Source organism: Cyclopterus lumpus, chromosome 13, assembly GCF_009769545.1.
Source record: "Cyclopterus lumpus isolate fCycLum1 chromosome 13, fCycLum1.pri, whole genome shotgun sequence".
Taxonomy (NCBI): Eukaryota; Metazoa; Chordata; class Actinopteri; order Perciformes; family Cyclopteridae; genus Cyclopterus; species Cyclopterus lumpus.
In genome coordinates, this window is record NC_046978.1 from 21,531,583 (window position 1) to 21,675,761 (window position 144,179).

Here is a 144,179-nt window from a genome sequence, read left to right on the forward strand (position 1 = left end):
GGTAATGTCCCCTCAAGGTAACTGTCCCTTTAAGGTCATGTCCTCACCAGGTAACTGTCCCTTTAAGGTCATGTCCCCTCAAGGTAACTGTCCCTTTAAGGTCATGTCCTCACCAGGTAACTGTCCCTTTAAGGTCATGTCCCCTCAAGGTAACTGTCCCTTTAAGGTCATGTCCTCACCAGGTAACTGTCCCTTTAAGGTAATGTCCCCTCAAGGTAACTGTCCCTTTAAGGTCATGTCCTCACCAGGTAACTGTCCCTTTAAGGTAATGTCCCCTCAAGGTAACTGTCCCTTTAAGGTAATGTCCCCTCAAGGTAAATGTCCCTTTAAGGTAATGTCCCCTCAAGGTAACTGTCCCTTTAAGGTCATGTCCCCTCAAGGTAACTGTCCCTTTTTAAGGTCATGTCCCCTCAAGGTAACTGTCCCTTTAAGGTAATGTCCCCTCAAGGTAACTGTCCCTTTTTAAGGTAATGTCCCCTCAAGGTAACTGTCCCTTTAAGGTAATGTCCCCTCAAGGTAACTGTCCCTTTTTAAGGTAATGTCCCCTCAAGGTAACTGTCCCTTTACGGTAATGTCCCCTCAAGGTAACTGTCCCTTTAAGGTCATGTCCCCTCAAGGTAACTGTCCCTTTAAGGTAATGTCCCCTCAAGGTAACTGTCCCTTTAAGGTAATGTCCCCTCAAGGTAACTGTCTCTTTAAGGTAATGTCCCCTCAAGGTAACTGTCCCTTTAAGGTCATGTCCCCTTAAGGTAACTGTCCCTTTTAAGGTCATGTCCCCTCAAGGTAACTGTCCCTTTAAGGTCATGTCCCCTCAAGGTAACTGTCCCTTTTTAAGGTCATGTCCCCTCAAGGTCAGGTGTGAGGGGGACCAGGAGATTTATAAATGCTAGCAGCAGTTAGCAGCTAACCTTCATCCATCCAATCATGATGCAGCATGACATCCTCAGTGACTGTGTGTGCAGGTCAGGTGCTCAGCGCTCACGTATCGGGTCGCGTGGTGATGAAGAGTTACCTGAGCGGGATGCCGGAGTGTAAGTTCGGCATGAACGACAAGATCGTCATCGACAAGCAGGGAAAAGGAGGCATTTCAGAGGAAGGAGCCAAGAGGTCAGAGGTCACACAGGTCACCTGCATCATCATCACTTCCTGTCTGTCTTCAACTGACTGTGTATAAGGCTGCGGTCGAATAGTCTAATAATGACCTCCTCACCTCTATTCCTAACCACTTGTCCTTGACCTCTGTTGCAAACATCACGGGGTCAAGGACAAATGGGAAGGAGGGTTCATGAGGAGTTAGGAAACGACAACCGCTGTGTTTAGGGAACCCAACTCCACTTTTATTTAATATTAATTAAATACGTTCTCCCACTAACAATGTCTCATATCCCTTTATGTTGTTATGGTTTATATGCAGATTATAATCTCATCAGAAGAATATGCAGACAATAGTTCATGAAACACCTGTGTGACTAGAAGTGTTGACTTGGTGGTGTTTCATTCTAATGTGACAAAATAGTTGATTAAAAAGATGGTAATCGGAAACATGACTTGGACTGAAGAGCTCGTCCAGTTCAACACTTTTATCAAAGGGTAACTAATAATAAAAGAATGAGGGCTGCAGTACGACACCAGAGAGAGCAGATCAATATGTCAGTTTGATCCCTTTACTGCAGTTTGATGACTTTACTGCAGTTTGATCCATTTACGTTAGTTTGATCCATTTACGTTAGTTTGATCCCTTTACGTCAGTTTGATCCCTTTACTGCAGTTTGATGACTTTACTGCAGTTTGATCCATTTACTGCAGTTTGATGACTTTACTGCAGTTTGATCCCTTTACGTCAGTTTGATCCATTTACGTTAGTTTGATCCCTTTACGTCAGTTTGATCCCTTTACGTCAGTTTGATCCCTTTACTGCAGTTTGATGACTTTACTGCAGTTTGATCCATTTACGTTAGTTTGATCCCTTTACGTCAGTTTGATCCCTTTACTGCAGTTTGATCCCTTTACTGCAGTTTGATCCCTTTACGTCAGTTTGATCCCTTTACTGCAGTTTGATCCCTTTACAGCAGTTTGATCCCTTTACGTCAGTTTGATCCCTTTACTGCAGTTTGATCCCTTTACAGCAGTTTGATGACTTTACTGCAGTTTGATCCCTTTACTGCAGTTTGATCCCTTTACTGCAGTGTGATCACTTTACTGCAGTGTGATCCCTTTACAGCAGTTTGATCCCTTTACAGCAGTTTGATCCCTTTACAGCAGTTTGATCCCTTTACTGCAGTTTGATCCCTTTACTGCAGTTTGATCCCTTTACAGCAGTTTGATCCCTTTACTGCAGTTTGATCCCTTTACAGCAGTTTGATCCCTTTACGTCAGTTTGATCCCTTTACTGCAGTTTGATCCCTTTACAGCAGTTTGATCCCTTTACTGCAGTTTGATCCCTTTACAGCAGTTTGATCCCTTTACGTCAGTTTGATCCCTTTACTGCAGTTTGATCCCTTTACTGCAGTTTGATCCCTTTACTGCAGTTTGATCCCTTTACAGCAGTTTGATCCCTTTACGTCAGTTTGATCCCTTTACAGCAGTTTGATGACTTTACTGCAGTTTGATCCCTTTACAGCAGTTTGATCCCTTTACGTCAGTTTGATCCCTTTACAGCAGTATGATCCCTTTACAGCAGTTTGATGACTTTACTGCAGTTTGATCCCTTTACAGCAGTTTGATGACTTTACTGCAGTTTGATCCCTTTACAGCAGTTTGATCCCTTTACTGCAGTTTGATCCCTTTACTGCAGTTTGATCCCTTTACAGCAGTTTGATCCCTTTACTGCAGTTTGATCCCTTTACAGCAGTTTGATCCCTTTACAGCAGTTTGATCCCTTTACTGCAGTTTGATCCCTTTACTGCAGTTTGATCCCTTTACAGCAGTTTGATCCCTTTACTGCAGTTTGATCCCTTTACGTCAGTTTGATCCCTTTACTGCAGTTTGATCCCTTTACAGTAGTTTGATCCCTTTACGTCAGTTTGATCCCTTTACAGCAGTTTGATGACTTTACTGCAGTTTGATCCCTTTACGTCAGTTTGATCCCTTTACAGCAGTTTGATCCTTTTACGTCAGTTTGATCCCTTTACGTCAGTTTGATGACTTTACTGCAGTTTGATCCCTTTACTGCAGTTTGATGACTTTACTGCAGTTTGATCCCTTTACTGCAGTTTGATCCCTTTACGTCAGTTTGATCCCTTTACAGCAGTTTGATGACTTTACTGCAGTTTGATCCCTTTACAGCAGTTTGATCCCTTTACGTCAGTTTGATCCCTTTACAGCAGTATGATCCCTTTACAGCAGTTTGATGACTTTACTGCAGTTTGATCCCTTTACAGCAGTTTGATGACTTTACTGCAGTTTGATCCCTTTACAGCAGTTTGATCCCTTTACTGCAGTTTGATCCCTTTACTGCAGTTTGATCCCTTTACAGCAGTTTGATCCCTTTACTGCAGTTTGATCCCTTTACAGCAGTTTGATCCCTTTACAGCAGTTTGATCCCTTTACTGCAGTTTGATCCCTTTACTGCAGTTTGATCCCTTTACAGCAGTTTGATCCCTTTACTGCAGTTTGATCCCTTTACGTCAGTTTGATCCCTTTACTGCAGTTTGATCCCTTTACAGTAGTTTGATCCCTTTACGTCAGTTTGATCCCTTTACAGCAGTTTGATGACTTTACTGCAGTTTGATCCCTTTACGTCAGTTTGATCCCTTTACAGCAGTTTGATCCTTTTACGTCAGTTTGATCCCTTTACGTCAGTTTGATGACTTTACTGCAGTTTGATCCCTTTACTGCAGTTTGATGACTTTACTGCAGTTTGATCCCTTTACTGCAGTTTGATCCCTTTACGTCAGTTTGATCCCTTTACGTCAGTGTGATCCCTTTACTGCAGTTTGATCCCTTTACGTCAGTTTGATCCCTTTACGTCAGTTTGATCACTACCAGCAGTTTGATCCCTTTACTGCAGTTTGATGACTTTACTGCAGTTGGATCACTTTACTGCAGTTTGATCCCTTTACTGCAGTTTGATCCCTTTACAGCAGTTTGATCCCTTTACGTCAGTTTGATCCCTTTACAGCAGTTTGATCCCTTTACGTCAGTTTGATCCCTTTACAGCAGTTTGATCCCTTTACTGCAGTTTGATCCCTTTACGTCAGTTTGATCCCTTTACAGCAGTTTGATCCCTTTACAGCAGTTTGATCCCTTTACTGCAGTTTGATCCCTTTACAGCAGTTTGATCCCTTTACGTCAGTTTGATCCCTTTACAGCAGTTTGATCCCTTTACGTCAGTTTGATCCCTTTACGTCAGTTTGATCCCTTTACTGCAGTTTGATCCCTTTACAGCAGTTTGATCCCTTTACTGCAGTTTGATCCCTTTACAGCAGTTTGATCCCTTTACGTCAGTTTGATCCCTTTACTGCAGTTTGATCCCTTTACTGCAGTTTGATCCCTTTACAGCAGTTTGATCCCTTTACGTCAGTTTGATCCCTTTACAGCAGTTTGATGACTTTACTGCAGTTTGATCCCTTTACAGCAGTTTGATCCCTTTACGTCAGTTTGATCCCTTTACAGCAGTATGATCCCTTTACAGCAGTTTGATGACTTTACTGCAGTTTGATCCCTTTACAGCAGTTTGATGACTTTACTGCAGTTTGATCCCTTTACAGCAGTTTGATCCCTTTACTGCAGTTTGATCCCTTTACAGCAGTTTGATCCCTTTACTGCAGTTTGATCCCTTTACGTCAGTTTGATCCCTTTACTGCAGTTTGATCCCTTTACAGTAGTTTGATCCCTTTACTGCAGTTGGATCACTTTATTGCAGTTTGATTACTTCCATCAGGGGTTCTGAATGTAGCTTCATGCATCATGTCCTCTTCTTAAAGGGGAGGTTTTCCAGCAGGGGTTCTGAACTATCCTCTCTCCTCAGTGGGAAACAGTCGATAGCCATCGATGACTGCACCTTCCATCAATGTGTTCGTCTCAGCAAGTTTGACTCTGAACGCAGCATCAGCTTCATCCCTCCGGACGGAGACTATGAGCTCATGAGGTCAGATGTCACACACACACACACACACACACACCATCAGACAGGACACATCAGGCCTGAGCCGTCCGTCCTTCGGTCTGCAGGTATCGAACCACCAAAGACATCATCCTGCCGTTCAGGGTCATCCCTTTGGTTCGAGAGGTCGGTCGCACCAAACTGGAGGTCAAAGTTGTAATCAAGTCCAATTTCAAGTCCTCGCTTCTTGCTCAGAAGATCGAGGTATTACTACTGCTATTACTACTGCTATTATACTACTATTATACTGCTATTACTATTAGTACTGCTATTGTTACTGCTAATATACTACTATTATACTGCTATTACTATTAGTACTGCTATTGTTACTGCTAATATACTACTATTATACTGCTATTACTATTAGTACTACTATTACGACTGCTATTACGACTGCTATTACTATTACTACTGCTATTACTACTGCTATTATACTACTATTATACTGCTATTACTATTAGTACTGCTATTGTTACTGCTATTATACTACTATTATACTGCTATTACTATTAGTACTACTATTACTACTGCTATTACTACTGCTATTATACTACTATTATACTGCTATTACTATTAGTACTGCTATTGTTACTGCTAATATACTACTATTATACTGCTATTACTATTAGTACTACTATTACTACTGCTATTACGACTGCTATTACTATTACTACTGCTATTACTACTGCTATTATACTACTATTATACTGCTATTACTATTAGTACTGCTATTGTTACTGCTATTATACTACTATTATACTGCTATTACTATTAGTACTACTATTACTACTGCTATTACTACTGCTATTATACTACTATTATACTGCTATTACTATTAGTACTACTATTACTACTGCTATTACGACTGCTATTACTACTGCTATTACTACTGCTATTATACTACTATTATACTGCTATTACTATTAGTACTGCTATTGTTACTGCTATTATACTACTATTATACTGCTATTACTATTAGTACTACTATTACTACTACTATTACGACTGCTATTACTATTACTACTGCTATTACTACGGCTATTAATAATACTATTTCTATTGCTACTGCTAATACACTGCTATTACTATTACAACTGCTATTATTGCTACTGCTATTACACTACTATTATACTGCTGTTACTACTGCTATTACAATTACTACGACTATTACTATCAATATTTATATAAATGAACTATTGATTATCACTCATTATAAGGTTCACTGAAGTTATGTATACAAAGTTATCAATATAACTTCCTTCATTGATGATGTATGTAATCATCTTTGACCAGGTGAGGATCCCCACCCCCCTCAACACCAGCGGGGTTCAAGTCATCTGCATGAAGGGCAAAGCCAAATACAAAGCCAGTGAGAACGCCATCGTCTGGAAGTAAGAGACAGAGAACAGGCAGGTAACAGGTGTGTAACAGGTGTGTAACAGGTGTGTGTGTGTCTCAGGGTGAAGAGGATGGCTGGGATGAAGGAGTCTCAGATCAGTGCAGAGATCGAGCTCCTGCCGACCAATGACAAGAAGAAGTGGGCTCGGCCTCCGATCTCCATGAACTTTGAGGTGATTCATCATCAGGTTCACCTGTTCAGGTAACTGAGTGCAGACGGGTTCACTGCTAACTGCTAATGCTGCTCTTCCTCCCCTTCCTCCCCTCCCTCCCCTCCTCTTCTTCCTCCCCCTCCCTCCTCTTCTTTCTCCCCCTACTCTCCTTACTCCCCCTCCTTCCCCTTCCTCCCCTCCTCCTCCTCATCTTCCTCTTCCTCCTCCTTCTTCCCTCCCCTCCTCTTTCTTCCTTCCCCTCTTCCTCCCCTTCCTCCTGTTCCCTTCCTCTTCCTTACCTTCCTTTCCTCCACTCCCTCCCTCCTCCCCCTCCTCCTCTTCCTCCCCTCTTCTTCTTCCTCCCCCTCCTCCCCTTCCTCCCCTCCTCTTCTTCCTCCCCTCCCTTCTCTTCCTCCTCTTTCTTCCCCCTCCTCTTTCCTCCACTCCCCTCCTCCTCCTCCTCCTCCTCCTCCTCCTCTTTCTTCCCCCTACTCCTTTTTCTTCCCTCCCCTCTTCCCCTTCCTTCCCATCCTTCCTCCTTCACCTCCTCCTCTTCCTTCCTTCTCCTCCTTTCCCTCCTCCTCCTCCTCCTCCCCCTCCTTCCTCCTCCTCCTCCTCCTCCTCCTTCCCCTCCTTCCCCTCCTCCCCCTCCCCCTCCTCCCCCTCCTCCTCCCCCCCTCCCCCTCCTCCTCCCCCTCCCCCTCCCCCTCCTCCCCCTCCCCCTCCTCCTCCTCCTCCTCCTCCCCCCCCCCCCCAGGTGCCCTTTGCCCCCTCTGGTCTGAAGGTGAGGTACCTGAAGGTGTTTGAGCCCAAACTGAACTACAGCGACCAGGACGTCATCAAATGGGTTCGATACATTGGACGCAGTGGAATCTATGAGACCCGCTGCTGAGGATCTTCATCCTCATCATCATGACCTCCTCTTCATCATCATCATCATTATCGCCGTGTCCTCAGTACTTGTTGTGATTACAAACAGATATCCTGACTTTAAGTTAAAAAAACACTGAGTCCTACACTTCCCATAATGCACCTGGATAGAGTCTTTGATTAGAGCCTGAACTACATGTGGTATGTCCCTTTAAGAGATGGATACGTCCAAACCACTGGTTTACCGAGCATGCTTTCAGCCCGAATTCATCTCTTTTTTACCGTGTATCCAGATGTATCCAAATTAATAAAAAATATGAATCGGAACTCATTCAACTGTTTTATTGTCTGTGTGTGTGTATAAATGTGTGTGTATATATATGTATTAGCCCAGGAGAGCGGTTCAAAACCCCTGATGTACTGTGTCTCACGGTCTGTAGCCACCTCGCCCCGACCAGGGAAACCGTGGAATCTATTCATCTGTCCATCCGGGGAGAGGGATCCTCCTCTGTTGCTCTCCTGAAGGGTTCTTCACTTTTTTCCCTGTCAAAGGTTATTTTTGGGGAGTTTTTCCTGATCCGATGTGAGGTCAAAGGTCAGGGATGTCGTATGTGTACAGATGGTAAAGGCTATTGGGCTATACAAAATAAACTGAATTGAATTGAATTAGAACCCTCCCGGAGCCAGACCCAGGTGGAGAGCTCGCTGACTCCTGCCCAAAGAAACAACATGGAGCAGCCACCCTGTGGACAAGCATCGGGGTCGGGTGCTATGTAGACCGGGTGGCGGCACAGCATAGACTAGCTCTAGGGACGTGGAGCGTCACCTCACTAGCGGAGAAAGAGCCAGAGCTGGTGCAAGAGGTGAAGCAGGAGGTGGAGCAGGAGGTGGAGCAGGAGGTGGAGCGGTACCAGCTAGATAAAGTTGGGCTCACATCCACGCACAGCACTGGCTCTAGAACCAACCTCCTGGAGAAGGGTTGGACTTTGTCCTTTTCTGGAGTCCAGAGTGAGAGGCTTGTTGGAGTTCTCCCTGGAGAACCAGAGGGTCGCCTCCCTGAGGGTTGTGGGGAGGAAGGCTCTGACTGTTGTTTGTGCTTTTGCACCAAACCGCAGACTTTAACGCTCACGTGGGCAATGACAGAGAAACCTGGCGGGGGGTTTGTGAGGAACTTGCCCGATCTGACCCCGAGCGGTGTATCGCTGCTGGACTTCTCTGCTAGCCATGGTTTATCCAAAACGGACACCATGTTGGAACATGAGGTGGCTCATAAGTACCTGGTACCAGAACACCCCGGCTGTGCCTAGATATGGAGAATGTCTCAAATATGGAGAATGTCTGGTTCAGGGGTCTCGGGATCACCTCTCTGCTGTTTGCAGATGATGAGGCCTCCTCGGAACGTAAATGGACCTGTACTTGTACAGCGCTTTTCTCGTCTTCCGACCACTCAAAGCGCTTTAACACTACATGACATCCTTCCCCCATTCATACGCTGATGGGAGGAGCGAAGGTTTCACCTGCCCATCAGGACTAACTAACATTCAATTACGGGAGCAATTTTGTGGTAAAGTATCTTGCCTAGCCGGGGATCGAACCGCCGATCCTCTGATTGAAGTACGCCCCTGCTAACCACTGAGCCATATTTGCACATCGTGACCTCCAGCAGTCACTGGGGCGGTTTACAGCCGAGTGTGAATCGGCGGGGATGAGAGCCAATCCTCCAGGTGGGGAAGGAGTGCCTACCCCAAGTATTCCGGGGCCTCGTTGACGAGTGAGGGTAAGATGGGGTGGGAGATCGACAGGTGCGGCTGCACCAGTAAACTGTCTTGGTTAATTTAAGGAGATGGGTTTCCTCTAGGCGCGCGGGGCTCAACCTAAAAGTGCATTCACACCAATTTTTTATTCACTTTACTTTTTACTTCAGGACCTTGTCCATCAAACCTCTCTCAGTTGACACCATGCCTTGACACCGCGCCCCTCTCAGTTAACACCACGCCCCTCTGAGTTAACACCACGCCCTGACACCACGCCCCTCTGAGTTGACACCACGCCCTGACACCACGCCCCTCTCAGTTAACACCGCGCCCCTCTGAGTTAACACCACGCCCCTCTGAGTTGACACCACGCCCTGACACCGCGCCCCTCTCAGTTAACACCACGCCCCTCTGAGTTGACACCACGCCCTGACACCACGCCCCTCTGAGTTAACACCACGCCCTGACACCACGCCCCTCTCAGTTAACACCACGCCCCTCTGAGTTAACACCACGCCCCTCTGAGTTGACACCACGCCCTGACACCGCGCCCCTCTCAGTTAACACCACGCCCCTCTGAGTTGACACCACGCCCTGACACCACGCCCCTCTGAGTTAACACCACGCCCTGACACCACGCCCCTCTCAGTTAACACCACGCCCCTCTGAGTTAACACCACGCCCCTCTGAGTTGACACCACGCCCCTCTGAGTTAACACCACGCCCCTCTCAGTTGACACCACGCCCCTCTGAGTTAACACCACGCCCCTCTCAGTTGACACCACGCCCCTCTGAGTTAACACCACGCCCCTCTCATTTGACACCACGCCCCTCTGAGTTAACACCACGCCCCTCTCAGTTGACACCACGCCCCTCTGAGTTAACACCACGCCCCTCTGAGTTGATACCACGCCCCTCTGAGTTGACACCACGCCCCTCTGAGTTGACACCACGCCCCTCTGAGTTGATACCACGCCCCTCTGAGTTGACACCACGCCCCTCTGAGTTGACACCACGCCCCTCTGAGTTAACACCACGCCCCTCTGAGTTGATACCACGCCCCTCTCAGTTGACACCACGCCCCTCTGAGTTAACACCACGCCCCTCTGAGTTGATACCACGCCCCTCTCAGTTGATACCACGCCCCTCTGAGTTGATACCACGCCCCTCTCAGTTAACACCACACCCCTCTGAGTTGATACCACGCCCCTCTGAGTTGATACCACGCCCCTCTGAGTTGACACCACGCCCCTCTGAGTTGACACCACGCCCCTCTGAGTTAACACCACGCCCCTCTGAGTTGATACCACGCCCCTCTGAGTTGACACCACGCCCCTCTGAGTTGATACCACGCCCCTCTGAGTTAACACCACGCCCCTCTGAGTTGACACCACGCCCCTCTGAGTTGACACCACGCCCCTCTGAGTTAACACCACGCCCCTCTGAGTTGATACCACGCCCCCCGCGCCAGATCCAGGCGAGATTTTAATCAACTAAAAAATTAAAATTAAACAGAATTGAATACAAATTATATTTAACCCGGAAAAAATATATTTTAGAGACTTCGGGGAAGACCCAGGAACGCTGGAGGGATGACATCTCTCCGCTGGCCTGGGAACGCCTTGGGACCCCCCAGAGTGAGTCTGAGTCAGCCTGCTGGGTCTGCCACCGAGACCCGACCCGGGTAAGAGGAACACAATAGATGGATGTGTAAATGTGTGTGTGTGTGTTACTGTGTGTGTCTGTGTATATGCGTGTGTGTGTGTGTCTGTGTGTGTGTGTGTATGTGTGTGTGTGTGCATGTATAGGTGTGTGTGTGTGCGTGTGTGTGTGTGTGTGTATGTGCGTGTGTATTGTGTGTGTGTGTGTCTGTGTGTGTGTGTATGTGTGTGTGTATGCATGTATAGGTGTGTGTGTGTACGTGTGTGTGTGTGTATGTGCGTGTGTATTGTGTGTGTGTGTATGCGTGTATGTGTGTGTGTGTGTGTGTGCGTGTGTATATGTGTGTGTATGATGGACAGGTGAATGGACAGAGGTGTAATTAAATCCTCGTCCTTCAGCTGAGGCTGAAAGTCTGTCTCCTCCTCCGTCTCTCTGCTGGTCGGCTGCCAGGAGGCCCCAACCAGGAACTTTAAAGCATTATGGGATGCTGCTGCTGAGCTCCAGAGCAGCAGCAGGGACCCGAGGGACAACAGGTTCTACGTGAACACATGAAGCATAGACTTCTATACAACCAGAGGAGTCGCCCCCTGGTGGTCAGGAGAGAGAATGCAGCTTTAACACATGAAGCATAGACTTCTATACAACCAGAGGAGTCGCCCCCTGGTGGTCAGGAGAGAGAATGCAGCTTTAACACATGAAGCATAGACTTCTATACAACCAGAGGAGTCGCCCCCTGGTGGTCAGGAGAGAGAATGCAGCTTCAACACATGAAGCATAGACTTCTATACAACCAGAGGAGTCGCCACCTTGTGGTCAGGAGAGAGAATGCAGCTTTAACACATGAAGCATATACTTCTATACAACCAGAGGAGTCACCCCCTGGTGGTCAGGAGAGAGAATGCAGCTTTAACACATGAAGCATAGACTTCTATACAACCAGAGGAGTCGCCCCCTGGTGGTCAGTAGAGAGAATGCAGCTTTAACACATGAAGCATAGACTTCTATACAACCAGAGGAGTCGCCCCCTGGTGGTCAGGAGAGAGAATGCAGCTTTAACACATGAAGCATAGACTTCTATACAACCAGAGGAGTCGCCACCTTGTGGTCAGGAGAGAGAATGCAGCTTTAAGACATGAAGCATAGACTTCTATACAACCAGAGGAGTCGCCCCCTGGTGGTCAGGAGAGAGAATGCAGCTTTAACACATGAAGCATAGACTTCTATACAACCAGAGGAGTCGCCCCCTGGTGGTCAGGAGAGAGAATGCAGCTTTAACACATGAAGCATAGACTTCTATACAACCAGAGGAGTCGCCCCCTGGTGGTCAGGAGAGAGAATGCAGCTTTAACACATGAAGCGTAGACTTCTATACAACCAGAGGAGTCGCCCCCTGGTGGTCAGTAGAGAGAATGCAGTTTTAACACATGAAGCGTAGACTTCTATACAACCAGATGAGTCGCCCCCTGGTGGTCAGGAGAGAGAATGCAGCTTTAACACATAAAGCATATACTTCTATACAACCAGAGGAGTCGCCCCCTGGTGGTCAGGAGAGAAAATGCAGCTTTAACACATGAAGCATAGACTTCTATACAACCAGAGGAGTTGCCCCCTGGTGGTCAGTAGAGAGAATGCAGCTTTAACACATGAAGCATAGACTTCTATACAACCAGAGGAGTCGCCCCCTGGTGGTCAGGAGAGAGAATGCAGCTTTAACACATGAAGCGTAGACTTCTATACAACCAGAGGAGTCGCCCCCTGCTGGTCAGTAGAGAGAATGCAGCTTTAACACATGAAGCGTAGACTTCTATACAACCAGAGGAGTCGCCCCTGGTGGTCAGGAGAGAGATTGCAGCTTTAACACATGAAGCATAGACTTCTATACAACCAGAGGAGTCGCCCCCTGGTGGTCAGGAGAGAGAATGCAGCTTTAACACATGAAGCATAGACTTCTATACAACCAGAGGAGTCGCCCCCTGGTGGTCAGTAGAGAGAATGCAGCTTTAACACATGAAGCGTAGACTTCTATACAACCAGAGGAGTCGCCCCTGGTGGTCAGGAGAGAGATTGCAGCTTTAACACATGAAGCATAGACTTCTATACAACCAGAGGAGTCGCCCCCTGGTGGTCAGGAGAGAGAATGCAGCTTTAACACATGAAGCATAGACTTCTATACAACCAGAGGAGTCGCCCCCTGGTGGTCAGTAGAGAGAATGCAGCTTTAACACATGAAGCATAGACTTCTATACAACCAGAGGAGTCGCCCCTGGTGGTCAGGAGAGAGAATGCAGCTTTAACACATGAAGCTTTGGCTTCAATTAAAGAACCAGAGGTTGATTCCTGATCTGAGGGTCAGGGTGATGGCAGAGAGCATTGTTGCAATGCATGATGGGGGTCTGCCATGCGGCTCAGCTGCCAACATTCAGAGCTAGTTCAGGACACCAAGCGGCTTTAATTAGCTGCTTAACATGCAGCATCTGATGAAAGATGCTTCTGCAGGCAGTTTGTCAGATTGAAGGTGACCGAGAGCTGATGCACAACACAACTACACACCAACAACACAACAACAACACAAACAATAAGTGTCACTGGTGAGGCTGCAGCTAACCATTCTCCTCTTATTGTCAGATTACTTCATGATAAATGTTGGTCAGCAGTTCTCACAGCTTAGTCTTCATTCTGCTGCAGTTATTATTCAATACACTTATGAGAAGAACGACTCACATTCTGTACATACATACACATACAGTATATATATATATACGTATATATATACATGTATATTTATATATACATATATATACACACGCATATATACATATATATATATGTGTATATATATACGTATATATATACATATATATACGTATATATATATGTATATTTATATATATACGTGTATATATACACGTATATATACATATATATATATATGTATATATATACGTATATATATACATATATATACGTATATATATATGTATATTTATATATATACGTGTATATATACACGTATATATACATATATATATATACATGTATATATACATATATATATATATACATATATATATGTATATATATATATATACATATATATATATATATATATATATATATATATATATATATATATACACGTATATATACATGTAAATATTGAGCACCTCTGGGTGTCCCCACCTCGAGGACCAGGTCTGGATTTGTTTACCAACAGCTCCTTCATGCAGACAATAATAATGATGAAATACTTTATTCGGAGCTGGAGGACAGAACCTGGACCGGAAGGGTTAAACTCCACATAGTCTGGGTGTAAATGGACACCACTCACACACACACCTGACCCCGCCCCCCCGGACCAGCCTGACTGCAGCAGCGAGCGCTCCGTGCGGAGGAACAAGTTCCCTCAGTTTGTTCCTCAGCCGAGCAGCACGGACCGGGTCCGGAACCAGAAGACTCCCTTGGGAAGGTGTGGGTCTTCGTGGGGCCCGGATAGGGTCGGATCTCCGGGTCGGATGTTCTTGACCCACGAGGTTCTGAAGAAACCTGAAGGAACTGCGTGATTCTGTCATTGAACACGCACGCGCCTCTTCCACGGACACGCACACAGACAGACGGAGTGATTGATTGATTGGTCACGTGCAGGACTGGGTAGAGTCCTGTTCCCATCATGGACCTTCCTCTGCTGCTGATGATGATGGTGGTGGTGATGAAGGTGGGCGGATCTGCTCTCAGGCCGCAGGTCAGTGAACTGAGTTTATCAATGAAGCTCCTGATCAATCATATCACCAGTCAGATCATAAACCAATAATCAATACATAGTACTGATGTTTCTAAACCTCAATCAGATCAACCAATAATAACCACACACCAATAGTGAGACGGTTTATAATAATACATAAAACACATTATTTTACTACTTTAATTGAATGATATCATTTATTTTCAGCAGTATGTTTTTATATTTATACATATACACACATGTATACAGTATATATGTGTGTGTGTGTGTTGGTTTTCCCAACCGGTGTTCTTCTTCTGTGCTTGTTTTGAAACGAGGTAGAATAACAGACAGGAAGTCCAGAGACAGGAAGTCCTCCAGCTGAGGTTGTGGTCCAGGTTTAGTTGGAGGTCTGGAGGTTCACATCTGGGCGACAGATCTGTGAGGAGGAGTCTCCATCTGCTGCCACGTGTCAAACCACTAGCCACAAGGACTACATTACCCATGAAGCCCGGCAGTCAGAGTCATCCACGAAGGGGGTTCAGTTTAGTTCTGGGGTCTATGAACTCCTCACCTCTATTCCTAACCACTTGTCCTTGACCTCTGTAGAAAAGGTCACGGGGTCAAGGAAAGATGGCAAGGAGAGTTAATGAGGAGTTAGGAAACGACAACCGCTGTGTTTAGGGAACTTTCACTAAACTACGTAGTTATGATGTTAGTGGTTCATCGTATTACTTTATTAATATAAACAACCTGGTTCATATATTACTTTATTAAAATAAACAACCTGGTTCATATATTACTTTATTAATATAAACAACCTGGTTCATATATTACTTTATTAATATAAACAACCTGGTTCATATATTACTTTATTAAAATAAACAACCTGGTTTATAGTATTACTTTATTAATATAAATAACCTGGTTTATATATTACTTTATTAATATAAACAACCTGGTTCATATATTACTTTATTAATATAAATAACCTGATTCATATATTACTTTATTAATATAAACAACCTGGTTCATATATTACTTTATTAACATAAACAACCTGGTTCATATATTACTTTATTAATATAAACAACCTGGTTCATATATTACTTTATTAACATAAACAACCTGGTTCATATATTACTTTATTAATATAAATAACCTGGTTCATATATTACTTTATTAAAATAAACAACCTGGTTTATAGTATTACTTTATTAATATAAACAACCTGGTTCATAGTATTACTTTATTAATATAAATAACCTGGTTTATATATTACTTTATTAATATAAACAACCTGGTTCATATATTACTTTATTAAAATAAACAACCTGGTTTATAGTATTACTTTATTAATATAAATAACCTGGTTCATATATTACTTTATTAATATAAATAACCTGATTCATATATTACTTTATTAATATAAATAACCTGATTATAATATTACTTTATTAATATAAACAACCTGGTTCATATGTTACTTTATTAATATAAACAACCTGGTTCATACATTACTTTATTAATATAAATAACCTGGTTCATATATTACTTTATTAATATAAATAACCTGATTATAATATTACTTTATTAATATAAACAACCTGATTTATAGTATTACTTTATTAATATAAATAACCTGGTTCATATATTACTTTATTAATATAAACAACCTGGTTCATATATTACTTTATTAATATAAACAACCTGGTTCATATATTACTTTATTAACATAAACAACCTGGTTCATATATTACTTTATTAACATAAACAACCTGGTTCATATATTACTTTATTAACATAAACAACCTGGTTCATATATTACTTTATTAACATAAACAACCTGGTTCATATATTACTTTATTAACATAAACAACCTGGTTCATATATTACTTTATTAATATAAACAACCTGGTTCATATATTACTTTATTAACATAAACAACCTGGTTCATATATTACTTTATTAATATAAACAACCTGGTTTATAGTATCTATGCTAAAGGAGCTAAGTAAGGAAGCATTGAAGCTCCTTTCCTTTGAAAGGTCCAATGTTCCCTATGCTAAAGGAGCTAAGTAAGGAAGCATTGAAGCTCCTTTCCTTTGAAAGATCCAATGTTCCCTATGCTAAAGGAGCTAAGTAAGGAAGCATTGAAGCTCCTTTCCTTTGAAAGGTCCAGTGGTTCCTCTGCTAAAGGAGCTAAGTAAGGAAGCATTGAAGCTCCTTTCCTTTGAAAGGTCCAATGTTCCCTATGCTAAAGGAGCTAAGTAAGGAAGCATTGAAGCTCCTTTCCTTTGAAAGGTCCAGTGGTTCCTATGCTAAAGGAGCTAAGTAAGGAAGCATTGAAGCTCCTTTCCTTTGAAAGGTCCAGTGGTTCCTCTGCTAAAGGAGCTAAGTAAGGAAGCATTGAAGCTCCTTTCCTTTGAAAGGTCCAATGTTCCCTATGCTAAAGGGGCTAAGTAAGGAAGCATTGAAGCTCCTTTCCTTTGAAAGGTCCAATGTTCCCTATGCTAAAGGAGCTAAGTAAGGAAGCATTGAAGCTCCTTTCCTTTGAAAGGTCCAGTGGTTCCTCTGCTAAAGGAGCTAAGTAAGGAAGCATTGAAGCTCCTTTCCTTTGAAAGGTCCAATGTTCCCTATGCTAAAGGGGCTAAGTAAGGAAGCATTGAAGCTCCTTTCCTTTGAAAGGTCCAATGTTCCCTATGCTAAAGGAGCTAAGTAAGGAAGCATTGAAGCTCCTTTCCTTTGAAAGGTCCAGTGGTTCCTCTGCTAAAGGAGCTAAGTAAGGAAGCATTGAAGCTCCTTTCCTTTGAAAGGTCCAATGTTCCCTATGCTAAAGGGGCTAAGTAAGGAAGCATTGAAGCTCCTTTCCTTTGAAAGGTCCAGTGGTTCCTCTGCTAAAGGAGCTAAGTAAGGAAGCATTGAAGCTCCTTTCCTTTGAAAGGTCCAGTGGTTCCTCTGCTAAAGGAGCTAAGTAAGGAAGCATTGAAGCTCCTTTCCTTTGAAAGGTCCAGTGGTTCCTCTGTTAAAGGAGCTAAGTAAGGAAGTATTGAAGCTCCTTTCCTTTGGTAAAGGAAGGTCCAGTGTTCCCTATGCTAAAGGAGCTAAGTAAGGAAGCATTGAAGCTCCTTTCCTTTGAAAGGTCCAATGTTCCCTATTCTAAAGGAGCTAAGTAAGGAAGCATTGAAGCTCCTTTCCTTTGAAAGGTCCAATGTTCCCTATTCTAAAGGGGCTAAGTAAGGAAGCATTGAAGCTCCTTTCCTTTGAAAGGTCCAGTGGTTCCTCTGCTAAAGGAGCTAAGTAAGGAAGTATTGAAGCTCCTTTCCTTTGGTAAAGGAAGGTCCAGTGTTCCCTATGCTAAAGGAGCTAAGTAAGGAAGCATTGAAGCTCCTTTCCTTTGAAAGGTCCAGTGGTTCCTCTGCTAAAGGAGCTAAGTAAGGAAGCATTGAAGCTAAAGGAGCTAAGTAAGGAAGCATTGAAGCTCCTTTCCTTTGAAAGGTCCAGTGTTTCCTATGCTAAAGGAGCTAAGTAAGGAAGCATTGAAGCTCCTTTCCTTTGAAAGGTCCAGTGTTTCCTCTGCTAAAGGAGCTAAGTAAGGAAGCATTGAAACTCCTTTCCTTTTGTAAAGGAAGGTCCAGTGTTTCCTCTGCTAAAGGAGCTAAGTAAGGAAGCATTGAAGCTCCTTTCCTTTGGTAAAGGAAGGTCCAGTGTTTCCTCTGCTAAAGGAGCTAAGTAAGGAAGCATTGATGCTCCTTTCCTTTGCATTTAAAGAACTGGACCAACTCTCATCATGGGGCCACTTATATTTGGGTCATGCTAGCCTTAACCCTTAGCTGAAGATGCTAGCCTTAACCCTTAGCTGAAGATGCTAGCCTTAACCCTTAGCTGAAGATGTTAGCCTTAACCTTTAGCTGAAGATGCTAGCCTTAACCCTTAGCTGAAGATGCTAGCCTTAATCTTTAGCTGAAGATGCTAGCCTTAACCTTTAGCTGAAGATGCTAGCCTTAACCCTTAGCTGAAGATGCTAGCCTTAACCCTTAGCTGAAGATGCTAGCCTTAACCCTTAGCTGAAGATGCTAGCCTTAACCCTCTGGGCTCTAAGGTCTTTTTCCCGATTTTACATAATTTCTTAAATTCACCTTGATTCTTGAATTTGATACATACCCATGTGTTATACATCACAACACGTAGAACAATCTGAGCTTTCTATATAATGAAGCACCGTTTGGCCTTAAAGCTGAAAAGTTGAAGATTTATTAAAACATTCCTTTACTCCTGTGGACGAACTGTTTTGGTGATAGACATTGTTTTACCAAAGCTTACAAAGGTGGTGGAATATATGAATACAATAGTAGATGCATGTAATAAATGTCTAAAGCCAAATGTTGTAATATCGTTTTTTGGAGTAAAAGTGTTGTCTGTCACTCCACTTTCACCAAATGTGAGAGAGACTGAGATAAAATGGGACTGAGAAATTACTTCATACTACAGATCAAGCATTATGGGATGTATGCAAACAAAAAATGAACATTACAACCGTTTTTGTTTTCAAACAAAAAATGTACAATATATTTTAGTCTGTTTTTCAAGAACAGTTTTCCAAACAAGAACAGAGTATGTCCTTTATATAAAAACTAACTGTTTTCTAACTGTTTACTAAACTGCAGTATTTTTCCGAAGCGTAAGGTGGGAGGTCCTTAGTGATTTCCTAACTGTTCATTGGTTAGTTTCACACAAAATATTGACGGACACACAATTCCACAAATTACGTTGCAGGGTGGAGCTCGACACAAATGTCACACAACACGTCCAAGCTCTCAGCTCGCTGAGTGAATCACGTACGATCTCGTGAGAAGAACACGGAACGTCTACAGATTACGGCAACATCAGAACCAGATTTATTTGCCGTTTTACCGCGGAGATATGAACATAATTGTGTGTTTCCTGGTAAAATACATCGTGAGAGTTCTTTTAGCTTCAGAGCTCATATTGATCCAACGAATAATATCAGTAACTGATAACAGTTTCATCACCGCAGCATCTATTGGACATTAGAGGAAGTGCAGTTGGTGTCACTCAGCTCGGAGGCTGCTGATTGATTAACGATCTGATTGATTAAAGATCTGATTGTGTAACGACCTGCTTGGTTATCGAACCTGATTAATTTAACAGCCCGTTGTTGTTTTTTTTCAGATGTCAGCCAGCAGTAGAGTGACGGAGACGTTCAGAGGAACCAGAACCAGACGATACGCCATCAACCCTCTGGGACACAAGTGGACCCACCACAACATCAGCTACAGGTGCATATCAAGACTTCTGATCAATACTTCTGATGCATACATGCAAATACTTTCAATCCGTGAGCAAATACTAGCCCAGAACATTCAGTTTAAGATTTTACTTTGTAGACACCACAAGTCGTCTAGGAGGTATGGCTGAGGTCTAGGAGATCTGTCTGAGGTTTGGCTAAGTTTGACTGAGGTCTGGCTGAGGTCTAGCTGAGGTTTAGGAGGTCTGTGAGTTTTGGCTGAGGTTTGGCAAAGGTCTAGAAGGACTGGCGGAGGTCTAGGAGGTCCGGGTGAGGTCTGGCTGAGGTCTAGGTAGTCTGTCTGTGGTATGGTTAAAGTCTAAGTAGTTTGGCTGAGGTCTAGAAGGTCTGGCTGAGGTCCAGGAGGTCTGGCTGAGGTTTGGCTGAGGTCTAAAAGGACTGACAGAGGTCTGGCTGTGGTGAGGTCTAGGTAGTCTGGCTGGCTGGGTGGCGAGGTTCCTGCTGAAAGCAATGTCCTTCAGGGTCTCAGCCAGGAGGAGGTCTAGTATCTGCCAGTCTCCCCTGTGGGTATCTTGTTGTTGGTACCTGTGTAGAAGTTTACAAAGAGATGATCAAGAGTTCAAGGGCTCCATTCCTCGTACGTGGTTCAACTAAGTCGAACTGGAGGATAACAGGTTCCTGGTAGCTTCACTGGAATAGGACAGTACTGGAGGATAACAGGTTCCTGGTAGCTTCACTGGAATAGGACAGTACTGGAGGATAACAGGTTCCTGGTAGCTTCACTGGAATAGGACAGTACTGGAGGATAACGGGTTCCTGGTAGCTTCACTGGAATAGGACAGTACTGGAGGATAACAGGTTCCTGGTAGCTTCACTGGAATAGGACAGTACTGGAGGATAACAGGTTCCTGGTAGCTTCACTGGAATAGGACAGTACTGGAGGATAACAGGTTCCTGGTAGCTTCACTGGAATAGGACAGTACTGGAGGATAACAGGTTCCTCGTAGCTTCACTGGAATAGGACAGTACTGGAGGATAACAGGTTCCTGGTAGCTTCACTGGAATAGGACAGTACTGGAGGATAACAGGTTCCTCGTAGCTTCACTGGAATAGGACAGTACTGGAGGATAACGGGTTCCTGGTAGCTTCACTGGAATAGGACAGTACTGGAGGATAACGGGTTCCTGGTAGCTTCACTGGAATAGGACAGTACTGGAGGATAACGGGTTCCTGGTAGCTTCACTGGAATAGGACAGTACTGGAGGATAACAGGTTCCTCGTAGCTTCACTGGAATAGGACAGTACTGGAGGATAACAGGTTCCTGGTAGCTTCACTGGAATAGGACAGTACTGGAGGATAACAGGTTCCTGGTAGCTTCACTGGAATAGGACAGTACTGGAGGATAACGGGTTCCTGGTAGCTTCACTGGAATAGGACAGTACTGGAGGATAACGGGTTCCTGGTAGCTTCACGTTTAATTCTTCTCAAATCTTTGGCAGTTAATTTGCGTCTTTTTCTCTCAACGCTTTTTTTGCAACTCTGTTGACTATTTGCAACAAAATGTTTGATGGTTCTTTGATCACACCCCGATATCTTAGCAATCTTAGCAAATAGTGCTGCATCCCTATAGTTTTTACAATTTTTGACTTGTAAAAACACCTTGATATAGGGTGTTGATCTCCTTAGGCCACAATGAGGGGCACTACACAAATACACATCACCTGATATGCTTAAATCCAATAGGCATTCAAGTTTATACAAATGATATGTTCAAATACTTATTTGCATATATTTGTGCACACAGCGTAGACTTTAAAAAAATCTAAATGGAAGTCGACCATTTAGATTATTTTGTGATTTTTTCGTTAATTTTATCCTATTTCTAGGAGCTATATTCTAACGAACTAGTCTCAGGGATTTTATCAGATCCATTTCAAATTTAGTCAGTACAATCTAAAGATCTTAGTGATTAAAACTAATCAAAAGCTTTACGTTTGAAGGAACGGCATTGCTGTGGCGTGGCGGCCATTTTAAATGAATTTCCGTTAAACGAGCTCATGTAACACCACTGCATAATAGGAAAAAGACATCCAACTCGTGGACGTGTTGTCCGAAAGTTGCAGACATTCTCGGCCGCGTGAGCCGGCATCCAGCCAGTACCCCCGATCAATGCTGCTTGCAGCTTTATTTATAGGTAGTTATATTCTGGAATCAAATCTCTCTGACTTTAGACTTTAATGTCTCTCTTGTTTTCTCTCTCTCTCTCTCTCTTGGTCTCTCTTCCTCTCTGCCTGTCTATCTCTCAGGATCATAGCGTTTCCTAACACCCTGAATGTTGAGGACACCAGAAAGGCCATCAGCATCGCCTTCACCAAGTGGAGCGACGTGTCCCCGCTCACCTTCACCGAGCTCACCGACGCCAACTCCACCACTAACATCACCGCCGCTGACATCACCATCGGTAGGCAGACAGGAAGTGGAGAAGTTTAACCTCTTAGCGTTCCTGTAAAATTCACGAAAAACACCTATCCAGACGTACCCAAAGTAAATTGAAAGCTGTAAGAGAACCATTTGGAGTAAGTGCAGGTTTTGGTTCTTTTGAAATGTCACACTCTGAAGTTTTCCCCTCCAATAGTCAGAATCACTTTAAGTGCTGCTGACATTGAGTAATATAAGTTGGCACACACATAAGTAGAAGATTTTCTATTTTCGCCTAAATATTTTTGTGAAATAGATGCCTGCAGATGATTATAGCTGTGACTTATGGTCTGGAAACACAATGGGAGCATAGCATGAAGCCTTACCTAGTCCAAGTAAAAAGTAGAAAATGAAGATTTTACACATGTTTTACTAAGGGTATGTTTAGGCGTTTTTCCAATAAAGGCCATTTGGAGACTCCATTTTAGGCCCTAATGAAAGGTGAAACAGAGGTATCATATACACATTCACTATTAATGACACAAAGGAACTGAAGCATAAACACTTTATTGTGTTTTTTCCCCGAATTGAAACCAAATTGTGTGCAAAATGAACCAAAACCGACAGGTTGTCATTACGCAGTGAAATTGCGGGTTTATTCACTTATCTGGCATCCCAACATGGCACTTCCTTGTTTTCGTCTTTTCATTGGCTGTTCGAATCCAGCATCATTTGACAAATCCGACTCTGTGTGCGCGCACAGTAGCCAAAAGAAGTTGGTCAGCCCTCTTCTTCTTCGCTGACTCTGGTTGGCTAATGTGGGTTTAATTGTTGGTGTCAATCGAAAGGATAGAGTTGAACGAACAGTTTGATATCCTGGTTGTAAAGGCGCACGCCAGAGAACGGCTTTTACAGCTACTTTTCTTAAATATTTTGTCATATCTGCCGGCTGATTTGAAATGATGCAACGGCAGTTTGTGGATATTTATGGATGTAATCACGTGTTTTGGACAAAAACTTTTACTGAATTGGATTGTATTGACCTTTTTACGACCTAACAAGACCGTTTTTATTGGAATGTGATGACATGTGGGTCAAAACGAAGCTTCATCGGTGAGTCGGCTTGATTTTAAAAACGTTTGTTTGTTTGTTGTTGTCTGACAAAAACGTTGCCTGTAGCTGCTGTGGTGGTCCGATCTTGAAATGGAGTGGATAGTTAGAATCACAACAATCGTAGGTTTCCAGAAACATACGACACTAGTACCTAACCATACATAGATGGACGATGAACGGTACGATCTCCAGCGCACAGTTGGCGGGCCCGCCCACGGGCCACCGGAAACTGGTTTCAGGTGGTGTTGAAATGAATGTGGTTCTCTATATGTTGTCTGTATGTGTGTGGGTGCATTAGGTTTCTACACCTTCAACCACACTGACTGCTGGTGGTCTCCTCTCCACCCGTGTTTCGACGGTCTGAACGGCGAGCTGGCTCACGCCTTCCTACCGCCGAGAGGAGAAATTCACTTCGACAACCACGAGTTCTGGATCCTCGGCAAGTCCAGGTTTAGCTGGAAAGAAGGTACATGTACTGCAGTGTATGTGACCAACTAGTACTAGTACTAGTTGTCCAGATAAGTTTTATTGTTTCTTAGGACCTTCGAGACGAGCCAGCTGAGTGCATTGCATGATGGGTAGTATGTTTGTCTGACTGTAGGTTTGTTCAAGACGAACTGCTTCTCGCCTGGAAAGCAGACGAGAGCAGGCGGCGGAGCCAAATTGTGACTACCGTGTTGATCATGTGACTCTACAGGTGTTGATCATGTGACTCTACAGGTGTTGATCATGTGACTCTACAGGGCCCTATTTCTCGTACGTGGCTCTACTAAATCAATTGCATGAGGACTGCAGTCCGCTGCTCTCCTCTCGGACGAGCCATGTGTTCATTGTTTATGTGTTCATTGTTCATGTGTTCATTGTTTCTGCGTTGGTTTATAACAGTTCTCCCGCACGCCGCAGTAGTCTGACGAAGTTTCGCTCCACTGGTTGTTTCAATGCTGCGTAACGCCTTTAAGACGTACTTCATGCTCGTAGTATTTCATGCTCGTAGTACTTCATGCTCGTAGTACTTCATGCTCGTAGTACTTCATGCTCGTAGTACTTCATGCTCGTAGTCCTCTGATGATAAGATAACTCCAGTTTGAGTGGTTACAAATAGCTTTGCTTTTATTAACTACGCCGTCTGGTAGAGATTTAAAATAAAAATGTCCATTTAAAAGTGCATTTCTCCATGTTCTGTCAATGTGTGCAGCAACATTAAGCCCCGCCCAATTCAACAAAAAAAATGCGTTAACGCATGATGAAATTATTATTTACACGGAACATAATGAACACATCCATGAGTTTCACCAAAACCACGGCATACAGCGGCTTTCCCGATGTTCTGCTTCGCCGACACTGTAGAACAATGTACCACACTGTAGAACAATGTACCACACTGTACAACAATGTACAACACTGTAGAACAATGTACCAGACTGTAGAACAATGTACCACACTGTACAACAATGTACAACACTGTAGAACAATGTACCACACTGTACAACAATGTACCACAATGTACCACAATGTACCACAAGGCTCTGCATACAGTCTGTGAGACAGTCAATGTGTGGTGTTCAATGTAGGCTCCAGAAGGTCTGTAATAATTGATTCCTTGTGGGCAGAATGGAAGGCGCTCGTACAGGAAGTCGTCATCACGTCATCAGAACTCTCTCCCTATGAAACATTAATATCACTAATATCACTTCATCAATGAGGAAGTGAGCTGACACTTTCTTCAGGGGGCGTGGCCAGATTATCCAGCTAGACTGAATGAGCCTGCGCTGGAGCAGGTTCAAATTTTTGGAAGTGTTGCTATGGTGATTTTGCCAAACTTGCTTCGAGGAATCGAAAATTATGAAAATTATCCCGCTAACCACGTTAGCCAGGTACGAGAAATAGGGCCCAGGTGTTGATCATGTGACTGTTTAGTGTTGATCATGTGACCCTACAGTGTTGATCATGTGACTCTACAGTGTTGATCATGTGACTCTACAGTGTTGATCATGTGACCCTACAGTGTTGATCATGTGACCCTACAGTGTTGATCATGTGACTCTACAGTGTTGATCATGTGACTCTACAGTGTTGATCATGTGACCCTACAGTGTTGATCATGTGACCCTACAGTGTTGATCATGTGACTCTACAGTGTTGATCATGTGACTCTACAGTGTTGATCATGTGACTCTACAGTGTTGATCATGTGACCCTACAGTGTTGATCATGTGACCCTACAGTGTTGATCATGTGACCCTACAGTGTTGATCATGTGACTCTACAGTGTTGATCATGTGACCCTACAGTGTTGATCATGTGACCCTACAGTGTTGATCATGTGACTCTACAGTGTTGATCATGTGACTCTACAGTGTTGATCATGTGACCCTACAGTGTTGATCATGTGACCCTACAGTGTTGATCATGTGACTCTACAGTGTTGATCATGTGACCCTACAGTGTTGATCATGTGACCCTACAGAGTTGATCATGTGACCCTACAGGTGTGTGGCTGAACGACCTGGTCCAGGTGGCAGCCCATGAGGTAGGCCACGCTCTTGGCTTGTGGCACTCCAGAGACCCTCAGGCTCTGATGCATCCCAACGCCACCTACACAGGCCAGAGGAACGTGGCCCAGGATGACGTGTGGGGCATCCAGAGGCTCTATGGTAACTTCACATACCACTTCCTGTCGGAGTTTCACAATAAAAGTCACACAGTAGAGTTGTTTATAGTATATGAATAATATAGAATATAGAATAATAGCTATGTTGTGGAAACTGTAAATATATATGAACACTTTCTGTAGTACTTTAAAAAGATTTGATACTCCCGCAGCACTTTTACTTGATTGAGGGATGTAATACTTTTAATAAAGGATGTGATACTTCCTGCAGTACTGTTACTACATTAAATGTTTTGGTATTTCCTGTTCCAGTACTGATACTACAGTAAAGTGTGTGATACTTCCTGCTGTACGGTTACTACAGTAAAGGTTGTGATACTTCCTGATTTACTGTTACTACAGTAAAGGTTGTGATACTTCCTGATTTACTGTTACTACAGTAAAGGTTGTGATACTTCCTGATTTACTGTTACTACAGTAAAGGTTGTGATACTTCCTGCAGTACTGTTACTACAGTAAATGTTGTGGTACCTACTACCACAGTAAAGTTACTTCCTGTTGTACTGTTACCACAGTAAAGGTACTCCCTGTTGTACTGTTTTTCCAGTAAAGGTACTCCCTGTTGTACTGTTTTTCCAGTAAAGGTACTTCCTGCTGTACTGCTACCCCAGTAAAGGTACTTCCTGCTGTACTGTTATTACAGTAAATGTTGTGATACTTCCCGCAGTACTGTTACTACAGTAAATGTTGTGATACTTCCTGCAGTATTGTTACTACAGTAAATGTTGTGATACTTCCCGCAGTACTGTTACTACAGTAAATGTTGTGATACTTCCTGCAGTACTGTTACAACAGTAAATGTTGTGATACTTCCCGCAGTACTGTTACTACAGTAAATGTTGTGATACTTCCTGCAGTATTGTTACTACAGTAAATGTTGTGATACTTCCCGCAGTACTGTTACTACAGTAAATGTTGTGATACTTTCTGCAGTATTGTTACTACAGTAAATGTTGTGATACTTCCCGCAGTACTGTTACTACAGTAAAGGTTGTGATACTTTCTGCTGTACTGTTACTACAGTAAATTATGTGATACTTCCTGTTGTACTGTTACTACAGTAAAGGTTGTGATACTTCCCGCAGTACTGTTACTACAGTAAAGGTTGTGATACTTCCTGATGTACTGTTACTACAGTAAAGGTTGTGATACTTCCTGCTGTACTGTTACTACCGTAAAGGTTGTGGTACATACTACCACAGTAAAGTTACTTCCTGTTGTACTGTTTTTCCAGTAAAGGTACTTCATGTAGCCTATTACTACAGCAAAGGTACTTCAAGTTGTACTGCTACCACAGTAAAGGTACCTCATGTTGTACTGTTACTACAGTAAACTGACTTCCTGTTGTGCTGCTACCTCAGTAAAGGTACTTCCAGATGTACTGTTACTACAGTAACGGTACTTCCTGTTGTACTGTTACCTCAGTAATGATACTTCCTGTTGTACTGTTACCATAGTAAAGGTTCTTCCCGTTGTGCTGTTACTCCGGAAAAGGTACTTCCTGTTGTACTGCTACTACAGTAAAGATACTTCCTGTCCGTCTGCAGGGTGTCTGGATAAGAAGCGGGTCTGTGATCCGTGGGCTCGTCTGGGTTTCTGTGAACGGAGGAAGACCTTCATGAAGAAGAACTGTCCTCAGCGCTGTGACCTCTGCTACGGTGAGACAGAAACCAGACTGTCTCTCTGAGGTCTGTCCTTCCGTCTCTGGTTTGAAACTAACTTTCTGTCTTCCAGAGCCTCTGGAGGCGGTAACCACGCCAATGCTACCTCTGGCCAATGTCAAGATCAAGATGGTTCCTCGGGGTAAGGTGGTGGGGTTCCGCTGTGGAACCAAAAACCTCCGCTCACCACCCAAAGTCAGGTCAGCTGAGCAATAATGTGTTGAATTGATCTGTGCTAGAACTAATGATTATGTATTCCATTATTGATCAAATATGTTCAGACGTTTGTTTTTTTCCAAAATAGTTTCAGTTTAATAAAATACAAACAGAAAATATTCACAGCTGAATCCAAAGATTGTATATTATACAGTGGTGCAGTGTGAACATTGGTCAACTGTTGATCAGCATTGATCGCTTCTATTTAACCGGCGCAGCTTTTCTAGCCTTTACGGCTCTCGTTCAGCGGTCCAGGAAACACAGCGACCAATTACACGCGTTGTAAATCCTACTCGGCCAATCAAATATGTGTATTCTGTTAAGCCCTCGACTCGAGTGCCATATTCACACACATGGGAGCGACAGGAGAGACCCGATTGATGGGAAAAGTACGTGAGTCAGAAGTTATTTCACTTGTTGCTCCTAAAAGAGAAATGTGGACATATTAACCAGAGCCTTTAATAATGTACAGACTCTTATATGTTTGATCCCACAACCAGTTCAAAAGCCTTTAATAATGTACAGACTCTTATATGTTTATTGTTCCCACAACAAATGCAGTATGTCTCATGTTCAGCGATATTAAAGCAGCGATGTGAAGCTACGAGACAAAGCAAAGATCTTATGGGCACAGAATCTTGACACATTAATTAAAAATAAAGCTATGAGCCCAATATTATCAAAATCCATGAATTAACTGATGAACAATGATGTTAACAGAGAGAGAAATAAGCTGAAACAAGTGGTTTAATAACCCCAGATATTACCACAATCATAATGATAAAAGCAGTTGGTGTTGGGCAGGACCAGGGTCCAGATAAAACCAAGATCCATAGAACAACTAACAAAGATTCTAAAACCAAAAACATCTCTTTCTCTGTTTCCTGCAGCTGGTATAAAGATGGCGAGCAGATCTTGACTTCCGTCCCCGGCTACATTGTCATGAAAGACCGAGACCTCCGCATCGTCGCCAATGAGTTTAATGAGGGCGTTTACACCTGTCGCATCCATCGGCGGGGAGACATCGTGTCCGCCAACTCCTGGGCCATCCTACTGAAACCAGAGCAGCCGTCCAACAACTGAGGACGAGGGATGGAGGACAACACAATAAATAACGTGGTTTTAACATTTGTAAAATGTCGATACTTCTGGATCTGTGGAGCTGCAGAACATCAGATGTTGAATGTTTTCTGATCTCAAAGCAGGCAGTTCAGAACTTGTAATACTCAACAGCATGACGTCATGTCTTTTATGTGTCGAAGTCTCAGCATGACGTTGTGTCCTCATAATCCTGCAAGACCTCTTTTAAGTGGAGAAGTCTCAGCGTGACGTTGTGTCCTCATAATCCTGCAAGACCTCTTTTAAGTGGAGAAGTCTCAGCGTGACGTTGTGTCCTCATAATCCTGCAAGACCTCTTTTAAGTGGAGAAGTCTCAGTGTGACATCATGTCCTCACAATCCTGCAGGACCTCTTTTAAGTGGAGAAGTCTCAGTGTGACGTTGTGTCCTCACAATCCTGCAGGACCTCTTTTAAGTGGAGAAGTCTCAGCATGACGTTGTGTCCTCATAATCCTGCAAGACCTCTTTTAAGTGGAGAAGTCTCAGTGTGACATCATGTCCTCACAATCCTGCAGGACCTCTTTTAAGTGGAGAAGTCTCAGTGTGACATCATGTCCTCACAATCCTGCAAGACCTCTTTTAGGTGTCGAAGTCTCAGTGTGACGTCATGTCCTCATAATCCTGCAAGACCTCTTTTCAGTGGAGAAGTCTCAGTGTGACATCATGTCCTCATAATCATCTGGGTTGTCCCTGCAGGACATAATGTCCCTATTATCTTCATGGTAGGACGTCATGTCCTCATTACCTTCCTTTTAGGTTTGTCACCTTACGACAAATATAACCTACAACCTGCAGCAACGTTTGGGTTTTGCTGCAGGTTATGATTTAATATTTAATGCTCAGTCACACATTAATACCACATGATGCAGTACAGATTCTCTCACATGATGTGTAGAAGTGCTTCACAGACCAGAGATCTGTTGTAAGAGCCTGCTAGCTAACTTTAGTGATCCCCCTCCTTCCCTCAGTCACATACATTGTCTGATCTGAGATCTGCAGACTTGTTTCTTGTGTAACAACGACATGGTGTGACATCAGAGCTCTCATCTGTTTTGTAATGTTGCATCATCTGAACCGAATCTGTGGTTGCTTTTGTGGTTGTTAGACTTCCTCGTGCCGCAGTCGGACTTCCTGCTGCAGCAGTCGGACTTCCTGCTAGTCAGACTTTTTGCTGCAGTCAGACTTCTTGTTGCCGCAGTCGGACTTCCTGCTTCAGTCAGACTTCCTTCTGCAGTCAGACTTCTTGCTGCAGTAAATAAAACCTGTTGACTGTGTTCAATTAAGCTTAAAGATTGTTACCATGCTGTTTAAACACTGTAACATCAGTAATAAATGAAGTGTTTATTAATGTTCAGTATTTGTTCATCACTATGGTGGCCCTGAGGGTCCAAACACAGCCACATGAAGCGGTGTACAGATCCAGTGTGGTTAGAACTGTATCATAGATACAAGTAAAGAAGCAGGAAACTTTAATGACGTCGTTCTAACTGGACAGGATGTACTTTACAGGTGAGTTAACTGCTCGACTGATGAGAGGAAGTAATGAATTGTGGGAAACAGTCACTATCAGTCAAGGTAAGTGGCTTCAGTATGGACTCATTTGGAACTGTGTGCTGACACTGACCTTCATCCACTCACATTCACTACTGTTCTTTACTGGGTTCATATCCAAACAGCACCACCTAGTGGAGCAGCACAAATACTGTAGCAGTGGTTACTGGGCACAATTAATAAATAGGAAGTGTGTCTGAGTAACCAATTATCAGTCTGCAACCTCCCAAACATCCAGGACCACCTGGTGGAGCATTTTAGCTCCTGCACTCAATACACATACTACACTGTCATTATACTGGGTACATGTAGTATACTGGGCACTAAACTGGCATTACACTGGGTACATGTAGTATACTGGGCACTAAACTGGCATTACACTGGGTACATGTAGTATACTGGGCACTAAACTGGCATTACACTGGGTACATGTAGTATACTGGGCACTAAACTGGCATTACACTGGGTACATGTAGTATACTGGGCACTAAACTGGCATTACACTGGGTACATGTAGTATACTGGGCACTAAACTGGCATTACACTTTACAACTCTTGGTTTAGACTTTGGACTCCTCTGGTTGGAGCACAGGGTGGTCCCACTCTCTCGGCTCACGGTCCCATCTCCAGCGTTTGTCTAATCAGTGTGCGTATGTTGTTCGATGACCAGGATGCAGTTCTTTTCTAATCCGTCTCAACTTTAGCCGAGTTTCTGAGTCAGCTTCAGTGACTTCACATAACAGTTCTTATCTGAGTCTTAGTTTGTTCAGTTACTTGTTGTTTTCCTCTTGGTAAGGAATGGATGCCTGGGTACAATGTTCGTAATTTATTTTATTAACACACTATACTGGGCACCACACTGGGTACACGTACTGCACTGGGTACACATACTACACTGGGCACTACACTGGGCACACGTACTACACTGGGCACTACACTGGGCACACGTACTACACTGGGCACTACACTGGGCACACGTACTACACTGGGCACACGTACTACACTGGGCACACGTACTACACTGGGCACTACACTGGGTACACGTACTACACTGGGCACTACACTGGGTACACGTACTACACTGGGCACTACACTGGGTACACGTACTGCACTGGGCACTACACTGGGTACACGTACTACACTGGGCACTACACTGGGTACACGTACTACACTGGGCACTACACTGGGTACACGTACTGCACTGGGCACACGTACTACACTAGGCACCACACTGGGTACACGTACTACACTGGGTACACGTACTACACTGGGCACACGTACTACACTGGGCACTACACTGGGTACACGTACTACACTGGGCACACGTACTACACTGGGGACTACACTGGGTACACGTACTACACTGGGCACTACACTGGGTACACGTACTGCACTGGGCACACGTACTACACTGGGCACTACACTGGGTACACGTACTGCACTGGGCACACGTACTACACTAGGCACCACACTGGGTACCCGTACTGCACTGGGCACACGTACTACACTGGGCACTACACTGGGTACACGTACTACACTGAGCACACGTACTATACTGGGCACCACACTGGGCACACGTACTACACTGGGCACTACACTGGGTACACGTACTACACTGAGCACACGTACTATATTGGGCACCACACTGGGTACACGTACTGCACTGGGTACACGTACTACACTGTGCCAACGGGTCCGGCACCCCATACTCCCGCAGCACCCCCCACAAAAACCCCAGAGGGACCTGGTCGAAAGCCTTCTCCAGGTCTACAAAGCACATGTAAACTGGTTGGGCAAACTCCCAGGACCCCTCCAGTAATCTTGCGAGGGTAAAGAGCTGGTCCACTGTTCCACAACCGGGACGGAATCCGCACTGTTCGTCTTGAATCCGAGGTTCGACAAGCGGTCGGAGCCTCCTCTCCAGCACCCTGGCATAAGCTTTTCCCGGGAGGCTGAGCAGTGTGATACCACGATAGTTCGAGCACACTCTCCGGTCCCCCTTCTTGAAGATGGGAACCACCACCCCGGTCTGCCAGTCCATGGGCACTGTTCCCGACCCCCATGCGACACTGAAAAGGCGTGTCAACCAAGACAGCCCAACAATGTCCAGCGCTTTCAGCATCTCAGGGCGGATCTCATCCACCCCTGGCGCCTTGCCACCAAGGAGCTTTTTGACTACCTTAGCGACCTCTGCCAGGGATATGGGTGAATCCACCCCAAAGTCTTCCGGCGCTGCCCCCTCTCCGGGGGACATGTTGGCCGGGTTTAGGAGTTCCTCAAAGTGCTCTTTCCACCGCCCGACGATGTCCCCAGTCCGGGTCAGCAGTTCCCCCCCCCTGCTGAGAACAGCCTGGGGTAGACCCTGCTTTCCCTTCCTGAGCCGTCGGATGGTTTGCCAGAACTTCCTTGAGGCCAACCGAAAGTCCTTCTCCATGGCCTCCCCGAACTCCTCCCATGCCCGAGTTTTAGCCTCTGCGACCATCGCCGCTGCAGCCCTTCTGGCCCCCGGTACCCGTCAGCTGCTTCAGGAAACCCCTGGGCCAACCAGGCCCGAAAGGCTTCCTTCTTCAGTTTGACGGCTTCCCTCACCCCCGGTGTCCACCACCGGGTTCTCGGGTTGCCGCCACGACAGGCACCGATGACCTTCCGGCCACAGCCCCGAGCAGCCGCGTCCACAATAGAGGCTTTGAACAAGGTCCACTCGGATTCCATGTCCCCAGCCTCCCTCGGGATTTGTGTTCTGGTACCAGGTACACTTATGAGCCACCTTATGTTCGAATATGGCGTTCGTTATGGACAAACTGTGGCTAGCACAGAAGTCCAACAACAAAACACCATTCGGGTTCAGATCGGGCAAGCCGTTCCTCCCAATCACGCCCCGCCAGGTTTCTCTGTCATTGCCCACGTGAGCGTTGAAGTCTCCCAGGAGAACTATGGAGTCGGCAGGCGGCGCCCTTTCCAGGACCCCTCCCACCGACTCCAAGATGGCCGGATACTCCGATATGCTGTTCGGTGCATAAGCACAAACAACAGTCAGAGCCTTACTCCCCGCAACCCGTAGGCGCAGGGAGGCGACCCTCTCGTTCCCCGGGGAAAACTCCAACACAGCGGCGCTCAGCCGGGGGCTCGTGAGTATCCCCACTCCCGCCCGGCGCCTCTCATCCTGGGCAACTCCAGAAAAGGACAAAGTCCAACCCTTCTCCAGGAGCTTGGTTCCAGAGCCCATGCTGTGCGTGGAGGTGAGCCCAACTATATCTAGCTGGTACCGCTCCACCTCCTGCACCAGCTCCGGCTCTTTCCCCGCTAGTGAGGTGACGTTCCACGTTCCTAGAGCTAGTCTATGCCGCCAGCGATCGACCCGCCCAGGTCTCCTGCCTGGCCCGCCGCCCGGTCTACATAGCACCCGACCCCGATAATTCTCCCTGCGGGTGGTGGGTCCACAGGGTGACTGCTGCTCCATGATGTTTTTTCGGGCTGAGCCCGACCGGGCCCCTATTTTATATATTGTTGTTATATTTGTGTTTATTGCTTTATGGACTCATGAGTCTGGAATAAAAGAAAATATATATACTGGGCACACAACACTGGGTACACATATTGCACTGGGCACATGTTTTATTAACGGAAAAGACAAAGATGACGTCCATCTTCAAAAGGAAACTTTATTTAGTGAACATGATCGCTCAGGTGTGTCTGAACACAGTGCAGACACACCCGTCAACACCTCCAACCTTCTGATTCAAAAGACCTTCATCGCATTTCTTTTCAAGGGGAGGAGGAGGGGCACAAGGTGAAAGTGGAGGAGGACGAGGACAGATCTCAGATCAGAATGGCAGCTGGAATGTGAAAAAAAAGAGTCCAAACAGACTGGAACAAGTACATAATGTGGATATTGTGGTCTGGATTAAACAGTCCTGGAGCAGGTTGGACTATGACCCCCTCCCCGCACTGATAAGGTGGAATCACAGGGGGCGGGGCTAAAGCACAGGTAAACACAGAAAGGCACATGTATGGCTTGTTTACAGGCAGAACGACTGAGAAGGTCAGTGGGCAGCGACACTTTAAATCAACACTGATACCAGGGGGGTCAGGGCGGCAGTAGGTGGGTGGAGGTGGAGGTGGAGGTGGGGGGGGGGGGGGGGGGGGTTGTTTGGTTGTTTTGTGTGCTGCAGACAGCTGTCAGAGTTCAGGAATGTTCCGGTTGGTTCACGCCGGGGCGGGAAGATGGTGCTCCGGTGATGTTTGTCATCCTCCTTCAGCCCTGGCTCCGCCTCCTGCCTGTGACATCATTACATGCCCATCCTGATGCTCTGGATGATCTGGAAGATGGCTGCAGAGAAACAGACATGTTATTAGAACATACAAGATGAGAAAAGATCAATAAGGTCTCCCTTTGATCACATAGGAGGAGTTAAAGCCAGGTGATCAGTGGTTATTGATCGCTAACTGACATCTCCATAGATCTCAGAGGATGGTTGGACTCTGGTGTTTGATCAGAGTGAGCCCTCTGTATACTAACTGATCTGTGTCTGAGCATGTAAAGCTCCGCCCACACACACCTGAGACACAAGACTCGTCAATAACAAATGACATAGATCAAAGTGACACAGAGAGCACAGTGACATTTACACTGATGATAAGCCCCGCCCCTCCCCTGACGTCAGCGGGGCTTCACTCAAGTGTTGTTTTATATGTAAATAATACATAATAAAATAGAATAAAAACGTTAACATTTATACACATGGAAGAGTCACCTGATCCACAGACGACGAAGATGAAGAGAGCAAGCAGCCACGGACCCACACCTTTATCCTCAGTGACGCTCCTCTGAGGACACACACACACACACACACACACTTAAATCACACTACTGCTTCCCAGTATAGACTGGTTTGATCCCACTACTGGTTCCCCAGTATAGACTGGTTTGATCCCACTACTGGTTCCCCAGTATAGACTGGTTTGATCACACTACTGCTTCCCAGTATAGACTGGTTGGATCCCACTACTGGTTCCCCAGTATAGACTGGTTTGATCCCACTACTGATGTTCCCCAGTATAGACTGGTTGGATCCCACTACTGGTTCCCCAGTATAGACTGGTTTGATCCCACTACTGGTTCCCAGTATAGACTGGTTGGATCCCACTACTGGTTCCCCAGTATAGACTGGTTTGATCCCACTACTGGTTCCCCAGTATAGACTGGTTGGATCCCACTACTGGTTCCCCAGTATAGACTGGTTTGATCCCACTACTGGTTCCCCAGTATAGACTGGTTTGATCCCACTACTGGTTCCCCAGTATAGACTGGTTGGATCCCACTACTGGTTCCCCAGTATAGACTGGTTGGATCCCACTACTGGTTCCCCAGTATAGACTGGTTGGATCCCACTACTGGTTCCCCAGTATAGACTGGTTTGATCCCACTACTGGTTCCCCAGTATAGACTGGTTGGATCCCACTACTGGTTCCCCAGTATAGACTGGTTTGATCCCACTACTGGTTCCCCAGTATAGACTGGTTGGATCCCACTACTGGTTCCCCAGTATAGACTGGTTGGATCCCACTACTGGTTCCCCAGTATAGACTGGTTTGATCCCACTACTGGTTCCCCAGTATAGACTGGTTGGATCCCACTACTGGTTCCCCAGTATAGACTGGTTTGATCCCACTACTGGTTCCCCAGTATAGACTGGTTGGATCCCACTACTGGTTCCCCAGTATAGACTGGTTGGATCTCCATCATAAAACGGATCGAACTGGTCCTGGACCAGCTGGTGTTGCTCACCGTTGACTTGGCCACGTTCCCCCGCAGCGTGATGTTCTTGCTGTGCTTCTCGTTGGCCATGCGGATCCTCTGCTTGGCGACCATCTTGTCTTCTTCTTCTGGATGTTTTATTGGTTTAATACGAGCAGTTCTTCTTCTTCTTCTTCTCTTCCTGCTCGTCTCGGTCGCGGTGCTGACGGACTGGGAGCTCCTCTTTCTTGTCGACGTCCTCAAAAATATGAAGCCACGCCCCCAACACGGCCACTTCCTGCGTGAAGTTACTTTGTGTCAGAATACAACTACCGGCGCGCCCTTTCAAAGTAAAACACTCAGTATCTGTTCATTTCCTGATATCAGTTCTTTGATTACCAATCTATTAAATGTTCTTAATCTTAATCATTCCCTGTGAACTCTGAGATGTATTATAAGTACAATATGTAGCCTAAGATGTATTATAAGTACAATATGTAGCCTAAGATGTATTATAAGTACAATATGTACTCTGAGATGTAGTAGAAGTACAATATGTACCCTGAGATGTAGTAGAAGTACAATATGTACTCTGGGATGTAGCAGAAGTACAATATGTACCCTGAGATGTAGTAGAAGTACAATATGTACTCTGAGATGTAGTAGAAGTACAATATGTACTCTGAGATGTAGCAGAAGTATAATATGTACTCTGAGATGTAGTAGAAGTACAATATGTACTCTGAGATGTAGTAGAAGTACAATATGTACTCTGAGATGTAGCAGAAGTACAATATGTACTCTGAGATGTAGCAGAAGTATAATATGTACTCTGGGATGTATTATAAGTATAATATGTACTCTGGGATGTAGTATAAGTATAATATGTACTCTGGGATGTAGTATAAGTATAATATGTACTCTGAGATGTAGTAGAAGTATAATATGTACTCTGGGATGTAGTAGAAGTATAATATGTACTCTGAGATGTATTATAAGTATAATATGTACTCTGGGATGTAGTAGAAGTATAATATGTACTCTGAGATGTATTATAAGTATAATATGTACTCTGGGATGTAGTAGAAGTATAATATGTACTCTGAGATGTATTATAAGTATAATATGTACTCTGGGATGTAGTAGAAGTATAATATGTACTCTGGGATGTAGTAGAAGTATAATATGTACTCTGAGATGTATTATAAGTATAATATGTACTCTGGGATGTAGTAGAAGTATAATATGTACTCTGGGATGTAGTAGAAGTATAATATGTACTCTGAGATGTATTATAAGTATAATATGTACTCTGGGATGTAGTAGAAGTATAATATGTACTCTGGGATGTAGTAGAAGTATAATATGTACTCTGAGATGTATTATAAGTATAATATGTACTCTGAGATGTAGTAGAAGTATAATATGTACTCTGGGATGTAGTAGAAGTATAATATGTACTCTGAGATGTATTATAAGTATAATATGTACTCTGGGATGTAGTAGAAGTATAATATGTACTCTGAGATGTAGCAGAAGTACAATATGTACTCTGGGATGTAGTAGAAGTAGAAACTGGAAATACTCTAGTAAAGTACCTCATGATTGTACGTATGAAAGTAGCAGTACTTGAGTACATGATTATTAATGTTATTTTCCTGAACACACGTGGTGCTTTACTTTGGAAACGGAAGTACTTCCCCCCTCAGTGTCTGTCCGACAGCTTGATGCCGTTTTAAAAGTGAGACATTATAGAAACAACATTTTCATTAATTGGTTGAACACGTCGCGTCTCTGTGTCGGTAAGAAGACGCCGCTTGAGTCCGAATATTAAATAAAATTAATCTGAGACGACACTTAAATGACGTGTAGAAGAAGAGAGCGGACTGTATGCTGATGTGGCACTGGAAGACCCGCCCTCTTCTGCTCTGACGTGTTTCCGGCGGACGGCTTTCCTTCTTCCGGCACACGTAAACATGGCGCCCCCCATCCCGCTGCTAGCAGGTGGGTCCTTTTAGTTCTCATGAAACTGTTCAATGTGTTTTTAAGACGTTGACACCGACGTGTTACCGAACTACCGGCTACCGGAACAGACCGGAGAGCCAGCGCGCAGGCGCAGACATGTCAGCGACCTCGTTATCGGTAGTTCTGTTAGGAAGCATGGCGCCTCAGTGTAGAGTCTGGTAGATCCACCACACGTCTTAAAGAACAGTGGACGTATCGGGAGTCTTCTGGTTTATTAATAACATGCACAAGTAACAATCCAGGTTGTTAAAATCCCCTTTTAAAGCGGAGTCACGTGCTCAGAAAGGGTGCGTGAGGAGAGAGATGCACCAGGAGCCCCAACCCCCTAAATACACCAGGAGCCCCAACCCCCTAAATGCACCAGGAGCCCCAACCCCCTAAATACACCAGGAGCCCCAACCCCCTAAATACACCAGGAGCCCCAACCCCCTAAATACACCAGGAGCCCCAACCCCCTAAATACACCAGGAGCCCCAACCCCCTAAATACACCAGGAGCCCCAACTCCCTAAATACACCAGGAGCCCTAACCCCCTAACCCTAAATACACCAGGAGCCCCAACCCCCTAAATACACCAGGAGCCCCAACCCCCTAAATACACCAGGAGCCCTAACCCTAAATGCACCAGGAGCCCTAACCCCCTAACCCTAAATGCACCAGGAGCCCTAACCCCCTAACCCTAAATACACCAGGAGCCCTAACCCCCTAACCCTAAATGCACCAGGAGCCCCAACCCCCTAAATACACCAGGAGCCCCAACCCCCTAACCCTAAATGCACCAGGAGCCCCAACCCCCTAACCCTAAATACACCAGGAGCCCCAACCCCCTAACCCTAAATGCACCAGGAGCCCCAACCCCCTAAATACACCAGGAGCCCCAACCCCCTAACCCTAAATGCACCAGGAGCCCCAACCCCCTAACCCTAAATGCACCAGGAGCCCCAACCCCCTAACCCTAAATGCACCAGGAGCCCTAACCCTAAATGCACCAGGAGCCCTAACCCCCTAACCCTAAATGCACCAGGAGCCCTAACCCCCTAACCCTAAATGCACCAGGAGCCCTAACCCCCTAACCCTAAATGCACCAGGAGCCCTAACCCCCTAACCCTAAATACACCAGGAGCCCCAACCCCCTAACCCTAAATGCACCAGGAGCCCCAACCCCCTAAATACACCAGGAGCCCCAACCCCCTAACCCTAAATGCACCAGGAGCCCCAACCCCCTAACCCTAAATACACCAGGAGCCCCAACCCCCTAACCCTAAATGCACCAGGAGCCCCAACCCCCTAAATACACCAGGAGCCCCAACCCCCTAACCCTAAATGCACCAGGAGCCCCAACCCCCTAACCCTAAATGCACCACGAGCCCCAACCCCCTAACCCTAAATGCACCAGGAGCCCTAACCCTAAATGCACCAGGAGCCCTAACCCCCTAACCCTAAATGCACCAGGAGCCCTAACCCCCTAACCCTAAATGCACCAGGAGCTGGATGTAAAACGTTCTAAAAGCACTGAAGGGACGTCTGTTTTAAAGATGAATGGAAGAGTGACACTTGTTGCTACTGGAAATGTCTTCCATGTAATGTATTGGGACAGACTGCTCAGCTGGTGAACTCTGATATGTGTAATTAATAATCTCCTTATGAAGTCTAGCCTACATGATCTAAACTAGAGAGCTCACATTACCGAAAGCTCGCCTTGTTTTACCGCCTTTAAATCGACAGTTGTGTTCATTTAGTTTTAAATGAGTGAAAGACACGTAAAGACCTGTGAAGACACCACGTAAAGACCTGTGAAGACGCGTGTCCTTCATCTGAGGCATGAGCGGTAGAGAACGTGTTCATCTGAGGTGTTGGAGGTGCAGAACGTGTTCATCTGAGGTGTAGGAGGTGCAGAACGTGTTCATCTGAGGTGTAGGAGGTGCAGAACGTGTTCATCTGAGGTGTTGGAGGTGCAGAACGTGTTCATCTGAGGTGTAGGAGGTGCAGAACGTGTTCATCTGAGGTGTAGGAGGTGCAGAACGTGTTCATCTGAGGTGTTGGAGGTGCAGAACGTGTTCATCTGAGGTGTAGGAGGTGCAGAACGTGTTCATCTGAGGTGTTGGAGGTGCAGAACGTGTTCATCTGAGGTGTAGGAGGTGCAGAACGTGTTCATCTGAGGTGTAGGAGGTGCAGAACGTGTTCATCTGAGGTGTAGGAGGTGCAGAACGTGTTCATCTGAGGTGTAGGAGGTGCAGAACGTGCCTTATTGAACACAATGATTCAGTGGAACGTTTCAAATTGCTGAATGTTCCTCTGGTAGACACATGATCTATTCCGTGTGTTTCAGTGAGAGGGTCAGACGGGACGGCTCTGCTCTCTGGTCCTCCTTCCTGTGAGCAGCACTCGTCCTTCCAGAGGTAACTCATCCCTTCAGCATTAGCGTTAGCATTAGCATGTGGAAACGGGTGTGTCAGGTGTGTCTTTGTGTCTCAGGGACTCTCGGTCGAGCAGGTGTGTCTCCTTCAGCAGAGACGGGACGCTGTTCGGCTGGTGCAACGGACTCAAGTAATTATTCCATAATATTATTCATATTATAATTTGTAATGCTATTAATAGGATTAATAATCTGTCTGTCTCTCAGTGTCTCTGTGGTGAAGTCTTCAGATGGATCTGTTGTCTCCACCTTGGACCTCCCGAAGACATCTCTGTTGGACTTTTCTCCTCTCAACAACGTTCTGGCCACCTGGCAACCGTACAGCAGTAAGTGAGACAGTGTGTATATTTATGTGTGTGATATTAATGTTATGAACCCAGCCACGAGGGCGGTTGATGTTCCGACATTTATGGGATGTCCACAAAAAGTATAAAGCAGAAATAAAGGCCATTCCTTCTATGGTGGAAGGCGGAAATTCTAACTATTTCCACGGAGATAAGCCACGCCTCTCCGGCCCCTCTAGTGCAAATTATGCAAATCTCTCTCTTTCTTATTCCCTCTTTCTCTCTCTCTTGTTCTCTTTCTCTCTCAGAGCCTAAAGACAGTGTTCAGGGTGAAGCTAACCTCCAGCTGTGGGACTTGTGGAGCGGTCAGCTGATCAAAGCTTTGTATCAGAAGAAGGTGGACTCATGGTGTGTGTCTGTGTGTGTGTCTCTGTGTGTGTCTGTGTGTGTGTGTGTGTGTGTGTGTCTGTGTCTGTGGGTCTGTGATACTGTGCTGTGATTGGCTGCAGGTGTCCCAGCTGGTCTGAAGACGAGAAGCTCTCGGTGAGGAGTGTCAACAACGAGCTGCACTTCTACGAGAACAACGACTTCAGTAAGAATACCCGCGTTGACCCGACGCAGACCCCTTCTCTGTGGGTGTAGACCGTCCCAGTGGGACAGGACCTGGTCCCAGACGGTCCAGCTGATGCTGTTTGTCTTTTCAGACGTGATCGCCAACAAGCTTCACATGCAGAAAGTGTCCGACTTTGCGTTGTCTCCTGGAGGTCAGCCCAACAAGGTGAGCACCCAGCACAGGGAGAGTAGGAGGTTTAAACCTGATCCTGGTCCCATCCTTGTCCTGTCTGTCTCCTCCAGGTCGCGGTCTACGTCCCTGGCAGTAAAGGAGCCCCCTCGTTTGTGCGTTTGTACCAATACCCAGTGCTGGGAGGACCCACTGCTGCACTCGCCAACAAGAGCTTCTTCAAGGCCGACAGAGTCAGCATGCAGTGGAACAAGAAAGGTGGGAGAGCGGTCCTGTTCCTGGTCCTGGTTCTGGACTGTTTAATATGCTTAGTCTTTGATTCCTACTAATTGAGGACTTCCTGTCTCTCAGCTTCTGCGGTTCTGGTGACGGCGAGTACCGAGGTTGATAAAAGTGGAGCTTCGTACTACGGAGAGCAAACGCTTCACTTCCTGTCAGCGAGCGGAGAGACGGCTCTGGTTCAACTACGTGAGTCCTCGTCCTCTACCTGAGATTAGTCCTGTGTACTTTATACTCCTTTGTACTAGTCCTGTGTACTTATTATTATGTTGCTTATTATGTGTTTTATCCAATAGTATTAATAACGTATTGTAGGAGCGTAGAAATAACGAAGAGGCAAGTATCCCCTTTGGCCGCAACTTAAAGGGGCCCCATGAATTCGGTCCTTTTAGTCCCCTACATGCCACCCCCCCAGAATTCACCACCTCTAGAGATTAGTCCCCAAAAACCCTTAATGCCAACCTTACCTGCTGGTCCAGGTCCAGATGCGCCGGTTCAACCGACGCGTATTGCAGCCGGCCGCCCATGGCGACCTTGCGGGTTTTGTCTCCGGTCTCCAGAATGCGAAACGGCCTGACATAGGGGTGTTCAAAGGGACCCACGACTGTGGAAATCCATTGTTGCGTCTGCCAGAGCCATTTTAGCGTCCACAAACGCCCGTTCCCTCTCTTCGGTCCAGTCCACAACCTGTTTGATGGCCTTGCCCTTCAGGGCTTCGTACAGGGGCCTCATCAATTGTGCTGCTCAGGGAATAAAGTGATGGTAAAAATGTACCATCCCTAAAAACTCCTGCAGGGCCCTCACTGTGAGTGGGTGTGTAAAGTTAATCACTGCCTCCAACTTTGACGGGAGAGGAACTGCCCCGTCCTTTGTGATGCGGTGTCCTAGAAAGTCAATGGTGGTTAATCCAAACTGGCACTTAGCTGGGTTGATGATCAACCCGTGCTGGCTGAGCCGCCCAAACAGAGTCCGGAGGTGCGCCATATGGTGCTCTCGACAAACTGGCTACCAGGATGTCATCCAGGTAAACGAACAGAAACGGCAGGTCCCTCAGCACCGTGTCCATTAGATGCTGGAATGTCTGTACTGCATTCTTGAGGCTGAATGGCATCCTCAAGAACTCAAACAGGCCGAGCGGAGTGATCAGCACCGTCTTGGCTGCAGTACCAGGTCCACTTTCGAAAACATCATGCTATCCCACAAGTGGACAGAAAAGTCTTGAATATGTGGAACTGGATCCGGGATTGTTGCTTCATTGAGCCGGCAGTAATCTCCACGCGGGCGCCACCCCGCACCCAGGCTTCGGTGCAATATTCAACGGTGAAGCCCACGGACTGTTGGAGTGGCGAATAATTCCCAGGCGCTCCATGTTTTCAAACTCGGCCTTGGCGATGGTAAGCTTTGCCGGATCAAGGTGCTGGGCCCGGGCATGTACCGGTGGGCCAGTGGTAGAGATGTGATGCTCCACCTCATGCTTGACCGTGGGAACTCGGCCAGCAGATGCAGAAACTCATCAGGAACCGCCAGCATGCTAGTCAACCTGGTAGAGCCAGCTCCACTTAGTGTACATTGGTACGAACAAAACGTCACCGCATTTATCAGGCGGTGGCCCTTGACGTCCATCAATAATCCAGAAGTGCATGGGAAATCCGTGCCCAGCAGGGGAATGGCAATTTTGGCAGTGACAAAGTCCCAGCTAAAACGCTGCCCCATAAACCACAGCTCCATGCACCATGTCACAAAAGTGTGTTAGAAGTACCGTTCGCGGCTAGGGGAGGGTGGAACTGCCCGTTTGTCAGCATGTCCACCCGTGATGCAGGCACCTTTGCGCCCCTGTGTCGCAGAGAAAGTGCCTGCCGGAAACGTCGTCTCCAATGAACAGTAGCCTGCCTACCCGACTGACGCTCATGGCCGTTACTGAGCGCCAGCCCTGGCATTTCCGTGTCGCCGAAACTGTATGGAGAATGGCACTTTTTAGCCTTTGGCCCAAACCTTGCGTGGGAATAACACAGGCTGGTAGAACTCTGCCGTTGGCTTGTTGCTGCGACGACCGCCGTCTCCCCCAGCAGCCATTCCATGGCTTGTGCCGGCCTCAGCGCGACCGTGTAGCTTTGTTGACCAGCCAGGAAGAACTTATCGGCCTCCTCGGACAACTCCCAACAGTCGATGATCGTGGTGTTGGCCGCACCTGCAACTATAAACAACATTCCCTTCCTGGTGCCCTTTAATACTCTCTTAAAGGGACCCCGTGAATTCGGTCCTTTTAGTGCCCTACAGTATGGAAGTATTTATTGAATAGTAATACAATAATTAAAGGAGCCTCAATCTGATGAGGTCTAGAGATGGTGTCCTCTGGTCTGATGAGGTCTAGAGATGGTGTCTGAGTTCTAGAGATGGTGTCTGAGTTCTAGAGATGGTGTCTGAGTTCTAGAGATGGTGTGCTTGTTTATTTTACAGGGACAATGCATACTAATCTACAGTAAAACTAAGTGAGCCAGAGAGGTTAACTTTCATCTGCTGTCCCAGGCCAGATGTTTTTGAAGGCAGACAGAAATTACAACATTTCCAATAACATAATGCAATTAAGAGAGTAACGTATGGACAAAAACAATTCACATAGGCCATGTTTGAATGATTTGTATGTGTCTGTTGTGTGATGGCAAAGCATTCCACGAGTTAGCTGAATTCACATACAATACTGTATTGTTAAAAGAGCTTGACCTACTGTATGTGAGATGACACAATCACCTCTTGAAGCAGATAGGTGTGTCTGCCACTTAGAGTGCGTTGTTTAAAAACAATGCACTTTTAGATTTTGTTTGGCATGGGCCACCAATGTATTGCTTTTGATCAGTGACCAGCAGTCCCATAGGGATCATATCTGTTGGTTCACCCACTCGTTGGTATTGATCTGGACGCCAGACCCGGTTGAAGTTGGCATGCTGCTACTGGGGCCTTGATGTAGCCTGGTGGTCGCTCGCTTGCTACTGCTAGGTCCTGGGCCTAGCCTGGTGGTAGCTGGCTTGTTACTGCTGGGGTCTTGGTGTAGCTTAGTGGTAGCTGGCATGCTACTGCTGGGGTCTTGGTGTAGCCTGGTGGTCGCTCGCTTGCTACTGCTAGGTCCTGGGCCTAGCCTGGTGGTAGCTGGCTTGTTACTGCTGGGGTCTTGGTGTAGCTTAGTGGTAGCTGGCATGCTACTGCTGGGGTCTTGATGTAGCCTGGTGGTCGCTCGCTTGCTACTGCTAGGTCCTGGGCCTAGCCTGGTGGTAGCTGGCTTGTTACTGCTGGGGTCTTGGTGTAGCTTAGTGGTAGCTGGCATGCTACTGCTGGGGTCTTGGTGTAGCCTGGTGGTAGCTGGCTTGTTATTGCTGGGGTCTTGGTGTAGCCTGGTGGTAGCTGGCATGCTACTGCTGGGGTCTTGGTGTAGCCTGGTGGTAGCTGGCATGCTACTGCTGGGGTCTTGGTGTAGCTTAGTGGTAGCTGGCATGCTACTGCTGGGGTCTTGGTGTAGCCTGGTGGTAGGTGGCATGCTACTGCTGGGGTCTTGGTGTAGCCTGGTGGTAGGTGGCATGCTACTGCTGGGGTCTTGGTGTAGCTTAGTGGTAGCTGGCATGCTACTGCTGGGGTCTTGGTGTAGCCTGGTGGTAGCTGGCATGCTACTGCTGGGGTCTTGGTGTAGCTTAGTGGTAGCTGGCTTGTTACTGCTGGGGTCTTGGTGTAGCCTGGTGGTAACTGGCATCTTGGTGTAGCTTAGTGGTAGCTGGCATGCTACTGCTGGGGTCTTGGTCTAGCCTGGTGGTAGCTGGCATGCTACTGCTGGGGTCTTGGTGTAGCTTAGTGGTAGCTGGCTTGTTACTGCTGGGGTCTTGGTGTAGCCTGGTGGTAGCTGGCATGCTACTGCTGGGGTCTTGGTGTAGCTTAGTGGTAGCTGGCATGCTACTGCTGGGGTCTTGGTGTAGCCTGGTGGTAGGTGGCATGCTACTGCTGGGGTCTTGGTGTAGCCTGGTGGTAGGTGGCATGCTACTGCTGGGGTCTTGGTGTAGCTTAGTGGTAGCTGGCATGCTACTGCTGGGGTCTTGGTGTAGCCTGGTGGTAGCTGGCATGCTACTGCTGGGGTCTTGGTGTAGCTTAGTGGTAGCTGGCTTGTTACTGCTGGGGTCTTGGTGTAGCCTGGTGGTAACTGGCATCTTGGTGTAGCTTAGTGGTAGCTGGCATGCTACTGCTGGGGTCTTGGTCTAGCCTGGTGGTAGCTGGCATGCTACTGCTGGGGTCTTGGTGTAGCTTAGTGGTAGCTGGCTTGTTACTGCTGGGGTCTTGGTGTAGCCTGGTGGTAGGTGGCATGCTACTGCTGGGGTCTTGGTGTAGCTTAGTGGTAGCTGGCATGCTACTGCTGGGGTCTTGGTGTAGCCTGGTGGTAGGTGGCATGCTACTGCTGGGGTCTTGGTGTAGCTTAGTGGTAGCTGGCATGCTACTGCTGGGGTCTTGGTGTAGCCTGGTGGTAGCTGGCATGCTACTGCTGGGGTCTTGGTGTAGCCTGGTGGTAGCTGGCATGCTACTGCTGGGGTCTTGGTGTAGCTTAGTGGTAGCTGGCTTGTTACTGCTGGGGTCTTGGTGTAGCCTGGTGGTAGCTGGCATGCTACTGCTGGGGTCTTGGTGTAGCCTGGTGGTAGGTGGCATGCTACTGCTGGGGTCTTGGTGTAGCTTAGTGGTAGCTGGCTTGTTACTGCTGGGGTCTTGGTGTAGCTTAGTGGTAGCTGGCATGCTACTGCTGGGGTCTTGGTGTAGCCTGGTGGTAGCTGGCATGCTACTGCTGGGGTCTTGGTGTAGCCTGGTGGTAGCTGGCATGCTACTGCTGGGGTCTTGGTGTAGCTTAGTGGTAGCTGGCTTGTTACTGCTGGGGTCTTGGTGTAGCCTGGTGGTAGCTGGCATGCTACTGCTGGGGTCTTGGTGTAGCCTGGTGGTAGGTGGCATGCTACTGCTGGGGTCTTGGTGTAGCTTAGTGGTAGCTGGCTTGTTACTGCTGGGGTCTTGGTGTAGCTTAGTGGTAGCTGGCATGCTACTGCTGGGGTCTTGGTGTAGCCTGGTGGTAGCTGGCATGCTACTGCTGGGGTCTTGGTGTAGCCTGGTGGTAGCTGGCATGCTACTGCTGGGGTCTTGGTGTAGCTTAGTGGTAGCTGGCATGCTACTGCTGGGGTCTTGGTGTAGCTTAGTGGTAGCTGGCATGCTACTGCTGGGGTCTTGGTGTAGCTTAGTGGTAGCTGGCATGCTACTGCTGGGGTCTTGGTGTAGCCTGGTGGTAGGTGGCATGCTACTGCTGGGGTCTTGGTGTAGCTTAGTGGTAGCTGGCATGCTACTGCTGGGGTCTTGGTGTAGCTTAGTGGTAGCTGGCATGCTACTGCTGGGGTCTTGGTGTAGCCTGGTGGTAGGTGGCATGCTACTGCTGGGGTCTTGGTGTAGCCTGGTGGTAGGTGGCATGCTACTGCTGGGGTCTTGGTCTAGCCTGGTGGTAGGTGGCATGCTACTGCTGGGGTCTTGGTCTAGCCTGGTGGTAGGTGGCATGTTACTGTTGGGGTCTTTTGCTTCTGTTGGTTTCTTCCTTCCAGTATAGTTTAGTTGAAAAGCATCAGCTAAAACTGATAGAATCTGGAGTAAAATGTTAAGAAGATTGGTGTGGAGCCAAACACACCACACCTGTCCTCGGCAGCCATGACAGTTTGTTAGTTTTGATGAGGTCTTGGTCTGTTTTAGTTCAGTGACCTGAGAGAAGTTGTGTGTGTGTGTGTCTCTCTGTTGGACACAGAGAAAACCGGTCCCATCTACGATGTGGTCTGGAGTCCCAACTCGTCAGAGTTCTGCGTGGTCTACGGCTTCATGCCCGCCAAAGCTACCGTGTACAGCCTCAAGTGTGACCCGCTGTTCGACTTTGGAACCGGACCACGGAACGCCGCCTACTACAGGTGAGGAACCACCTGTCCTCTAGGGGCACCACCATCTTCATGGAGCCAATCAGCAGCCTCCACGCTGCAGTTCCTTTACTTTCCACTAGAGGTCAAATCAGCTTTCAGCAGATCCTTGAACTTTTTCTGGAGTTTATGATGAATCCCATGTTTGATCCTCCTGGTTTCAGTCCTCAGGGTCACATCCTGGTCCTGGCCGGCTTTGGGAACCTGCGGGGTCAGATGGAGGTCTGGGATGCCAAGAAGTACAAACAGGTGAAGAGGAAGGAACCAAAGCCAGAGTTCCTCTTTATTCCAAAAACATCATCCTGTTATTATAGAGAATGTAAACACAATATGTATTTATCTTTAATAAAGGTAACTTCCTCTAAACACTATATAATATGTATTTATTATTATTAAAGGTAATGCCCTCTAAATACTATAATATATATTTATTATTAAGAATGGTAATACCCTCTAAACACTAATATATATCAATAATAAAGGTAATGTCCTCTAAACACTATATAATATGTATTTATTATTATTAAAGGTAACACCCTCCAACCACTATATAATATATATTTATGTTTAATGACGAAACAGACAGTAAACACTAACTTTTCATATCTATCATCATTTAGTTCGCTAATTTTACACATTGTTAAAGGAGAAGTTTGACTGATTGAAAGTGATGATCCAGAATAAGAAAAGATGGAGGATCACTGACTGAGCCCTGGGGAACTCTGCTGGTCTGAGATAAGGGACTTGACCTGAACCCCCTCCAGGTCCCAGCTGCTCCCCTTTTAATCCGACCTGTCTGTCCTCTCAGGTGTCCAAACCTCAGGCGCCGGACGCCACACACTTCTCCTGGTGTCCGGACGGCGAGCACGTGGTGACTGCCACGTGCTCCCCCCGGTTACGGGTCAGCAACGGGTATAAGATCTGGCACTACACCGGCTCGGTGCTGCTCAAGCAGGACGCGGCCGCCGGCTCGGAGCTGTGGGAGGTCCGCTGGCAGCCCTTCCCTGAAGGCAGCTTCCCCGAGCGGGCTATCAAGTACCAGGCGGCGCCCAGTGATCTGGGCACCACAGAGGCCACGCCCACACAGGCGTACCGCCCACCTGCAATGAGACACCTGCCGGCCACGCCCAGCTCCAAACTGGTGAGGAACCAGGCCTGAACTGGTTTACAGTCCTCAAATACGTGTTTATGTACTGGCCTTTACAGGAAGACATGGTGATGAAGATCATCATCATCATTTAACCTTGTTTGTTTCTGTCAGCATGAGGAGGAGCTTCCTCAGAACCTGCGTCCAGGAGAGAAACGGATCTCTAAAGCAGCTCTGAAGAACCAGCAGAAACGAGAGAACAAGAAGGCTGCGAAACAGGTGACCTGATGTCAGCCAATCACACGGCTCTAAAGATAGACCCAGGTGACCTGATGTCAGCCAATCACACGGCTCTAAAGAGACCCAGGTGACCTGATGTCAGCCAATCACACGGCTCTAAAGATAGACCCAGGTGACCTGATGTCAGCCAATCACACGGCTCTAAAGATAGACCCAGGTGACCTGATGTCAGCCAATCACACGGCTCTAAAGAGACCCAGGTGACCTGATGTCAGCCAATCACACGGCTCTAAAGATAGACCCAGGTGACCTGATGTCAGCCAATCACACGGCTCTAAAGATAGACCCAGGTGACCTGATGTCAGCCAATCACACGGCTCTAAAGGTAGACCCAGGTGACCTGATGTCAGCCAATCACACGGCTCTAAAGATAGACCCAGGTGACCTGATGTCAGCCAATCACACGGCTCTAAAGATAGACCCAGGTGACCTGATGTCAGCCAATCACACGGCTCTAAAGGTAGACCCAGGTGACCTGATGTCAGCCAATCACACGGCTCTAAAGATAGACCCAGGTGACCTGATGTCAGCCAATCACACGGCTCTAAAGATAGACCCAGGTGACCTGATGTCAGCCAATCACACGGCTCTAAAGATAGACCCAGGTGACCTGATGTCAGCCAATCACACGGCTCTAAAGATAGACCCAGGTGACCTGATGTCAGCCAATCACACGGCTCTAAAGATAGACCCAGGTGACCTGATGTCAGCCAATCACACGGCTCTAAAGATAGACCCAGGTGACCTGATGATGGAATGTAGAAGAGCGGTGTCATCATCGGGGGCGTTGACAAAAAACTGTTCAAGTCTGAACGTTTTTAGCTGCCTTCAAATAATACACAGGAAGTTCCAAAAACGGACTTCCTGCTATTTCCGATCTGTAGGCTGCTTGTAGTTTACAGACCTCGTGCGAATTTATTCATGTGTTTGTAAATATATATTTATGTAGAAATGTGTATGTACCTGCATTTTATGCTTTCTTTTGTTTTTTCATGTCTGTGAAAAACTTTGCTGCTTATTCAGATACGTGTTGTATGAATAAGCCTTATTATTATCAACCATACATGTTTTTAGATTAAACCGACTACTCAATAACAACTTCACTGTCTAATCTAAGAGCCAATCAGCTCTGATGTTGCGACGGACAGGCATTTCCCATCATGCACTGGGCCATGGTGGAAAGCTACTGCAGCACCTGGATCTAAAATCTGTGTCCGCTTCGCTCTTGTGAGATTATCGTTGACCACGTGTGCATGACGTCAGAGCAAGTCGAGATCAAGTCGGACACAAATATTCTATATTAACATGACAATTATTGCGCAGGAGGCAAAGCCTGAACCTGAACCTCCATCTGACTCCGCCCTAAGTATCAGCCAATCAAAGCTGAGCAGTGGAGACCCCGAGACTGACAGGAAGATAAAGAATGTGAAGAAGGTGAATAAAGTCTTTCTTACAGCTGCTGTGATTGGTTCGGTGTGTCCTCTGCTGTGATTGGTTCGGTGTGTCCTCTGCTGTGATTGGTCGGTGTGACAGTGATGTGTTTGTGTCTTCCAGAAACTTAAAGCCATCGAGGAGCTGAAGGATCAGCAGGCGTCTGGAAAAGTTCTGCAGAAGAACCAGGTGATGTTTCCCTCATTTAAATACATACAAATAAAAACACCTATACACATTATAGATTATTGATCAGTGATCAGTCTGATGGGTGTGTTTGACTTGTTCAGCTGGAGAAGCTGCAGAAAGAGGATCAGCTGCTGAAGGAGCTGGAGGAGCTGCAGATCTGTTAATAGGGGGTGCCATGAGCTACAGGCCACGCCCCCTCTGTTCTCTCACACACACACACACACACATGTTCATCCGTGCTGAGGGGGTGTAGCCACGATTGACTCCTCCTACAGTCATGATCTGATGGGTTTGAGCTTCGATTCAGTTCTTTCTCTGGAGAAAAGGAATTCTGATAAATGTAATTTAGTGTGGGTATATGTAAAGCCCTGTTGCTATGCAACATCTGTACAGAACTGAAGCCTTTGACAGTGTTCCTTTCAAAATAAAAGCCGGAATTAAACTAATAAACTGTTTTTCAGTCGTTTTGTATCATGAGGTGTTCAATTCCGGTGAGAGCTGTTAGTTTGAACATATTGGGCGCTGTTAATTTATTTTGTATAGCCCAATATCACAAACTCCCCTCAGAGGGCTTTACAATCTGTACACATACGACATCCCTGACCTTTGACCTCACATCGGATCAGGAAAAACTCCCCAAAAATAACCTTTGACAGGGAAAAAAGGGAAGAAACCTTCAGGAGAGCAACAGAGGAGGATCCCTCTCCCCAGATGGACAGAAGAATAGATGTCATGTGACCAGATGAACAGAGTTACAGAGTTACATAAACACATTACATGAATATGACAATGTATGAATGGAACTCCAATCCATGAAACAGAAGGAGGTAGAGAGGAGGGGGCGGGGCATCAGCAGGGCCAATGGGAGGCCGGTTCACCAGCATCAGACACCTCCAGGTCCAATGGACCCTATGAGACGTGAAGTCACAAAGACTCCGGGGAGGAAGCAGAGTTAATAAGGTGCAATGGAGAGATGTAAATTCATCCATAAGGAGAGAGAGAAGAGGAGAGAGGTGCTCAGTGTATCCTAAAACATCCCCCAGCAGCCTATAAGCCTATAGCAGCATATCAAGGGGCTGGACCAGGGCAAACCTGATTCAGCCCTAACTATAAGGGCTATTAAAGAGGAAAGTCTTAAGTCTATTCTTGAATGAGGTGACTGTGTCTGCCTCCAGGACTGAAAGTGGAAGCTGGTTCCATAAAAGAGGAGCTTGATAACTGAAGGCTCTGGCTCCCATCCTACTTTTTAGGACTCTAGGAACCACAAGTAGCCCCACATTTAGTGAGCAGCTCTCTAGTGGGGCAATATGGTACTACAAGCTCCTTAAGATATGATGGTGCATCACCAATCAAGGCTTTGTAGGTGAGGAGAAGAATTTTAAATGTGATTCTTGATTTTACAGGGAGCCAGTGCAGAGCAGCTAATACAGGAGTCATGTGATCTCTTTTCTTAGTTTTTGTGAGTACACGAGCTGCAGCATTCTGGATCAACTGGAGGGATTTAAGATACTTATTAGAGCAGCCTGATAATAAGGAGTTGCAGTAATCTAGTCTGGAAGTAACAAACGCGTGAACCAGCTTTTCTGCATCTTTTTGAGACAAGATGTGCCTGATTTTTGAAATGTTACGTAGATGAAAAAATGCAATCCTTGAGATTAGTTTAACGTGGGAGTTAAAGGACAAGTCCCGGTCAAAGATAACTAGAGATTCTTTACAGTGGTGTTGGATGCCAGGGCAATGCCATCTACAGAAACCACATCACCAGATAATTGATCTCTGAGGTGTTCAGGGCCAGTAAAATAACTTCAGTTTTGTCTGAGTTTAACATCAGGAAGTTGCAGGTCATCCATGTTTTTATGTCTTTAAGACATTCTTGAATTTTAGCGAGCTGGTTGGTCTCCTCTGGTTTGATCCATAGATATAATTGAGTATCGTCTGCATAGCAATGAAAGTTTATGGAGTGTTTCCTGATAATGTTGCCCAAAGGAAGCATATATAAGGTAAATAAAATTGGTCCAAGCACAGAACCTTGTGGAACTCCGTGATTAACGTTGGTGGTCATTGAGGCTTCATCGTTTACAAATACAAATTGAGATCGATCTGATAAATAGGATTTAAACCAACTTAGTACCTGAAATGCCAATCGACTGATCCAGTCTCTGTAATAGGATGTCATGATCAATGGTGTCGAACGCAGCACTAAGGTCTAACAAGACCAGTACGGAGATGAGTCCTTTATCAGCACTAAGGTCTAACAAGACCAGTACAGAGATGAGTCCTTTATCAGCACTAAGGTCTAACAAGACCAGTACAGAGATGAGTCCTTTATCAGCACTAAGGTCTAACAAGACCAGTACAGAGATGAGTCCTTTATCAGCACTAAGGTCTAACAAGACCAGTACGGAGATGAGTCCTTTATCAGCACTAAGGTCTAACAAGACCAGTACGGAGATGAGTCCTTTATCAGCACTAAGATCTAACAAGACCAGTAAAGAGATGAGTCCTTTATCAGCACTAAGGTCTAACAAGACCAGTACGGAGATGAGTCCTTTATCAGCACTAAGGTCTAACAAGACCAGTACAGAGATGAGTCCTTTATCAGCACTAAGATCTAACAAGACCAGTACGGAGATGAGTCCTTTATCAGCACTAAGGTCTAACAAGACCAGTACGGAGATGAGTCCTTTATCAGCACTAAGATCTAACAAGACCAGTAAAGAGATGAGTCCTTTATCAGCACTAAGGTCTAACAAGACCAGTACGGAGATGAGTCCTTTATCAGCACTAAGGTCTAACAAGACCAGTACAGAGATGAGTCCTTTATCAGCACTAAGATCTAACAAGACCAGTACGGAGATGAGTCCTTTATCAGCACTAAGGTCTAACAAGACCAGTACGGAGATGAGTCCTTTATCAGCACTAAGATCTAACAAGACCAGTAAAGAGATGAGTCCTTTATCAGCACTAAGGTCTAACAAAACATCTTACAAAATAAAACACCAACACCATTACCCTGACTCAAAAACTATACACTTTTCTGTGTGACACCCATATCAAACTGGTTTAAGTAGACAACCACAGCACCACTCACTGGCCACCATTGTAATGGCTTCAGCAATAGACACGCACACACACTCACATTCACACACACTCACTCACACACTCACATTCACACACACTCACATTCACACACACTCACTCACACACACTCACACATTCACACTCACACACACATTACTTTGATTAAACTATGAAGAACTGTTGAATTAAGTGGCTTCTTGCTGTACACATGAATATTAAACTGTTGACACATGCAGAAGTATTTATTATTATTGATTAATTAATGTTCTTCTGTCACTCTGCTATGTCTTCATCATAGAAGACTGTAAATCACAACGGCTGTCACTGGCTTTTATTTTGACATTCGTTTTAAGCACTTCCGTTTTGTCGTTTTTCAAACAGAAAACAAAAAAAACAGAAAACAAACGAACAACACGCACACGGACCCGACACGCACACGCACACGGACACGTACACGTACCCGACGTGTACACGGACCGGACACGAACCGGACACGCCCCGGACACGCCCCGCTGTGACGCGAGGTAGCGGACATGTAGCCTCCCTCTGTTAGCACGCGGACGGTTTGCTGGTGTCTCTGAACCTCCACGTGCTTGTAGTTTAAATCGATCACGTAAAACTACAACAGGGGACGCGGCGCTGCGCGCGAGAGGAAGCGCGTGCACACCGATCAGCTTCTGACTGGTTCACTAACTTTACTGGTAAGTTGTCTAACCGGAGCTCTTCCTCACGCGCTCCTTCAGAGTTCACTGGTGACGTACCGGTGACGTATTGTGTCTCCACGTATTGATTATGGGTATTGGTTTGTGTCCCCACGTATTGATTATGGGTATTGGTTTGTGTCCCCACGTATTGATTATGGGTATTGGTTTGTGTCCCCACGTATTGATTATGGGTATTGGTTTGTGTCTCCACGTATTGATCATGGGTATTGGTTTGTGTCCCCACGTATTGATCATGGGTATTGGTTTGTGTCTCCACGTATTGATCATGGGTATTGGTTTGTGTCCCCACGTATTGATTATGGGTATTGGTTTGTGTCCCCACATATTGATCATGGGTATTGGTTTGTGTCTCCACGTATTGATCATGGGTATTGGTTTGTGTCCCCACATATTGATCATGGGTATTGGTTTGTGTCTCCACGTATTGATCATGGGTATTGGTTTGTGTCCCCACGTATTGATTATGGGTATTGGTTTGTGTCTCCACGTATTGATCATGGGTATTGGTTTGTGTCTCCACGTATTGATTATGGGTATTGGTTTGTGTCTCTACGTATTGATCATGGGTATTGGTTTGTTTCCCCACGTATTGATTATGGGTATTGGTTTGTGTCTCCACGTATTGATTATGGGTATTGGTTTGTGTCTCCACGTATTGATCATGGGTATTGGTTTGTGTCTCCACGTATTGATCATGGGTATTGGTTTGTGTCTCCACGTATTGATCATGGGTATTGGTTTGTTTCCCCACGTATTGATTATGGGTATTGGTTTGTGTCTCCACGTATTGATTATGGGTATTGGTTTGTGTCCCCACGTATTGATTATGGGTATTGGTTTGTGTCTCCACGTATTGATCATGGGTATTGGTTTGTTTCCCCACGTATTGATTATGGGTATTGGTTTGTGTCTCCACGTATTGATCATGGGTATTGGTTTGTTTCCCCACGTATTGATTATGGGTATTGGTTTGTGTCCCCACGTATTGATCATGGGTATTGGTTTGTGTCCCCACGTATTGATCATGGGTATTGGTTTGTGTCCCCACATATTGATCATGGGTATTGGTTTGTGTCCCCACGTATTGATTATGGGTATTGGTTTGTGTCCCCACGTATTGATCATGGGTATTGGTTTGTGTCCCCACGTATTGATCATGGGTATTGGTTTGTGTCCCCACGTATTGATCATGGGTATTGGTTTGTGTCCCCACATATTGATCATGGGTATTGGTTTGTGTCCCCACGTATTGATTATGGGTATTGGTTTGTGTCCCCACATATTGATCATGGGTATTGGTTTGTTTCCCCACGTATTGATTATGGGTATTGGTTTGTGTCCCCACGTATTGATTATGGGTATTGGTTTGTGTCCCCACGTATTGATTATGGGTATTGGTTTGTGTCCCCACGTATTGATCATGGGTATTGGTTTGTGTCCCCACATATTGATTATGGGTATTGGTTTGTGTCCCCACGTATTGATTATGGGTATTGGTTTGTTTCCCCACGTATTGATTATGGGTATTGGTTTGTGTCCCCACGTATTGATCATGGGTATTGGTTTGTGTCCCCACATATTGATTATGGGTATTGGTTTGTGTCCCCACGTATTGGTTTGTGTCCCCACGTATTGATCATGGGTATTGGTTTGTGTCCCCACGTATTGATCATGGGTATTGGTTTGTGTCTCCACGTATTGATCATGGGTATTGGTTTGTGTCCCCATGTATTGATCATGGGTATTGGTTTGTGTCTCCACGTATTGGTTTGTGTCCCCACGTATTGGTTTGTGTCTCCACGTATTGATTATGGGTATTGGTTTGTGTCTCCACGTATTGATCATGGGTATTGGTTTGTGTCCCCACGTATTGGTTTGTGTCCCCACGTATTGATCATGGGTATTGGTTTGTGTCCCCACGTATTGATCATGGGTATTGGTTTGTGTCCCCACATATTGATCATGGGTATTGGTTTGTGTCCCCACGTATTGATTATGGGTATTGGTTTGTGTCCCCACATATTGATCATGGGTATTGGTTTGTTTCCCCACGTATTGATTATGGGTATTGGTTTGTGTCCCCACGTATTGATTATGGGTATTGGTTTGTGTCCCCACGTATTGATTATGGGTATTGGTTTGTGTCCCCACGTATTGATCATGGGTATTGGTTTGTGTCCCCACGTATTGATCATGGGTATTGGTTTGTGTCCCCACATATTGATTATGGGTATTGGTTTGTGTCCCCACGTATTGATTATGGGTATTGGTTTGTTTCCCCACGTATTGATTATGGGTATTGGTTTGTGTCCCCACGTATTGATCATGGGTATTGGTTTGTGTCCCCACATATTGATTATGGGTATTGGTTTGTGTCCCCACGTATTGATCATGGGTATTGGTTTGTGTCCCCACGTATTGATTATGGGTATTGGTTTGTGTCCCCACGTATTGGTTTGTGTCCCCACGTATTGATCATGGGTATTGGTTTGTGTCCCCACGTATTGATCATGGGTATTGGTTTGTGTCTCCACGTATTGATCATGGGTATTGGTTTGTGTCCCCATGTATTGATCATGGGTATTGGTTTGTGTCTCCACGTATTGGTTTGTGTCCCCACGTATTGGTTTGTGTCTCCACGTATTGATTATGGGTATTGGTTTGTGTCTCCACGTATTGATCATGGGTATTGGTTTGTGTCCCCACGTATTGGTTTGTGTCCCCACGTATTGATCATGGGTATTGGTTTGTGTCCCCACATATTGATTATGGGTATTGGTTTGTGTCCCCACGTATTGATCATGGGTATTGGTTTGTGTCCCCACATATTGATTATGGGTATTGGTTTGTTTCCCCACGTATTGATTATGGGTATTGATTTGTGTCTCCACGTATTGATCATGGGTATTGGTTTGTGTCCCCACGTATTGATCATGGGTATTGGTTTGTGTCCCCACGTATTGATCATGGGTATTGGTTTGTGTCCCCACGTATTGATCATGGGTATTGGTTTGTGTCCCCACTTATTGATCATGGGTATTGGTTTGTGTCCCCACGTATTGGTTTGTTTCCCCACGTATTGATTATGGGTATTGATTTGTGTCCCCACGTATTGATCATGGGTATTGGTTTGTGTCTCCACGTATTGGTTTGTGTCCCCACGTATTGATCATGGGTATTGGTTTGTTTCCCCACGTATTGATCATGGGTATTGGTTTGTGTCCCCACGTATTGATCATGGGTATTGGTTTGTTTCCCCACGTATTGATCATGGGTATTGATTTGTGTCCACACGTATTGATTATGGGTATTGATTTGTGTCTCCACTTATTGATCATGGGTATTGGTTTGTGTCCCCACGTATTGATTATGGGTATTGATTTGTGTCTCCACTTATTGATCATGGATATTGGTTTGTGTCCCCACTTATTGATCATGGGTATTGGTTTGTGTCCCCACGTATTGATTATGGGTATTGGTTTGTGTCTCCACGTATTGGTTTGTGTTCCCACGTATTGATCATGGGTATTGGTTTGTGTCCCCACGTATTGGTTTGTGTCCCCACGTATTGATCATGGGTATTGGTTTGTGTTCCCATGTATTGATCATGGGTATTGGTTTGTGTCTCCACGTATTGGTTTGTGTCTCCACGTATTGATTATGGGTATTGGTTTGTGTCTCCACGTATTGATCATGGGTATTGGTTTGTGTCCCCACGTATTGGTTTGTGTCCCCATGTATTGATCATGGGTATTGGTTTGTGTCCCCACATATTGATTATTGGTATTGGTTTGTGTCCCCACGTATTGATCATGGGTATTGGTTTGTGTCCCCACGTATTGATCATGGGTATTGGTTTGTGTCCCCACATATTGATTATGGGTATTGGTTTGTGTCCCCACGTATTGATTATGGGTATTGGTTTGTGTCCCCACATATTGATTATGGGTATTGGTTTGTGTCCCCACGTATTGATCATGGGTATTGGTTTGTTTCCCCACGTATTGATTATGGGTATTGATTTGTGTCTCCACGTATTGATCATGGGTATTGGTTTGTGTCCCCACGTATTGATCATGGGTATTGGTTTGTGTCCCCACTTATTGATCATGGGTATTGGTTTGTGTCTCCACGTATTGATTTGTGTCCCCACGTATTGATCATGGGTATTGGTTTGTGTCTCCACGTATTGGTTTGTGTCCCCACGTATTGATCATGGGTATTGATTTGTTTCCCCACGTATTGATCATGGGTATTGATTTGTGTCCCCACGTATTGATTATGGGTATTGATTTGTGTCTCCACTTATTGATCATGGTTATTGGTTTGTGTCCCCACGTATTGATTATGGGTATTGATTTGTGTCTCCACTTATTGATCATGGGTATTGGTTTGTGTCCCCACGTATTGATTATGGGTATTGGTTTGTGTCCCCACTTATTGATCATGGGTATTGGTTTGTGTCCCCACGTATTGATCATGGGTATTGGTTTGTGTCCCCACGTATTGATCATGGGTATTGGTTTGTGTCCCCACGTATTGATTATGGGTATTGGTTTGTGTCCCCACGTATTGATCATGGGTATTGGTTTGTGTCTCCACGTATTGGTTTGTGTCCCCACGTATTGATCATGGGTATTTGTTTGTATCCCCACGTATTGATAATGGGAGTATGGGTCAGCTCATCATTGTTATTGATCTGTTTTCCTCCACAGATTGTGGTGATGGATGGCCGTCCCTCGTCTGCCGTTGTGGGGGTCAGTCTGTGTGACTCTGCCCCCCTGCTGTGGAGGGTGGAGGACCTGCGGACCGTAAGGTCTCAAGGTTTGGTGGGAGCCCTGCTGGGTTCACTGCCCCGGACCCCCCGGCAGAACGTCCGACTTGGTCGACCGATGCTGCTGCTGCCGGAAGAGGAGAGGCTGCTGACTGAACGCCATGCTGCTGCTGCTGCACCTGGTGACCAGGTGAGTTCACCTGCTGCTAACCAAGTTAGTTAATATGTTGCTAACTAGGTTAGTTAACATTGTCCACAGGTGTGTTTGATTTGTTGATGTTGTTATCAGGATGGAGGAGGTGTGGAGCTCCGTCTGCAGGTGCAGCAGCACCGGGAGGACCAGCAGAGGAGCTATGAGGAGCAGAGTGTCCTCGCTCTGGAGGACAGGAAGTCAGCGCTGCTGCGGGCCATGACGTCATCGCACACAGGTGAGACGCCATGACGTCATCGCACATAGGTTACGTCACGGCTCTGCCTGCAACTTGCCTTAAGAGTTCTGGTCCTCTCAGAGTCTGGAGCCCGGGCCGAAGACGAGGCCCTGCAGGGCCGGCTGGAGGCCCTGGACCGGAGCTTTACCTTACCCAGTTCAGCGCTGGCCGTCCAGCTGAGCACGGCAAGGGCGGGGCTGTCCTACTGTCCTGAGGCCCGGGACTTCCTGCGGGCTGACCGGCCAATCAGAGGGCAAGACGAGCTGAGCTGCCACGCCTCCAGGTACCAGGTGTTCAGAGACCTGAGGGGGCGGGGTTTCTACCTGACCTCTGCGGGTAAATTTGGAGGAGACTTCCTGGTTTATCCAGGTGAGTGTGAAGTTTTAGTTTCTCTGTTCTGAAGGTTCAGCAGGTCGTCCAGGAACCACAGCGGTCGAGGGTTCAATCTCCACTTGTGGTTTTACAGCTTTAAATCTAGTCATACAAACAAAATAAAACATTTTGATTTTAAAAGCACATTTGCAGATGAGACTTATGAACGAATAAATAGAAAAGAAAGAAATTTATGATTTCAGCTGCTGCTCCTGATTGGTCCGCCTCTGTCCTGGAGCAGCCAATAGAATCTCAGCAGCGGTTTAGTCTGTTAATAAGGATCTCTTAACTTCAACAACTCAGTGTTGGCTCCGACTCCGACTGCCAGGAACCTCGGAGTGACGCTCGACAGTCAACTCTCCCTGACTGCCAACATTACCACAACAACACGCTCCTGTAGGTCCATGCTGTACAACATCAGGAGAATACGACCTCTTCTCACTCAGAAGGCGGCACAGGTTCTGGTCCAGGCTCTGGTTCTGGTCCAGGCTCTGGTCCAGGCTCTGGTCATCTCACGGCTAGACTATTGCAACTCCCTCCTTCAGGTCTACCTGCTAATGCCATTCGACCTCTACAGCTCATCCAGAATGCAGCTGCTCGACTGGTCTTCAACCGACCGAAATTTACCCACAATCCTCCGCTCCTCCGCGACCTTCACTGGTTACCGGTGGCCGCAGCATCCGCTTCAAAACATTGGTACTTGCGTACCGTGCTGCGAACAGATCGGGTCCAGTCTACATCCAGGACATGGTCTAACCTTACACCCAGGACATGGTCTAACCTCACACCCAGGACATGGTCTAACCTCACATCCAGGACATGGTCTAACCTCACACCAGGACATGGTCTAACCTCACATCCAGGACATGGTCTAACCTCACATCCAGGACATGGTCTAACCTCACATCCAGGACATGGTCTAACCTCACATCCAGGACATGGTCTAACCTCACATCCAGGACATGGTCTAACCTCACATCCAGGACATGGTCTAACCTCACACCAGGACATGGTCTAACCTCACATCCAGGACATGGTCTAACCTCACATCCAGGACATGGTCTAACCTCACATCCAGGACATGGTCTAACCTCACATCCAGGACATGGTCTAACCTCACATCCAGGACATGGTCTAACCTCACACCCAGGACATGGTCTAACCTCACATCCAGGACATGGTCTAACCTCACACCCAGGACATGGTCTAACCTCACATCCAGGACATGGTCTAACCTCACACCCAGGACATGGTCTAACCTCACACCCAGGACATGGTCTAACCTCACACCAGGACATGGTCTAACCTCACATCCAGGACATGGTCTAACCTCACACCCAGGACATGGTCTAACCTCACACCCAGGACATGGTCTAACCTCACATCCAGGACATGGTCTAACCTCACACCCAGGACATGGTCTAACCTCACATCCAGGACATGGTCTAACCTCACATCCAGGACATGGTCTAACCTCACATCCAGGACATGGTCTAACCTCACACCCCAGCCCGTTCACTTCGCTCGGCTTCTGCCAATCTGCTTGTAGCTCCTTCACTTCGAGCTAAATCACGACTGTTTGCTGTGCTGGCTCCTCATTGGTGGAACGAGCTCCCCATTGACATCAGGACAGCAGAAAGTCTCTACATCTTCCGTCACAAACTAAAAACACATCTCTTTCGACTATACCTTGAATAGGTAGCACTTAAATGCCGTAGTAGCACTTAAATGTCCCTTACCGATAGCACTTTAGTAGCACTTAAATGTCTCTTACTGATAGTACTTTGTAGTTTGACTTTATTGAAGAAATTGTACTTGCTTGATTCTTGTTGTTCTGAGTTTGGACTCATGGTTTAATGCACTTATTGTAAGTCGCTTTGGATAAAAGCGTCAGCTAAATGACATGAAATGTAATGTAATGTAAAAAATCTCTGTGGACCAGGTTCCTGTCTGATCCTCTATGCTCTCGCCATCCTTATCCTCAGGTGACCCTCTTCGTTTCCACGCTCACTTCATCAGTGTCTGTCTGTCTCTGGACGAGTCCGTCTGTCTGCTGGACGTCCTCGCCGTGTCCCGTCTGGGGTCCAACGTGAAGAAGACCGTCCTGCTCTGCTCACCAGGGACGGACGGACGAGTCCTGTACACCTCGTTACAGTGGAGCGGGATGGTTTAGAGAACTGATCGATACTGAGACCTGGACCTCTGTTAGAGAGGGGCAGAACCCTTGCTGGGCCTCGGGCCCCGGATTTGTTGCCACAGACTGAGACACGGCTGGTTGTTGTTCTTCACCAGCAGGTGAGTCGTTATGGATCAAAAGCAGGAACCTTAAGGGGACCGCCTTAAATAAAGACCTGGGCCTGCTTACAATGTAGTCTCTGATTTATTTATCAAAGTTACATCTCACGTAAGAACAAAGGAATCGAGATCAGGTGAGGACTCTTTAACAAAGAGACCCTCTGGTGGTTCTGAGGGACCCAGACTGGATCGGGTCCAGCTGGAGTCCTGCAGGTCTGTCAGTAGAAGGTTCAGTCGCTCCAGTCGATAGCTGCTCCGTCGCACCTGGTCCTGATGGTCATCTCCAGCGAGGGGAACCAGGTCTCCGGGGCTCCATCCGAGCGTCTGCAGGATGCCTCCCAGGGGTGAGAGTGAGTATCTGCACACACAGAGGACATCTGACATCTGATCGGGCACCCTGACCCAGTAGGACTGTGGTCCTCACCTACAGTCAGCCTGACAGTGGTCCTCTGGGAGCTCTTCCCCTTGAAGTAGAAGGGTGGTGGTGACGGGTCAGGGTGGAGACGGGTCAGGGTGGAGACGGGTCAGGGTGGAGACGGGTCAGGGTGGTGTTGGGTCAGGGTGGTGGTGGGTCAGGGTGGAGACGGGTCAGGGTGGAGACGGGTCAGGGTGGTGGTGGGTCAGGGTGGTGGTGGGTCAGGGTGGTGGTGGGTCAAGGTGGAGACGGGTCAGGGTGGAGACGGGTCAGGGTGGAGACGGGTCAGGGTGGAGACGGGTCAGGGTGGAGACGGGTCAGGGTGGAGACGGGTCAGGGTGGAGACGGGTCAGGGTGGAGACGGGTCAGGGTGGAGACGGGTCAAGGTGGAGACGGGTCAGGGTGGAGACGGGTCAGGGTGGAGACGGGTCAGGGTGGTGTTGGGTCAGGGTGGAGACGGGTCAGGGTGGAGACGGGTCAGGGTGGAGACGGGTCAGGGTGGTGTTGGGTCAGGGTGGTGGTGGGTCAGGGTGGAGACGGGTCAGGGTGGAGACGGGTCAGGGTGGAGACGGGTCAGGGTGGAGACGGGTCAGGGTGGTGGTGGGTCAGGGTGGTGGCGGGTCAGGGTGGAGACGGGTCAGGGTGGAGACGGGTCAGGGTGGTGGTGGGTCAGGGTGGAGACGGGTCAGGGTGGAGACGGGTCAGGGTGGAGACGGGTCAGGGTGGTGGTGGGTCAGGGTGGTGATGGGTCAGGGTGGAGACGGGTCAGGGTGGAGGTGGGTCAGGGTGGAGACGGGTCAGGGTGGTGGTGGGTCAGGGTGGAGACGGGTCAGGGTGGAGACGGGTCAGGGTGGAGACGGGTCAGGGTGGTGGTGGGTCAGGGTGGAGACGGGTCAGGGTGGTGGCGGGTCAGGGTGGAGACGGGTCAGGGTGGTGTTGGGTCAGGGTGGTGGTGGGTCAGGGTGGAGACGGGTCAGGGTGGAGACGGGTCAGGGTGGAGACGGGTCAGGGTGGTGGTGGGTCAGGGTGGTGGTGGGTCAGGGTGGAGACGGGTCAGGTTGGAGGTGGGTCAGGGTGGAGACGGGTCAGGGTGGTGGTGGGTCAGGGTGGAGACGGGTCAGGGTGGAGACGGGTCAGGGTGGAGACGGGTCAGGGTGGTGGTGGGTCAGGGTGGAGACGGGTCAGGGTGGTGGCGGGTCAGGGTGGTGGCGGGTCAGGGTGGTGGCGGGTCAGGGTGGTGGCGGGTCAGGGTGGAGACGGGTCAGGGTGGAGACGGGTCAGGGTGGAGACGGGTCAGGGTGGAGACGGGTCAGGGTGGTGGCGGGTCAGGGTGGTGGCGGGTCAGGGTGGAGACGGGTCAGGGTGGTGGCGGGTCAGGGTGGAGACGGGTCAGGGTGGAGACGGGTCAGGGTGGAGACGGGTCAGGGTGGAGACGGGTCAAGGTGGAGACGGGTCAGGGTGGAGACGGGTCAGGGTGGAGACGGGTCAGGGTGGTGGCGGGTCAGGGTGGTGGCGGGTCAGGGTGGAGACGGGTCAGGGTGGTGGCGGGTCAGGGTGGTGGCGGGTCAGGGTGGAGACGGGTCAGGGTGGAGACGGGTCAGGGTGGAGACGGGTCAGGGTGGTGGCGGGTCAGGGTGGAGACGGGTCAGGGTGGTGGCGGGTCAGGGTGGAGACGGGTCAGGGTGGAGACGGGTCAGGGTGGAGACGGGTCAGGGTGGAGACGGGTCAAGGTGGAGACGGGTCAGGGTGGAGACGGGTCAGGGTGGAGACGGGTCAGGGTGGAGACGGGTCAGGGTGGAGACGGGTCAGGGTGGAGACGGGTCAGGGTGGTGGCGGGTCAGGGTGGTGGCGGGTCAGGGTGGAGACGGGTCAGGGTGGTGGCGGGTCAGGGTGGAGACGGGTCAGGGTGGAGACGGGTCAGGGTGGAGACGGGTCAGGGTGGAGACGGGTCAGGGTGGAGACGGGTCAGGGTGGAGACGGGTCAGGGTGGAGACGGGTCAGGGTGGAGACGGGTCAAGGTGGAGACGGGTCAGGGTGGTGGCGGGTCAGGGTGGAGACGGGTCAGGGTGGAGACGGGTCAGGGTGGAGACGGGTCAGGGTGGTGGCGGGTCAGGGTGGTGGCGGGGCGGGGACCTTGTACTACATCTTAAATTTTGTACTTTTACTGCTCTACATTAATCTGACGGCTTTAGTTTCTTGATTCAGATTATTAGTATTAAGTATTCATGTATTTACTATATATTATTATGCAGAATGAGTACTTCTACTTTAAGTACATTTTGAAGGTTATATTTAGTAAAATGTTCAATACCTTTGTTGTAACAGTATTTCTACACTGTGGTATTAGTACTGATGCAAACGATCTGAGTACTTTATCAGTTCTACAGTACTAGTATAAGTACTAATACTAGTACCAGGTTGGAGCCATATATTTAGTTTTGATTACAAATCATGTTATTTGATTTATTTGTATGATCTAAAGACTTTCCTTAAATTGATGTTATATTCATATTCGAAATAATGTTTTTCTTTGTGAATTATTTATATTTAGCTGTTGAGGATCAGCTGGTATAAGAGGAAGTCTCTGGTTTTATTTCTTTATCTAGAACGGGACATCAACTCAGTCTTTGACCTCACGCTAGACTTATGATTTTAAGTTAAGATAAAAGTGAAAAGAAATCTACGAAATTATTGTCAAGGACTCTAATGACATCTCAAAGCCTTAATGCTTGACTGTTTTAATTGCCTCTGGTTCCCTGTTTGACCCTCTAAACCAGGGGTGTCAAACTCATTTCGCATCGTGGGCCACATACGGCCTAGGGAGATGTCAAGTGGGCCGGACCATGAAAATTATACCATACTCTGCTATAAATAACCAAAATATCATGTCTTTCCTTTGTTTTGGTGTAAAGAAGCACAAGAACATTAGGAAAATATTGAAATTTAATGAACTATTCTTTTACAAAACATTTCATGAAACACCTCATATTTCCTTAGACAAATGTGCAATTTACTTTTATCATAGTATTCCTCGTCAGGCTAATATTGGCAAAAGCTTGTCGCTTCTCGGGACATACAAGTTCAGCCGCCTTCATCATGCATCGTTTAACAAAGTCACCGTCGGAATACGGCTTCGATGCTAATGCTATTTCGCTAGCAATTAGGTAGCTGGCTTTTACCGCTGCTTCACTGACTTCTCGGCTCTGGATGAAAGTTGACTGCTGTTTCCTCAGACCCGCCAGCAATTCGTTAATCTTATCTCTTCTCAGTTGTCCTTGCAAGCCGTCATATTTTTCGCTGTGATGAGTCTCGTAGTGGCGTCGAATATTATATTCCTTCAATACCGAAACTTGTTGCAAACACACCAAGCACAAAGGTTTTCCGTCCATCTCTGTAAATAAATAGGACGTGGTCCATTTTTCTTTGAAAATTCTACACTCCTTATCTACTTTTCTCCGTTTGGATAACGACATTTTGGCTAATGAGGGTGTAGCGGAGAGGTAGAGACCAAGGTATTAACAACGTCGTAACAAGCAGCAGATGGCGCATTGATACCGTCTGCTGTTTTCAGTCTGTCTCAGTGATGCGGCTTGTCTTCTACTCTGATGGAAAGAGTGCTCCCCTTAGCGGATAATCCATGAATTGCAGCGAATTAAAAATATTAATTCCATGTCTTTTATGCATTTTTTCCACTTTCAAATTATCCTGCGGGCCTGATCGAACCTCCTTGGGGGCCGGTTCCGGCCCGCGGGCCGTATGTTTGACACCCCTGCTCTAAACCATCTTCATGAGAAATCCCGTTTGTTTTGGTCGTCAGGAAAATGTTAGTCAGTCTTTCAGTTTTAAGCCTGTTACTGTCGCCGAGGTGCACAAAGCCCTTAAACTTTTTAAAAATCTTTTTAATCTCTCCTTAGTCTCAAAGAAATTTCCCTTAAATGGAAGTCTGCCTTTGTTCTCCCCCTGTTAAAAGGAGACCCCACACTTTTAAACAATTACAGGCCTATCTCCAAACTGTCTGTTTTAGCTAAGACACTAGAATCCCTCGTGAGTGAGCAACTTAAGGAGATTTTAATCGCAAACAATATTTTATCTGACTATCAATCAGGTTTTAGAAAAAAACAACCACAGCAGCATTAAAGGTAGTAAACGATTTGATTGAATCCTTGGACAACAAGCACCACTGTGCAGCCCTTTTTATTGACTTGTCTTGGCTTTTGACACTGTCGATCATGGAATAATGAAGCATAGACTTCTTACAATTGGACTGTCAGAACAAACTGTCTGTTGGTTTGAAAATTATTTATCAAACAGATCACAGTGTGTCCAGGCTGAAGGCATCACCTCTAGCTCTCTTAATGTAATAAAGGGTGTGCCCCAGGGTTCGGCCCTAGGACCACTTTTATTAACAATTTATATAAACAGTATGGGTCAAAGTGTGCCAAATGCAAATTTTCACTTTTATGCAGATGATACTATTATTTACTGCTCTGCTCCTACACAGCATCAGGCTCTCTTTCAGTTGCAAAAAGCTTTGATACAGTTCAACAGACTTTTTACGAGTTGAAATTAATTTTGAATCCTGACGAAACAAAGCTGATGATGTTTACAAACTCAAAGAAAAAACCTTCCAGCTATAATTACATTTCAGGGCAATGTGATTGAGTCTGTATCGTCATATAAATACTTGGGATTCTTAATTGATGATTCTCTCTCTTTTAAACCTCACATTCAGCAGCTTGTGAAGAAGTTGAAGATGAGGCTGGGTTTCCATTTCAGAAATAAGTCTTACTTTTCTTTTGATGCTAAAGAGACTTGTTGCTGCTACTTTTATGTCTGTGATGGATTATGGTGATGTTTTGTATATGTATATACGACTATATACTACTATGGGGCGACTATGGGTCAGTGGTTAGCAGGTCCGTCTTTCAATCAGGGGGTTGGTGGTTCAATCCCGGCCTAGTCGATGTGTCCTTGAGCAAGACACTCAACCCCGAATTGCTCTCCGTAGCTGTGACTACAGTGTATGAATGTAACATGTAAAGTGTCATTGAGTACCTTAAAAAGCACTATATAAATTAAATGGATTATTATTATATATATATATATATATATATTATATTATATACTCCTTAGATACTGTCTACCAAAAAATAAAATAAACAAATAAAATTGTTGAAAGAAAATGACATCTGCTTTGGTTGCCTAACGAGGGGACATATGAGCAAAACTTGTAAAAGAAGAATGACTTGCCAATACTGTCCCTAGTATACTACTCATTGACACATCTGCAAAGAATGAACCGAAGGAGAGAGGGACCAATCAGACAAAAGGATTGATCAGTGGAACTCCTGTATCATTAGAAAAGGAGGAGGATGTTGGCAATAGTACCAGTACAAGTAAAAGCTTCCAAAGGCAGCAAAACAATACTAACCTATGCATTTCTTGACCCTGGCAGCACAGCAACATTCTGGAGACTCTAATGAGACAACTCAATGAGACAGGAAGGAAGACTTAAGTGCTTCTGCAAACAATGGGTCAAAGGAAACCAGTGAGTAGTTTTGAAATAACTGGACTACAAGTGGGTGATTTGGATGAGAATAACTTTATTGAGCTTCAAAAGACATACACTCAAACAAAGATACCAGTGACAAAAAGAAACATTTTCTCTCAAAAATATCTCGTCAGGTGGCCTTACTTGAAGGAGATAAAGGTACAAGAAGTTGATGCGGAAGTGGAACTCCTAATTGGAGTAGATGTCCCAAAGGCAATGGAGTTCTGGCAAATCATAAATAGCCAAGGCAATGGTCCCTACGCTGTAAGAACCCTCTTAGGATGGGTGGTAAATGGACCACTCAAGTCATCTTCAGCTGTGGATAAGTTTGGAAGGCCAATGGCATCAGTAAACCACACTTCAATTGAACTGGAGACCCTTCTCGTAAACCAGTACCACCACGATTTCCCAGAGAGAGAATATGAGGGGAAACCTCAAATGTCAGTTGAAGGCCGTATTTTCATGAATCTGGTATCAAGTGCCACACATTAAAAGATGATCACTATTATTTGCCTTTGCCACTTCGTAATAGTGATATCATCATGCCCAACAATTACCACATAGCAGAGCAGCGAGCATACTACCTGGCTAGGAAGTTGAATAAAGATGCTGTTTAGGCAGAAGACTACAAGAGTTTCATGAAAGATGTAATTGACAAGGGCTATGTGGAGAAATTACCAGCAAAGGACCTGCATCAGAATGATGGCAAGGTGTGGTATATACCCCACCATGGGGTGTACCACAAGCGAAAAAAAGAACAAGTTCTGGATGATGAGGCCTGGCAAACAGCCTTATGTGAGGTGGAAGCTATAATGAATGATAGACCCATCACAACAATAACAACAAACTTAAATTATGTGGAACCTTTAACACCTTATCATTTGCTTCTACTCAACACGGTTTCAGGTCTGGCTTTCTGGAAGAGATGGGTCAAGGAATACCTTCCAATCATGCAACAGCGAAATAAGTGGAATGAAATGAAAAGGAACTTTCTACCCGGAGACCTCGTTGTTATTGTGGATGATTCGGCTCCTAGAAACTCCTGGGTTCTAGAAACTCCTGGGTTCTAGGACGGTGCCAGGAAGTAAACTACTCGTCCTAGTTAAAACAAGAACAATTGTTCTACAGAGACCTATCAAGAAGCTCTGAGTTTGAAAAGGATTATATGAACTTAAAGATGACCTTTATCTATGGACTCTGAGCAACATTTTTAAATTGAAAAAGGTATGTAATATACAGCTATTTGTGTTTGAATATTGGTTCTATTGTATAATTGCTGTACTCAAAGCAATTAGGGGCTGGAGTGTTAGAGCCATATATTTTGTTTTGATTACAAATCATATTATTTGATTTATTTGTATGATCTAAAGACTTACCTTGTTATATTCATATTCGAAATAATGCTTTTCTTTGTGAATTATTTATATTGAGATGATCAGGATTAGCTGGTATAAGAGGCACCAAGTCTCTGTTTAGTTAACCCTTAACACTCTATGACGATAGTTAACCCCTTAACCCTCTATGACATTAGTTGACCCCTAACCCTCTATGAAGTTAGTTAACCCTTAACCCTCTATGAAGTTAGTTAACCCTTAACTCTATGAAGTTAGTTAACCCTTAACCCTCTATGAAGTTAGTTAACCCCTAACCCTCTATGAAGTTAGTTAACCCTTAACCCTCTATGAAGTTAGTTAACCCTTAACTCTATGAAGTTAGTTAACCCTTAACCCTCTATGAAGTTAGTTAACCCCTAACCCTCTATGAAGTTAGTTAACCCTTAACCCTCTATGAAGTTAGTTAACCCTTAACTCTCTATGAAGTTAGTTAACCCTTAACCCTCTATGAAGTTAGTTAACCCTTAACTCTATGAAGTTAGTTAACCCTTAACCCTCTATGAAGTTAGTTAACCCTTAACTCTCTATGAAGTTAGTTAACCCTTAACCCTCTATGAAGTTAGTTAACCCTTAACCCTCTATGAAGTTAGTTAACCCTTAACTCTTTATGAAGTTAGTTAACCCCTAACCCTCTATGAAGTTAGTTAACCCCTAACCCTCTGTGAAGTTAGTTAACCCCTAACCCTCTGTGAAGTTAGTTAACCCCTAACCCTCTGTGAAGTTAGTTAACCCCTAACCCTCTGTGAAGTTAGTTAACCCTTAACTCTTTATGAAGTTAGTTAACCCCTAACCCTCTATGAAGTTAGTTAACCCCTAACCCTCTGTGAAGTTAGTTAACCCCTAACCCTCTGTGAAGTTAGTTAACCCCTAACCCTCTATGACGTTCAATACATGAGCTGATCTCGGTTTGTCATAAAATAATATCTAACATGGTAGTTCCTCCCATCATGGTAGCCCCTCCCTTCATGGTATTCCCTCTCTTCATGGTAGCCCCTCCCTTCATGGTAGCTCCTCCCATCATGGTAGCCCCTCCCTTCATGGTATTCCCTCTCTTCATGGTAGCTCCTCCCTTCATGGTAGTTCCTCCCATCATGGTAGTTCCTCCCTTCATGGTAGCCCTCCCTTCATGTTAGCCCCTTCCATCATGGTAGCCCCTCCCTTCATGGTAGTTCCTCCCATCATGGTATTCCCTCTCTTCATGGTAGCCCCTCTCATCATGGTATTCCCTCCCTTCATGGTAGCCCTCCCTTCATGTTAGCCCCTTCCATCATGGTAGCCCCTCCCTTCATGGTAGTTCCTCCCATCATGGTATTCCCTCTCTTCATGGTAGCCCCTTCCATCATGGTAGCCCCTCCCTTCATGGTAGCCCCTCTCATCATGGTATTCCCTCCCTTCATGGTAGCCCCTCCCTTCATGGTAGCCCCTCTCATCATGGTATTCCCTCTCTTCATGGTAGCCCCTCCCTTCATGGTAGTTCCTCCCATCATGGTATTCCCTCTCATCATGGTATTCCCTCTCTTCATGGTATTCCCCCTCCCTTCATGGTATTCCCTCTCTTCATGGTAGCCCCTCCCTTCATGGTATTCCCTCTCTTCATGGTAGCCCCTCCCTTCATGGTATTCCCTCTCTTCATGGTAGCCCCTCCCTTCATGGTATTCCCTCTCTTCATGGTAGCCCCTCCCTTCATGGTAGTTCCTCCCATCATGGTATTCCCTCTCTTCATGGTAGCCCCTCTCATCATGGTATTCCCTCTCTTCATGGTAGCCCCTCCCTTCATGGTAGCTCCTCCCATCATGGTAGCCCCTCCCTTCATGTTAGCCCCTCCCTTCATGGTAGCTCCTCCCTTCATGGTAGCTCTTCCCTTCATGGTAGCCCCTTCCATCAGTGTATGATGACATGTAGTGATAAAGAGCTTTGAGTGGTCAGTAGACTAGAAAAGAGAAATACAAGTACAGTCCATTGACATGTTGTAGAGTAACCCTTTAATCTGTTGTCCTTTACATTCTCCCGTTTCTCTGCGGCTCTCAGTACATGAGGTCGGCCGCCCCCCCACTCAGGTCACAATCTTTGCTCTCCTGGAAAGGGAACTGGATTCCTGCCAGTCGGATCAGCAAGAAATTGAGTCCGTGGAGGAGGAAGATGAGGAAGAAGAGCCAGAAGGAGCGGTCGTAGCGTTCGGTGTATGTCTGGAAGACGAAGTTCACCTCGTTGAAGTTGGAGATCCGATTGGACAGATGATGAAGTTTCACCTCCGATGCAAACAGAATCATCACCACACAGCTGCTCAGCCCTGCAGCACAAACAGGAAGTTACTTCTTTAGTGGGGGTACGTCAAGGCCCTGCAGGGGCATCGTGAGATTTAAAAATATATATTTTAAATGTGCATCACATTACATTTCATGTCATTTAGCTGACGCTTTTATCCAAAGTGACTTACAATAAGTGCATTAAACCATGAGTCCAAACTCAGAACAACAAGAATCAAGCAAGTACAATTTCTTCAATAACGTTAAACTACAAAGTACTATCAGTAAGAGACATTTAAGTGCTACTAAAGTGTTAAACTACAAAGTGCTATCAGTAAGAGACATTTAAGTGCATCAATCCTGAAACTGAATTTGATATATCATAAATTAAATCAGACACTGATGGCACAAAAAAGTTCAACCAAAAATGATTAGTGCTGGTTACTTTTACTGAAAAAGAATGTCCATAGTTACATCGCTGAAAAAAGGTTGAGAACCACAGGTGTATCGGACCAGTATAATACACTAGTATAAATGTAATTATTGCACTAGAATATATGTTATTATTGCACTAGTATGAATGTAATTATTGCACAAGAATACAGTATATGTCATTTCTGCACTTATAAAGTCCAGGTGTTATCATTTGATTATGTCTGTGGTTTAAGTTTCTGTCTCATCTGAGTTCAAAGTGCTAATAAACAAGAAGAGATGTTGACGATTGTCTGCATATTCAAGCAATAACAGGATGTGTACTTCTGAGTACACACTGATGTACTTTCTGATCGTGTCTCCATGTCTTCATCTGGACTCATGGACAGGTCCCCACAAAGACTACCTGAGCTATAAGCAGTACTTTTAGTAGTACTGGTATCTTCTCTCATGTCAGCAGTACTATCAGAGACAGATGATGTTTCTCACAGCAGATGAAGGTCCACAGGTAAAGTCCCATGGGGCCTTGCAGCGTCTCGTATGGTCGGCCGAAGGCGTTGAAGAAGAAGAAGCCGGTGACCACCGACGAGAAGAGGATGACGACACCACAGAAGAAGATGACGGACACGTGGAGGACCACTGGGATGGCGTTCAGCAGGTCTGGGAAGACTGGGAGAGATTAAGGTGTCGAGGCTGAAATCCAGAGCTCACTGACACATTTCTTCTTCTGCTGCTTTATTAATGTAGACCGACAACAACAGAAGAAAGAATCAGAATCATCTTTATTGGCCATGTATGTGTACACATACATGGAATTTGACTCCGGTTTCACATACACTCTCATCGTACATACATATTTAAATTACAAATAACAGGATAAATATAAAGACATTAAAGACAACAATGCTGCGGTCTCTCTGCCCAGGTGCATGCTGGTCCTCCACCTCAAAAACCTAAGGGGTCTGTAGTTTTGCTTTTTACAATAATAAAGTATTTACTTTACTCTTTACTACTACATTGCGGAGGGAAATATGGTCCCCCCCCCCCCACACACACATGGTGCTGATGCATCATGTATTCATACAACAAGAACAGAGCAGCATTGTCTGTCTGTTCTGATCCAGTCAGGCAGAAACCTGATTAGTGAAGGCTGGCTGCTTTCATTAACTGGGACCAGTAAACAATCTAGGATCTGCTCTGTGGTATCTGGTCTGTGGTCTACGGTATCTAACTTTGTGGTCTGTGATCTGTGGTATCTGGTCTACGGTATCTACTTTGCGGTCTGTGGTCTACTGTATCTACTTTGCGGTCTGTGATCTGTGGTATCTGGTCTGTACTCTATGGCCCCAATCCCAATCTCCACCCTTACGGACTCACAGACTTTGAGGGTTTAGTTCTGTCCCACTGTCTCATCGCCGAGTGTTTGAGGCTCTAAGACCTTTTTATAGCTCTTTATGAACCCTTTCCGTAAATCAGCATTAGATGCCAACTTTGCCTAAGGGAATTACCCACAATTCATTGCAATGTGACGTTAAACACGCAGTTACCAATGGAAGCATGGAGATGTAAAAAAAAAAAAGGGTAAACAAAGAGGAGGACACGTGGGTGTTCAGCCCGATAAATTACATTTACACAACAACATTAAGGATTAAAGATGGATCATAAAAATACATAAAATAAGAGGAATGCAAGCAGAAATTATATACACTACCCTTCAAAAGTTTGGGGTCACTTAGAAATGTCCTTATTTTTCAAAGAAAAGCACTGTTTTCTTCAATGAAGATAACATTAAATTAATCAGAAATACACTCTATACATTGTTGATGTGGTAAATGACTTCTAGGTGGAAACGTCTGTTTTTAATGAAATATCTACAGAGGTGTATAGAGGCCCATTTCCACAACTATCACTCCAGTGTTATAATGGTACATTGTGTTCTTAGAAGACTAATGATGATTAGAAAACCCTTGAAAACCATTGAAAACCCTTGAAAACCATTGTGCAATGATGTTAGCACAGCTGAAACAGTTATGCTAATGAGAGAAGCTATAACACTGCTGCAAATGGAGCATTCTTTGATGAAAGCAAAGTTTGAAGAACAAAATTAATATTTCAAATAAAAATCATTATTGCTAACCTTGTCAATTTCTTGACTATATTTTCTATTCATTTTGCAACTCATTTGATAAATAAAAGTCTGAGTTTTCATAGAAAACACGAAATTGTCTGTGTGACCCCAAACTTCTGAACGGTAGTGTATATATATATATATATATATATATATATATATATATATATAATTATTTTACACAGATTTATTATTCAAACATTTCGTTGTTATTGAAGCTGTTTTGACAAAAACGACTAAATAGATTATTTGAAATGTAGTAAAAAGTATGAAATAAATACCCACAATTGTACACAATATTTTTTTATGTAGTCATGGTAACGTGATATGTTGCAGCAAAGTGCCGTCTTATTCATATTCATAGAAACCCACTCTGGTTATAGGTAGCTCCATAGTCAGAAACGTGAAGATAGGGAAGCCAGGGACCAAAGTCATATGCATCCCGGGGGCCAGAGCGGGCGACATTGAATCTTGTTTAAAACTGCTGGCTAAAGATGAGCGTAGTTACAGTAAGATTATAATACACGCCGGCGGTAATGACTCCCGACTGCGGCGGTCGGAGGTCACTAAAATTAATGTGGAATCGGTGTGTACTTATGCCAAGACAATGTCGGACACCGTAGTTTTCTCTGGCCCTCTCCCCAATCTGATCAATGATGACATGTATAGCTGCATGTCGTCATTCAACCGCTGGTTGTCCAGGTGGTGCCCAGCAAACAATGTGGGCTACATAGATAACTGGAAGACTTTCTGGGGAAAGCCTGATCTGATGAGTCCAGACGGCATTCATCCCACTTGGGATGGAGCGCGTCTCATTTCTGTGAACATGGCGAAGTTGATTAACGGACTTAATCCATGACCCAGAGTTCAGATCAGGAAGCTGAAGCAGAGTTGTAGTCTTCCACCCTTCTCTGCACTTCCATTGGAGCAGTTACCCACCCTTAACCTTAACTCTATAGAGACTGTGTCTGTCCCACGGCCACTTAAATTAATTAAATCAAAAGTAACCAGAAGAGGAGTCATACAAAATAACCTCATACAGGTTAACATCACTACTGCCACAGTGCAACAAAACAGGAGAATTAAATGTGGACTCCTAAATATTAGATCTCTGTCATCTAAAGCTGTATTAGTAAATGATTTAATATCAGACAATCACATTGATTTATTGTGTCTTACTGAAACCTGGCTGAGCCATGAAGAATATGTCAGCCTAAATGAATCAACTCCTCCAAGTCATATTAATACTCACATTCCTCGAGGCACCGGCCGAGGAGGTGGAGTAGCAGCCATCTTTGACTCAAGCCTATTAATGAATCCTAAACCTAAACTAAACTACAACTCATTTGAAAGCCTTGTTCTTAGTCTTTCACATTCAACCTGAAAAACAGGTATAGCCCCTCTGAAGAAGTAGACGGTGACGTGTTGCCTTTAATTGGCATCTCTCTGTTGGATATTGTTAATGTGTCTTTGCTAACAGGCCATGTACCACATTCCTTCAAAGTAGCTGTAATTAAACCTCTCCTGAAGAAGCCCACTCTTAATCCAGAGGTGTTGGCTAACTACAGACCGATCTCTAACCTTCCCTTCCTCTCTAAGATCCTTGAGAAAGTAGTCGCAAATCAGTTGTGTGACTTTCTACATCCATCCATCCATCCATCCATTATCACCCGCTTAACCGGGGTCGGGTCACGGTGGCAGCAGGTTCAGCAGGCCGACCCAGGCTTCCCTCTCACCAGCAACACTTTCCAGCTCATTCTGGGGGATCCCGAGGCGTTCCAAGGCCAGCCGGGAGATATAATCCCTCCAGCGTGTCCTCGGTCTTCCCCGGGGCCTCCTACCAGTTGGACGTGCCCGGAAAACCTCTAATGGGAGGCGTCCAGGAGGCGTCCTGACTAGATGAACCACCTCAGCTGACTCCTTTGGACACGAAGGAGCAGCGACTCGACTCCAAGCTCCCCCCTGATGTCCGAGCTCCTTACCCTATCTCTAAGGCTGAGCCCGGCCACCCTACGGAGGAAGCTCATTTCGGCCGCTTGTATCCGAGACCTCGTTCTTTCGGTCACGACCCAGAGTTCGTGACCATAGGTGAGGGTTGGAACGTAGACCGACCAGTAAATGGAGAGCTTTGCCTTCCGGCTCAGCTCCCTCTTCACCAAGACGGACCGGTACAGCGCCTGTTTTACTGCTGCAGCCGCACCGATCCGCCTATCGATCTCCCGCTCCACCTTACCCTCACTCGTGAACAAGACCCCGAGATACTTGAACTCCTTCGCTTGGGGTAGGCAGTTTGCCCCCACCTGGAGGGAGCAATCCCTCCTTTCTACATCATAATAGTTTATTTGAGGAGTTTCAGTCAGGATTTAGAAAACACCACAGCACAGAGACAGCACTGGTGAAGATTACTAATGACTTCCTAAAGCATCAGATAAAGGACTCATCTTTGTACTGGTCTTGTTAGACCTTATTGCTGATAAAGGACTCATCTCTGTACTGGTCTTGTTAGACCTTAGTGCTGATAAAGGACTCATCTCTGTACTGGTCTTGTTAGACCTTATTGCTGATAAAGGACTCATCTCTGTACTGGTCTTGTTAGACCTTAGTGCTGATAAAGGACTCATCTCTGTACAGGTATTATTAGACCTTAGTGCTGATAAAGGACTCATCTCTGTACTGGTCTTGTTAGACCTTAGTGCTGATAAAGGACTCATCTCTGTACTGGTCTGGAGGAATAGGGCCCAGGTGTTTCAGAGTATACTTGTTTGTTATTTAAGCAGCTTTTAACCCAGAAATCAACATCTATTAAACAATGAATTATTATTACATGTACATGTACAGATATATATATATATGTGTATATATATATATATATATATATATATATATATATATACATGTATATATACATACAGAGACTGGATCAGTCGATTTGCATTTCAGTTACTAAGTTGGTTTAAATCATATTTATCAGATCGATCTCAATTTGTTTTTGTAAACGATGAAGCCTCAATGACCACCAGCGTTAATCACGGAGTTCCACAAGGTTCTGTGCTTTTATTTACCTTATATATGCTTCCTTTGGGCAACATTATCAGGAAACACTCCATAAACTTTCATTGCTATGCAGACGATCGATCAAACCAGAGGAGACCAACCAGCTCGCTAAAATTCAAGAATGTCTTAAAGACGTAAAAACATGGATGACCTGCAACTTCCTGATGTTAAACTCAGACAAAACTGAAGTTGTTTTACTGGCCCTGAACACCTCAGAGATCAATTATCTGGTGATGTGGTTTCTGTAGATGGCATTGCCCTGGCATCCAACACCACTGTAAAGAATCTCTCAAAATCTCAAAACCCGTCCATCGCTGCTCGCAGCTTTAATTAGCATTTTTATTATTATATTTAATCAATTATATTACTGTTTTTACTTTCATTATTGTTTTTATTAAATCTGCTGCTCTCATTATATCTAATTTATATCAGGTTTTCCCTGGTCCAGCCCCTAGATATGCTGCTATAGGCTTATAGGCTGCTGGGGGATGTTTTAGGATACACTGAGCACCTATCTCCTCTTCTCTCTCTCCTTATGGATGAATTTACATCTCTCCATTGCACCTTATTAACTCTGCTTCCTCCCCGGAGTCGTTGTGACTTCACGTCTCATAGGGTCCATTGGACCTGGAGGTGTCTGATGCCTCCTGCCTTGGCCCTTCTTCTGTCCATCCGGGGAGAGGGATCCTCCTCTGTTGCTCTCCTGAAAGGTTCTTCCCTTTTTTACCCTGAAAGGGTTTTCTCTATTATTTGGGATTGTTCCTGATTCGATGTGAGGTCAAAGGTCAGGGATGTCGTATGTGTACAGATTGTAAAGCCCTCTGAGGCAAATTCGTAATTTGTGATATTGGGCTATACAAAATAAACTGAATTGAATTTGTATCTGGTCTCTGGTATCTGGTCTGTGGTATTTGGTCTCTGGTATCTGGTCTGTGGTAATTGGTATGTGGTATCTGTTCTGTATTATCTGGTCTGTGGTCTCTGGTCTGTGGTATCTGGTAATTGCTCTGTGGCCTCTGTTCTGTGGTATCTGGTCTCTGGTATTTGGTCTGTGTTATCTGGTCTGTGGTATCTCGAATTTGGTCTGTGGTATCTGGTATGTGGTCTCTGGTATCTGGTCTGTGGTATTTGGTCTATGGTATCTGGCATTTGGTCTGTGGTATCTGGTAATTGGTCTCTGGTATCTGGTCTGTGGTATCTGGTAATTGGTCTCTGGTATCTGGTCTGTGTTATCTGGTCTGTGGTATCTCGAATTTGGTCTGTGGTATCTGGTATGTGGTCTCTGGTATCTGGTCTGTGCTATCTGATAATTGATCTGTGGTATATGTTGTGTGGTATCTGGTCTGTGGTATCTGGTATTTGGTCTGTGGTATCTGGTCTGTGGTCTCTGGTATCTGGTCTGTGGTATTTGGTCTATGGTATCTGGCATTTGGTCTGTGGTATCTGGTAATTGGTCTCTGGTATCTGGTCTGTGGTATCTGGTCTGCTGTATCTGGCATTTGGTTTGTGGTCTCTGGTATCTGATCTGTGGTATCTGGTCTGTGGTTACTGGTCTGTGGTAGTATAGTATGTATATTATGTATATATATATATATATATATATATATATATATATATATAATATTCGATCATGTGTCAACTCTGACTGTATAATTTTTAAAGCTGTTTAGAACCACTGACTTTATAACTTAAAACGTTACACTGTACAACTTTAAACTTTATAACTGTACAACTTTAAACTTTAAGCCTTATAACTTTAAACTTTATAACTTTAAACGTTATAACTTTAAACCTTTGAACTATATAACTTTAAACTTTATAACTTTTTGTACATCATTATTTAAACAGTATCCAGGATAATATATTTATATTACAAATATATATACCTATATATGAATAATAAAATAAATATGTATGAATAATAAAATACATAAATAATATATTTATATTTATTGTAATATTCCTATATATATATATAATTCCTATATATACATGTATGTATTGTATTATTCCTATATCTATATATCTATATATAGATATATATATATTTGTATGTGTGTATATGTACATGTCTATACACATTGGATGGATATATACAACGTTAATACTCACATGAGAAGCGGGACAGCCTCCCCCCCAGCCCGCACTGCTTCACCCTCTGCCCGTGGAAGAGCCCATAGTTCAGCTCTCCCAGGAACTTGTCCAGTTCGGGTCCGGTGGCGTTGACCAGCTCGGCCCCGGTCCGGCACAGCACGGACCCGCTGAGCCACAACGGCAGGCCGGTGGCCACCGCGGCAGTCAGCGCGCACGAGAGGCCGAGGAGCCCGGAGACCGAGAACACGAGCTGCTTCTGTCGGCTCGGCATGGCGAGGAGACCGGGGGAGGAGAACCGGGGAGGAGGCGAGGAGACCGGGGGAGGAGAACCGGGGAGGAGGCGAGGAGACCGGGGGAGGAGAACCGGGGAGGAGACCGGGGGAGGAGAACCGGGGAGGAGACCGGGGGAGGAGACCGGGGGAGGAGAACCGGGGAGGAGGCGAGGAGACCGGGGAAGGAGAACCGGCGAGGAGACCGGGGGAGGAGACCGGGGGAGGAGAACCGGGGAGGAGGCGAGGAGACCGGGGGAGGAGAACCGGGGAGGAGGCGAGGAGACGGGGGGAGGAGAACCGGGGAGGAGGCGAGGAGACCGGGGGGAGGAGAACCGGGGAGGAGGCGAGGAGACCGGGGGAGGAGAACCGGGAAGGAGACGAGTTGGAGGCGAGGAGGACCGGGTCAGGAGGCGAGGAGGACCGGCGGAGGAGGACCGGCGGAGGAGGACCGGCGGAGGAGGACCGGCGGAGGAGGACCGGCGGAGCAGGACCGGCGGAGGAGGACCGGCGGAGGAGGACCGGCGGAGCAGGACCGGAGCCCCCCTTAAACCTCTGACTGAACCATCATAACAATATAGAGCTCAGTGTTCAGGTCACCATGGTACCGGGCGGATGGATTACAGAGGAGGGTCATAAATGTTCAATGAACACACACACACTCACACGCACGCACACACACACTCACACGCACACACACGTACACGCACACACACACACGCACACACACACACACGCACACACTCACACGCACACACGCACACACACACACACGCACGCACACACACACTCACACGCACACACACGTACACGCACACACACACACGCACACACACACACACGCACACACACACACACGCACACACGCACACACACACACGCACACACACACACACACGCACACACACACACACACACACACACACACACACACACACACACACACACACACACTTCTGTACTACTAAGCATTACTCCCCCGAAGCCCCTCCCCTCACAGACCGAACGTGATGACGCAGTGCCTCTCTGACACGTCATACACAAGAGTGAAGTGCGCCAGGCTCCACCAGTCCAGATCACACAGAGACACTGACACAGAGACACTGACACAGAGACAGACACAGAGACACTGACACAGAGACAGACACAGAGACACTGACACAGAGACAGACACAGAGACACTGACACAGAGACACTGACACAGAGACAGACACAGAGACACTGACACAGAGACACTGACACAGAGACAGACAGAGAGACAGACACAGAGACACTGACACAGACAGACATACAGACACAGACACAGAGAGACTGACACAGAGACAGAGACAGACACAGAGAGACAGACAGAGACAGACACAGAGACAGACAGAGACAGACACAGAGAGACAGACACAGAGACAGACAGACACAGAGAGACAGACAGAGACAGACACACAGAGACAGACACAGAGACACAGACACTGACACAGAGACACAGACAGACACAGAGAGACAGACACAGAGAGACAGACACAGAGACACAGACACAGAGAGACAGACAGAGACAGACACACACAGACAGACACAGACAGAGAGAGACAGACACAGAGAGACAGACAGAGACAGACACACACAGACAGACACAGACAGAGAGAGACAGACACAGAGAGACAGAGAGAGACAGACAGAGAGACACTGACACAGAGACACAGACAGAGACACTGACAGAGACACTGACACTGACAGACACACAGACACTGACAGAGACACAGACAGAGACACTGACACAGAGACCCAGAGACAGAAGTGTCCAGCTGCAGCATGAGGTCAGTCTATTGATTTATTATTATTATTTATAGCATGAGGTCAGTCTATTGATTTATTATTATTATTATTATTTATAGCATGAGGTCAGTCTATTGATTTATTATTATTATTATTATTTATAGCATGAGGTCAGTCTATTGATTTATTATTATTATTTATAGCATGAGGTCTATTATTATTAATCAGTCCACCAATACCGGATCAATAATGTGTTTCTACGATGTGAGTGTTCATGTTTAGTTGAGCTGTTTCACTGTAAATTAAGGTTATTATACCTCATTATAACTCATAATAACTGATTATAACTCATTGTGACTCATGTGTGAGTCATACTAACTCATTATGAATAATTATAACTCATTATAGTTGATTATAACTCAATATAATAACTCATTTTAACTCATTATGAATAATTGTAACTCATTACAGTTGATTATAACTCAATATAATAACTCATTTTAACTCATTAAAACTCAAGACTCATAATATCTCATTATGACTCATTATAACTCATTTTAACTCATCAAAACTCATGACTCATAATAACTTATTATGACTCATTTTAACTCATTACAACTCATTATAACGCATAGCTCATAATAACGTATTATGACTAATTATAACTCAATATGACTAATTATAACTCAATTGAACTCATAACTCATAAATCATGGTGACTCATTTTTACTCATTATAACTCATTATAACTCATTATGACTCATTATAACGCATAGCTCATAATAACGTATTATGACTAATTATAACTCATTATGACTAATTATAACTCAATTGAACTCATAACTCATAAATCATGGTGACTCATTTTTACTCATTATAACTCATTATGACTCATTATAACTCATTATGACTCATTATAACTCCTGACTCATAACTCATTAAAACTCATTATGACTAATAACTTACTAATAACAATATCTGTTATTGATCAGTGTGTTGGTATTGCTGCTGCTCTAATACTAATACTAGTATAATAATAATAACCATAACTTCATGACTGGTCAGTGTGTTGCTAGTGCTGCTGCTCTAATACTAATACTAGTATAATAATAATAACCATAACTTCATAACTGGTATTGATCAGTGTGTTGCTAGTGCTGCTGCTCTAATACTAATACTAGTATAATAATAATAACCATAACTTCATGACTGGTCAGTGTGTTGCTAGTGCTGCTGCTCTAATACTAATACTAGTATAATAATAATAACCATAACTTCATGACTGGTCAGTGTGTTGCTAGTGCTGCTGCTCTAATACTAATACTAGTATAATAATAATAACCATAACTTCATGACTGGTCAGTGTGTTGCTAGTGCTGCTGCTCTAATACTAATACTAGTATAATAATAATAACCATAACTTCATGACTGGTCAGTGTGTTGCTAGTGCTGCTGCTCTCCCTGGCCCCTGATGCCCAGATGTTCGGCACCCTGACGTCGCCCCTCTTCCCGTCCTCGTACCCCAGAGACACGCAGCTCCGCTGGAACATCAGCGTCCCCGACGGCTTCCGTGTCAAACTGTACTTCAGCCACTTTGACCTGGAGCCGTCCTACCTGTGTGAGTACGACGCTGTGCAGGTGAGAGGCTTCATATAAACCTTCATATATATATAGATATACTATATATGGTATAATAATATTAATACACCACTTTGACCTGGAGCCGTCCTACCTGTGTGAGTACGACGCTGTGCAGGTGAGAGGCTTCATATAAACCTTCATATATATATAGATATACTATATATGGTATAATAATATTAATATACACACACACACACACACACACACACACACACATGATGTAACGGCGCCACGGCAACTTGTCCTCAACAACAAGCAGCTGCAACACCCAAAAGAGAACAGCTTCCCACAATGCACTGCTCTCTCTGTTTGACCTGCTGGTCATTGACTCTCAGTGTAAACACCAGATAAACCTGCATGAGAACCTCTTCACTGACTGAATATTGTTAATAATAATGATAATATTATTTGTATAATTATTAGTATTGTTAATTGTTATCATAAATAATATAAATAACTTGTTTTAAAGATAACTAAAGGTTAAGTCTCTTCACCAGTTTATTTCAGAAAAGACAATATTTGAATTAAATTAAATTACTCAGATGATGTTCCAAGTGTTGCAGTTTAATTTAGCTAACCTGGCTCTGTTTGCTAACCTAGCGAGGTTAGCTAACCTGCTCCGCCCTGTGTGTCCAGGTGGAGGCGGAGGGGGAGGTGCTGGCGTTGTTCTGTGGGAGGGAGGAGACGGACACGGAGGCGGTGCCGGCCCAGCAGATCATCATCTCCCCCAGAAACTCCCTGGGCCTTCTCTTCTCCTCCGATTTCTCCAACGAAGAGCGATACTCCGGCTTCATGGCTCACTACAGCGCTGTTGGTGAGCAGCATAGAACCGGGGTTACAACAGTCACTGCAGCGCTGTGGGGTGGGGGGGGGGGAAGGGGGCAGGCAGCATAGAACCGGGGTTACAACAGTCACTTACAGCGCTGTGGGGTGGGGGGGGGGGGTGAAGGGGGCAGGCAGCATAGAACCGGGGTTACAACAGTCACTGCAGCGCTGTGGGGTGGGGTGGGGGGGAAGGGGGCAGGCAGCATAGAACCGGGGTTACAACAGTCACTTACAGCGCTGTGGGGTGGGGTGGGGGGGAAGGGGGCAGGCAGCATAGAACCGGGGTTACAACAGTCACTTACAGCGCTGTGGGGTGGGGGGGGGGGGAAGGGGGCAGGCAGCATAGAACCGGGGTTACAACAGTCACTGCAGCGCTGTGGGGTGGGGGGGGGGGGGGGGGGAAGGGGGCAGGCAGCATAGAACCGGGGTTACAACAGTCACTTACAGCGCTGTGGGGGGGCAGGCAGCATAGAACCGGGGTTACAACAGTCACTTACAGCGCTGTGGGGGGGGGGGGTGGGGGGGGGGGGCAGGCAGCATAGAACCGGGGTTACAACAGTCACTACAGTGCTGTGGGGGGGGGGGGGGGGGGGCAGCATAGAACCGGGGTTACAACAGTCACTACAGCGCTGTGGGGGGGGGGGGGCAGCATAGAACTGGGGTTACAACAGTCACTTACAGCGCTGTGGGGTGGGGGGGAAGGGGGCAGGCAGCATAGAACCGGGGTTACAACAGTCACTACAGCGCTGTGGGGGGGGGGGGGAAGGGGGCAGGCAGCATAGAACTGGGGTTACAACAGTCACTACAGCGCTGTGGGGGGGGGGGGAAGGGGGCAGGCAGCATAGAACCGGGGTTACAACAGTCACTACAGCGCTGTGGGGTGGGGTGGGGGGGAAGGGGGCAGGCAGCATAGAACCGGGGTTACAACAGTCACTACAGCGCTGTGGGGGGGGGGGGGGGGGGGGGGCAGCATAGAACTGGGGTTACAACAGTCACTACAGCGCTGTGGGGTGGGGTGGGGGGGAAGGGGGCAGGCAGCATAGAACCGGGGTTACAACAGTCACTGCAGTGCTGTGGGGGGGGGGGGGGGGGGGGGGGCAGCATAGAACCGGGGTTACAACAGTCACTGCAGTGCTGTGGGGGGGGGGGGGCAGCATAGAACCGGGGTTACAACAGTCACTGCAGTGCTGTGGGGGGTCAGCATAGAACTGGGGTCTGGTCTCTGCTGGTCACACAGTGTTTACGGGACATGCTATCTCCAGATAAGACGAGCCAATGAGACAAGTCCACATTAAACATGTCTCCGTCTCCTCAGACGTGGACGAGTGCAGCGAGCGGAAGGATGAAGACCTCCTCTGTGACCACGTCTGTCACAACTACATCGGGGGGCACTACTGCTCCTGCCGCCACGGCTACTTGCTGCACTCTGACAACCGCACCTGTGCAGGTAAGCCTGCAGGGTCCAGACTGATTCAGGTCTGGAGTAAAACCTTTAAACTGATCTCACCCACGTTCAACTATTCAAACTAAACATTTAGATTAAATACATTTATGTGTGTGTGTGTGTGTGCAGCTGCTGCTGATTGGTGCTAAATATTTAGATGTTTCTGTGTGGAGGACTCTCTTTAGACCCCAATTAACAGGTTTAGAGAGACTCACACACATACACACACTAAGACACACACACACACACACACAAACACACACACACACACTCACACACACACACACACACAGACACATCATATACACGCACACACACACTCAAACAGCATAAGTAGAGAGAGAAAACATCCCCCAGCAGCCTATAAGCCTATAGCAGCATATCAAGGGGCTGGACCAGGGCAAACCTGATATAAATTAGATATAATGAGAGCAGCAGATTTAATAAAAACAATAATGAAAGTAAAAACAGTAACTATAAACCTGAACCAGCCCTAACTATAAACCTGAACCAGCCTTAGCTATAAACCTGAACCAGTCCTAACTATAAACCTGAACCAGCCCTAACTATAAACCTGAACTAGCCCCAACTATGAACCTGAACCAGCCTTAACGATAAACCTGAACTAGCCCTAACTATAAGCCTGGACCTGCCCTATCTATAAACCTGAACTAGCCCTATCTATAAACCTGAACTAGCTCTAATTATAAACCTGAACCAGTCCTAATAATGAACCTGAACTAGCCCTAACTTTAAACCTGGATATGCCCTATCTATAAACTGAACCAGCCTTAACTATAAACGTGAACATGCCCTATCTATAAACCTGGACCTGCCCTATCTATAAACCTGAACTAGCCCCAACCATGAACCTGAACCAGCCTTAACCATAAACCTGAAACAGCTCTAACTATAAATTTGGACCTACCCTATCTATAAACCTGAACTAGCTCTAATTATAAACCTGAACCAGTCCTAATAATGAACCTGAACTAGCCCTAACTTTAAACCTGAACTAGCCCTAACTATAAACCTGAACTAGCCCTAACTATAAACCTGAACTAGCCCTAACGATAAACCTAAACTTGCCCTACCTATAAACCTGAACTAGCTCTAACTATAAACCTGAACTAGCTCTAACTATAAACCTGAACTAGTCCTAACTATAAACCTAAACCAGCTCTAACTATAAACCTGAACCAGCCCTAACTATAAACCTGAACCAGTCCTAACTATAAACCTGAACTAGTCCTAACTATAAACCTGAACCAGCTCTAACTATAAACCTGAACTAGTCCTAACTATAAACCTGAACCAGCCCTAACTATAAACCTGAACTAGCCCTAACTATAAGCCTGGACCTGCCCTATCTATAAACCTGAACTAGCCCTATCTATAAACCTGAACTAGCTCTAATTATAAACCTGAACCAGTCCTAATAATGAACCTGAACTAGCCCTAACTTTAAACCTGGATATGCCCTATCTATAAACTGAACCAGCCTTAACTATAAACGTGAACATGCCCTATCTATAAACCTGGACCTGCCCTATCTATAAACCTGAACTAGCCCCAACCATGAACCTGAACCAGCCTTAACCATAAACCTGAAACAGCTCTAACTATAAATTTGGACCTACCCTATCTATAAACCTGAACTAGCTCTAATTATAAACCTGAACCAGTCCTAATAATGAACCTGAACTAGCCCTAACTTTAAACCTGAACTAGCCCTAACTATAAACCTGAACTAGCCCTAACTATAAACCTGAACTAGCCCTAACGATAAACCTAAACTTGCCCTACCTATAAACCTGAACTAGCTCTAACTATAAACCTGAACTAGCTCTAACTATAAACCTGAACTAGTCCTAACTATAAACCTAAACCAGCTCTAACTATAAACCTGAACCAGCCCTAACTATAAACCTGAACCAGTCCTAACTATAAACCTGAACTAGTCCTAACTATAAACCTGAACCAGCTCTAACTATAAACCTGAACTAGTCCTAACTATAAACCTGAACCAGCCCTAACTATAAACCTGAACTAGCCCTAACTATAAACCTGAACTAGCCCTAACGATAAACCTAAACTTGCCCTACCTATAAACCTGAACTAGCTCTAACTATAAACCTGAACTAGCTCGAACTATAAACCTGAACCAGCCCTACCTATAAACCTGAACTAGCACTAACTATAAACCTGAACCAGCTCTAACTATAAACCTGAACTAGCTCGAACTATATAATCTTTAATGTATAATTTCCTAAAAAAAAAACCTGTTTATTTCGGATCCTCTTCACATAGTCCGCCAGGCTTCTACAGAAGCCCACACTGCAGCGATAACTACTGTGTGTGTGTGTGTGTGTGTGTGTGTGTGTGTGCGTGCGTGCGCGTGCATGTGTGTTAGTGGAGTGCAGTGAAGGTGTGTTCAGGGAACGCTCCGGTGTTCTGAGTAGCGTAGATTTCCCATCTCCTTACCCGAAGAGCTCAGAGTGCTCATACCGGATCGAGGTGGATCCAGGCTTCAGGATACTCCTCCGCTTTGACCCCCGCTTTGACGTGGAGGACCACCCTGACGTCAGCTGCCCCTACGACCACGTCAAGGTGAGGACGGCACACACACTCCTGTACACACACACACACCTGTCGGTCCGGGCTGCTGATCACCAGTCTCCCTGTCAGATCACAGCGGGCAGCAGCGAGTTCGGTCCGTTCTGTGGAGATCGACCTCCAGGTGACCTTCAGACCGACAGCAACAACGTCACCATCTCCTTCCACAGCGACAACTCAGGAGAGCACCTGGGCTGGAGGATCACATACACATCTACAGGTAGATACACACCATCTACTACACACAGGTACACACCAACAGGTAGATACACACCATCTACTACACACAGGTACACACCAACAGGTAGATACACACCATCTACTACACACCGGTACACATCTACAGGTAGATACACATTATCTACTACACACTGATACACATCTACAGGTAGATACACACCATCTACTACACACAGGTACACACCAACAGGTAGATACACACCATCTACTACACACTGATACACACCAACAGGTAGATACACACCATCTACTACACACTGATACACATCTACAGGTAGATACACACCATCTACTACACACTGGAACACACCTACAGGTAAATACACACCATCTACTACACACTGGTACACACCTACAGGTAGATACACATTATCTACTACACACTGATACACATCTACAGGTAGATACACACCATCTACTACACACTGATACACATCTACAGGTAGATACACACCATCTACTACACACAGGTACACACCAACAGGTAGATACACACCATCTACTACACACAGGTACACACCAACAGGTAGATACACACCATCTACTACACACTGGTACACACCAACAGGTAGATACACACCATCTACTACACACAGGTACACACCAACAGGTAGATACACACCATCTACTACACACTGGTACACACCAACAGGTAGATACACACCATCTACTACGCACCGGTACACACCAACAGGTAGATACACACCAACTACTACACACCGATACACATCTACAGGTAGATACACACCATCTACTACACACTGATACACACCTACAGGAAGATACACATTATCTACTACACACTGATACACACCTACAGTTAGATACACACTGTGTACGACACGTTGGTACACACCTACAGTTAGATACACACCATCTACTACACACTGATACACATCTACAGGTAAATACACACCATCGTCTTTCGAACCCCCATATACCCAGATTGATCGTGCAACGTCCTCAGCACCTCTTCCCGGAATTTGGACGGAACCACAACCTGAAAAACAGGGTTACCCACAAAGTTCCCTCCGTGCGGCATCCATTTCCTCACCAACAAATCATCTTGCAGAAGATAACCCTTCGCAGCACTTTTCCCGTTGACCCCTGATAGCACTTGGTCGAACAGCTCCCTAAGTGCAGGGTCAGCCCGCTGCTCATCTGCCAAGTCGCTGCGGGAAACAGACAATAGAGAGTTGGGTGTGTACACAGAGAAAGCTAACCTCTCATCTGCGATAGTCTGCTCAACCTCAGGTTCATCCTCTCCACGGCACATGGAGCCAGGGTAACTGCACAAGCTGTAAAAACACCAGGGAACGACCACGCATTCTCATCAGGTATCTTTGGAACAGAGGGAAAGGATGTTAGTATAGGAGGTGGCGGACCGTCAACCCATACACGATTACCAGCCAGGTCGTTTCCCAGAATGATATCCACCCCTCTAATTGGCAATGCAGGACGTACATTCATGACCACCTCGCCCTGAACCAAACCACAGTCGAACCCTAGCCTATGCAATGGGACAGGCAGTATTTTTAAACCCATTCCCTGCATTAGAATGCACTCCCCGGTGTTAGTTTCCTGAGAAAAAGGCAGCACAGAACTCACAATAAATGAATTAAAAGCCCCTGTATCCCTCAGTATCTTTACCGGTACCCTGATCTCACTCCCAGGCAGTGACACATGGCCAGTAGACACAAAATCTGAGAACCCAGATTCTTCCAAGCTGCAATCCTGCCCCGGTTCTACCTGTTCACAGGCAGGAAGCACACACGGAGCAACGATATGACTGACTGTTCGGACCGGAACAGCCAGTGCTGCAGGTTTAACATTACCACCACCAATCCCACTGTTTGAACGTGTCCTAACAGGGCATTCAGCCTTTTACATTACATGTCATTTAGCTGACGCTTTTATCCAAAGCGACATTTAAGTGCTACTAAAGTACTAAACTACAAAGTGCTATCAGTAAGAGACATTGAAGTGCTACTAAAGTGCTACTACGGCTCTACCGTCCCTATTCAAGGTATAGTCGAAAAAGATGTGTTTTTAGTTTGCGACGGAAGATGTAGAGACTTTCTGCTGTCCTGATGTCAATGGGGAGCTCGTTCCACCAATGAGGAGCCAGCACAGCAAACAGTCGTGACTTTGTTGAGTGTTTAGCTCGAAGTGAAGGAGCTACAAGCCGATTGGCAGAAGCCGAGCGAAGTGAACGAGCTGGGGTGTACGGTTAGACCATGTCCTGTATGTAGACCGGACCCGATCTGTTCGCAGCACGGTACGCAAGTACCAATGTTTTGAAGCGGATGCGGACGGCCACCGGTAACCAGTGAAGGTCTCGGAGGAGCGGAGTAGTGTGGGTAAATTTCGGGAGGTTGAAGACCAGACGAGCAGCTGCAGTCTGGATGAGCTGTAGAGGTCGAATGACATTAGCAGGTAGACCTGCCAGGAGGGAGTTGCAATAGTCTAGCCGTGAGATGACCAGAGCCTGGACCAGAACCTGTGCCGCCTTCTGAGTGAGAAGAGGTCGTATTCTCCTGATGTTGTACAGCATGTACCTACAGGAGTGTGTTATTGTGGTAATGTTGGCAGTCAGAGAGAGTTGACTGTCGAGTGTCACACCGAGGTTCCTGGCAGTCAGAGTCGGGGCCAGCACTGAGTTGTTGAAGTTAATAGTCAGGTCGTGGGTGGGAGAGCCTTTTCCTGGAAGGAGGAGAAGTTCAGTCTTTTCCGGGTTCATTTTCAGTTGGTGTGCGGACATCCACTGAGAGATGTCAGTCAGACAGGCAGAGATTCGTACCTTCCAATGTCCCCTGCCCTTACAGTAATGGCATTGGTCACTAGCCTCAACTGGCAGCTGACCACGTGCGGTCCTTTCCAGTCTACCCTGACGAGGACCAACTCCTTCCTCCCACCGTTTCCCTGGGGGGGCCTCTGTACCGAGCAGCGTCCCGAGGCCTAATGCCCTCGCGGTCTGCACAGTGCGTCAACACATTCTCATCTGCCAGAATGGCAGACTCTGCCGCTGTCTTGACTTTCCGTTCACTTAGATATGTAGCGATGTGACGAGGAACGGAATCTTTAAACTGCTCCAAAACTATCAAATCATCAAACGAATGAACCCCCAGTGAAGTACACCAACGACTGAAGTGAGCGGTTAACTCCCTGCCCCCCAGACTTCTCCCAAGACCTAAACCTCTGGCGGTATGCCTCAGACACTAACTCATAGGCTCCTAACACTGCAGCTTTGACTGACACATACATTCTGCTACCGGCTACATCGAGCGCGGAATACGCTTGCTGCGCCTTTCCTGTAAGAGTACACTGTAAAAGTAACGTACGTTCAGCATTCAACCAGCCTCTACTCTCTGCTACCCGCTCAAAAAGCAAGAAAAAAGTATCTGGGTCTTGCTCACAAAACGGAGGAACCAACCTCAGATTAACGGCAACATCAAAATCCTGTGAAGACCCATGACCTTCCCTCACTCTCAACCTGCGCTCTTCTAGTTCAAGCCTTTTAATTTCAACTTGCAACAACTACAACTCTTTGCACTCGTCAAAAGTTAACTCTGTATCATCACTCACTCCAGCTCCACTCGAGGCAGATGCACCAAACTTGTCTGACGCAGAACCAACAGGATGCAGTTTAGAGTGGAGCATCCCCATTTCAACTAGATTTTCTTTTAAGATGCTTCTCATGTTCTCCTTCAAACGCTTATGCCCCACATCCATCTGATAATGCTCAGCAATTTTCACCAACTGATCCCTCGAACAATGTTCCAAGAACTCATCCGATGGAGCTCTCACAAAGTCCTCAACACTAGCCATAACAACCCAGAGGATTATTTCTCACCCACCTGAACACCCAACCTAAGTTTTATTTTCTTCTCCAATCCGACAGCCACAGATCAAACGTCCCATAAACAGCCAAACATCACTGAAATCCCATCCCTCTAACTGCCTAACAAGACACTAGCTAAACTACCCCCTAGTCTTCAGGTGCTACTTCTGGTGGGTATTTATGCACTTAAGCCCGGAGGCTCGGTAAAGCCACCATATACTGGCAACCCACCTGCAGCCTCGGATGTGCCCCCGAGACAAATGCTCCAACCATTTTTGGCACCACACTACAAAAACCGCAACGAACTCCAAGGGAATCCGCTCTTCAGCCTAACAGGGACAGAAAATACATACATACTAACTGTATAGCTATTGTATATATAGTAACTGTACATAATAACTGTATAGCTATTGTATATATAGTAACTGTACATACTAACTGTATAGCTATTGTATATATGGTACCTGTACATAGTAACTGTATAGCTATTGTATATATGGTACCTGTACATACTAACTGTATAGCTATTGTATATATGGTAACTGTACATACTAACTGTATAGCTATTGTATATATGGTAACTGTACATAGTAACTGTATAGCTATTGTATATATGGTACCTGTACATAGTAACTGTATAGCTAGTGTATATATAGTAACTGCACATACTTCCTGTATAGCTATTGTATATATGGTAACTGTACATACTAACTGTATAGCTATTGTATATATGGTACCTGTACATAGTAACTGTATAATTATTGTATATATGGTACCTGTACATAGTAACTGTATAGCTATTGTATATATGGTAACTGTACATACTAACTGTATAGCTATTGTATATATAGTAACTGTACATACTAACTGTATAGCTATTGTATATATGGTACCTGTACATAGTAACTGTATAGCTATTGTATATATGGTACCTGTACATACTAACTGTATAGCTATTGTATATATGGTAACTGTACATACTAACTGTATAGCTATTGTATATATGGTACCTGTACATAGTAACTGTATAGCTATTGTATATATGGTACCTGTACATACTAACTGTATAGCTATTGTATATATGGTAACTGTACATACTAACTGTATAGCTATTGTATATATGGTACCTGTACATAGTAACTGTATAGCTATTGTATATATGGTACCTGTACATAGTAACTGTATAGCTAGTGTATATATAGTAACTGCACATACTTCCTGTATAGCTATTGTATATATGGTAACTGTACATACTAACTGTATAATTATTGTATATATGGTACCTGTACATAGTAACTGTATAGCTATTGTATATATGGTACCTGTACATAGTAACTGTATAGCTAGTGTATATATAGTAACTGTACATAGTAACTGTATAGCTAGTGTATATATAGTAACTGTACATACTTCCTGTATAGCTATTGTATATATGGTAACTGTACATACTAACTGTATAGTTCCTGTATATATACTAACTGTATAGCTATTGTATATATGGTACCTGTACATACTAACTGTATAGCTAGTGTATATATAGTAACTGTACATAGTAACTGTATAGCTAGTGTATATATAGTAACTGTACATACTTCCTGTATAGCTATTGTATATATGGTACCTGTACATACTAACTGTATAGCTATTGTATATATAGTAACTGTACATACTAACTGTATAGTTCCTGTATATATAGTAACTGTACATACTAACTGTATAGCTATTGTATATATGGTAACTGTACATACTAACTGTATAGTTCCTGTATACATAGTAACTGTACATACTAACTGTATAGCTATTGTATATATGGTACCTGTACATAGTAACTGTATAGCTATTGTATATATGGTACCTGTACATAGTAACTGTATAGCTATTGTATATATGGTAACTGTATATAGTAACTGTATAGTACCTGTATGTATAGTAACTGTACATACTACATGTATAGTACCTGTATATATAGTAACTGTACAAAATAACTGTATAGCTATTGTATTTATAGTAACTGCACATACTTCCTGTATAGCTATTGTGTATATGGTACCTGTACATAGTAACTGTATAGTTCCTGTATATATAGTAACTGTACATACTAACTGTATAACTATTTTATATATGGTACCTGTACATACTAACTGTATAACTATTGTATATATGGTACCTGTACATACTAACTTATATAGCTTTTGTGTATATGGTACCTGTACATAGTAACTGTATAGTACCTTTATATATAGTAACTGTACATACTAACTGTATAACTATTGTATATATGGTACCTGTACATACTAACTTATATAGCTTTTGTGTATATGGTACCTGTACATAGTAACTGTATAGTACCTTTATATATAGTAACTGTACATACTAACTGTATAACTATTGTATATATGGTACCTGTACATACTAACTTATATAGCTTTTGTGTATATGGTACCTGTACATAGTAACTGGGGTAAAACCTCAAGTTTTTTGTCTTTCTCTCTAGAAACAGACTCTGGGAGGAGGAGGAGGAGAAGGAGGTCTTTTCCCAGCATCTTAACCAATCAAAGTCGAGATTAGTCAGAGAGTGATTCTTATTGGATGATAGGACACCTGTAGGAACAATTTATATGTTTGTCAATAGTTTTAGATTATTTTCTAATAAAACTAATAAAAAATGAATCTCTAGTCATATGTTTTTGTCATTTTGTCGATGATAATAATAATTCTCATAATGAACTCTTAAGTTAGGATCAATGAGGTTTAAAGATTGTGTTTCAACTTTTGTCTGAATATATAATAATATAATAATGCCAGCACACACAAACGAGTCGTATGATTTTAATATTATAGTTCACATCACAGTATAAATTATTAGGAACCATCTGCATAATTTTTTAACGGATGTAATCCTAAAAATTGCAATATAAATACTGTGAAAAAGAGCAGAAACAAGATCTAAAATAAATAAAAAGAACTGTCTGATTTTGGATAAATTAAATTCAGAATATTAATATGTACATATAATATACGTGTCTTTGTCTATGTCACCATGTTTTAGTTATTAAGGATACTAGTTCCATCAAGTCTGCTTATTCTACCATCTAAGAGCTGCTGGGTCATCCTCAGACCATCTGTTCCTCTCCCCTCACACTCACAGCTGATTGGGCGTCTCTCTTTCACAGTGGTGGATTGTGGGAGTCCGAAGTCGGTCGCCATGGCCGAGTTGGTGTTTGGAATTAATGGCAACAGCACACAGTTTGGATCGACGGTTCACTACGTCTGCAGGGAGGACAGCCTCCAGCTCACCAACAGCAACAGTAAGAATATTATGACTGTATTACCCAAAGTACTTAGTACGCCATAGAAATGTCACGATACTAAAAATATCAAAGTGTAATAAAGTCATAAAAAGTCATAGTACAAACATACAAGTGTCTGTGTGTGTGTGTGTGTGTGTGTGAGTATGTGTCTGTGCGTGTGTGTGTGCGTGAGTATGTGTCTGTGCGTGAGCGTGTGCTTGTGTGTGTGCTTGTGTGTGTGTGTGTGTGTGTGTGTGTGTGAGCGTGTGCTTGTGTGTGTGTGTGTGTCTGTGCATGTGCGTGTGCGTGTGTGTGTGTGTGTGTGAGTATGTGTCTGTGCGTGAGCGTGTGCTTGTGTGTGTGCTTGTGTGTGTGTGTGTGTGTGTGTGTGTGTGTGTGTGTCTGTGCGTGAGCGTGTGCGTGTGTGTGTGTGTGCTTGTGTGTGTGTGTGTGTCTGTGCATGTGCGTGTGCGTGTGTGTGTGTGTGTGTGAGTATGTGTCTGTGCGTGAGCGTGTGCTTGTGTGTGTGTGTGTGTGTGTGTGCGTGAGTATGTGTCTGTGCGTGAGCGTGTGCTTGTGTGTGTGTGTGTGTGTGTGTGTGTGTGTGTGTGTGTGTGTGTGTGCGTGTGTGTGTGTGAGTATGTGTCTGTGCGTGAGCGTGTGCTTGTGTGTGTGTGTGTGTGTGTGTGCGTGTGTGTGTGTGTGTGTGTGTGCGTGTGTGTGTGTGTGTGTGTGCGTGTGTGTGTGGTAGGTCTCTACAGTTGTGGGCCGAGTGGAGAATGGGTTAACTCTGAATCAGGAACCAGACTGCCAAGCTGTCTGCCTGGTAACCTTCATACTTTATTCTACCACTTGATTTCACCATCGCTACTGAATACAAGTAGGTCCACAGTACTAAAGTACACACAAACAACCAAGCTCCAAAGCTATGGTCCCTTTCACAGGATCCTACTCGGCCAATCACATATGTGTATTCCGTTAAGCCCCGCCCTCGACTCGAGTGCCATATTCACACACACGGAAACGACAGGAGAGACCCGATAGAAGTTATTTCACTTGGTGCTCCTAAAAGAGAAACATGGACATCTTAACCAGAGTTTTTAACCAAGACTGTACAGATGCTTATATGTTTATGTTCCCACAACCAGTTCAAAGCCTTTAATAATGTACAGACGCTTATATGTTTATGTTCCCACAACCAGTTCAAAGCCTTTAATAATGTACAGATGCTTATATGTTTATGTTCCCACAACCAGTTCAAAGCCTTTAATAATGTACAGACGCTTATATGTTTATGTTCCCACAACCAGTTCAAAACCTTTAATAATGTACAGATGCTTATATGTTTATGTCCCCACAACCAGTTCAAAGCCTTTAATAATGTACAGACGCTTATATGTTTATGTTCCCACAACCAGTTCAAAACCTTTAATAATGTACAGACGCTTATATGTTTATGTTCCCACAACCAGTTCAAAGCCTTTAATAATGTACAGACGCTTATATGTTTATGTTCCCACAACCAGTTCAAAGCCTTTAATAATGTACAGACGCTTATATGTTTATGTTCCCACAACCAGTTCAAAGCCTTTAATAATGTACAGACGCTTATATGTTTATGTTCCCACAACCAGTTCAAAGCCTTTAATAATGTACAGACGCTTATATGTTTATGTCCCCACAACCAGTTCAAAACCTTTAATAATGTACAGACGCTTATATGTTTATGTTCCCACAACCAGTTCAAAGCCTTTAATAATGTACAGATGCTTATATGTTTATGTTCCCACAACCAGTTCAAAGCCTTTAATAATGTACAGACGCTTATATGTTTATGTTCCCACAACCAGTTCAAAGCCTTTAATAATGTACAGACGCTTATATGTTTATGTCCCCACAACCAGTTCAAAACCTTTAATAATGTACAGACGCTTATATGTTTATGTTCCCACAACCAGTTCAAAGCCTTTAATAATGTACAGATGCTTATATGTTTATGTTCCCACAACCAGTTCAAAGCCTTTAATAATGTACAGACGCTTATATGTTTATGTTCCCACAACCAGTTCAAAGCCTTTAATAATGTACAGACGCTTATATGTTTATGTTCCCACAACCAGTTCAAAGCCTTTAATAATGTACAGACGCTTATATGTTTATGTTCCCACAACCAGTTCAAAGCCTTTAATAATGTACAGACGCTTATATGTTTATGTTCCCACAACCAGTTCAAAGCCTTTAATAATGTACAGATGCTTATATGTTTATGTTCCCACAACCAGTTCAAAAGCAGTATGTCTCATGTTTAGTGATATTAAAAGCAAGAGATGTGAAGTGACACAACGAGACAGATCTTTTGAGCAAATGTACCGACTCGCATTTGATATGAAGGCACAAAAAAATAAAGCTAAGAGCCAAATATGATCAGAATCCTGAAATAAGAGAAGACAACGTGATAATTATTAGAGTATGTATTATTTATAATGAATTCACTTAAATTTGAAATCTGTAATAATAAATATTGTTCCAATTGATTGTTATTCAATTGAACTTTCTTTATTTAACTTGACAGTCAGTTGTTATAACATAAAGATGTTAATACAACTGTTGGCTACTTCAATACATATGGCACAAAATCATAGGGCGCACATTTGACATTATTATGATGTTCTGGACCTTTGCATGTGGAAATTCTCTCAAACTGGACCTTGAATTTTAGTTGACTACCACAGCAGTACATGAAGAAGTACATGAAGCAGTATTGAGACAGTTTGTTTCTCCATGTGTCTGTCCAGCCTGCGGCCGGCCGTCCCGCTCCCTCCCCCCTCAGGTGAAGCGGATTGTGGGAGGTCGCCATGCCGAGCCCGGCCTGTTTCCCTGGCAGGTTCTACTCAGTGTGGAGGATCTGTCCCGGGTCCCAGAAGACCGCTGGTTCGGTTCCGGGGCCCTTCTGTCCCAGTCCTGGGTCCTTACAGCAGCCCACGTCCTGAGGTCCCAGCGAAGGGACACAACCGTGGTTCCCGTGGTCCCCGAACACGTCAAGGTCTTAATTTATATTAGTATTAATTTTACATTTCATCTTTTTCACTTGATTTACTGTTAATATTATTTAATATTGGAGGTTGAGATATTTACAACAAGCTAGTCATTATGGTTTGATATTATGTGCAAACATAGATACTAATGCTTCTAATTGGCTGGCTTGCTACATAAACCCGCCTTCTGTGACCATCGGACCAATCTCTATGCTATGGTCATGGTCTTGGTCCCTGTCTGTCACATGGCATGATGTGTTGCTGTGGATAAACTTTGGTTATGCTCATGAATAATATATAATTCCTCAACCATTTGTCACACAACAGACCAGTACCACCAGTTTAACCAGTTACCCAGCACATGCAGTTCAACCAGTTTACCCAGTATAACCAGTATAAACAGTGTAACTAGTACAACTAATTCAACTTTTTAACTAGTTCCACCAATACAACCAGTTACGTTACATTAATGTGTGCTCAAGGACACATCGACCAGGGAAAACAGCCGGGGATCGAACTGCCGACCCTTTGATTGAAAGACGGACCTGCTAACCACTGACCGACCCACAGTCGGCCACTAGTTAAACCTTTATAACCAGTTTAAAAAGCACATGCAGTCCAACCAGTTTACCCAGTTTAACTATAATAACCAGTTTGAATAGTAAAACCAGTCCATGTGATTCAGGTGTTTCTGGGTCTCCATGATGCTGCAGACAAACGTCTGGCCACCAACCGTTCGGTGGAGAAAATCTTCCTCCATCCGAACTTCCAACCAGACAACTACAACAACGACATCGCTCTGCTGAGGCTGGAGGAGCAGGTGGAGTTTACTGAGTTCATCCGCCCTGTGTGTCTGCCTCCACCTAAAAACCAGGTACAAGTACCACGAGTACCACTGATACTACTATTGTATGATGTACAAGTACCACGAGTACCACTGATACTACTATTGTATGATGTTACTTCTGTCTGCCTCCACCTAAAAACAGGTGGAAGTACTGTTACATTACAGTTTTTCTTGATTGCTAAGACACAATTCCTGGAACAACTCACCATTTTTTCAAATCTTCACACACAATTTTAAAAACTCACCCAATAGTCCAAACATGTAACTTCTGGGTCCCAATCGGTCTTCACCCTCAGACAATACACACAAGCTGTCAACACACACACTACATTAGTGTTTGGTACACACAGGAGGGATTCATTCAACATACTGCCACCAACATGTCAATAAGAGGGTTTATTTACTTCCAGATTGAGCACATATACAGGTTCATCAGCATCGGCATCAATATCAGCATGATCTTGTCTCAGGTCAGGGTCAGGCCTTAGGATATCATCAGAAATGACTTGTCTTTGCTGTCCTCTGCTTCTGCCTCTTCCTCTTCCTCTTCCTCTTCCTCTCCATCTCCATCTCCCTCTGCCTCTTCCTCTTCCTCTCCATCTCCATCTCCCTCTGCCTCTGCCTCTTCCTCTTCCTCTCTCTTGTCTCTCAACCTCTGCATGGTTGGGATCCATTGTTCCAAAGGACATGAGCATGCCTCTAAGCTCTATTTATTGACCCCCAATTCTGATTGGTGTGTTAACAGTTTTCACCTTGAGAAGGGGGTGTGGTCTCTGAGTTTATGTTATGATAACTTGAGTTCATTATATTGAGAGCATGTGTTTGCTGAATGAACACTTAGTGTAAAGAAAGATTCATTTGGTCACTTTTGTGTAAGGTTTTGCAGAAAGTGTTTTGAATATTAAGACGTGTGGACAGGTGAATTGTGTTTTTGGTTATGGGAGATGTGTGTGTGCTTCTGGGAATGACTAAAAGGTGTTTGTGCTACAGGAACCAGCTTTTGTGTTTTAGCAATCGAGAAAAACTGTAAGTGACATTATATGAATTATTATTTTCAGCCATTATACAAATAAGCCAACACAACTTGCCAGCCAGTATCAAATGTGAAGTATTCTGGCTACACCTTAGCTCCGCCCACAAGAATACTTGTTTATCGACCAACATTGAGGTTAGCAAACTCCATTTTCTGTGGAGAAGTCGCTGTATACCGAGTAGTGCGGCTTACACCATAGACTTTAGTATTAAACCATAGTCTGTAGTGTTAAACCATAGACTGTAGTGTTAAACCTTAGACTGTAGTGTTAAACCTTAGACTGTAGTGTTAAACCATATACTGTAGTGTTAAACCTTAGACTGTAGTGTTAAACCATAGACTGTAGTTTTAAACCATAGTCTGTAGTGTTAAACCATAGACTGTAGTGTTAAACCATAGTCTGTAGTGTTAAACCATAGTCTGTAGTGTTAAACCATAGTCTGTAGTGTTAAACCATAGACTGTAGTGTTAAACCATAGACTGTAGTTTTAAACCATAGACTGTAGTGTTAAACTATAGTCTGTCATATTAAACCATAGTCTGTCGTATTAAACCATAGTCTGTCGTATTAAACTATAGTCTGTATTGTTAAACTATAGTCTGTCATATTTAACTATAGTCTGTAGTGTTAAACTATAGTCTGTCGTATTAAACTATAGTCTGTCGTATTAAACTATAGTCTGTAGTGTTAAACTATAGTCTGTAGTATTAAACTATAGTCTGTATTGTTAAACTATAGTCTGTATTGTTAAACCATAGTCTGTCGTATTAAATTATAGTCTGTAGTATTAAACTATAGTCTGTATTGTTAAACTATAGTCTGTATTGTTAAACTATAGTCTGTCATATTAAACTATAGTCTGTCGTATTAAACCATAGTCTGTCGTATTAAACCATAGACTGTAGTGTTAAACCATAGTCTGTCGTATTAAACTATAGTCTGTAGTGTTAAACCATAGTCTGTCGTATTAAACCATAGTCTGTCGTATTAAACCATAGTCTGTCGTATTAAACTATAGTCTGTAGTGTTAAACTATAGTCTGTCATATTAAACTATAGTCTGTAGTATTAAACTATAGTCTGTCGTATTAAACTATAGTCTGTCGTATTAAACTATAGTCTGTAGTATTAAACCATAGTCTGTCGTATTAAACTATAGTCTGTCGTATTAAACCATAGTCTGTCGTATTAAACTATAGACTGTAGTGTTAAACCATAGTCTGTCGTATTAAACCATAGTCTGTCGTATTAAACCATAGTCTGTCGTATTAAACTATAGTCTGTATTGTTAAACTATAGTCTGTATTGTTAAACTATAGTCTGTCGTATTAAACTATAGTCTGTAGTGTTAAACCATAGTCTGTAGTATTAAACTATAGTCTGTCGTATTAAACTATAGTCTGTATTGTTAAACTATAGTCTGTATTGTTAAACTATAGTCTGTCGTATTAAACTATAGTCTGTAGTGTTAAACCATAGTCTGTAGTATTAAACTATAGTCTGTAGTGTTAAACCATAGTCTGTAGTATTAAACTATAGTCTGTATTGTTAAACTATAGTCTGTATTGTTAAACTATAGTCTGTCGTATTAAACTATAGTCTGTAGTGTTAAACTATAGTCTGTATTGTTAAACCATAGTCTGTCGTATTAAATTATAGTCTGTCGTATTAAACTATAGTCTGTCGTATTAAACTATAGTCTGTCATATTAAACCATAGTCTGTTGTATTAAACTATAGTCTGTCGTATTAAACCATAGTCTTTCGTATTAAACTATAGACTGTAGTGTTAAACCATAGTCTGTCGTATTAAACCATAGTCTGTCGTATTAAACCATAGTCTGTATTGTTAAACTATAGTCTGTATTGTTAAACTATAGTCTGTCGTATTAAACCATAGTCTGTAGTGTTAAACCATAGTCTGTCGTATTAAACTATAGACTGTAGTGTTAAACCATAGTCTGTCGTATTAAACCATAGTCTGTCGTATTAAACCATAGTCTGTATTGTTAAACTATTGTCTGTATTGTTAAACTATAGTCTGTCGTATTAAACTATAGTCTGTAGTATTAAACCATAGTCTGTCGTATTAAACTATAGTCTGTATTGTTAAACTATAGTCTGTATTGTTAAACTATAGTCTGTCGTATTAAACTATAGTCTGTAGTGTTAAACCATAGTCTGTAGTATTAAACTATAGTCTGTGTTGTTAAACTATAGTCTGTATTGTTAAACGATAGTCTGTATTGTTAAACTATAGTCTGTATTGTTAAACTATAGTCTGTCGTATTAAACTATAGTCTGTCGTATTAAACCATAGTCTGTCGTATTAAACTATAGTCTGTATTGTTAAACTATAGTCTGTATTGTTAAACTATAGTCTGTTGTCGTATCTTTTAAACGGCTGTGATGTTGAAGAATGAGGATGAAGGAATCTCCGCGGACACTGTTCTTCCGTTATAATAGAGTTTATTACAGAGAGGAATCACAGGTCAGGACGAGCGTCTAGATCACTCGGAGAAGCTTCTCGGCCAGATGGAAGTTCTGACTTGAGAGTCCCGGCAGCTCAGTTTATATAGGCACTTCGTCGTGCACAGATACCTAACGTGACTCCGGAACCCCCAATCTAAACACTTACTTTTCAGACACAGGAATGTGTACCATATATCAAGATTAAGAAGTAACAGACGAGGTCACACAAAGGCCTCTTAACAGGTGCCCTTCGGGCACAGGGACAGACCCCTCTCCAACAGGTCAAAAGGCAACTATGTGGAACGGTATATTATCAGCCAATCTTCTCAGAAAGCGAAGAATATTTGGAGACAAACCTCTAACCCATACCTGTCTGGACTCTGCCTCCTAGAGGTCAAAGGGCATTCTTTTTAGTGAGATGGTATCTTGGGAGCGAGCTCCTAAGGCAGCTGCGAATACACCACACTATAGTCTGTATTGTTAAACTATAGTCTGTATTGTTAAACTATAGTCTGTCGTATTAAACTATAGTCTGTAGTGTTAAACCATAGTCTGTAGTATTAAACTATAGTCTGTATTGTTAAACTATAGTCTGTATTGTTAAACCATAGTCTGTAGTATTAAACTATAGTCTGTATTGTTAAACTATAGTCTGTATTGTTAAACCATAGTCTGTCGTATTAAATTATAGTCTGTAGTATTAAACTATAGTCTGTATTGTTAAACTATAGTCTGTATTGTTAAACTATAGTCTGTCATATTAAACTATAGTCTGTAGTGTTAAACTATAGTCTGTCGTATTAAACTATAGTCTGTCGTATTAAACTATAGTCTGTAGTGTTAAACTATAGTCTGTCGTATTAAACTATAGTCTGTAGTATTAAACTATAGTCTGTCGTATTAAACTATAGTCTGTCGTATTAAACTATAGTCTGTCGTATTAAACCATAGTCTGTCGTATTAAACTATAGTCTGTCGTATTAAACCATAGTCTGTCGTATTAAACTATAGACTGTAGTGTTAAACCATAGTCTGTCGTATTAAACCATAGTCTGTCGTATTAAACCATAGTCTGTCGTATTAAACTATAGTCTGTAGTGTTAAACCATAGTCTGTAGTATTAAACTATAGTCTGTATTGTTAAACTATAGTCTGTATTGTTAAACTATAGTCTGTCGTATTAAACTATAGTCTGTCATATTAAACTATAGTCTGTCGTATTAAACTATAGTCTGTAGTATTAAACCATAGTCTGTTGTATTAAACTATAGTCTGTCGTATTAAACTATAGTCTGTCGTATTAAACCATAGTCTGTCGTATTAAACCATAGTCTGTCGTATTAAACCATAGTCTGTCGTATTAAACTATAGTCTGTCGTATTAAACTATAGTCTGTAGTATTAAACCATAGTCTGTTGTATTAAACTATAGTCTGTCGTATTAAACTATAGTCTGTCGTATTAAACTATAGTCTGTAGTATTAAACCATAGTCTGTTGTATTAAACTATAGTCTGTCAGTATTAACTATAGGTCTTTCGTATATTAAAATATAGTCTAGTATAAAAGTCTGTTGTATAAACTATAGTCTGTAGTATTAAACCATAGTCTGTTGTATTAAACCTATAGTCTGTCGTATTAAACTATAGTCTGTCGTATTAAACCTATAGTCTGTAGTATTAAACCTATAGTCCTGTTGTTATTAAACTATAGTCTGTCGTATTAAACTATAGTCTGTCGTATTAACACTATAGTCTGTCGTATTAAACCATAGTCTGTCGTATAAACCTATAGTCTGTCGTATTAAACTATAGTCTGTCGTATTAAACCTATAGTCTGTAGTATTAACTATATTCTCTCGTAAATAGTCTGTTGTAATTTAAACTATAGTCTGTCGTATTAAACTATAGTCTGTTCCGTATTAAACTATAGTCTGTCGTATTAAACTATAGTCTGTAGATTTAAACTATAGCTCTTGTCGTATTTAAACTATAGTCCTGTAGTACTTAAACCATAGTCTGTCGTATTAAACCATAGTCTGTATTGTTAAACTATAGTCTGTATTGTTAAACTATAGTCTGTCGTATTAAACCATAGTCTGTTGTATTAAACTATAGTCTGTCGTATTAAACCATAGTCTTTCGTATTAAACTATAGTCTGTAGTATTAAACTATAGTCTGTCGTATTAAACTATAGTCTGTCGTATTAAACTATAGTCTGTATTGTTAAACTATAGTCTGTCGTATTAAACTATAGTCTGTATTGTTAAACTATAGTCTGTATTGTTAAACTATAGTCTGTCGTATTAAACTATAGTCTGTAGTGTTAAACCATAGTCTGTAGTATTAAACTATAGTCTGTATTGTTAAACTATAGTCTGTATTGTTAAACTATAGTCTGTATTGTTAAACTCTAGTCTGTCGTATTAAACTATAGTCTGTAGTGTTAAACCATAGTCTGTAGTATTAAACTATAGTCTGTATTGTTAAACTATAGTCTGTATTGTTAAACTATAGTCTGTCGTATTAAACTATAGTCTGTAGTGTTAAACTATAGTCTGTATTGTTAAACTATAGTCTATCGTATTAAACTATAGTCTGTATTGTTAAACTATAGTCTGTATTGTTAAACCATAGTCTGTCGTATTAAATTATAGTCTGTCGTATTAAACTATAGTCTGTAGTGTTAAACTATAGTCTGTATTGTTAAACCATAGTATGTCGTATTAAATTATAGTCTGTAGTATTAAACTATAGTCTGTATTGTTAAACTATAGTCTGTATTGTTAAACTATAGTCTGTAGTATTAAACTATAGTCTGTAGTGTTAAACTATAGTCTGTATTGTTAAACCATAGTCTGTCGTATTAAATTATAGTCTGTCGTATTAAACTATAGTCTGTCGTATTAAACTATAGTCTGTCGTATTAAACTATAGTCTGTAGTGTTAAACTATAGTCTGTATTGTTAAACCATAGTCTGTCGTATTAAACCATAGTCTGTCGTATTAAACTATAGTCTGTCGTATTAAACTATAGTCTGTCGTATTAAACCATAGTCTGTCGTATTAAACTATAGTCTGTCGTATTAAACCATAGTCTGTCGTATTAAACTATAGTCTGTTGTATTAAACTATAGTCTGTCGTATTAAACTATAGTCTGTTGTATTAAACTATAGTCTGTCGTATTAAACTATAGTCTGTAGTATTAAACCATAGTCTGTTGTATTAAACTATAGTCTGTCGTATTAAACTATAGTCTGTCGTATTAAACTATAGTCTGTCGTATTAAACTATAGTCTGTAGTATTAAACCATAGTCTGTCGTATTAAACTATAGTCTGTCGTATTAAACTATAGTCTGTTGTATTAAACTATAGTCTGTCGTATTAAACTATAGTCTGTAGTATTAAACCATAGTCTGTTGTATTAAACTATAGTCTGTCGTATTAAACTATAGTCTGTCGTATTAAACTATAGTCTGTCGTATTAAACTATAGTCTGTAGTATTAAACCATAGTCTGTTGTATTAAACTATAGTCTGTCGTATTAAACTATAGTCTGTCGTATTAAACTATAGTCTGTAGTATTAAACCATAGTCTGTCGTATTAAACTATAGTCTGTCGTATTAAACTATAGTCTGTAGTATTAAACCATAGTCTGTATTGTTAAACTATAGTCTGTATTGTTAAACTATAGTCTGTAGTATTAAACTATCGTCTGTAGTGTTAAACTATAGTCTGTATTGTTAAACCATAGTCTGTCGTATTAAATTATAGTCTGTCGTATTAAACTATAGTCTGTCGTATTAAACCATAGTCTGTCGTATTAAACTATAGTCTGTAGTATTAAACCATAGTCTGTTGTATTAAACCATAGTCTGTCGTATTAAACTATAGTCTGTAGTATTAAACCATAGTCTGTTGTATTAAACTATAGTCTGTCGTATTAAACTATAGTCTGTAGTATTAAACCATAGTCTGTCGTATTAAACTATAGTCCGTCGTATTAAACTATAGTCTGTAGTATTAAACCATAGTCTGTTGTATTAAACTATAGTCTGTCGTGGGAGAGCAACAGAGGAGGGTCCCTCTCCCCGGATGGTGGAAGGTTGCTGGCCCATCGTTGGCGTCCCGAGGCCCTGACATGCTCATCTAACGGGCTGAAACCTGGGGCTCTGTGTTGGTGATGAAGGATATGATGGCATGACTCTCCCCCCTCTCTCTTTCAGGATGACCCCCCCTCACCTCTACCAAACACTCTGGGTTTAGTTGCTGGGTGGGGAATATCCAACTTCAATACCACCTCCTCGTCGAGTGACCCCAGCAAACTGACAGCTGACCCAGAGATGACCTCTGACCTTTTGCAGTATGTGAAGCTGCCGGTGGTTTCTCAGGACGAGTGTGAGGGGAGCTACGCCTCGCGCTCCGTCAGCTACAACATCACCGACAACATGTTCTGCGCCGGTTTCTTGGAGGGTGGGAAGGATACCTGCCTGGGGGACAGCGGGGGGGCATTTGTGATGCAGGACGGGGTCAGCAGGAGGTGGGTGGTGTTTGGGTTGGTTTCCTGGGCCGGGCCGGAGGACTGCGGGAGTCAAAGGGTGTATGGCGTCTACACCCGAGTGGCTAATTATGTGGAGTGGATACAGAAGCAGCTTCAGACTGCCCCCTGGTGGTGAAACAGGTAGTGAGACATGGTGTAACAGGTCAAATCGGCCTCCTTCTCCATCATCATCCAGTGCTTCTCTACGTCCCCTTTTCACAGTGACCAAGTTGAACTCCTCTTTGTCCGCTCCGATTGGTCCACCTTCAGCAAAATCCAAGGAGCCATCCCCACCTTTGACCCTCTCTCCTTTGTCTCAGGGTCACAAACCGGACTCTGACCCTTGACCCCACCCTCTCCCTCCAACCCTGTATCTGCCGAATTCTCAAATCCTCTTACAACCAATATTGCTAAGATCCGTCTCTCTCTTGCAGACCGACGTGGTTTTAGTTTCTGAGACTATAATGTTGCTTTGAATAGACCAGAACTTTTCACCGTGTTATTGTTTTGTTAGTTTTAACACATTATTATTATCTATCTTTAACATTGTTCTATTCACTACTGTGTTGTATATTTGTGCACTCTGTGTATGAATAATATTAGAGCTGCACAATAATGGAAGAAACTGACATTGTTCTATATTTTTTTCAGTGATATGAAAAAATACACTGGTGAACTTTGGTGCTCTAGTTAACAATTTAATCATAAACAATTGTTTGTATGGATATGAATAGTGAGGAGCAGATCAAACCACACTGAAGACAGTCCGTCCCCGTCACTCTGCCGGGTGACAAAGTGCAGCAAATGTTTGTCACACCAAAGAAAAGTATTAAAAAAAGGTTTGAAAATCGTGATGAATTCAGCATTATTCTCTGCTCTGAAAAGCCGGGGGCCATATCACAGGTCAGGGTCTTTTACTAATGAACAGGTGCAGTAGGTCCCACACACTCGAGCAGAATGGTAACTGCTCTACGGGAAAGGACCACAGACTTCGGGTTTGTGCGGATAAAATAATTCAAGAGTACATTTCCACATGTTGTCACAAAGATCACATTCTGATTGTGCAACATGCCGCACCCTCTGATGCTCCCCCAATGAAAGCACAGAGATGGACCAATAGCCCAGCAGGGTCTGTCCCAGCATGCCAGAACCAGCACACTTTAGCAATTTGGGGTTCAGTGCCTTGCTCAAGGACACTTCAACATGAACTATGGGGAGAGCGGGGATCGAACCGGCGACCTTGTGGTTGCGGGACAACCGCTCTCCCCATGAGCGAGTTGTGGTTGGCGATACTGTGACTTTAGTTGCTAAACAGGGTTAGAGGGGGGAGGTCGACTGAGGTCGACATGATTTTAGAACAAAAACTCCTGAATACAAAAATAGTTCCAAATTGTTTCACAGTCAAAATCCACAATTCAGAGCTAGATAGTTCTGTTTTCAGCAATTATTTTATTTTATAATGTCTTGAGAAACATACATTGATTTCACTTGAACCAGACTTTAAAGTCCACAGCTCAGGGAAGTGGCGTGGGCCGAGCAAGGGGGTTCACCACATGGAGGACCTACAATCGTCCCAATCTGAGCCGGTATCTCCGATCCATAGATATGAATCCCTCAGGCAGATTCAATTCAATTCAGTTTATTTTGTATAGCCCAATATCACAATTTACAAATTTGCCTCAGAGGGCTTTACAATCTGTACACATACGACATCCCTGACCTTTGACCTCACATCGGATCAGGAAAAACTCCCCAAAAATAACCTTTGACAGGGAAAAAAGGGAAGAAACCAGATTAAGTGTAAAATATATCCAGCTCAAATGAGAACTGTGGGAGTTTTCCTTTTGTATCAAGCAGCAAAAAACGTGTTGAATGACGTGTGTCAATGCTGAAATGATATATGGTGCAGTCCTTTATCAGATGAAAAGTATGTATCGATGTGTTATTTGTGTTGGACAAAATGTTATAACAAACAGTAACTTCTGTGCTCAAATGAAAAAGAACGAATGAGAAAGCAGAGAGGAACCAGCTGTTGAATCTAAAACAGATATTCACTACAACACCACCTCATGATTCTTTCATGTTGAACTATAAAGGTTTTGTTTGGCTTGTTGTTGTAAAACAGTTATTTTTTGTCTCAGCTCTCAGTACTGTTCAGGTCCGGTCTCTCCATGGTGTCTTTGATCCAGTTCAGGAAGTTCCCCAGTCGGGCATAAACTCCGTACTTCCCCCTTTGAGCACACTGCTCTCCCCAGCTGACGACTCCAGTCAGAAACCAGGTCCCTCTGTAGTTCACTACGAAGGGTCCTCCGCTGTCTCCGCTGCAGGCGTCCATACCAACGTCCAGGTAACCGGCACAGAACATGTTATCTGTGATCACCTGCAAAACGGCCGCGTACAGGGACATCATGTTAGAGACGAGCTGGAGATAACACACATTAAACTTGATTAAAGGCTGTCAAAATGAATCTTTATTTAGTATTCTCCATCTCATTTACCTAACGAGGTGTGTAGAGAAAAAACTAACTCTTAGTTTAGACAACTAAGAGTTTTAGATTCTGGCGAAAGAATACTATTTCAAACACAAGTTATGTTGCTCCACTGTGTTCTGGTCTGTCAGTGCACAATAAACTCTATGTACACTATAGTGCAGACACAGTTTTTTTTTTTTTAAACTAACAATGTTGACTCAGGGTTGAATGCACTTTTTGTAAGTCGCTTTGGATAAAAGTGTCAGCTAAATGAAATTTGATCGGGAGTGTGGTGTATAGGGCTCGTGATCAACCTTCACTGTGAGCCCTTCTGTAACATGAGCGGATCAAGGAAATGAAAAGTGGATAATGAGTGCCGAGTGTTTAACACAAAGTGGACAACAAAATACTTTTTCACTGAAGTCCAATCGAAGGCTGTATGCCTGATATGCCGAGAAAATCTCGCAGTTTTCAAGGAGTACAACATCAGCCGTCACTTTGCTCTATGCTAGCAAGCAGTCAACGCAAGAACGGGCGGCTACGGCTCAGAGGCTGGCTGCTAATTTACAGACTCAGCAACATTTCACCAGCAAACTGCGATTCAAGAGTCGACTACCAAGGCAAGTTTTTTGGTGGCATTCGAAATATCAAAGTCGAGTTTGTAAAAGAATGCATGTTACAGACAGCAGACATCTTGTGTCCGGAGATCAAAAGCAAATTAGAAAAAGTCAGTTTATCACGCAGGACTGTGACTCGCCGTGTGGAACTGATTGATGAAAATATAGCCAGCCAATTAGACAAAAAGTCTGATTCCTTATATTCACTGGCACTGGATGAAAGTACGGACGTAAAAGACACTGCTCAGCTCCTCATTTTTATCCGAGGCATTGACGACAGTTTTGAGATAACAGAGGAGTTTTTGACCATGGAGTCCCTGAAAGGAACAACGCGGGGAGAAGACTTGTATAATCATGTGTCTGCTGTCATCGAAAGAATGAAGCTATATTGGAGTATACCTTTCAATGTCACAACGGAAGAATCGCCAAATTTAACTGGAAAAAATGTGAAAGTAAAGTGAAAGAGGAAAACCCTGACCAGGATCTTATTTTCCTTCACTGCATCATCCATCAGGAATCCCTATGTAAGTCTGTATTGCAGCTTAATCATGTTATGAATCCAGTCGTAAAACTTGTGAACTTTATACGAGCAAGGGGACTTCAGCACCGTCAGTTTATTACGTTCCTGGAGGAAACTGATGCGGATCATCAGGACTTGCTGTACCACTCTCGTGTCCGCTGGTTACGCTTGGGGAAAGTGTTACAACGAGTGTGGGAGCTGAAAGAGGACATCTCGCCTAGTGCTGCGTTCGACACCATTGATCATGACATCCTATCACAGAGACTGGATCAGTCGATTGGCATTTCAGGTACCGCACTAAGTTGGTTTAAATCCTATTTATCAGATCGATCTCAATTTGTATTTGTAAACGATGAAGCCTCAATGACCACCAACGTTAATCACGGAGTTCCACAAGGTTCTGTGCTTGGACCAATTTTATTTACCTTATATATGCTTCCTTTGGGCAACATTATCAGGAAACACTGCATAAACTTTCATTGCTATGCAGACGATACTCAATTATATCTAGCGATCGAACCAGAGACCAACCAGCTCGCTAAACTTCAAGAATGTCTTAAAGACATAAAAACATGGATGACCTGCAACTTCCATCCATCCATCCATTATCAGCTCTTATCCGGGGTCGGGTCGCGGTGGCAGCAGGTTCAGCAGGCCGACCCAGGCTTCCCTCTCACCAGCAACACTTTCCAGCTCATTCTGGGGGATCCCGAGGCGTTCCAAGGCCAGCCGGGAGATATAATCCCTCCAGCGTGTCCTCGGTCTTCCCCGGGGCCTCCTACCAGTTGGACGTGCCCGGAAAACCTCTAATGGGAGGCGTCCAGGAGGCATCCTGACTAGATGCCCGAACCACCTCAGCTGACTCCTTTGGACACGAAGGAGCAGTGACTCGACTCCAAGCTCCCCCCTGATGTCCGAGCTCCTTACCCGATCTCTAAGGCTGAGCCCGGCCACCCTACGGAGGAAGCTCATTTCGGCCGCTTGACCTCCAACTTCCTGATGTTAAACTCAGACAAAACTGAAGTTATTTTACTGGCCCTGAACACCTCAGAGATCAATTATCTGGTGATGTGGTTTCTGTAGATGGCATTGCCCTGGCATCCAACACCACTGTAAAGAATCTCTAGTTATCTTTGATCAGGACTTGTCCTTTAACTCCCACGTGAAGCAAATCTCAAGGATTGCATTTTTTCGCCATTCATCTGGTCACATGACATCTATTCATCTGTCCATCCGGGGAGAGGGATCCTCCTCTGTTGCTCTCCTGAAGGGTTCTTTAGTTTTTTACCCTGAAAGGGTTTTTTCTATTTTTTGGGGTGTTTTTCCTGATCCGATGTGAGGTCAAAGGTCAGGGATGTCATATCTGTACAGATTGTAAAGCCCTCTGAAGGTCATTTGTAATTTGTGATTCTGGGCTATACAAAATATAGAATTGAAATTAAGTACAGTGTGAACTGTACGTACACTATAGTGTGTACTATGAACTGTATTTACATTCTAGAGTGTGTACAATTACATGTATGACATGTTTGTACAGTGCATACAGTGTAAAGTATGTACAATCTGATCACCTGTTCAGTGGAGGCGATGCAGTCTCTGTAGCTGATCACCGGGAGAGTGACCTTCCTGAGGAAGCGGGAGGATGACCTGCCCAGGTAGTGAGTGACTCCCCAGCCCGTCACCACGCCCCGGTTATCCTCCTGAACACAGAAACACAAACTGTCCCTCGCCATGCAGACTGAAAACCATCAGTGTTTTAAAAAAAGTTACCTGCACCAGGTATCTGGAGAGGTGGGGGTCGGGGAGGCAGGCTGGGACGGCGGTGGGGCTCCTGACGACGGGCCTGGCGAGGTACAGCAGAGCGATGTCGCTGTCGAAGGTGAAGGAGTGAAAGTGAGGATGGACGAAGACCTTCTGAACCTTTATCACCTGCTCCCCTGGATCAGGACGCCGCTTGTCATAATCCCCTGTCCACAGAGACATTATTCATCCGTTATTGGAAATGATACACAAACCAGAAATATTCACACAGACTCACACATGTGGTCACCTATGGTCACATGGTCTGCAGTCTGCTCCAGGCAGTGAGCAGCAGATACCACCCACCGATCAGAGACCAGAGTCCCTCCACAGAAACCATAACCATCAGACCGGCAGACCAGAACCTGAACACACGCACGCACACATGCACACACACACACACACACACACACACACGTTTTTATGTTTAAAGCTGAGAGCAGCTATAGCTTCACCACTACCAGAGACATCCACCAAACTTGTTTAATATATTATTATTATTATTATTGAAAAATACATAAAAGTTGCTTTAAATACGTATATAATAAATACATTTTAATACAAGAATGTCTCAACACCTGCCAGGGACTCCCTCCTGGTTTCTCCAGAACTCCACCCACGATACGACCAGTTACCCCCTCTCCTGCCCCCTCGTCGCCCCCCAGTTCCGTCTGGTTGCCCCCTGTTTGTCCAGACGTTGAGTTCCCTGTCACCAGCTCCTCCTCCTTCTCGGTGAAGTTTAGTTGAGCCATCCAGCTGTCGGTGCTGTTTTTATCCAACATGGTGACGTTGAGCTGCTCTGACGGACTCCACAGAGAGCGACTTCGGTACAAAGACCAGTCCCTGTGCCGACGGCCACAAGGGAACGCCACTGAACAGGAAACACACTGTGAGGGATACTTTACACAACAAGCTCACATACAAAAATGAAGGGATCCGTTCTTATAATCGTATTAATATCAACTAATCTTATGTTAAGAATTCTTTTAAAAACACGTGTCTGAATGCTGTCTAACTCGAATATCAATAACCTGAATATGAAAACATATACAAACTTGTCTCATGTGCAGTAGTTGCAGTAGTATTATGTGCAGCAGTAGCATCTGTTATAACTTGAGTTCTATGAGTGTTACCTGTCTGTTATAACATGAGTTATATGAGTGTTACCTGTCTGTTATAACATGAGTTATATGAGTGTTACCTGTCTGTTATAACATGAGTTATATGAGTATTACCTGTCTGTGATAACATGAGTTATGTGAGTGTTACCTGTCTGTTATAACATGAGTTATATGAGTGTTACCTGTCTGTTATAACATGAGTTATGTGAGTGGTATCTGTATGTTATAACAGAAGTTATATGAGTATTACCTGTCTGTTATAACATGAGTTATATGAGTATTACCTGTCTGTCGTAACATGAGTTATATGAGTGGTACCTGTCAGTTATAACATGAGTTATATAAGTGGTACCTTTCTGAGAGCAGCTCTGTCCATCCTCCTCCAGTCTGAATCCATCAGCGCAGCCACACTGAACTGCAGCGCCGCCCTGCAGGTCTCTGCAGTACTGCATACAGCCTCCATTTCTATAGCGGCACTCTAACACCTCTGCACACAAGATCCCCATGTTACTATCACACTGTGTTGCCATAGTAGCCGACTACGTTTACTTCGTCATTCATGTGAATATCGACCAGTCCAGGTTTCAGGTGAGAGAGGGCTGGGTGGGTGAAGTGGTTCTAATCTGAAGGAACAGGAGTTTAACAAGGGGGGGGGGGGGGGAGGAAGACTAACTAATATGATTTCTGATTATTATTGAGTTGAAGAACATTTTGTTGATATCCTGAAGACTAAGCAGCTTTTGGGAATGCCTGAGCGTCATCTGCGTATAAATGAAGAGACGTTGCATGATTTGAGCTTCATATGTGTAAAGCTCCTCCTATGAATCGCCACCTTAACGTGGTGGAGGAGTTTGAGTGTCCGGGGCATCAGCCCCTGGTAGGGTCTCCCAAGGCAAACAGGTCTCGGGGGAGAGCCCAGACTAAGAGCTGTTCAATAAACCCTGATGATAAGCAGCCCACGGACTGAAGTTACCTTGCCCGGACAAGGGAAACCAGGGCACCCTCCCGGAGCCAGACCCAGGAGGGGAGCTCGTCGGCGAGCGTCTGGTGGCCGGGCTTTCGCCCATGGGGCCCGGTCGGGCTCAGCCCGAAAAAACATCATGGAGCAGCAGTCACCCTGTGGACCCACCACCCGCAGGGAGAATTATCGGGGTCGGGGGCTATGTAGACCGGGCGGCGGGCCAGGCGGGAGACCTGGGCGGGCCGATCGCTGGCGGCATAGACTAGCTCTAGGGACGTGGAACGTCACCTCACTAGCGGGGAAAGAGCCGGAGCTGGTGCAGGAGGTGGAGCGGTACCAGCTAGATATAGTTGGGCTCACCTCCACGCACAGCATGGGCTCTGGAACCAAGGTCCTGGAGAAGGGTTGGACTTTGTCCTTTTCTGGAGTTGCCCAGGGTGAGAGGCGCCGGGCGGGAGTGGGGATACTCACGAGCCCCCGTCTGAGCGCCGCTGTGTTGGAGTTTTCCCCGGGGAACGAGAGGGTCGCCTCCCTGCGCCTACGGGTTGCGGGGAGTAAGGCTCTGACTGTTGTTTGTGCCCATGCACCGAACAGCATATCGGAGTATCCGGCCATCTTGGAGTCGGTGGGAGGGGTCCTGGAAAGGGCGCCGCCTGCCGACTCCATAGTTCTCCTGGGAGACTTCAACGCTCACGTGGGCAATGATAGAGAAACCTGGCGGGGCGTGATTGGGAGGAACGGCTTGTCCAATCTGAACCCGAATGGTGTTTTGTTGTTGGACTTCTGTGCTAGCCACAGTTTGTCCATAACGAACACCATGTTCGAACATAAGGTGGCTCATAAGTGTACCTGGTACACCTTAGGCCGGAGATCAATGATCGACTTTGTAATCGTATCATCTGATCTGCGGCTGTATGTCTTGGACACTCGGGTGAAGAGAGGAGCAGAGCTGTCAACTGATCACCACCTGGTGGTGAGTTGGATCAGATGGCGTGGGACTCGGCTAGAGAGACCTGGCAAGCCCAAACGTGTACTGAGGGTGAACGGGGAACGTCTGGCAGAGGATCCTGTCTGGGAGGTCTTCAACTCCCACCTCCGGAAGAACTTCTCACAAATCCCGAGGGAGGCTGGGGACATGGAATCCGAGTGGACCTTGTTCAAAGCCTCTATTGTGGACGCGGCTGCTCTGGGCTGTGGCCGGAAGGTCATCGGTGCCTGTCGTGGCGGCAACCCGAGAACCCGGTGGTGGACACCGGGGGTGAGGGAAGCCGTCAAACTGAAGAAGGAGGCCTTTCGGGCCTGGCTGGCCCAGGGGTCTCCTGAAGCAGCTGACAGGTACCGGCGGGCCAGAAGGGCTGCAGCGGCGATGGTCGCGGAGGCTAAAACTCGGGCATGGGAGGAGTTCGGGGAGGCCATGGAGAAGGACTTTCGGTTGGCCTCAAGGAAGTTCTGGCAAACCATCCGACGGCTCAGGAAGGGAAAGCAGGGTCTACCCCAGGCTGTTCTCAGCAGGGGGGGGGGACTGCTGACCCGGACTGGGGACATCGTCGGGCGGTGGAAAGAGCACTTTGAGGAACTCCTAAACCCGGCCAACATGTCCCCCGGAGAGGGGGCAGCGCCGGAAGACTTTGGGGTGGATTCACCCATATCCCTGGCAGAGGTCGCTAAGGTAGTCAAAAAGCTCCTTGGTGGCAAGGCGCCAGGGGTGGATGAGATCCGCCCTGAGATGCTGAAAGCGCTGGACATTGTTGGGCTGTCTTGGTTGACATGCCTTTTCAGTGTCGCATGGGGGTCGGGAACAGTGCCCATGGACTGGCAGACCGGGGTGGTGGTTCCCATCTTCAAGAAGGGGGACCGGAGAGTGTGCTCGAACTATCGTGGTATCACACTGCTCAGCCTCCCGGGAAAAGCTTATGCCAGGGTGCTGGAGAGGAGGCTCCGACCGCTTGTCGAACCTCAGATTCAAGACGAACAGTGCGGATTCCGTCCCGGTCGTGGAACAGTGGACCAGCTCTTTACCCTCGCAAGATTACTGGAGGGGTCCTGGGAGTTTGCCCAACCAGTTTACATGTGCTTTGTAGACCTGGAGAAGGCTTTCGACCGGGTCCCTCGGGGGTTTTTGTGGGGGGTGCTGTGGGAGTATGGGGTGCCGGACCCGTTGGTACGGGCTATCCGGTCTCTGTACGCCTGCAGTAGGAGCTGTGTTCATCTCCTCAGTAGTAAGTCAGACACGTTCCCGGTGGGTGTTGGCCTCCGCCAGGGCTGCCCTTTATCACCGGTCCTGTTCGTGACCTTCACGGACAGGATATCTAGGCGCAGCCAGGGGGCGGAGAGGATCCGGTTCGGGAGTCTCGGGATCGCCTCTCTGCTGTTTGCGGATGATGTGGTCCTGTTTGCCTCCTCGGACCGTGACCTCCAGCATTCACTGGGGCGTTTTGCAGCCGAGTGCGAAGCGGCAGGGATGAGAGTTAGCACCTCCAAATCTGAGGCCATGGTGCTCTGCCGGAAACCGGCGGATTGCTCCCTCCAGGTGGGGGCAAACTGCCTACCCCAAGCGAAGGAGTTCAAGTATCTCGGGGTCTTGTTCACGAGTGAGGGTAAGGCGGAGCGGGAGATCGATAGGCGGATCGGTGCGGCTGCAGCAGTAAAACAGGCGCTGTACCGGTCCGTCTTGGTGAAGAGGGAGCTGAGCCGGAAGACAAAGCTCTCCATTTACTGGTCGGTCTATGTGACCGAAAGAACGAGATCTCGGATACAAGCGGCCGAAATGAGCTTCCTCCGTAGGGTGGCCGGGCTCAGCCTTAGAGATAGGGTAAGGAGCTCGGACATCAGGGGGGAGTTTGGAGTCGAGTCGCTGCTCCTTCGTGTCCAAAGGAGTCAGCTGAGGTGGTTCGGGCATCTAGTCAGGATGCCTCCTGGACGCCTCCCATTAGAGGTTTTCCGGGCACGTCCAACTGGTAGGAGGCCCCGGGGAAGACCGAGGACACGCTGGAGGGATTATATCTCCCGGCTGGCCTTGGAACGCCTCGGGATCCCCCAGAATGAGCTGGAAAGTGTTGCGGGTGAGAGGGAAGCTTGGGTCGGCCTGCTGAACCTGCTGCCACCGCGACCCAACCTCGGATAAGCGGGTGATAATGGATGGATGGATGGATGTGTAAAGAACAGGTCCAGGTATAAAGAAGTTGGACCTGAAGTTAAACCTGAAGTTGGACCTGAAGTTGGACCTTGCGGTTCTCCACAGGTGATGTGAGACGTGGAGGAGTAACTTCCTCTATGAGAATAAAACAAACCCAGGTTTTAAGACGGTTGATACATGGTCTGCTGTGTCAAAGGTCCAGGTATAAAGAACCAGGTCCAGTTGTAAAGAACCAGGTCCAGGTGTAAAGAACGGGTCCAGGTATAAATAACCAGAACCAAGTCCAGGTATAAATAACCAGTTCAAAGTGTAAAGAACAGGTCCAAGTATAAAGAACCAGCTCCAGGTAAACAGAACCAGGTCAAGGTTTAAAGAACCAGGTCCATGTGTAACAAACCAGGTCCAGGTACAAAGAACCAGGTCCAGGTATAAAGCACCAGGTCCATGTGTGAAGAACCAGGTCCAGGTGTGAAGAACCAGGTCCAGGTATAAAGAACCAGGTCCAGGTAGAACCAGGTCCAGGTAAAAAGAAACAGGTCAAGGTGTAAAGAACCAGTTCCAGGTATAAAGAACCAGGTCCAGAAGTAAAGAACCAGGTCCAGGTATAAATAACTAGGCCCAGGTATAGAGAACAAGTCCAGGTAAAAATAACCAGGTCCAAGTGTAAAGAACCAGGTCCAGGTAAAAAGAACCAGGTCCAGGTTTAAAGAACCAATTCAAGGTGTAAAGAACCAGGTCCAGGTAGAACCATGTACAGGTAAAAAGAAACAGGTACAGGTAAAAACAAACAGGTCAAGGTGTAAAGAACAGGACCATATATTGTTAGTATTCTTATTATTGTTTATATTTATTCCAATAAAAGCATTAATATAAGGATCACTAAGCAACTCTCCACCCTGAGGCTAACCTGGCTTACCTGAGGCGCAGGTTCTGCCGTGGTACGGAGGAGGACAGAGACACAGGAAGTCCCCTCGGTCCAGAGAGCACAGCCCTCCATTCAGACAGGGACTGGTCCGACAGGGGTTCAGATCTACAGCACAGAGGAGACACTCGAACGCATCACGACTCAAACTGAGTTTCTAATTATTACAACTCTGAAATGTCCGTTAAGATCAACTGATGACGTGGAATGATTGACAGCTGCTGGACCTCGTGTTTTGTCAAATACTGTAAAGGTTCTTGAAGTTCAGCTCTTAAATAAAGGATCAGCAGGTCCACATGGATCCAGATCAGTGAGGACACATCTGGACCTGGATCAGTTCAGTGAAGATGAATCCTCATTTAATGATGAATATACTCACTTGTGTATCTGTACCAGAACTCCAGCTGTGGAACATGAACTGAGAGTTAGTACATGCAGTACTGGGAGTACTGGGATTACTTCTACGTACAGTCAGGGAGGTGTGACCTCTGTCCTCCACACTGCTGACTGCATGTAGTCTCTGTGGGGTCCGACCCTCAGACTGGACCACAGCGGTCCTTCTTACCGTCTTCTCTCTGGTCTGGAAGATCTCGGCGGCCTCCTCCTGCGAGCAAACCTCCTCGTGACACTCCCTCTCCAGGTCTCCAGGTAGCATCTCCTCCAGTGAAAAGGAGTTGGCTCGTCGCCTCCTGGAGGAGGGGCCGAGGACCCGAGCCGCCGCCGGCCGGTTCAGGAACACTGAGGAGACAAAGGTTGTGATGCTAGTGCTACAGCGTACTAGTACTGCTAATACGCTGTAGCACTAGCCTCACAGACATCCGTCTGTCTCACCTGTACATTCGATCAGGGCAGAGCAGGTGAGCAGAGAGCAGAGGGTCCAGGTCAGCAGCATGTCTGCCTGCCTGCCTGCCTGTCTGTCTGTCTGTCTGTCTGTCTGCCTGTCTGTCTATCTGTCTCTCTGTCTGTCTATCTGTCTGTCTCTCTGCCTGCCTGTCTGTCTCTCTGTCTATCTGCCTGCCTGTCTGTCTCTCTGTCTCTCTGCCTAGCTCTCTCTCTGCCTGTCTGTCTGTCTGTCTCTGTCTCTCTGCCTGTCTGTCTGTCTGTCTCTCTCTCTGCCTGTCTGCCTGTCTGCCTCTCTCTCTCTGTCAGTCTGTCTCTCTGCCTGCCTGTCTCTAACGGTCTCCTGTGAGGACAAACACTAAAATGGACTCCAGCTGATCGATTGGTCGTTGACCACAGTTCAAACATTGACAGAGACGACGCAACAAGAGTCCGTTCACCAAGAGGAGGTCAAAGGTCACCTGTGATCCTGTTGGACAAACTAAAGTAAAGGAAATAATTATCACCTAGTTTTAATAATCATAATAATAACTTTAGGATATTAATATATAAAAACATACCACACAGTGACACTTGTAAAAGAGGTAGACCACCTCCATCACAAAGACTACCTACACTAATATCCATAACAGAGGTAGACTACTTCCATCACAAAGACCACCTCCACTAATATCAATAAGAGGTAGACTACCTCCATCACAAAGACAACCTACACTATCAGAAACAGGTAGACCACCTCCAACCCAAATACCACCTCCACTAATATAAATAACAGAGGTAGACCACCTCCTTCACAAGGACCATATACACTAATATAAATAACAGAGGTAGACCACCTCCTTCACAAAGACCACCTCTACTAATATCAGAAACAGAGGTAGACTACCTACACTAATATCAGAAACAGGTAGACTACTTCCAACCCAAAGACCACTTTCACTAATATCAGAAACAGAGGTAGACCACCTCCATCACACGGACCATCTACACTAATATAAATAACAGAGGTAGACTACCTACACTAATATCAGAAACAGGTAGACTACCTCCAACCCAAATACCACCGTCAGTAATATCAATAACAGAGGTAGACTACTTCTATCACAAAGACCACCTCCACTAATATCAGAAACAGAGGTAGACAACCTCCATCACAAAGACAACCTCCACTAATATCAGAAAGAGGTAGACAACCTCCATCACAAAGACAACCTCCACTAATATCAGAAACAGAGGTAGAGAACCTCCATCACAAAGACAACCTCCACTAATATCAGAAACAGAGGTAGAGAACCTCCATGACGGAGACAACCTCCACTAATATCAGAAACAGAGGTAGAGAACCTCCATCACAAAGACAACCTCCACTAATATCAGAAACAGAGGTAAAGAACCTCCATCACAAAGACAACCTCCACTAATATCAGAAACAGAGGTAGAGAACCTCCATCACAAAGACAACCTCCACTAATATCAGAAACAGAGGTAGAGAACCTCCATCACAAAGACAACCTCCACTAATATCAGAAACAGAGGTAGAGAACCTCCATCACAAAGACAACCTCCACTAATATCAGAAACAGAGGTAAAGAACCTCCATCACAAAGACAACCTCCACTAATATCAGAAACAGAGGTAGAGAACCTCCATCACGGAGACAACCTCCACTAATATCAGAAACAGAGGTAGACTACCTCCATCACGGAGACAACCTCCACTAATATCAGAAAGAGGTAGACAACCTCCACTAATATCAGAAACAGAGATAGACAACCTCCATCACAGAGACAACCTACACTAATATCAGAAAGAGGTAGACAACCTCCATGACGGAGACAACCTACACTAATATCAGAAAGAGGTAGACAACCTCCATGACGGAGACAACCTCCACTAATATCAGAAAGAGGTAGGCAACCTCCACTAATATCAGAAACAGAGGTAGACAACCTCCATCACAAAGACAACCTCCACTAATATCAGAAAGAGGTAGACAACCTCCATGACGGAGACAACCTCCACTAATATCAGAAACAGAGGTAGAGAACCTCCAAACACAAAGACAACCTCCACTAATATCAGAAACAGAGGTAGAGAACCTCCATCACAAAGACAACCTCCACTAATATCAGAAAGAGGTAGACAACCTCCATGACGGAGACAACCTCCACTAATATCAGAAAGAGGTAGACAACCTCCATCACAAAGACAACCTCCACTAATATCAGAAACAGAGGTAGAGAACCTCCATCACGGAGACAACCTACACTAATATAAGAAAGAGGTAGACAACCTCCATCACGGAGACAACCTCCACTAATATCAGAAAGAGGTAGACAACCTCCATCACGGAGACAACCTACACTAATATAAGAAAGAGGTAGACAACCTCCATCACAGAGACAACCTACACTAATATCAGAAAGAGGTAGACAACCTCCATCACAAAGACAACCTCCACTAATATCAGAAAGAGGTAGACAACCTCCATCACAAAGACAACCTCCACTAATATCAGAAACAGAGGTAGAGAACCTCCATCACAAAGACAACCTCCACTAATATCAGAAACAGAGGTAGAGAACCGCCATCACAAAGACAACCTCCACTAATATCAGAAACAGAGGTAGAGAACCTCCATCACAAAGACAACCTCCACTAATATCAGAAACAGAGGTAGAGAACCTCCATCACGGAGACAACCTCCACTAATATCAGAAACAGAGGTAGACTACCTCCATCACGGAGACAACCTCCACTAATATCAGAAAGAGGTAGACAACCTCCACTAATATCAGAAACAGAGGTAGACAACCTCCATCACAAAGACAACCTACACTAATATCAGAAAGAGGTAGACAACCTCCATGACGGAGACAACCTCCACTAGTATCAGAAAGAGGTAGAGAACCTCCACTAATATCAGAAAGAGGTAGACAACCTCCACTAATATCAGAAAGAGGTAGACAACCTCCATGACGGAGACAACCTCCACTAATATCAGAAAGAGGTAGACAACCTACACTAATATCAGAAACAGAGGTAGACAACCTCCATCACAAAGACAACCTCCACTAATATCAGAAAGAGGTAGACAACCTCCATGACGGAGACAACCTCCACTAATATCAGAAAAAGAGGTAGAGAACCTCCATCACAAAGACAACCTCCACTAATATCAGAAACAGAGGTAGAGAACCTCCATCACAAAGACAACCTCCACTAATATCAGAAAGAGGTAGACAACCTCCACTAATATCAGAAAGAGGTAGACAACCTCCATCACAAAGACAACCTCCACTAATATCAGAAACAGAGGTAGAGAACCTCCATCACGGAGACAACCTACACTAATATAAGAAAGAGGTAGACAACCTCCACTAATATCAGAAAGAGGTAGACAACCTCCATCACGGAGACAACCTACACTAATATCAGAAAGAGGTAGACAACCTCCATCACACGGACCATCTACACTAATATAAATAACAGAGGTAGACTACCTACACTAATATCAGAAACAGGTAGACTACCTCCAACCCAAATACCACCGTCAGTAATATCAATAACAGAGGTAGACTACTTCTATCACAAAGACCACCTCCACTAATATCAGAAACAGAGGTAGACAACCTCCATCACAAAGACAACCTACACTAATATCAGAAAGAGGTAGACAACCTCCATGACGGAGACAACCTCCACTAATATCAGAAACAGAGGTAGAGAACCTCCATCACAAAGACAACCTCCACTAATATCAGAAACAGAGGTAGAGAACCTCCATCACAAAGACAACCTCCACTAATATCAGAAACAGAGGTAGAGAACCTCCATCACAAAGACAACCTCCACTAATATCAGAAACAGAGGTAGACAACCTCCATCACAAAGACAACCTACACTAATATCAGAAAGAGGTAGACAACCTCCATGACGGAGACAACCTCCACTAGTATCAGAAAGAGGTAGAAAACCTCCACTAATATCAGAAAGAGGTAGACAACCTCCACTAATATCAGAAAGAGGTAGACAACCTCCATGACGGAGACAACCTCCACTAATATCAGAAAGAGGTAGACAACCTACACTAATATCAGAAACAGAGGTAGACAACCTCCATCACAAAGACAACCTCCACTAATATCAGAAAGAGGTAGACAACCTCCATGACGGAGACAACCTCCACTAATATCAGAAACAGAGGTAGAGAACCTCCATCACAAAGACAACCTCCACTAATATCAGAAACAGAGGTAGAGAACCTCCATCACAAAGACAACCTCCACTAATATCAGAAAGAGGTAGACAACCTCCACTAATATCAGAAAGAGGTAGACAACCTCCATCACAAAGACAACCTCCACTAATATCAGAAACAGAGGTAGAGAACCTCCATCACGGAGACAACCTACACTAATATAAGAAAGAGGTAGACAACCTCCACTAATATCAGAAAGAGGTAGACAACCTCCACTAATATCAGAAAGAGGTAGACAACCTCCATCACGGAGACAACCTACACTAATATCAGAAAGAGGTAGACAACCTCCATGACGGAGACAACCTCCACTAATATCAGAAAAAGAGGTAGAGAACCTCCATCACAAAGACAACCTCCACTAATATCAGAAACAGAGGTAGAGAACCTCCATCACAAAGACAACCTCCACTAATATCAGAAAGAGGTAGACAACCTCCACTAATATCAGAAAGAGGTAGACAACCTCCATCACAAAGACAACCTCCACTAATATCAGAAACAGAGGTAGAGAACCTCCATCACGGAGACAACCTACACTAATATAAGAAAGAGGTAGACAACCTCCACTAATATCAGAAAGAGGTAGACAACCTCCATCACGGAGACAACCTACACTAATATCAGAAAGAGGTAGACAACCTCCATCACACGGACCATCTACACTAATATAAATAACAGAGGTAGACTACCTACACTAATATCAGAAACAGGTAGACTACCTCCAACCCAAATACCACCGTCAGTAATATCAATAACAGAGGTAGACTACTTCTATCACAAAGACCACCTCCACTAATATCAGAAACAGAGGTAGACAACCTCCATCACAAAGACAACCTACACTAATATCAGAAAGAGGTAGACAACCTCCATGACGGAGACAACCTCCACTAATATCAGAAACAGAGGTAGAGAACCTCCATCACAAAGACAACCTCCACTAATATCAGAAACAGAGGTAGAGAACCTCCATTACAAAGACAACCTCCACTAATATCAGAAACAGAGGTAGAGAACCTCCATCACAAAGACAACCTCCACTAATATCAGAAACAGAGGTAGACAACCTCCATCACAAAGACAACCTACACTAATATCAGAAAGAGGTAGACAACCTCCATGACGGAGACAACCTCCACTAGTATCAGAAAGAGGTAGAAAACCTCCACTAATATCAGAAAGAGGTAGACAACCTCCACTAATATCAGAAAGAGGTAGACAACCTCCATGACGGAGACAACCTCCACTAATATCAGAAAGAGGTAGACAACCTACACTAATATCAGAAACAGAGGTAGACAACCTCCATCACAAAGACAACCTCCACTAATATCAGAAAGAGGTAGACAACCTCCATGACGGAGACAACCTCCACTAATATCAGAAACAGAGGTAGAGAACCTCCATCACAAAGACAACCTCCACTAATATCAGAAACAGAGGTAGAGAACCTCCATCACAAAGACAACCTCCACTAATATCAGAAAGAGGTAGACAACCTCCACTAATATCAGAAAGAGGTAGACAACCTCCATCACAAAGACAACCTCCACTAATATCAGAAACAGAGGTAGAGAACCTCCATCACGGAGACAACCTACACTAATATAAGAAAGAGGTAGACAACCTCCACTAATATCAGAAAGAGGTAGACAACCTCCACTAATATCAGAAAGAGGTAGACAACCTCCATCACGGAGACAACCTACACTAATATCAGAAAGAGGTAGACAACCTACATCACACGGACCATCTACACTAATATATATAACAGAGGTAGACTACCTACACTAATATCAGAAACAGGTAGACTACCTCCAACCCAAATACCACCGTCAGTAATATCAATAACAGAGGTAGACTACTTCTATCACAAAGACCACCTCCACTAATATCAGAAACAGAGGTAGACAACCTCCATCACAAAGACAACCTACACTAATATCAGAAAGAGGTAGACAACCTCCATGACGGAGACAACCTCCACTAATATCAGAAACAGAGGTAGAGAACCTCCATCACAAAGACAACCTCCACTAATATCAGAAACAGAGGTAGAGAACCTCCATCACAAAGACAACCTCCACTAATATCAGAAAGAGGTAGACAACCTCCACTAATATCAGAAAGAGGTAGACAACCTCCACTAATATCAGAAAGAGGTAGACAACCTCCATCACAAAGACAACCTCCACTAATATCAGAAACAGAGGTAGAGAACCTCCATCACGGAGACAACCTACACTAATATAAGAAAGAGGTAGACAACCTCCACTAATATCAGAAAGAGGTAGACAACCTCCATCACGGAGACAACCTACACTAATATCAGAAAGAGGTAGACAACCTCCATCACACGGACCATCTACACTAATATAAATAACAGAGGTAGACTACCTACACTAATATCAGAAACAGGTAGACTACCTCCAACCCAAATACCACCGTCAGTAATATCAATAACAGAGGTAGACTACTTCTATCACAAAGACCACCTCCACTAATATCAGAAACAGAGGTAGACAACCTCCATCACAAAGACAACCTACACTAATATCAGAAAGAGGTAGACAACCTCCATGACGGAGACAACCTCCACTAGTATCAGAAAGAGGTAGAGAACCTCCACTAATATCAGAAAGAGGTAGACAACCTACACTAATATCAGAAACAGAGGTAGACAACCTCCATCACAAAGACAACCTCCATCACAAAGACAACCTCCACTAATATCAGAAAGAGGTAGACAACCTCCATGACGGAGACAACCTCCACTAATATCAGAAACAGAGGTAGAGAACCTCCATCACAAAGACAACCTCCACTAATATCAGAAACAGAGGTAGAGAACCTCCATCACAAAGACAACCTCCACTAATATCAGAAAGAGGTTGACAACCTCCACTAATATCAGAAAGAGGTAGACAACCTCCATCACAAAGACAACCTCCACTAATATCAGAAACAGAGGTAGAGAACCTCCATCACGGAGACAACCTACACTAATATAAGAAAGAGGTAGACAACCTCCACTAATATCAGAAAGAGGTAGACAACCTCCATCACGGAGAAAACCTACACTAATATCAGAAAGAGGTAGACAACCTCCATCACACGGACCATCTACACTAATATAAATAACAGAGGTAGACTACCTACACTAATATCAGAAACAGGTAGACTACCTCCAACCCAAATACCACCGTCAGTAATATCAATAACAGAGGTAGACTACTTCTATCACAAAGACCACCTCCACTAATATCAGAAACAGAGGTAGACAACCTCCATCACAAAGACAACCTTTACTAATATCAGAAAGAGGTAGACAACCTCCATGACGGAGACAACCTCCACTAATATCAGAAACAGAGGTAGAGAACCTCCATCACAAAGACAACCTCCACTAATATCAGAAACAGAGGTAGAGAACCTCCATCACAAAGACAACCTCCACTAATATCAGAAAGAGGTAGACAACCTCCATGACGGAGACAACCTCCACTAATATCAGAAAGAGGTAGACAACCTCCATCACAAAGACAACCTCCACTAATATCAGAAACAGAGGTAGAGAACCTCCATCACGGAGACAACCTACACTAATATAAGAAAGAGGTAGACAACCTCCACTAATATCAGAAAGAGGTAGACAACCTCCATCACGGAGAAAACCTACACTAATATCAGAAAGAGGTAGACAACCTCCATCACACGGACCATCTACACTAATATAAATAACAGAGGTAGACTACCTACACTAATATCAGAAACAGGTAGACTACCTCCAACCCAAATACCACCGTCAGTAATATCAATAACAGAGGTAGACTACTTCTATCACAAAGACCACCTCCACTAATATCAGAAACAGAGGTAGACAACCTCCATCACAAAGACAACCTTTACTAATATCAGAAAGAGGTAGACAACCTCCATGACGGAGACAACCTCCACTAATATCAGAAACAGAGGTAGAGAACCTCCATCACAAAGACAACCTCCACTAATATCAGAAACAGAGGTAGAGAACCTCCATCACAAAGACAACCTCCACTAATATCAGAAAGAGGTAGACAACCTCCATGACGGAGACAACCTCCACTAATATCAGAAAGAGGTAGACAACCTCCATCACAAAGACAACCTCCACTAATATCAGAAACAGAGGTAGAGAACCTCCATCACGGAGACAACCTACACTAATATAAGAAAGAGGTAGACAACCTCCATCACGGAGACAACCTCCACTAATATCAGAAAGAGGTAGACTACCTCCATCACAAAGACAACCTCCACTAATATCAGAAACAGAGGTAGACAACCTCCATCACAAAGACAACCTCCACTAATATCAGAAACAGAGGTAGAGAACCTCCATTACAAAGACAACCTCCACTAATATCAGAAACAGAGGTAGAGAACCTCCATCACAAAGACAACCTCCACTAATATCAGAAACAGAGGTAGACAACCTCCATCACAAAGACAACCTACACTAATATCAGAAAGAGGTAGACAACCTCCATGACGGAGACAACCTCCACTAGTATCAGAAAGAGGTAGAGAACCTCCACTAATATCAGAAAGAGGTAGACAACCTCCACTAATATCAGAAAGAGGTAGACAACCTCCATGACGGAGACAACCTCCACTAATATCAGAAAGAGGTAGACAACCTACACTAATATCAGAAACAGAGGTAGACAACCTCCATCACAAAGACAACCTCCACTAATATCAGAAAGAGGTAGACAACCTCCATGACGGAGACAACCTCCACTAATATCAGAAACAGAGGTAGAGAACCTCCATCACAAAGACAACCTCCACTAATATCAGAAACAGAGGTAGAGAACCTCCATCACAAAGACAACCTCCACTAATATCAGAAAGAGGTAGACAACCTCCACTAATATCAGAAAGAGGTAGACAACCTCCATCACAAAGACAACCTCCACTAATATCAGAAACAGAGGTAGAGAACCTCCATCACGGAGACAACCTACACTAATATAAGAAAGAGGTAGACAACCTCCACTAATATCAGAAAGAGGTAGACAACCTCCACTAATATCAGAAAGAGGTAGACAACCTCCATCACGGAGACAACCTACACTAATATCAGAAAGAGGTAGACAACCTCCATCACACGGACCATCTACACTAATATATATAACAGAGGTAGACTACCTACACTAATATCAGAAACAGGTAGACTACCTCCAACCCAAATACCACCGTCAGTAATATCAATAACAGAGGTAGACTACTTCTATCACAAAGACAACCTCCACTAATATCAGAAACAGAGGTAGACAACCTCCATCACAAAGACAACCTACACTAATATCAGAAAGAGGTAGACAACCTCCATGACGGAGACAACCTCCACTAATATCAGAAACAGAGGTAGAGAACCTCCATCACAAAGACAACCTCCACTAATATCAGAAACAGAGGTAGAGAACCTCCATCACAAAGACAACCTCCACTAATATCAGAAAGAGGTAGACAACCTCCACTAATATCAGAAACAGAGGTAGAGAACCTCCATCACGGAGACAACCTACACTAATATAAGAAAGAGGTAGACAACCTCCATCACGGAGACAACCTCCACTATTATCAGAAAGAGGTAGACAACCTCCATCACGGAGACAACCTACACTAATATAAGAAAGAGGTAGACAACCTCCATCACGGAGACAACCTACACTAATATCAGAAAGAGGTAGACAACCTCCATCACAAAGACAACCTCCACTAATATCAGAAACAGAGGTAGACAACCTCCATCACAAAGACAACCTCAACTAATATCAGAAACAGAGGTAGAGAACCTCCATCACAAAGACAACCTCCACTAATATCAGAAACAGAGGTAGAGAACCGCCATCACAAAGACAACCTCCACTAATATCAGAAACAGAGGTAGAGAACCTCCATCACAAAGACAACCTCCACTAATATCAGAAACAGAGGTAAAGAACCTCCATCACAAAGACAACCTCCACTAATATCAGAAACAGAGGTAGAGAACCTCCATCACGGAGACAACCTCCACTAATATCAGAAACAGAGGTAGACTACCTCCATCACGGAGACAACCTCCACTAATATCAGAAAGAGGTAGACAACCTCCACTAATATCAGAAACAGAGGTAGACAACCTCCATCACAAAGACAACCTACACTAATATCAAAAAGAGGTAGACAACCTCCATGACGAAGACAACCTCCACTAGTATCAGAAAGAGGTAGAGAACCTCCACTAATATCAGAAAGAGGTAGACAACCTACACTAATATCAGAAACAGAGGTAGACAACCTCCATCACAAAGACAACCTCCATCACAAAGACAACCTCCACTAATATCAGAAAGAGGTAGACAACCTCCATGACGGAGACAACCTCCACTAATATCAGAAACAGAGGTAGAGAACCTCCATCACAAAGACAACCTCCACTAATATCAGAAACAGAGGTAGAGAACCTCCATCACAAAGACAACCTCCACTAATATCAGAAAGAGGTAGACAACCTCCACTAATATCAGAAAGAGGTAGACAACCTCCATCACAAAGACAACCTCCACTAATATCAGAAACAGAGGTAGAGAACCTCCATCACGGAGACAACCTACACTAATATAAGAAAGAGGTAGACAACCTCCACTAATATCAGAAAGAGGTAGACAACCTCCATCACGGAGAAAACCTACACTAATATCAGAAAGTGGTAGACAACCTCCATCACACGGACCATCTACACTAATATAAATAACAGAGGTAGACTACCTACACTAATATCAGAAACAGGTAGACTACCTCCAACCCAAATACCACCTCCACTAATATCAGAAACAGAGGTAGACAACCTCCATCACAAAGACAACCTACACTAATATCAGAAAGAGGTAGACAACCTCCATGACGGAGACAACCTCCACTAATATCAGAAACAGAGGTAGAGAACCTCCATCACAAAGACAACCTCCACTAATATCAGAAACAGAGGTAGAGAACCTCCATCACAAAGACAACCTCCACTAATATCAGAAAGAGGTAGACAACCTCCATGACGGAGACAACCTCCACTAATATCAGAAAGAGGTAAACAACCTCCATCACAAAGACAACCTCCACTAATATCAGAAACAGAGGTAGAGAACCTCCATCACGGTGACAACCTACACTAATATAAGAAAGAGGTAGACAACCTCCATCACGGAGACAACCTCCACTAATATCAGAAAGAGGTAGACAACCTCCATCACAAAGACAACCTCCACTAATATCAGAAACAGAGGTAGACAACCTCCATCACAAAGACAACCTCCACTAATATCAGAAACAGAGGTAGAGAACCTCCATTACAAAGACAACCTCCACTAATATCAGAAACAGAGGTAGAGAACCTCCATCACAAAGACAACCTCCACTAATATCAGAAACAGAGGTAGACAAACTCCATCACAAAGACAACCTACACTAATATCAGAAAGAGGTAGACAACCTCCATGACGGAGACAACCTCCACTAGTATCAGAAAGAGGTAGAGAACCTCCACTAATATCAGAAAGAGGTAGACAACCTCCACTAATATCAGAAAGAGGTAGACAACCTCCATGACGGAGACAACCTCCACTAATATCAGAAAGAGGTAGACAACCTACACTAATATCAGAAACAGAGGTAGACAACCTCCATCACAAAAACAACCTCCACTAATATCAGAAAGAGGTAGACAACCTCCATGACGGAGACAACCTCCACTAATATCAGAAACAGAGGTAGAGAACCTCCATCACAAAGACAACCTCCACTAATATCAGAAACAGAGGTAGAGAACCTCCATCACAAAGACAACCTCCACTAATATCAGAAAGAGGTAGACAACCTCCACTAATATCAGAAAGAGGTAGACAACCTCCATCACAAAGACAACCTCCACTAATATCAGAAACAGAGGTAGAGAACCTCCATCACGGAGACAACCTACACTAATATAAGAAAGAGGTAGACAACCTCCACTAATATCAGAAAGAGGTAGACAACCTCCACTAATATCAGAAAGAGGTAGACAACCTCCACTAATATCAGAAAGAGGTAGACAACCTCCATCACGGAGACAACCTACACTAATTGTCAGAAAGAGGTAGACAACCTCCATCACACGGACCATCTACACTAATATATATAACAGAGGTAGACTACCTACACTAATATCAGAAACAGGTAGACTACCTCCAACCCAAATACCACCGTCAGTAATATCAATAACAGAGGTAGACTACTTCTATCACAAAGACCACCTCCACTAATATCAGAAACAGAGGTAGACAACCTCCATCACAAAGACAACCTACACTAATATCAGAAAGAGGTAGACAACCTCCATGACGGAGACAACCTCCACTAATATCAGAAACAGAGGTAGAGAACCTCCATCACAAAGACAACCTCCACTAATATCAGAAACAGAGGTAGAGAACCTCCATCACAAAGACAACCTCCACTAATATCAGAAAGAGTTAGACAACCTCCATGACGGAGACAACCTCCACTAATATCAGAAAGAGGTAGACAACCTCCATCACAAAGACAACCTCCACTAATATCAGAAACAGAGGTAGAGAACCTACATCACAAAGACAACCTACACTAATATAAGAAAGAAGTAGACAACCTCCATCACGGAGACAACCTCCACTAATATCAGAAAGAGGTAGACAACCTCCATCACAAAGACAACCTCCACTAATATCAGAAACAGAGGTAGACAACCTCCATCACAAAGACAACCTCCACTAATATCAGAAACAGAGGTAAAGAACCTCCATCACAAAGACAACCTCCACTAATATCAGAAACAGAGGTAGAGAACCTCCATCACAAAGACAACCTCCACTAATATCAGAAACAGAGGTAAAGAACCTCCATCACAAAGACAACCTCCACTAATATCAGAAACAAAGGTAGAGAACCTCCATCACGGAGACAACCTCCACTAATATCAGAAACAGAGGTAGACTACCTCCATCACGGAGACAACCTCCAATAATTTTAGAAAGAGGTAGACAACCTCCACTAATATCAGAAACAGAGGTAGACAACCTCCATCACAAAGACAACCTACACTAATATCAGAAAGAGGTAGACAACCTCCATGACGGAGACAACCTCCACTAATATCAGAAAGAGGTAGACAACCTCCACTAATATCAGAAAGAGGTAGACACCCTCCACTAATATCAGAAAGAGGTAGACAACCTCCATGACGGAGACAACCTCCAGTAATATCAGAAAGAGGTAGACAACCTACACTAATATCAGAAAGAGGTAGACAACCTCCACTAATATCAGAAACAGAGGTAGACAACCTCCATCACAAAGACAACCTCCACTAATATCAGAAAGAGGTAGACAACCTCCATGACGGAGACAACCTCCACTAATATCAGAAAGAGGTAGACAACCTCCATCACAAAGACAACCTCCACTAATATCAGAAACAGAGGTAGAGAACCTCCATCACGGAGACAACCTACACTAATATAAGAAAGAGGTAGACAACCTCCATCACGGAGACAACCTCCACTAATATCAGAAAGAGGTAGACAACCTCCATCACGGAGACAACCTACACTAATATAAGAAAGAGGTAGACAACCTCCATCACGGAGACAACCTACACTAATATCAGAAAGAGGTAGACAACCTCCATCACAGAGACAACCTACACTAATATCAGAAAGAGGTAGACAACCTCCATCACGGAGACAACCTACACTAATATAAGAAAGAGGAAGACAACCTCCATCACGGAGACAACCTCCACTAATATCAGAAAGAGGTAGACAACCTCCATCACAAAGACAACCTCCACTAATATCAGAAACAGAGGTAGACAACCTCCATCACAAAGACAACCTCCACTAATATCAGAAACAGAGGTAGAGAACCTCCATTACAAAGACAACCTCCACTAATATCAGAAACAGAGGTAGAGAACCTCCATCACAAAGACAACCTCCACTAATATCAGAAACAGAGGTAGACAACCTCCATCACAAAGACAACCTACACTAATATCAGAAAGAGGTAGACAACCTCCATGACGGAGACAACCTCCACTAGTATCAGAAAGAGGTAGAGAACCTCCACTAATATCAGAAAGAGGTAGACAACCTCCACTAATATCAGAAAGAGGTAGACAACCTCCATGACGGAGACAACCTCCACTAATATCAGAAACAGAGGTAGAGAACCTCCATCACAAAGACAACCTCCACTAATATCAGAAACAGAGGTAGAGAACCTCCATCACAAAGACAACCTCCACTAATATCAGAAAGAGGTAGACAACCTCCACTAATATCAGAAAGAGGTAGACAACCTCCATCACAAAGACAACCTCCACTAATATCAGAAACAGAGGTAGAGAACCTCCATCACGGAGACAACCTACACTAATATAAGAAAGAGGTAGACAACCTCCACTAATATCAGAAAGAGGTAGACAACCTCCACTAATATCAGAAAGAGGTAGACAACCTCCACTAATATCAGAAAGAGGTAGACAACCTCCATCACGGAGACAACCTACACTAATATCAGAAAGAGGTAGACAACCTCCATCACACGGACCATCTACACTAATATATATAACAGAGGTAGACTACCTACACTAATATCAGAAACAGGTAGACTACCTCCAACCCAAATACCACCGTCAGTAATATCAATAACAGAGGTAGACTACTTCTATCACAAAGACAACCTCCACTAATATCAGAAACAGAGGTAGACAACCTCCATCACAAAGACAACCTACACTAATATCAGAAAGAGGTAGACAACCTCCATGACGGAGACAACCTCCACTAATATCAGAAACAGAGGTAGAGAACCTCCATCACAAAGACAACCTCCACTAATATCAGAAACAGAGGTAGAGAACCTCCATCACAAAGACAACCTCCACTAATATCAGAAAGAGGTAGACAACCTCCACTAATATCAGAAAGAGGTAGACAACCTCCATCACAAAGACAACCTCCACTAATATCAGAAACAGAGGTAGAGAACCTCCATCACGGAGACAACCTACACTAATATAAGAAAGAGGTAGACAACCTCCACTAATATCAGAAAGAGGTAGACAACCTCCATCACGGAGAAAACCTACACTAATATCAGAAAGAGGTAGACAACCTCCATCACACGGACCATCTACACTAATATAAATAACAGAGGTAGACTACCTACACTAATATCAGAAACAGGTAGACTACCTCCAACCCAAATACCACCGTCAGTAATATCAATAACAGAGGTAGACTACTTCTATCACAAAGACCACCTCCACTAATATCAGAAACAGAGGTAGACAACCTCCATCACAAAGACAACCTACACTAATATCAGAAAGAGGTAGACAACCTCCATGACGGAGACAACCTCCACTAATATCAGAAACAGAGGTAGAGAACCTCCATCACAAAGACAACCTCCACTAATATCAGAAACAGAGGTAGAGAACCTCCATCACAAAGACAACCTCCACTAATATCAGAAAGAGTTAGACAACCTCCATGACGGAGACAACCTCCACTAATATCAGAAAGAGGTAGACAACCTCCATCACAAAGACAACCTCCACTAATATCAGAAACAGAGGTAGAGAACCTCCATCACGGAGACAACCTACACTAATATAAGAAAGAGGTAGACAACCTCCATCACGGGGACAACCTCCACTAATATCAGAAAGAGGTAGACAACCTCCATCACAAAGACAACCTCCACTAATATCAGAAACAGAGGTAGACAACCTCCATCACAAAGACAACCTCCACTAATATCAGAAACAGAGGTAGAGAACCTCCATCACAAAGACAACCTCCACTAATATCAGAAACAGAGGTAGAGAACCTCCATCACAAAGACAACCTCCACTAATATCAGAAACAGAGGTAAAGAACCTCCATCACAAAGACAACCTCCACTAATATCAGAAACAAAGGTAGAGAACCTCCATCACGGAGACAACCTCCACTAATATCAGAAACAGAGGTAGACTACCTCCATCACGGAGACAACCTCCACTAATTTTATAAAGAGGTAGACAACCTCCACTAATATCAGAAACAGAGGTAGACAACCTCCATCACAAAGACAACCTACACTAATATCAGAAAGAGGTAGACAACCTCCATGACGGAGACAACCTCCACTAATATCAGAAAGAGGTAGACAACCTCCATGACGGAGACAACCTCCAGTAATATCAACCTCCAGTAATATCAGAAAGAGGTAGACAACCTCCACTAATATCAGAAAGAGGTAGACAACCTACACTAATATCAGAAACAGAGGTAGACAACCTCCATCACAAAGACAACCTCCACTAATATCAGAAAGAGGTAGACAACCTCCATGACGGAGACAACCTCCACTAATATCAGAAACAGAGGTAGAGAACCTCCATCACAAAGACAACCTCCACTAATATCAGAAACAGAGGTAGAGAACCTCCATCACAAAGACAACCTCCACTAATATCAGAAAGAGGTAGACAACCTCCACTAATATCAGAAAGAGGTAGACAACCTCCATCACAAAGACAACCTCCACTAATATCAGAAACAGAGGTAGAGAACCTCCATCACGGAGACAACCTACACTAATATAAGAAAGAGGTAGACAACCTCCACTAATATCAGAAAGAGGTAGACAACCTCCATCACGGAGACAACCTACACTAATATCAGAAAGAGGTAGACAACCTCCATCACACGGACCATCTACACTAATATAAATAACAGAGGTAGACTACCTACACTAATATCAGAAACAGGTAGACTACCTCCAACCCAAATACCACCGTCAGTAATATCAATAACAGAGGTAGACTACTTCTATCACAAAGACCACCTCCACTAATATCAGAAACAGAGGTAGACAACCTCCATCACAAAGACAACCTACACTAATATCAGAAAGAGGTAGACAACCTCCATGACGGAGACAACCTCCACTAATATCAGAAACAGAGGTAGAGAACCTCCATCACAAAGACAACCTCCACTAATATCAGAAACAGAGGTAGAGAACCTCCATCACAAAGACAACCTCCACTAATATCAGAAAGAGGTAGACAACCTCCATGACGGAGACAACCTACACTAATATAAGAAAGAGGTAGACAACCTCCATCACGGAGACAACCTCCACTAATATCAGAAAGAGGTAGACAACCTCCATCACAAAGACAACCTCCACTAATATCAGAAACAGAGGTAGACAACCTCCATCACAAAGACAACCTACACTAATATCAGAAAGAGGTAGACAACCTCCATGACGGAGACAACCTCCACTAGTATCAGAAAGAGGTAGAGAACCTCCACTAATATCAGAAAGAGGTAGACAACCTCCACTAATATCAGAAAGAGGTAGACAACCTCCATGACGGAGACAACCTCCACTAATATCAGAAAGAGGTAGACAACCTACACTAATATCAGAAACAGAGGTAGACAACCTCCATCACAAAGACAACCTCCACTAATATCAGAAAGAGGTAGACAACCTCCATGACGGAGACAACCTCCACTAAAATCAGAAACAGAGGTAGAGAACCTCCATCACAAAGACAACCTCCACTAATATCAGAAACAGAGGTAGAGAACCTCTATCACAAAGACAACCTCCACTAATATCAGAAAGAGGTAGACAACCTCCACTAATATCAGAAAGAGGTAGACAACCTCCATCACAAAGACAACCTCCACTAATATCAGAAACAGAGGTAGAGAACCTCCATCACGGAGACAACCTACACTAATATAAGAAAGAGGTAGACAACCTCCACTAATATCAGAAAGAGGTAGACAACCTCCACTAATATCAGAAAGAGGTAGACAACCTCCATCACGGAGACAACCTACACTAATATCAGAAAGAGGTAGACAACCTCCATCACACGGACCATCTACACTAATATATATAACAGAGGTAGACTACCTACACTAATATCAGAAACAGGTAGACTACCTCCAACCCAAATACCACCGTCAGTAATATCAATAACAGAGGTAGACTACTTCTATCACAAAGACAACCTCCACTAATATCAGAAACAGAGGTAGACAACCTCCATCACAAAGACAACCTACACTAATATCAGAAAGAGGTAGACAACCTCCATGACGGAGACAACCTCCACTAATATCAGAAACAGAGGTAGAGAACCTCCATCACAAAGACAACCTCCACTAATATCAGAAACAGAGGTAGAGAACCTCCATCACAAAGACAACCTCCACTAATATCAGAAAGAGGTAGACAACCTCCACTAATATCAGAAACAGAGGTAGAGAACCTCCATCACGGAGACAACCTAAACTAATATAAGAAAGAGGTAGACAACCTCCATCACGGAGACAACCTCCACTATTATCAGAAAGAGGTAGACAACCTCCATCACGGAGACAACCTACACTAATATAAGAAAGAGGTAGACAACCTCCATCACGGAGACAACCTACACTAATATCAGAAAGAGGTAGACAACCTCCATCACAAAGACAACCTCCACTAATATCAGAAACAGAGGTAGACAACCTCCATCACAAAGACAACCTCCACTAATATCAGAAACAGAGGTAGAGAACCTCCATCACAAAGACAACCTCCACTAATATCAGAAACAGAGGTAGAGAACCTCCATTACAAAGACAACCTCCACTAATATCAGAAACAGAGGTAGAGAACCTCCATCACAAAGACAACCTCCACTAATATCAGAAACAGAGGTAGACAACCTCCATCACAAAGACAACCTACACTAATATCAGAAAGAGGTAGACAACCTCCATGACGGAGACAACCTCCACTAGTATCAGAAAGAGGTAGAAAACCTCCACTAATATCACAAAGAGGTAGACAACCTCCACTAATATCAGAAAGAGGTAGACAACCTCCATGACGGAGACAACCTCCACTAATATCAGAAAGAGGTAGACAACCTACACTAATATCAGAAACAGAGGTAGACAACCTCCATCACAAAGACAACCTCCACTAATATCAGAAAGAGGTAGACAACCTCCATGACAGAGACAACCTCCACTAATATCAGAAACAGAGGTAGAGAACCTCCATCACAAAGACAACCTCCACTAATATCAGAAACAGAGGTAGAGAACCTCCATCACAAAGACAACCTCCACTAATATCAGAAAGAGGTAGACAACCTCCACTAATATCAGAAAGAGGTAGACAACCTCCATCACAAAGACAACCTCCACTAATATCAGAAACAGAGGTAGAGAACCTCCATCACGGAGACAACCTACACTAATATAAGAAAGAGGTAGACAACCTCCACTAATATCAGAAAGAGGTAGACAACCTCCACTAATATCAGAAAGAGGTAGACAACCTCCATCACGGAGACAACCTACACTAATATCAGAAAGAGGTAGACAACCTCCATCACACGGACCATCTACACTAATATATATAACAGAGGTAGACTACCTACACTAATATCAGAAACAGGTAGACTACCTCCAACCCAAATACCACCGTCAGTAATATCAATAACAGAGGTAGACTACTTCTATCACAAAGACCACCTCCACTAATATCAGAAACAGAGGTAGACAACCTCCATCACAAAGACAACCTACACTAATATCAGAAAGAGGTAGACAACCTCCATGACGGAGACAACCTCCACTAATATCAGAAACAGAGGTAGAGAACCTCCATCACAAAGACAACCTCGACTAATATCAGAAACAGAGGTAGAGAACCTCCATCACAAAGACAACCTCCACTAATATCAGAAAGAGTTAGACAACCTCCATGACGGAGACAACCTCCACTAATATCAGAAAGAGGTAGACAACCTCCATCACAAAGACAACCTCCACTAATATCAGAAACAGAGGTAGAGAACCTACATCACAAAGACAACCTACACTAATATAAGAAAGAGGTAGACAACCTCCATCACTGAGACAACCTCCACTAATATCAGAAAGAGGTAGACAACCTCCATCACAAAGACAACCTCCACTAATATCAGAAACAGAGGTAGACAACCTCCATCACAAAGACAACCTCCACTAATATCAGAAACAGAGGTAAAGAACCTCCATCACAAAGACAACCTCCACTAATATCAGAAACAGAGGTAGAGAACCTCCATCACAAAGACAACCTCCACTAATATCAGAAACAGAGGTAAAGAACCTCCATCACAAAGACAACCTCCACTAATATCAGAAACAAAGGTAGAGAACCTCCATCACGGAGACAACCTCCACTAATATCAGAAACAGAGGTAGACTACCTCCATCACGGAGACAACCTCCACTAATTTTAGAAAGAGGTAGACAACCTCCACTAATATCAGAAACAGAGGTAGACAACCTCCATCACAAAGACAACCTACACTAATATCAGAAAGAGGTAGACAACCTCCATGACGGAGACAACCTCCACTAATATCAGAAAGAGGTAGACAACCTCCACTAATATCAGAAAGAGGTAGACACCCTCCACTAATATCAGAAAGAGGTAGACAACCTCCATGACGGAGACAACCTCCAGTAATATCAGAAAGAGGTAGACAACCTACACTAATATCAGAAAGAGGTAGACAACCTCCACTAATATCAGAAACAGAGGTAGACAACCTCCATCACAAAGACAACCTCCACTAATATCAGAAAGAGGTAGACAACCTCCATGACGGAGACAACCTCCACTAATATCAGAAAGAGGTAGACAACCTCCATCACAAAGACAACCTCCACTAATATCAGAAACAGAGGTAGAGAACCTCCATCACGGAGACAACCTACACTAATATAAGAAAGAGGTAGACAACCTCCATCACGGAGACAACCTCCACTAATATCAGAAAGAGGTAGACAACCTCCATCACGGAGACAACCTACACTAATATAAGAAAGAGGTAGACAACCTCCATCACGGAGACAACCTACACTAATATCAGAAAGAGGTAGACAACCTCCATCACAGAGACAACCTACACTAATATCAGAAAGAGGTAGACAACCTCCATCACGGAGACAACCTACACTAATATAAGAAAGAGGTAGACAACCTCCATCACGGAGACAACCTCCACTAATATCAGAAAGAGGTAGACAACCTCCATCACAAAGACAACCTCCACTAATATCAGAAACAGAGGTAGACAACCTCCATCACAAAGACAACCTCCACTAATATCAGAAACAGAGGTAGAGAACCTCCATTACAAAGACAACCTCCACTAATATCAGAAACAGAGGTAGAGAACCTCCATCACAAAGACAACCTCCACTAATATCAGAAACAGAGGTAGACAACCTCCATCACAAAGACAACCTACACTAATATCAGAAAGAGGTAGACAACCTCCATGACGGAGACAACCTCCACTAGTATCAGAAAGAGGTAGAGAACCTCCACTAATATCAGAAAGAGGTAGACAACCTCCACTAATATCAGAAAGAGGTAGACAACCTCCATGACGGAGACAACCTCCACTAATATCAGAAAGAGGTAGACAACCTACACTAATATCAGAAACAGAGGTAGACAACCTCCATCACAAAGACAACCTCCACTAATATCAGAAAGAGGTAGACAACCTCCATGACGGAGACAACCTCCACTAATATCAGAAACAGAGGTAGAGAACCTCCATCACAAAGACAACCTCCACTAATATCAGAAACAGAGGTAGAGAACCTCCATCACAAAGACAACCTCCACTAATATCAGAAAGAGGTAGACAACCTCCACTAATATCAGAAAGAGGTAGACAACCTCCATCACAAAGACAACCTCCACTAATATCAGAAACAGAGGTAGAGAACCTCCATCACGGAGACAACCTACACTAATACAAGAAAGAGGTAGACAACCTCCACTAATATCAGAAAGAGGTAGACAACCTCCACTAATATCAGAAAGAGGTAGACAACCTCCATCACGGAGACAACCTACACTAATATCAGAAAGAGGTAGACAACCTCCATCACACGGACCATCTACACTAATATATATAACAGAGGTAGACTACCTACACTAATATCAGAAACAGGTAGACTACCTCCAACCCAAATACCACCGTCAGTAATATCAATAACAGAGGTAGACTACTTCTATCACAAAGACCACCTCCACTAATATCAGAAACAGAGGTAGACAACCTCCATCACAAAGACAACCTACACTAATATCAGAAAGAGGTAGACAACCTCCATGACGGAGACAACCTCCACTAATATCAGAAACAGAGGTAGAGAACCTCCATCACAAAGACAACCTCCACTAATATCAGAAACAGAGGTAGAGAACCTCCATCACAAAGACAACCTCCACTAATATCAGAAAGAGGTAGACAACCTCCACTAATATCAGAAAGAGGTAGACAACCTCCATCACAAAGACAACCTCCACTAATATCAGAAACAGAGGTAGAGAACCTCCATCACGGAGACAACCTACACTAATATAAGAAAGAGGTAGACAACCTCCACTAATATCAGAAAGAGGTAGACAACCTCCATCACGGAGACAACCTACACTAATATCAGAAAGAGGTAGACAACCTCCATCACACGGACCATCTACACTAATATAAATAACAGAGGTAGACTACCTACACTAATATCAGAAACAGGTAGACTACCTCCAACCCAAATACCACCGTCAGTAATATCAATAACAGAGGTAGACTACTTCTATCACAAAGACCACCTCCACTAATATCAGAAACAGAGGTAGACAACCTCCATCACAAAGACAACCTACACTAATATCAGAAAGAGGTAGACAACCTCCATGACGGAGACAACCTCCACTAATATCAGAAACAGAGGTAGAGAACCTCCATCACAAAGACAACCTCCACTAATATCAGAAACAGAGGTAGAGAACCTCCATCACAAAGACAACCTCCACTAATATCAGAAAGAGTTAGACAACCTCCATGACGGAGACAACCTCCACTAATATCAGAAAGAGGTAGACAACCTCCATCACAAAGACAACCTCCACTAATATCAGAAACAGAGGTAGAGAACCTCCATCACGGAGACAACCTACACTAATATAAGAAAGAGGTAGACAACCTCCATCACGGGGACAACCTCCACTAATATCAGAAAGAGGTAGACAACCTCCATCACAAAGACAACCTCCACTAATATCAGAAACAGAGGTAGACAACCTCCATCACAAAGACAACCTCCACTAATATCAGAAACAGAGGTAGAGAACCTCCATCACAAAGACAACCTCCACTAATATCAGAAACAGAGGTAGAGAACCTCCATCACAAAGACAACCTCCACTAATATCAGAAACAGAGGTAAAGAACCTCCATCACAAAGACAACCTCCACTAATATCAGAAACAAAGGTAGAGAACCTCCATCACGGAGACAACCTCCACTAATATCAGAAACAGAGGTAGACTACCTCCATCACGGAGACAACCTCCACTAATT

The 144,179-nt window shown here is 44.5% G+C and overlaps 8 protein-coding genes and 1 long non-coding RNA gene across 13 annotated transcripts in view; 6 read left to right on the forward strand and 3 right to left on the reverse strand.

Annotated features, from left to right (window-relative positions):
- The window catches only part of LOC117741444 (AP-2 complex subunit mu-B-like), a 13,215-nt gene extending 5,360 nt beyond the window's left edge, over nucleotides 1-7,855 (forward strand). For 3 of the 4 annotated variants that reach the window (XM_034548501.1, XM_034548499.1, XM_034548500.1), the window contains 6 exons: nucleotides 963-1,107; nucleotides 4,970-5,089; nucleotides 5,173-5,308; nucleotides 6,398-6,495; nucleotides 6,564-6,675; nucleotides 7,412-7,854. In XM_034548501.1, coding sequence (XP_034404392.1) covers nucleotides 963-1,107; nucleotides 4,970-5,089; nucleotides 5,173-5,308; nucleotides 6,398-6,495; nucleotides 6,564-6,675; nucleotides 7,412-7,546 — 746 coding nt within the window. In that variant the 3' untranslated portion in view covers nucleotides 7,547-7,854. Of the gene's footprint in view, nucleotides 1-962; nucleotides 1,108-4,969; nucleotides 5,090-5,172; nucleotides 5,309-6,397; nucleotides 6,496-6,563; nucleotides 6,676-7,411 lie in introns of all 4 variants that reach the window. The other variant, XM_034548502.1, reaches the window with a different exon arrangement.
- Nucleotides 7,856-14,302: 6,447 nt separating this feature from the next.
- mmp23bb (matrix metallopeptidase 23bb) lies at nucleotides 14,303-30,626 on the forward strand. Its single transcript, XM_034548509.1, has 8 exons — nucleotides 14,303-14,679; nucleotides 19,852-19,958; nucleotides 22,235-22,389; nucleotides 23,758-23,925; nucleotides 25,949-26,113; nucleotides 27,678-27,788; nucleotides 27,865-27,991; nucleotides 28,898-30,626. The coding sequence occupies exons 1-8, from the start codon at nucleotides 14,608-14,610 to the stop codon at nucleotides 29,088-29,090; spliced, it is 1,098 nt and encodes a 365-aa protein (XP_034404400.1). The 5' UTR covers nucleotides 14,303-14,607; the 3' UTR covers nucleotides 29,091-30,626.
- A 3,650-nt stretch (nucleotides 30,627-34,276) lies between these two features.
- Nucleotides 34,277-36,693, reverse strand: serp1 (stress-associated endoplasmic reticulum protein 1). Its single transcript, XM_034548526.1, has 3 exons — nucleotides 36,465-36,693; nucleotides 35,431-35,503; nucleotides 34,277-35,006 (listed from the first exon to the last, which is right to left on the reverse strand). Exons 1-3 carry the CDS (start codon nucleotides 36,546-36,548, stop codon nucleotides 34,966-34,968), a joined length of 198 nt encoding a protein of 65 aa, XP_034404417.1. The 5' UTR covers nucleotides 36,549-36,693; the 3' UTR covers nucleotides 34,277-34,965.
- A 1,627-nt stretch (nucleotides 36,694-38,320) lies between these two features.
- eif2a (eukaryotic translation initiation factor 2A) lies at nucleotides 38,321-51,575 on the forward strand. Its single transcript, XM_034548491.1, has 16 exons — nucleotides 38,321-38,417; nucleotides 40,768-40,837; nucleotides 40,914-40,985; nucleotides 41,062-41,180; nucleotides 41,447-41,546; nucleotides 41,648-41,730; nucleotides 41,843-41,916; nucleotides 41,994-42,138; nucleotides 42,232-42,348; nucleotides 47,960-48,116; nucleotides 48,287-48,371; nucleotides 48,931-49,263; nucleotides 49,384-49,488; nucleotides 50,833-50,943; nucleotides 51,064-51,129; nucleotides 51,231-51,575. The coding sequence occupies exons 1-16, from the start codon at nucleotides 38,390-38,392 to the stop codon at nucleotides 51,291-51,293; spliced, it is 1,728 nt and encodes a 575-aa protein (XP_034404382.1). The 5' UTR covers nucleotides 38,321-38,389; the 3' UTR covers nucleotides 51,294-51,575.
- A 2,734-nt stretch (nucleotides 51,576-54,309) lies between these two features.
- Nucleotides 54,310-62,876, forward strand: tsen34 (TSEN34 tRNA splicing endonuclease subunit). Its single transcript, XM_034548514.1, has 5 exons — nucleotides 54,310-54,911; nucleotides 59,651-59,899; nucleotides 59,999-60,137; nucleotides 60,219-60,506; nucleotides 62,495-62,876. Exons 2-5 carry the CDS (start codon nucleotides 59,660-59,662, stop codon nucleotides 62,680-62,682), a joined length of 855 nt encoding a protein of 284 aa, XP_034404405.1. The 5' UTR covers nucleotides 54,310-54,911; nucleotides 59,651-59,659; the 3' UTR covers nucleotides 62,683-62,876.
- Nucleotides 62,877-68,404: 5,528 nt separating this feature from the next.
- LOC117741466 lies at nucleotides 68,405-72,285 on the forward strand. The gene is made up of 3 exons (XR_004610734.1): nucleotides 68,405-68,767; nucleotides 69,677-69,994; nucleotides 72,193-72,285. It is a non-coding gene; the product is annotated as an uncharacterized LOC117741466 (long non-coding RNA).
- clrn1 (clarin 1) lies at nucleotides 72,124-80,443 on the reverse strand. The gene is made up of 3 exons (XM_034548517.1): nucleotides 80,137-80,443; nucleotides 73,332-73,511; nucleotides 72,124-72,454 (listed from the first exon to the last, which is right to left on the reverse strand). Exons 1-3 carry the CDS (start codon nucleotides 80,387-80,389, stop codon nucleotides 72,189-72,191), a joined length of 699 nt encoding a protein of 232 aa, XP_034404408.1. The 5' UTR covers nucleotides 80,390-80,443; the 3' UTR covers nucleotides 72,124-72,188.
- A 946-nt stretch (nucleotides 80,444-81,389) lies between these two features.
- masp1 (mannan-binding lectin serine peptidase 1) lies at nucleotides 81,390-108,831 on the forward strand. 2 transcript variants are annotated; one of them, XM_034548489.1, is made up of 11 exons: nucleotides 81,390-82,195; nucleotides 83,591-83,792; nucleotides 84,432-84,609; nucleotides 85,936-86,067; nucleotides 88,478-88,674; nucleotides 88,753-88,900; nucleotides 95,935-96,069; nucleotides 96,803-96,877; nucleotides 98,847-99,094; nucleotides 99,772-99,960; nucleotides 107,665-108,830. In XM_034548489.1, exons 1-11 carry the CDS (start codon nucleotides 82,191-82,193, stop codon nucleotides 108,112-108,114), a joined length of 1,959 nt encoding a protein of 652 aa, XP_034404380.1. In that variant the 5' UTR covers nucleotides 81,390-82,190; the 3' UTR covers nucleotides 108,115-108,830. The 2 variants fall into 2 exon arrangements, with proteins under 2 accessions (XP_034404380.1, XP_034404381.1); XM_034548490.1 differs by lacking the exon at nucleotides 96,803-96,877 and having other exon boundaries at nucleotides 107,665-108,831.
- Nucleotides 108,832-110,115: 1,284 nt separating this feature from the next.
- Nucleotides 110,116-120,394, reverse strand: LOC117741454 (coagulation factor IX; the record flags this gene model as incomplete). The annotated part of the gene is made up of 10 exons (XM_034548516.1): nucleotides 110,116-110,358; nucleotides 113,158-113,286; nucleotides 113,357-113,553; nucleotides 113,637-113,751; nucleotides 113,965-114,257; nucleotides 114,860-114,994; nucleotides 119,521-119,634; nucleotides 119,906-119,930; nucleotides 120,092-120,264; nucleotides 120,358-120,394. Coding segments are annotated over 10 exons (1,461 nt in total), but the record flags the coding sequence as incomplete, so codon positions are not given.
- Between the last annotated feature and the right edge of the window lie 23,785 nt (nucleotides 120,395-144,179).

What these genes read in the sequence shown, in the direction of transcription:
- mmp23bb (XM_034548509.1), top strand. Translation starts at nt 14,608, where the DNA reads ATGGACCTTCCTCTGCTGCTGATGATGATGGTGGTGGTGATGAAGGTG. An exon ending in CGCCGCTGACATCACCATCG is followed by an intron (nt 22,390 to 23,757) that starts GTAGGCAGACAG and finishes TGGGTGCATTAG; the next exon opens with GTTTCTACACCTTCAACCAC. An exon ending in CAGGTTTAGCTGGAAAGAAG is followed by an intron (nt 23,926 to 25,948) that starts GTACATGTACTG and finishes GTGACCCTACAG; the next exon opens with GTGTGTGGCTGAACGACCTG.
- masp1 (XM_034548489.1), top strand. An exon ending in TGACAACCGCACCTGTGCAG is followed by an intron (nt 86,068 to 88,477) that starts GTAAGCCTGCAG and finishes CATGTGTGTTAG; the next exon opens with TGGAGTGCAGTGAAGGTGTG. An exon ending in GATCACATACACATCTACAG is followed by an intron (nt 88,901 to 95,934) that starts GTAGATACACAC and finishes TCTCTTTCACAG; the next exon opens with TGGTGGATTGTGGGAGTCCG.
- serp1 (XM_034548526.1), bottom strand. Translation starts at nt 36,548, where the DNA reads ATGGTCGCCAAGCAGAGGATCCGCATGGCCAACGAGAAGCACAGCAAG. An exon ending in GGAACGTGGCCAAGTCAACG is followed by an intron (nt 35,504 to 36,464) that starts GTGAGCAACACC and finishes GTGTGTCCTCAG; the next exon opens with AGGAGCGTCACTGAGGATAA. An exon ending in CTTCGTCGTCTGTGGATCAG is followed by an intron (nt 35,007 to 35,430) that starts GTGACTCTTCCA and finishes GTTTCTCTGCAG; the next exon opens with CCATCTTCCAGATCATCCAG.
- eif2a (XM_034548491.1), top strand. Translation starts at nt 38,390, where the DNA reads ATGGCGCCCCCCATCCCGCTGCTAGCAG. An exon ending in CACCTGGCAACCGTACAGCA is followed by an intron (nt 41,181 to 41,446) that starts GTAAGTGAGACA and finishes TTTCTCTCTCAG; the next exon opens with AGCCTAAAGACAGTGTTCAG. An exon ending in CGGAACGCCGCCTACTACAG is followed by an intron (nt 48,117 to 48,286) that starts GTGAGGAACCAC and finishes TCCTGGTTTCAG; the next exon opens with TCCTCAGGGTCACATCCTGG.
- clrn1 (XM_034548517.1), bottom strand. Translation starts at nt 80,389, where the DNA reads ATGCCGAGCCGACAGAAGCAGCTCGTGTTCTCGGTCTCCGGGCTCCTC. An exon ending in GAGGCTGTCCCGCTTCTCAT is followed by an intron (nt 73,512 to 80,136) that starts GTGAGTATTAAC and finishes AATCTCTCCCAG; the next exon opens with TCTTCCCAGACCTGCTGAAC. An exon ending in CCTGTGGACCTTCATCTGCT is followed by an intron (nt 72,455 to 73,331) that starts GTGAGAAACATC and finishes TTTGTGCTGCAG; the next exon opens with GGCTGAGCAGCTGTGTGGTG.
- tsen34 (XM_034548514.1), top strand. Translation starts at nt 59,660, where the DNA reads ATGGATGGCCGTCCCTCGTCTGCCGTTGTGGGGGTCAGTCTGTGTGAC. An exon ending in CTGCTGCACCTGGTGACCAG is followed by an intron (nt 59,900 to 59,998) that starts GTGAGTTCACCT and finishes TGTTGTTATCAG; the next exon opens with GATGGAGGAGGTGTGGAGCT. An exon ending in CATGACGTCATCGCACACAG is followed by an intron (nt 60,138 to 60,218) that starts GTGAGACGCCAT and finishes TGGTCCTCTCAG; the next exon opens with AGTCTGGAGCCCGGGCCGAA.